At 38.6% G+C, this 144,179-nt stretch overlaps 1 protein-coding gene and 1 long non-coding RNA gene across 3 annotated transcripts; one reads left to right on the top strand and one right to left on the bottom strand.

The window, feature by feature from the left end:
- Positions 1-39,557: 39,557 nt before the first annotated feature.
- On the bottom strand, positions 39,558-96,221 carry LOC126059883 (uncharacterized). The gene is made up of 4 exons (XR_007513504.1): positions 96,158-96,221; positions 62,203-62,286; positions 60,943-61,019; positions 39,558-39,765 (listed from the first exon to the last, which is right to left on the bottom strand). It is a non-coding gene; the product is annotated as an uncharacterized LOC126059883 (long non-coding RNA).
- A 26,437-nt stretch (positions 96,222-122,658) lies between these two features.
- Positions 122,659-127,253, top strand: MBL2 (mannose binding lectin 2). 2 transcript variants are annotated; one of them, XM_049855871.1, is made up of 5 exons: positions 122,659-122,714; positions 123,794-123,962; positions 124,384-124,500; positions 126,122-126,190; positions 126,845-127,253. In XM_049855871.1, exons 2-5 carry the CDS (start codon positions 123,803-123,805, stop codon positions 127,216-127,218), a joined length of 720 nt encoding a protein of 239 aa, XP_049711828.1. In that variant the 5' UTR covers positions 122,659-122,714; positions 123,794-123,802; the 3' UTR covers positions 127,219-127,253. The 2 variants fall into 2 exon arrangements, with proteins under 2 accessions (XP_049711828.1, XP_049711827.1); XM_049855870.1 differs by lacking the exon at positions 122,659-122,714 and adding an exon at positions 123,138-123,197.
- Positions 127,254-144,179: the final 16,926 nt, after the last annotated feature.

The raw sequence follows: 144,179 nt of genomic DNA, 5'->3' as shown, positions 1-144,179 counted from the left end.
GAAGATTCTACTCTATGATCAAAGGGATGATTTTACCCACTGATTCTACTATCATTCTTTATGGTTTGGGAACTTAGCAATTAAGACCAAAGATTATTTTCTTGGTATCCACACTTTAATAGAGCTTAGATATGAGTTCTTTAAAGGAAATAATAAATCTAGTAAACATACGTTAGGAACAATTTTAGACTATATTTATGCCCTGAAATCTAAAGCCTTCATTAACCTTTCCTCAAAATTTCTTGTAGAGAGTTAGAACATAGCTTCAAATAATATTTTCCAAGTTTTATGAGATTTCTTACTGGGAAAGAGCCATAGACCTCCCCCCCCCTTTTTCTTTTACTGAATGAAATAAAATTATGCCAGCTATTATTAACAGAATGCTGCATTCTTACTGGATTTAAATTTTTCCTACTATGTGTTTAAAACTCCCTAGGCAATGGAACCAGGTTGTTTAAGAAGCCTGCCCAAGTCAAATGGAATGAAAATTTCTCCAATTTTGTTATTACCTCAATTTATGAAAAAGATGTCTCATCTATTTAAAGCAATTCATCCACCAATAAAAATTATTATTTTTTTTTATGCCACTTTAAGGCATGAATTTTTTGGTTCATATTTTTAACCTTTTGTATTTGATACACAAGGAGTGCTGGCTGCTAATCAAAAGGTTGGTGGTTCAAACCCACTAGCTGCTCTGGTGATCTCCTCCCATGAAGAATTCAGCCTAGGAAACCCTGTGCGGCAGCTCTACTGTGTCCTATAAGGTCACTATGAGTCGGAATGGACTCAATGGCACACAACAACAACATATTTGATACACCAGGTATAGGAGTTTTAAAAATACTTTGTTTAAAAAAGTGAGAATGACTCTATAGTCAATTTTATACAACTGATCATATCAGCTGGTTATACATAAATTGCTGAAACCAATGGTTTTAGAACGGACTAAACTGAATTGATGGTTCCCAGTGTAATTGTTAGCTAAGTAGTTGTTGTGACTGCCAAGCAGCCATTTTAGTTATAACATGATTGGGTTTGTGCTGCTATGTAGACATGTTGTTGTTAGTTGGCATCCCCTCAACTCAGGGCAACCCCAAGTGTCACAGAGTAGAGCTGCTCCATAGGGTTTTCTTGGCTGTCATCTTTATGGAAGCAGTTCACCAGGTCTTCCTTCCATGGAGCCATTGGGTAGGTTCAAACTACCAACCTTGAGGTCACTAGCCAATCACAAACTGCTTGTGCCACCCAGGCTCCTTATGTAGACACAGACTATATGTATAAAAAAGACACAGTAATTCAATATCAGTGCCAAAAGAAGAAGCTCCTATAGTTATCCAGAAATTCTTAAAATAATAGATCCTGCAGGACAAGGAATAATTGTAAACCACAAATCCCAGAGATTTATGGGAGCCATTAAGTTGAGAATGACTTTCAGCTAGATCAGGTTTCGAGGAGGTTATCCCAGGTTGTAGAGTACTATGCTTTTGATCAAAGCATATAAAGAAGTCAAACATTATATACTTACGTACTGGTTAATTACCACATTGTAGTGCTTGCTTTCAATAAGAAGTTACACTTCTGCTGTGTTCATTCATTCATTCAAAAAGGAAAACAAGTAATACTAATTTAATAATATATTTTATTTAATCTAATATGTCCAAAATATTATCATTCCATGCTGCAATTAATAGAAAAAAAAAAAGATATTTTACAGTTTTTTTCCGTACTAAGGTTTTGAAATTCAGTGTGCATTTTATACTCAAACTTTATCTCAGTTTTCACTAGCCACATATCAAGTGCTAAATATAGTGCCTACTGTTTTGGATAGTATGATTCTAATACCTCTTGTTTTTCAATGTTTAACAAAATATTGAACATGCAGTCAGGATGCATTGATAATTACTGGTGATTGGAATGGGAAAGTTGGAAACAAAGAAGAAAGATCGATAGATGGAAAGTATGGCCTTGGTGATAGAAACAATGTCAGAGATAGAATGACAGAATTTTGCAAGACCAACAACTTCTTCACTGCAAATACCATTTTTCACCAACATAAATGGCAACTATACACATGGACTTCACCAGATGGGATACACAGGAATCAAATTGACTACATCTGTGGAAACAGGTGATGGAAAAGCTCAATATCATCAGTCAGAACAAGGCCAGGGGCCGGCTGTGGAAAAGGCAATCAGTTGCTCATATGCAACTTCAAGTGGAAACTGAAGAAAATCAGAGCAATTCCACGAGAGCCAAGATATGACCTTGAATACATCCCACCTGAATTTAAAGACCATCTCAAGAATAGATTTGACACATTGAACACTGGTGACCGAAGACCAGACGAGTTGTGGAATGACATCAAAGACATCATAGATGAAGAAAGCAAGAGGTCATTGAAAAGACAGGAAAGGAAGAAAAGACCAAGATGGATGTCAGAAAAGACGCTGAAACTTGCTCTCGAACATCGAGCAGCTAAAGCAAAAGGAAGAAATGATGAAGTAAAAGAACTGAAGAGAAGATTTCGAAGGGTGTCTCAAGAAGACAAAGTAAAGTATTACAATGACATGTACGAAGAGCTTGAGATAGAAAACCAAAAGGGAAGAACACGCTCGGTGTTTCTTAAGCTGAAAGAACTGAAGAAAAAATTCAAGCCTTGAGTTACAATAGTGCAGGATTCTATGGGGAAAATATTAAACGATGCAGGAAGCATCAAAAGGAGATGGAAGGAATATACAGAGTCATTATATTGAAAACAATTAGTCGATGTTCAACCATTTCAAGAGGTAGTATATGATCAGGAACTGACGGTGCTGAGGGGGGAAGTCCAAGCTGCACTGAAGGCATAGGTGAAGAACAAGCCTCCAGGAATTAATGGAATATCAATTGAGATGTTTCAACAAACAGATGCAGTGCTGGAAGTGCTCACTCATCTATGCCAAAAAATTTGGAAGACAGCTTCCTGGCCAACCAACTGGAAGAGATCCATATTTATGCTTATTCCCAAGAAAGGTGATCCAACTGAATGAGGAAATTATAGAACAATATCATTAATATCACACGCAAGCAAAATTCTGCTGAAAATCTTTCAAAAGTGGTTGCACCTATATATCCACAGGGAACTGCCAGAAATTCAGGCCAGATTTAGAAGAGGACATGGAACCAGGGATATCATTGCTGATGTCAGATGGATCCTGGCTGAAAGCAGAGAATACCAGAAAGATGCCTACCTGTGTTTTATTGACTATGCAAAGGCATTCAACTGTGTGGATCATAACAAATTATGGATAACATTGCAAAGAATGAGAATTTCAGAACACTTAATTGTGCTCATGAGGAACCTGTACATAGATCAAGAGGCAGTTGTTTGGATAGAACAAGGCGATACTGAGTGGTTTAAAATCAGGAAAGGTGTGCGTCAGGGTTGTATCCTTTCACCATACCTATTCAATCTGTATGCTGAGAAAATAATCTGAGAAGCTGGACTATATGAAGAAGAACAGGGCATCAGGATTGGAGGGAGACTCATTAACAACCTGCGTTATGCAGATGACACAACATTGCTTGCTGAAAGTGAAGAGGACTTGAAGCACTTACTAATGAAGATCAAAGACCACAGCCTTCAGTATGGACTGCACCTCAACATAAAGAAAACAAAAACCCTCACAACTGGACCAATGAGCAACATCATGATAAATGGAGAAAAGATTGAAGTTGTCAAGGATTTCATTTTACTTGGATCCACAATCAACAGCCATGGAAGCAGCAGTCAAAAAATCAAAAGATGCATTGCATCAGGTAAATCTGCTGCAAAGGACCCATTTAAAGTGTCCAAAAGCAAAGATGTCACCTTGAATTCTAAGGTGCACCTGACCCAAGCCATGGTATTTTCAATTGCCTCATATGCATGTAAAAGCTGGACAATGAATAAGGAAGACCGAAGAAGAATTGCCCCCTTTGAATTATGGTGTTGGCGAAGAGTATTGAATATACCATGGACTGCCAAAAAAACGAACAAATCTGTCTTGGAAGAAGTACAACCAGAATGCTCCTTAGAAGCAAGGATGGTAAAACTGTGTCTTACATACTTTGGACATGGTGTCAGGAGAGGTCAGTCCCTGGAGAAGGACATCATGCTTGGTAACTTAGAGGGTTAGTGGAAAAGAGCAAGACTCTCAACAAGATGGATTGACACAGTGGCTGCAACAATGAGCTCAAGCATAACCACAATTGTAAGGATGGCGCAGAACCAGGTAGTGTTTCGTTCTGTTGTACGTACAGTCACTATGAGTGGGAACCGACTCAATGGCACCTAACAATAACAAGAAAATATTAGAACCTTCAAAATAATCGATTTTTCTAACTGAATTAGAGAATTCCTGATGTTTGTAATATTTTCTTCATTTGATTCATGGAGGTTAACAATTATAAAATTATCTGTACATTACACACATAGAAACACACACACAAACATGTGTCATAATAATTCTCTACCCTGGAAATTATGTTTTCAGGTTCATTCAATTTATTTGTTTATTATTTCTGTGTTTATCCACAGTATTACTTCTCAGTGTACTAAGTAAAAATTATAAATACAGCCTATAAATACATATGGTCATTATTGATCAGGTGATGAGAATGTCTTAGAAGAGAACAATAGGTAGAAGAAAAGATTAGGAATGGCAAAAGAAAGAAGCAGCTGAAGATATTACGAATAACTAGATTTCCTTAACTCAGCTTGTAATTCCTGATGACACTTAGCTGCGTTGCTTTTGGAGAGCAAAGGTCCGTGTTAATTTATGAAAATTTGAAGAAATCTACCCATTGCTATTAAGTTAATCTGACTCATAGCAACCCTCTAGGACAGAGTAGAACTGCCCCATAGGGTTTCCAAGTCTATAAATCTTTACAGAAGCAGACTGCCACAACTTTCTCCCTTGAAGCAGCTGATGGGTTCGAACCACCAGTGTTTAGTTTAACAGCCGAGAGCTTAACCACTGTGCCACACAGGCTCCCTTGAAGAAAGCTTAGCTACTGGAAAAATTCAAATGGAAGTTTTAGGATTCAAAAAGGAAATAAACTACCCAAAGAAATATGGTTTACCTATTGTTTTATGTGGTAGAGACCTTATCTGTGTGAATATGTGTAAAAGGCCATCTATACATGCTTACCTAATGCTCAGATAGTGTGTTCCTAAGTGGAAAAATGGTGTGGGGCTAGCGTCTGACCTCCTCTAATTTCACAAGGGGAAAGCAGAGTTAAGATCGACAGCCCAAGGCTCATTCCTATGAGGAGGAGGTCCAGCATGCCTCCTCTCTCCGCCACCTTTACCAACTCTGACACCAACCATCCCTCCCATGGCATTCTCCACTTCTCTGCTGGGTTTGATTATTCATTGCAATGGCCACAGAGAACTCACAGACCATACTTACAGTTATGGGGTTTATTAGGGAAGTAACAGTCTACAATTCAGGTTCAGGAACACTCAGGATATGGTTCTTCCAACAGGACACCCTCTTCTCAGCTGTTTGGCTGGCACGCCTCTCTCTGGCCCCTCAGCTTCTGCCCTGCTGAGGGAAGTTTTACAAAGCTCTTTAGCTCTTCCAGTAAGTGCCCAGAGGTACCCCACTCTGCCAGTAAGCCTCGACCCACAGGCACTCAGCTTTCACATTCCGTGGTCCTGGAAGCCCACCGCGCTTCCTGCTGATCTCTCCTGCCATCATTTCTTTGCCACCACTTCTCACAATCTTCAGGGTTCAGCTCTCTCTCTCTCTCTCTCTCTCTCTCTCAGTCTCCTGGTTCTGGAAGCTTCTCAGTGTAGGGATCCCAGGCCCAAAGGATGTGCTCTACCTTTGGCCCTTCTTCCTTGGTGGTGGTGAGATCCTCTCTCTGCTCTGGAATTGGCTTTTATTTAAGCCTAGGAGGATGGCAAAACCGACCAATCCCCTTGTGGGCACAATACCTTATTTGCACAGTCCCACCAATCACTTGGGTGAGAGTTACAAGATCATGGTGAGAAAGGCCACACAAAAGTGACTCATCACACTGCATTAAGAAAGGGGCCTGTTCACTGCCTTTTACGTAGGTCACAAACCTGGGAGTGTGCAAGCACACTGAATCTACCAGGACCAGTTATCCTTGAGTCTACTCTGACTCATGGCAGCCCTGACTGATGGTGACTCCATGTGTGTCAGAGTAGAACTGTGCACCGTAGGGTTATTTATGGCTTTTTTTAAATGTTGGAGGATCAGCAGAGGTTTTTATTGATCCAACCAATCTCTGATAACTATTAAAACAGTATTTGTTTTGTTTAACCCCATCAATGTCCAGCTTGTTTAATCTACTTTTCAATAATCTTCTAAAGATTTTCACCTCCCCGAAGTCCTTTGAGGAGCCCTGGTGGCACAGTGGTTAAGAGTTTAGTTGCTATCCAAAAGGTCAGCAGTTTGAATCACCCAGCTGCTACTTGGAAACCCCATGGCATAGCTCTACTCCGACCTATAGGGTTGCTATGAGTCAAAATCGACATGATGGCAACAGGTTTGGTTTTCGGTGTTTTGGGTGTACCTTGACTCTTTTCTTTGTCTTTCATTGCTATTCTCTTGGAAATAAATTTAGCGTTCTTTTATTGTTTCAGCATAACCTTTGATAACCTTTCACTAAGAGCAAAAAAGCAATCAAAGAAAACTGTCATCTTAAGAGGGAAAACCAAATTCCAGGTTTGCATACTGTTTGATGCTAAAGATCTTCAACAACTCTATAAATAAACCCATCAAACCTTAGACAACTTTCTACTTAACCTTCTTCTAACGTTCCACAACTTCTATATCCACCCATCCATCCAGGGTTTTTTTTTTTTTTTTTCCTCTGCTTTTCTTTTTTTCATTCTAGAACAACCAGTCTTTTACTTTAGGACAAAATTACTCTTTTCCTTTAACAAAAAGCATCCCATATACCTAGTCTAGCTTAAATTACCAAACAGACCTTGGAAACTGTCTTTAAATGGACATATGCCAAAAATGAAATGGAACACATAAACATCAATACCCTAGGCATTAGTGAGCTGAAATGGACTGGTGTTGGCCATTTTGAATTGGACAATCATATAGTCTACTATGCTGGGAATGACAACTCAAAGAGGAATGCTGTTGCATTCATCGTCAAAAAGAACGTTTCAAGATCTATCCTGAAGTACAACGCTGTCAGTGATAGGATAATATCCATACGCCTACAATATCATTAATATCACACACAAGCAAAATTCTGCTGAAGATCATTCAAAAACAGCTGCAGCAGTATATCGACAGGGAACTGCCAGAAATTCAGGCTGGTTTCAGAAGAGGATGTGGAACCAGGGATATCATTGCTGATGTCAGATGGATCCTGGCTGAAAGCAGAGAATACCAGAAGGATGTTTACCTGTGTTTTACTGATTATGCAAAGGCATTTGACTGTGTGGATCATAACAAACTATGGATAACACTGCGAAGAATGGGAATTCCAGAACACTTAATTGTGCTCATGAGGAACCTTTATATAGATCAAGAGGGAGTTGTTCGGACAGAACAATGAGATACTGATTAGTTTAATGTCAGGAACGGTGTGTGCCAGGGTTGTATTCTTTCATCATACTTATTCAATCTGTATACTGAGCAAATATTCCAAGAAGCTGGACTATATGAAGAAGAACGGGGCATCAGGATTGGAGGAAGACTCATTTACAATCTGCGTTATGCAGATGACACAACATTGCTTGCTGAAAGTGAAGTGGACTTGAAACACTTACTAATGAAGATCAAAGACCACAGCCTTCAATACGGACTGCACCTCAACATAAAGAAAACAAAAACCCTCACAACTGGACCAATGAGCAACATCATGATAAATGGAGAAAAGATTGAAGTTATCAAGGATTTCATTTTACTTGGATCCACAACCAACAGCCATGGAAGCAGCAGTCGAGAAATCAAAAGACGCATTGCATTGGGCAAATCTGCTGCAAAGGACCACTTCAAAGTGTTGAAGAGCAAAGATGACACCCTGAAGACTAAGGTGTGCCTGACCCAAGCCATGGTATTTTCAATCACATCATATGCATGTGAAAGCTGGACAATGAATAAGGTACACCGAAGAAGAGTTGATGCCTTTGAATTGTGGTGTTGGCGAAGAATATTGAATATACCATGGACTGCCAAAAGAACGAACAAATCTGTCTTGGAGGAAGTACAACCAGAATGCTCCTTAGAAGCAAGGATGGAGAGACTGTGTCTTACATACTTTGGACATGTTGTCAGGAGGGATCAGTCCCTGGAGAAGGCCATCATGCTTGGCAGAGTACAGGGTCAGCGGAAAAGAGGAAGACCTTCAATGAGGTGGATTGACACAGTGGCTGCAACAATGAGCTCAAGCACAACAAGGATTGTAAGGATGGCGCAGGATTGGGCAGTGTTTCGTTCTGTTGTGCATAGGGTCAGTATGAGTCGGAACTAACTCAAAGGCACCTAACAACAACAACAATCTGGCAAAGCTTACTGGCTTTTACTCTGCTCTGTATCCTGCATTTGGCTGGCCATCATCTGACCTCCAGTTCTTGGAACTTCAGCCAGCAGCCTGCTGCTGACCTACTGATCTTGGGTTCATTAGCCCCTGAAGCTATGTGAGTCAAGAGAAGCCTCCAGCCTGACACCCAACCCGTGGACGTGGAACTTTCCAGCCTCTAAACCACTTGAGCCATTTCCTTGACGAAATTCTCTCTCTCTCTCTCTATGGTTTTGCTTCTCTAGAAAACCAAGTCTAAGACATCTTCTTTCAAGTTCTCTTGCTCTTACTATGGGGAGAGGCACTACAGTGTAGCGGTAAAGAACATAGGCCTTGGAAGCAGAGACAGACTGAGGTGCTGATGAACTGCCTGCCAATGGTTGGTCTTGGGCCAGAGTCTTACCCATCTCAACCTCACGCTACTCAGTGAAATTGGAATTACTTTCTAAAAGTGGTGGTGAGATTAAATTATTTAAATAGTTAGCAGGGTAATTGATATATTGTAATTTTAAATTCAAATCTGGGCTCAGAGTGTTACAACTGACTAACCAGGTCTACTGTTGAAATGGGGCAGGATGGGGAAGTAGGGGGGTGTGTTCATAAATGCCAGATGATGACCAGATTCAAATAATCTCTCCTTATAACCCTCAGGTCAAATCACGCTTATTTCCTTTCATAGCAAGGAGATCATCTTTGAAACCAATTAAAGAAAATTATCATAATCTATAGAGCTTCTTTGGTTTTCAAAGCTGAAAAATGAGTGAAAAGTAAAGTAAGTTTCTTAAAAATGTTATCTTTTTCTTAAGTCACATGTATTCTGTTTTATAATTTTACTGTCCATTTTTGCCCTGCACTTTTAAAAGTTTCTCAGAGAATTGTATGAGTTGGAAGGGATCTTTAAAATTATTTTGTTAATGTTAAAAATAGCCAATACTCACTGAAATTTGAACATAAGTTTTATTCTGAGCAGTTATTCTATATGCATATATGGAGGGCATTTTGATTCCAGAAAAAACAAATGGCTAAAAGAAGCTAGGTACAATGGGGTTTATAAAGAGAAGAGGAGGGAGAAATATAGAAGATCAACCATTGGCTAATCTTAACATGATTGATTGAACCCTGTCCTCCCCCTTTTACTGAGATTAGTGGGTATCAGTTCACAAAATAGTCTCTGCCACTCCATCCAGCCATACCTTTTAAGGTTCAAATTTAGTAAGCCTGGCTTCAAACAGAAGAGAAAGAATATACAATTTAGGGTGAAAGAAAAGTGGCTGGTGGTGTGATTTTGTTCAGGAATTTCTTTAAAGTGAATATGTGGGTTTCATGGGTAAGAAAACTTCAAAATCAAAGCATGATATTTTCTATCAATGTTTCTCTTTGACATCTCTAGCCTCCATTCTTACAGGTAAGGGAGGTGAAACCCAGACTGAGACTTTCCCAAAGACACACACAGCTATTGGAAAACCAGGGACAGATCTGAGATGTGGAAGGTAAGGAGAACCACTTACCACAGGAGTTCTGGGGGGTAGGTGTTCTTAGATGAGGAAACTGATGTTTAGTTGCGGTGATATAAAATGGCCAGAAGGTCACATAACTGAAAGTATCTCCTGCCTTACAGCCCCATTTCTTACTATTAGACTACTCTGACTCTTCTTTCTTTTGCTAATGAAGGGTTACCCAGTTACAATCCTGCTAATGCTGGACTTGGGTCTCCCACTGAGAAGGTGCCTTGTTACTTAATGGTCTCCTGGTAGCAGTGAGTATGGACTAAATGGTGCTTTGTGAAGATCCCTCCTGATTTAAACTGACTTGCATTTGTGAGACCACATTTGAATTTATAACCTAACAAACTGCCACAGTCTATTTTGAAAGAACACAACTCACACATGATCCACCCTCTCAGCTCACAATGCCTGCAAAATAATCATTCTTCTAAGGATTTTATATTTCCTGAGACGAGTTTTCTTCCTCTTGCTTTTTCCTGAATGAGGAAGTGCTTATAATCTCACCTCTTAAATTGCATTTTAAGGCCTCACAAAAAGTAAAGGAAGGGACAGAGTCAGCACTAATTTCATAAACTATCTGTAAGGGAATTAATTGTAAACCGACTTATTTTTCTTTTAGAAAGAAGTTGTAAAGGAATCCCATAAATTTTGAAGGAGGGATAAATTCTTTCTCAAAAGGGGTGAGAACTGTAGTAAAATGTTAAAATAGCACAAATTAAAGTCGACTGGAATCTCCTGTAAAATCAAACCAAGCCAAAGGGTAGTAAATATCACTCTGAAGAAAAATCAGCGTCTTTCCAGCAATAAAACTCATTAAAATATTATATGTAAATATATGCTGTGAAAGGCATTCTTGGTTCAAGCTACACAAAAATCATATATGTCAGGCAACAGTATTTTGGGTTGAGTTTAATAAGTTTTCTCAAACATCATTCCTAATAGGGAAAGATACTGATTCTTTTTTTTTTTATCTTATTTTTTTCTTAATAAGCTGATACAGCATCTTGGACAAATAATTATATCAGGGTGTTACCTCAAAAGTAGGACCACCTTGCATGAAGTAGAAAATATAATAATTTCCAATTTATTTGTAGAGTACGTGTCAGTATATAAATAAATATAGTGTCATCTCTCAATTTTCCACTTTAACACTTCCCTGTATTATACTTGCCCTCTCAACTTCTCAATATGTTATCTCTCCCTTCTATATGCTTGGTAGGTAGTTAGGAAATACAAATTAACTTTGATGTCATCCAAGGAAAATTATATTTATATACTTTTTCCCAAATTTTATTTATTTTGCTTTATTGTTGAGAATATAAACAGCAAAACATATACCAATGCAGCAGTTTCTACATGTATCATTTTGTGACATTGATCACATTCTTCAAGTTGTTCAAACACTTTCACCTTCTTTCTCTGAGTTGTTCCTCCCTCATTAACATAAACTCACTGCCCCCTAATGTTCCTATCTAATCTTTCGAGTTGATATTGTCAATTTAATCCCATAGTTCTTAAAAGAGCGTAATGCTTAAAACAGACCATTTTTACTAGTAAACTGAACTATTGCTTGGTTTTAAGATGACTTCAGGGGATATTTTTGCTTTAAGGTTTAAAGATTACCTCTGGGCAATAGTTTCAGAGGTTCATCCACCCTCCGTGTTTCCAGAAAGTCTGGAGTCCATGAGAACTTGAAACTCTCTTCTGAATTCTTCTCCTTTTGATCAGGGTTCTTCTACGGAATCTTTGATCAAAATATTCAGTAATGGTAGCCAGGCACCGTCCATTTCTTCTGGTCTCCTGGCAAAGGAGGCAGTTAGTTGTTCATGGAGGTAATTAACTACACATTCCATATCCTCTTCCTATTCCTGACTCTCTTTCTCCCTCTGTTGCTCCAAGTGAATAGAGACCAATTGTTGTGCCTTGGATTCATCTTTACGTTTTGTGCCAAGAATTGTACTATGTTTATAGTGGATTCATTCAAATATACTTGGCATTTGCAAAGCTTTTGAAAATTGAATCTACTGAAGTGATATTTGAATTTTTAATGTGAATTTGGTGTTTCAATTAAGTTGCTGTTTTGGGATCTATTAGTTGTTTGTCATTATTCAGGACATTCTCACCTCTGCACTTTGTAAATAATTAAGATTTAATTAAACCTTCATGAATTTGCTGAATCCTCTCTACAGTATAGAAATCAGGAGCATTCCATGGAATCATATACCTGAGTATGAACCTTACCCTGTGCTAATCAACATGTTCCTTGATTTCTCTTCATCTCAGTTTCCACATCTGTAAAATGGGGATAGCATTTGTCCTCATCCTTACGAGGATATTGAAAGGATTATACGAGTTCATGCATGTGAATCACTTGGAACATAATATGTAAAATTAAAAAACAATGCTAATCAATTTTATTATATTTTTAAATAATGATTATGAGTATTATTTTTTATTTCCCAGTAATTTGACTTTGGATAAGTCAGTAATAACTTTGGATCTCAGCTATTTCATCTATAAAAATATAATGGTTGGGCTAAGTTGTCATTAATGTCCTTTCGAACTCTAATGAAAGTTAATAATTCTATGGCTTTTAAGGCAAGGTACGTATAATATGAAGGGTCTATTACATACATTCTGTTCAAATATCTGTATATCCCACCCCTAACACAATCACTATTTAAAATAATACATGATAGAAGGAATCTAAAATAGTGGAAAGTGCATCAGAGAATTTGAAGAGAGGCTCTTGGCTTCTAGGCTCAGTACTGACAGTAGCTAGTTTGTCATTTAGTCAAGTTACATATGTATGGCCCATGATTCTTTATTATAAGTGCATTGTAAGAAGAAGTGAAATGCCACTCTATCATTTTATACTGATTAAAAAGTGAATAGCCATTCTAACAGACTTGACAGACTTTTCCCACAGGATTCCAAGAATCCTTGTATTCTATACCCTTGTATATACTCTAGCATGTTGGGTGTCATGGTCAGCACATAAAATGTTACCAATAAGACTTAAAATGCAAGATCTAATGTAGATTATAAGCTTGATCACGTTCCCCAGAAAACCTAATTTCCGTCAATGTTTATATAGAGGGGGAGAAGTGTCCCAGAGCGTCTGTCAGCACTTGGTAGGCAAAAATACAAGACTCAAATTATGTAACCTCAGCAATTCTTTGGCTGAGTTTGTGACATTTGGTCAACCTCAAATTTGCATGTGCTTTCTTTGGATTTTTATAAGTCTGCCCAATTCTGTCTGACTTTGGAACATTGTCTTTAGAGGTCAAACAGTTCTTCTGAAATTTTGATAACTTCCACCAGTCTGCTCAGATGAGTAGAAGCTACACTTTCACACCTATCTGCATTTTGCAAACAAAATGCTGTAATGAAGTCTGTGGGTTTTACTCTGAGTGATCTAAAGGGCCTCTTCCTCTGCTTCATTTGGTCCAAGATTTGAAAGTACGAGGTGATGTGGTCAGCCATGACGGTGGGTTGACTTTCGTAAAAATACTTCATATTCTCAAGTAGGCAAAGTTGCTGTGATATGATAAAACAGCCAATGAAATATCTTTTGTCAACATTTTTTTTATTGTTGTTGCAGTGTTTAATATTGTTTATTGTAGCCTGCCTTTTGGTTGATTTTTTTCTTATCTTTTGATTTATGTCTGTGCCTTATGATGGCTTAAATAAGCCTATATATTTTATTTATTTGAGACTGTCTAAAGGTGTACACTAAATAGGATTTTACTTCTAATTAGTCCCTTGATAAAGTATAAAGATTTTTACATTTTCCCTGTAGGAGCCCCGGTGGCACAGTGCTTAAGAGCTTGGCCGCTAATCAAAAGATCGGCAATTCGAATCCACCAGCTGCTCCTTAGAAACCGTGTGGGGCAGTGCTGCTCTGTCTTATGGGGTCACTATGAGTTGAAATCTACTTCATGGCAATGGGTTTTTTTTTGTTTTTTGTTTTCTGTTGGACAAATTGATCAAAGTAAAAAACCGTTTTCTTTGGAATATAAGGTAAAACTATATTTTTGGCTGGATATATAGAAAGAAAACCTGGATATTTCATTTCAATCTTTGTCTTTGCACCGCCATCCATTTTATTTAAAATAGTTGAATAATTAGAGAAGTGAAGGAAACCTACAGTTTTTAGTGATTAGTTAGCTCATTTTAAATTTCTGTAAAATCATACAATCACCTTAGTCATAGTACTTTCTCCAGCTAAACGTACATCCTTTTTTAATGGCTAAAAGCATTTCTGAAGATGGATGTTATAAGGCTAATTTTTCTATGTCTGTGTGTTGTTACTTTAAAACACTAACTAAAACTATCCTGGATATATCTTCAATAGTATTCATAGCATGTTCTTCAAATACGTTCCTGAATAGTATGTCATGCTTGGTGTCTATCCATCTTAGTGGAGCAACACTAAATAAGTGTAATTGATTCAAAAGTACTTCTTGCTCGGGAGTGACAAAATAACATTTTATAAATATATCCTATTACAACTTTCAAATAAAGTCAGATAATCTCAATAAGTATTATCTATTTTTATTGTCCCTTTTCCCATCCAAATGCACTTTAGAGAGGCTTCCTATTGATCAGTAAGATTGCTGTGCACTGCAAGTCCATTCCAAACTCTTTCTAGATAGTTCATCATACTCCAGACCCTTTTGCTTCCAGCTCTCTGAACAACATTAACCTGTCCCGAGTCCCATTTGCTTAGTGATCCATCCTGCTGAAGTTTTATGGGTTACTGTTTCACACTCATAAATAACACATGCATTTTCCCCAGATATCTGAAGTTAATGTCTTCATTTAGGAAGTGTGCATAAATTTCAAACCCTTTTTAGGTCAGTTGGAAAGAGATTTTGAGCAAGGAAGCTGTTTATTATTACTAGAATCACACTGCATTAAGTAGCTACTTGCTATTTACTATGCCATGATCTCTGGAAAGAACTGACATAAATACAGTGTAGAAGGTCAGATACTTTTCCAGGACTACTTGGCTACACTACCCAACTAATGGATATCTGAATAACAGGAGACACACATCATATGGACTTTGGACTTGGCCCATGTTTATACAAGGGTTTCTCTGTTTCAGGGAGGAAAAGAATGATGTATACGTGGCTGATACTTTAAAGAAAAACCAGCATGTCTAGCCAGTCATTTAGTGAGGTATGCTGTTGAATCAGTGGGGAGACACTTCCAGGTATCCACAGGTCTATCCTTACGTAAGCAGTGAATCAACTTTTGGCCAGGCTGTACCAGAACAGCCTGAAGATGCCGGATGCTATCACCATCATAGGATCTGCTTTATACACAAAATTAAACAGGCTCCTGCAGCAATAACTAATGTCAAACTTTTTGAGCTTTTAGTGGATAGAGGTGCATTTTTTAAAGAAGAACTGCACGTGAAAAGAGAGTGGGGCATTAGGAGCAACAATGACAATAACAACAACAACAAAAAAAAAACCATGGGAAAATAGTACAAACAGAGCTTAGTTATTACAGACCTCGCATTCTGTTTTAGGTTCTACCATTGTATGATCCAAATAAGCTCATCATTTCCTGAGCATCCATATTCTCTTTCGTTCTACCTCAGAACATCTTTTCCCTTTATTTTAATGTCAGTGTTCTAAAATAGCTGGATGTTCTCTTGAAATAGTTCTCATCTTAGCAAGCCGATTATTGGGATAAGTTGTACAGATAGGTTGTTGTTGTTGTAGACTGTAATCTTTATGGAAGCAGATCCCTAGGTCTTTCTCCCTTCGAGCTACTGGGTAGGTTTGAACAATCAACCTTTGTTAGCAGTTGAGTGCTCAACTGGTAGAAATGGTCTTAGGTCAGAGGTCATAAGCCACTGGTTTAAATACACTGAGCTTACCTTAAAAGGAAAGGGATGGATTTTTCTGTTCTAAAGAGTTTGGGAATTACGGTGTGCCTGACCCAAGCCTTGGTATTTTAGTCGCCTCATATGTGTGTGAAAGATGGACAATGAATAAGGGAGACCAAAGAATTGATGCTTTTGAACTGTGGTACCGGTGAAGAATACTGAATGTACCATGAACTGCCAAAAGAATGAACAAGTCTGTCTTGGAAGAAGTACAGACGAAATGCTCCTTAGAAGCAAAGATGGCAAGATTATGTCTCACATACTTTGGACATGTCTTCAGGAGGGACCACTCCCTGAAGAAGGACATCATGGTTAGTAAAGTGGAGGGCTAGCAAAAAAGAGGAAGATCCTCAACAAGATGGATTGACACAGTGGCTGCAACAATGGGCTCAAACATAGCAATGACTATGAGAATGGTGCAGGACTGGGCAGTGTTTTCGTCTGTTGTACATAGGGTTGCTATGAGTCAGAATGGACTCAATGGCACCTAACAACAACAACAAAGAGTTTCTAGATTTATATTAAAGATTTAAAAACTATATCGGTGAATACTGCTGTTCAACACTCTCCATTTTCATCTTCACTTATACAATCCATAGCCCATTACTTGCCATACTTCTATCTTTGTCAAATGGGTCCCTTTAGGTCCCCCTGATAAATCATCTTCTAAATTTGTTTTTATCCCACTTTGTCCTAGCCCCTATTCTCTTCAATAAAAGTCTAGCCCAAACCCCATAAAAACTCTGTGGACACTCCCTACTCTCCAAAAGTCTTCTTGTTTCAAAAATTTTTAATGCTCTTAGGGTCCATCCCACACAGTAGAGCTCAGAACTTCCTGCTGTGTTGCTTTGTAATACTATGATAATAAATACCTAATTGTGAGCTAATTATATTTAAAGCAGTATTTTAGTGCTAAACAGCATTATCATATTTAATCCTCCATAAGAAATCATGCCAGTCAGGCATTTTTTGGAAAAGAAGTGACAGAGACTGGGATCCTCCCCAGTGGGTAGGATATGCCTTATAATGAATCCTCAACATCTATAGCTTTTACACCTTCCAAAGTACCAGGAGAAAATTGCATGTGTGCACATGGGTGTGGACGTGTGTTAATAATAGTGACTGACTTGATGTCAAAATTAAATGGCAATTATACTTAGATATGCAGATTCTTGCATTACTTCACAATGACCTGAAATCTAGAAAAAATAGGAAAAATGGTGACCCCAAGAAGTGTACTGAAATTTTCTACATCAGCAATGTACATGATTTCTGATAGTTACAGGAATAACCCAAGTGATTTAATATTTGTATTTCCAGTCATTTCTACGTTTAGCCTATATTGCAACCACGACTCTTTCACATGAAGTTTAAACTTCTCCTTTCCTCTTTGGCAAGAATCCAATAGGATGCAGGATGAGGGACAAAAACAGAAATGATGAGAAGGTAATTACATTCTCTACCACACAAGAACAATTGCTCCAAGAATTGATACAGTGAGAAAGGATGCCATAAATCACGAGGTAAAAAACAGCTTTAGACTTAAGTGGCTGACCACAGAAAACTGCGTGTAAACCAATTAGCCCTAGAGAGACAGACTCCACAAACACACAGTAAGCTTTTTTTTAACCACTTACCTGGGAATGAGAAATAGTAATTGTAAAAATTAGGTCATGAAAGTATTTACTTTGTGACCATATCAGGGGATGCTGGCAAAGTGCTAACTGTCCCAAGAATAAAACATACAAATAAAAAAGTGGGTGATTACATATTCTAGATAAATATCCAACTTACTGACTTACCTAAAAATAACTTTCCTTGCCCAGTTTCAGTCCAGAAGTATTTCAGTGTTACAATGGTATAAAAACAAAACAAAGCAGTATTTCTTGCTTCTATTCATCCCATTCCCTCCTCCTCCCTTGTCATCCTTACCCTATCAGTGCCAGGAGTGACCTGTATATACCATGGGTGTTGGCTGTTTGTATAAGAAAGTATTCTGTGAATCTGTTCTGTACAAACATTTTACAGGTAGATCATCAAAGACATATGAAATGCAAGAAACCCAAACCTTTGACTTGTCTTTATATTCCATATGCAATATTGAGTTTATAAGAAAACTAATGAATAGCAAAGTATTGATACCTTAATAAGAAAAAGAATGCAGCTTTCTATCACAATCAGCATAGCAATTACTGCCATAAAATCTTCCTCCCTGACTCCGTCTTTACCAAGCCCGTACTATCTCAAGAATGACTTGTTTTGTCTGGGTTTTCTTTAAAATATTTTTTTAAATGCAGTTGGATCACATTTTCTAAAGTGTTTTATGTTTTGGTTTGGCAAAAGTGAACACTTGCAAGACAGTACTATGCTATTTATAAATACTGTTCCAAAAAGAAATTCGAAAAGGTTGGAAAGGCGTTAATATAAGTTATAAAGCTAAATGTCATGAATTAAAAAAAAATTGGAAATTATTTTATGCAAAAGAAAAATAGATTTCTACAAATTAGCCAAAATAAACATGGTATTATAGTGTCCTTTTATATGTTATTCAGAACAACAAAATTTGCCTTTGAGTATTAATCCATAACAATGAATTTTTCTTCAGCTACTTGATCTACACTTGCCAGTGAGTACAGGAACTGGAGATTAAATAGCTATTCTAATTGGTTTATGAACTATAATATATTTTTACTCTTAGCTCCACTGTAACTTAGCCAGCTTACTCATTTGATTTACAAGTAATTTCTGCACAGGGAAATTCTTTAGATACAATTTTAACACAGCAGAAAATGATCAAAATGTGTGTTTTGTTTTGTTTTTAAGTATGCATTTTTTTGTGTGTAGGTAGCCAAATTATATTTTAAGTCACTTATTTAAAAAGATTTAAAATGATTGTGCATTCTAAATTGTTACATTGAAACCATACCACTGAATATATTTTTAAGTTACAGTAATTAATTTCCTGATGGAATAAATAAAATAAATAGGTGGCTAAATAATTTTAAAAATATATGAATACAGGAATCAACAAATTATAAGTAGATTGTGTTGATAAAGTATATTTGTAAATTAATAGTATGAAAGTTGGTGCATATGCCTACAAAGATAGCAAAGTTGGAACGTTAGGTAAATTTACCACATTTGAACAAAAAAATAATGGAAAAAAAGAACAGTCTTAAAATACCATTTTAGTGCATATGTTTCCTAATTCATAGACTTCTTAGTTATTCCAGGTAGAAGCAACTCAATAAATACTTTAAAATTTATTTCAAGATGCATTGTTACAAAAAAGAATACTCTGAAAAAATAATACATATACTTTGAGGGCATTTGTGTGGAAAAAGGTAAGTCAAAACAAAATGATGTATTTCTTTATGAGCATAAATATGTGTGTGGTACAATTACACCTCCAAATATTAATTTCTTAATTTCTTTGTATTTCCCTCTCTCTTACTTGAACCCCAAGTGCACACTCAGCCCACAGAGAAGCAGAAGCAGAATTTCAAAGGAGCTATTGGGCCCCCCCCCCCCGATTGACTGAAGAAGAACTGCTTGGCTGATAACTGAAAGGGCGGCAGTTCAAACCCACCAGAGGCTCCATGAGAGAAAGATGTGGCAGTTTGCTTCTATAAGACTAAAAAGAAAAAACCAAAACCATTGCCATCAAGTTGATTCCAACTCATAGCGACCCTACAGGACAGAGTAGAACTGCCCCATAGATTTCCAGGGAGCACCTGATGGATTCAAACTGCCGACCTTTTGGTTAACAGCTGTAGTGCTCAACCACTACAGCACCAGGATTTCCTCTATAAAAGACTACAGCCTTGGAAACCCTATGGGACACTTCTTTTCCATCACATGGGGTCACTATGAGTCAGAATCCACTTGATCACAACAGGTTTTATTGACTTAAGTACACATATGATAGAAAGTATAGGCTTCATTCCTGCAGAGACAATATTTCTGCTCACAAGGGCTGGTTTAAAAGGGTCCAGGAGAAAGGAGTGGGAAGACTAACTAACCAGTTGTCAATGAGTCAATTCCTACTCTTGGCGACCCCACATGTGTCAGAGTAGAACTGTGCTCCATAGAGTTTTCAATGGCTGATTTTTCCAAAACAGGTCACCAGGCCTTTTTTCTAAGGAATGTCTCTGTGGGCTCAAACTTTCAATTTTTCAGGTAGCAGAAAAGCATTTTAACCATTTGCACCACCAAGGGATTTTCTGGGAAGACTAAAAACCAAACAAAACCCATTGTTGAGTCACTTCCAACTTATAGCAGCCCTATAAAGCAGAGTCGACGTGCCCCATAGGGTTTCCAAGGAGCAGCTGGTAGATTTGAACTCCCAACCATTTGGTTGGCAGCAGTGGCTCTTAAAAACCGCACCACAAAGGGCTCCAAACTAGAGTCCTCAAGTTGGGAAGAGGGAAGGTTCTCCCATGGGATCAAGGAGTAGAGTGGAAGGCCTGTGCTTTTTCTGCTCCTGGCAGTGGATTCCAGTCATCCATCTCCTGGGGATATTTATAGAAGACTTGGATACTACATGTGCAAATGACCAAGACAGAAGTGCCTAGAATCAGTTAGAAATTTTCTAAAGATCTGAGGTAATATAAAAAATGAATGGGAAAAGGCCTAAAAGGAAATATACTAAATGGATGGTCTTGATACTTAAAGTGGTGAGTAGAATTGAAGGAGGAGGGAGTCAAGGAGGATTGTTGCATCATCTGTGGTTTAAAAGTTTTCACACCAAGAAAGTATTCATGTAATGCTTATGTAATTTAAAAGAGTTGTAAATCATTGATTTGATTTAAAAAAAAAGCAACAACAGAAAGTCAAGTTGGAATAAAATATTTAAAAATATTTTCTTGACAGCTGATGATTTAGTAAAAGAGTTTTTTGCTAGAGGAGGTTTAGGAAGTTTTTTTTTTTTTTTTTTTGAGATTCTAAATGACTCTTCTGGGCCTTTTCAAGAGCTTTAGAAATTGTATTGGTTGCATCTAATTTTGTGTCAAAACGTATCAATTTCTTTTCCTTGGATATGGTCGGAAACCCTGGTGGTGTAGTGGCTAAGTGCTATGGCTGCTAACCAAAGGGTCGGCAGTTCAAATCCACCAGGCTCTCCTTGGAAACTCTATGGGGCAGTTCTACTCTGTCCTATAGGGTCACTATGAGTCGGAATCGACTCCACAGCACTGGGTTTTTTTTTGATATGGTCATGTCTCTAATCACATATAAGAGTAAAAAAAATAATCAACCATGATTTCAGCTGATTTGAGAGAGAGGGGAAAGTACATAAAGTTGAGAGAGAAAGGGGAAGTATGAAAATGGGTAACCATTGATATATGAATGCAGTAACAGCTGCCATTTGTTAGCCTTTATTGAACACTTTCTGTATAAATACCAGTCACTATTTTTAGCACACTACATGAATTATATAATTCGTTTTTCAAAAAAAAAAAAACACACACACACACTCTGATGTAGGTGCTATCACTATCCCCCTTTTACAAATAAGGTAATTGAGGGACAAAAAAGTTAAACAACTTGCCTAAGACCACACAGCTGGTGAAGGGGTAAAGAAGAGGTGTGAATCTAAAAAGTCTCTCTCTAGAGTGGTATTCCTAGTCACCACACCATAATTCCCTCAGTATATGTGACAAAAATTGGCATAGAAGGAGCTAACTGGGAACAGATATGGAAAGACAGGGCAAAATGGAACGTGTACAAGATATATGGCACCCTCAAATCAATTCTGGATCAGACAGTTCCTTAATCTACCACTAGGTGGCAGTGGTGGCTCAGAACAGTTTAATTATTGTCCAGAGCAAGAGGGTTAAACAGAGAGACCTCTGGGGGAGTAAGGAATGGGGGAAAACTGTGTGACTTCCATTCAAACGCATGAAGTGTTTACAACTCAAAAGGCAGTCTTAAAGGGACCTCTCTGATCCTGGATTGAGTCAAGTGGAATATCATCTATTAACATCCTCACCAATTCTATACAACCTGAAAATTCGTCAGTGTAATTATTAATGTCATTATCTTGATAAGGACATAGCCTTGTGCCAAGTAACACAGATTTGTTTATAAAAAGACTATCCTTTCTCTTCAGGGTCATTATAAAAAAGATGATAATGCAACTAAGGATTAAAATAAAATGGCAATTGTTAGAAATAATTGTGGCATTGGGCTGTGATTAGATGATATTTAGCTAGAGGATCCAGGATTAGTGAATCCTATTGAGCCCTGGTGGTGTATAGAGCTTAAGGGCTGAACTGCTAAACAAAAGGTCAGCAGTTTGAATCCACCAGCTGCTCCCTGGGAACCCTATGGGGCAGTTCTACTCATAGGGTCACTGATGAGTCGGAATCTACTTGAAGGTAACAGATTTGATTTGGTTTTTATCTTCACCTAAAGGAGCCCTGGTAGCACAGTGTTTAAGAGCTATGGTTGTTAACCGAAAGGTTGGCGGTTTGAAACCGCCAAATGCTCTGAAGGAAAAGGTTGTAGCAATCTCCTTCCCTAAAGATTACAGCCTTGAAAACCCTATGGGGCAGTTCTACTCTGTCCTATAGGGTTGCTAGGAGTTGGAATTGACTGAATGGCAATGGGTTTGGTTTGGTTATATTTGCCTAGCTACCCTGTCCCCATGAAGTTCCTAAGAAAAAAGTACTTACAAAACACAAACCAAATATTAAACGAGCCACCTCCTTTTCTATGCGGGAATTAACCAGTGACCTTCAAATCAATTCTGATTCCTGGCAACCCATGTGTTTCGGAGAACTGTGGTGCATAAGCTTTTCAATGACTATGATCTTTTGAAAATAGATTGCCTGGCCTTTCTTCCCTGGCACCTCTGGAAGGATTCAAACTGTCAACCTTAGGTAGCTGCTAAATAACTCCCAGGAGTCTCTAGGTTATGTAAATGGCTACTACCTGAAAGGTTGAGAATTAGTATTTGGTATTTGCCAATCAAGGCATCCCTGGTGGCATAGTGGTTAAGAGCTATGCCTTCTAACCGAAGGTTGGCAGTTTGAATCCACCAGCTGCTCCTTGGAAATCCTATTGGGGCAGTTCTACTCTGTCCTATAGGGTCGCTATGAGTCAGAAGAGACTCAATGGCAATGTTTTTTTTTTTTTTTTTACCACAGGGTCATGAATACAGTTGTTGAAATCATTCACTAAATACATTCAAAACCCATGAATCATGGCTAGTTCATGGAACTGTAGAAAGAAATAAAAGACAATAGATTTAATGCTCTTGTGTTATTTACTATTGCTCATTAAGTAAGTGTTGAAAGAGTTTAACAAAAATTATTGTTAAAAGCCAAATCAAGATTTTCTTAAAACAACATAGTTGCCAAATATTCAATGAAAAACAGCAGTGTGTTTTCTCACTAATAGCCCACTGAATAAAAACTAAGTGAAATTTGAAGCTCCAAGGAAAGGGTAACTTATGTGTGACCTAACTAGAGACGTATGAGAATCTATGTTAAACCTTAAACTTTTCAAAATACAAATCAATAATAATGATTTTACACATTTTTCCAACACGAATCAATCTAGAAAAGATTTTAATTACAATCACTATTATGTAAATTAGATGCAAAAGCTATAAGAAAATTTGAGGAATGCTTCGTGGATACTGATAAATTTAGAATTGTTATCTTATGAAATAATTCCTTTGGATTTGATGTTAATACTGAGTTGATACAAGAGTTAATGAATATACTTACCTTGGACAGATGGAGTTTGAAACTGGTATACTTTTGCTTCAAAGACTAATCAATTGTGCTAAAGAATGCTGAACCACTTTCTTTAAGGTAGATGTAAATATTAATGGAAAAACCATTTTTTGTTACTCTCTTCAGTTATTGGAAAACGTTTAAGCATGTTTGGAAAAACATGGTATGTGGATCTACTTTTTCAACCATAAATTTTGTGAAATCTAAATACAGATCATATATTTCCAGTAAAAATTTAGCGTCCAGTATGACATGCAAAGGAGTCCGGGTAGCGCGATAATTAAGGACTCGGCTGGCTGCTAACTGAAAGGTTGGAGCAGCTCTGCAGGAGAAAGGACCTGGTGATGTGGTGATGTGCGCCTGTAAATATTATAGCCTAGAAAACCCTTTGGGGCAGTTCTACTCTGTCACATGTCACACATGCTACGAGTCAGAATCAAATTGACAACACCTAAAAACAACAACCTGGTATGTACTATGCCTGTAAGTGTAGAATGCACGCCAGATTTTAAAGACTTAGTATGAAAACAAGAATGCAAAGTAGCTTGTGGAAATTTCCAAATATTAATTATGTGTTGAAATGATAATATTTTGGATATATTGGACTAAATAAAAATATACTACTAAAATTTAATTTCACATGTTTGTTTTCTTTTTTCTTTTCTGTGGCTACTACCAAATTTAAAATTACTCATGTGGCTTACTATACTCCTGTCGTGCAACACTAATGTAGGCTGTGTTCAGAATTACTTGGGGTGTTGAAGCATTGAGCTCTGAAGAATTTTGGAGTCTTTATTTATTTTTATCCTCACAACTGGACTAATAAGCAACATCATGACAAACGGAGAAAAGATTGAGGTTTTCAAGGAGTTCATTTTACTTGGATCCACAATCAACAGCCACGGAAGCAGCAGTCACGAAATCAAAAGACGCGTTGCATTGGGCAAATCAGCTGCAAGAAATCTCTTTAAAGTGTTAAAAAGCAAAGATATCACCTTGAGGACTAAGGTGCGCCTGACCCAAGCCATAATGTTTTCAATTGCCTCATATGCACGCAAAAGCTGGACAATGAATAAGGAAGACTGAAGAAGAATTGACACCTTTGAATTGTGGTGTTGGCAAAGAATATTGAATACACCATGGACTGCCAAAAGAACAAACAAATCTGTCTTGGAAGAAGTACAACTAGAATGCTCCTTAGAAGCAAGGATGGTGAAATTATGTCTTATGTACTTTGGAGATGTTACCAAGATGGATCAGTCCCTGGAGAAAGACATCATGCTTGGTAACATAGAGGGTCAGCAAAAAAGAGGAAGACCCTCAATGAGATGGACTGACACAGTGGCTACAAAATGGGCTCGAACATAGCAACAATTGTGAGGATGGCGCAGGACCAGGCAGTGTTTCGTTCTGTTGTACATAGGGTTGCTATGAGTCGGAACTGACTCAATGGCACCTAACAACAACAACAACAACAACAATAATTTTTATCTAGGAGTCCCTGGGCAGTTCAAACTGTTAACAGGCTTGGCTGTTAATCAAAAGGTTGGAGGTTCACATTCATTCAGAGGTGCCTGGGAAGAAAGGCCTCTACTTCAAAAAAAATTATCCATTGAAAACCCTATGGAACACAGTTCTACTCTGACACACATGGGGTTGCCATGATTTGGCACTGACTGGACCACAACCGGCTATTTTTATGTAACTTCCTTAACATGTTAGGCTCCAGAATACAACCTCAGGATGAAAGACAATGTGATGTACTTTCTCCTCTTAGCAGAATAATTCTCCTAAAGTAAAATTTCCCTAACGAACACCTGAGCCTATCATATTCACATTCATCCCATAAAACAGATCTTGCTCAAACCTGTGACTACCTCCCTCCACTATTTTCCTTATGGCTTTTATAAAAAGCCTCCATCCCAACATCCCTCCTTCTCCAGGAATCTTTTCATTCCATCCAAGTCCCTAAAAATCACTGCTCTCCTACTGCCCTCTTTTCCTTTACCTCCTCCACTGCACACACATCTGCTGATGCTAATTGGCTTTCTTTTAAGGTCTCCTAGAGGAATCAGACATTCTAATCAGCACAGAGGTTATCATTTCGTCCATCTGGCTCTGCAAGCTTTAAGAAGGTACTGTCTACGTAATGAAAGACATGTCATGTCACCTTTGTATAAACTTACCAAGGGGAAAGAAAACCTTGTGGGTTCGTGCTTCCCTTGCCTCCAATTTGTGGCTTGGAAAAATCAGAATTATTATAGAACAGGAGTGAAAAAGCTAAAACAAATAGACATATTTATCAGCCCGGGCTGATTTAGAAAGTGTTCTTGAAGATTAGCCTACAGAGAGAGACAAAGTATAACATTAAAAAGCATGCTCTCCAAGAGTGACATGCTGTATAACAAATGAAGTTTGAAATTGTTTTAATTGGCATGTACATGTGGAAACAATAGAAGCTCACCAACTAGAAAATGCATCTTTTCAATCCTGAATCCGGCCAGGCAGTTTATGAATTATTTAATATTAAAATTCCAGGCAAGAGCATATTACGGGTTCTTTAGTAAAAGCATGTTTTTCCTGTAATTAGTTTCTCTCTTTTTCCTTTTCTACAGACCTAGCAGGGGAAAAAAAAAAAAAGTACAATGGCTTTCATGTAAATATTCACATTTATGTTATTTTATTTAGGGTCACCACTCCATTTTTGGATTTTTATTTAATTAGAAAATGTATAAGTCTAAGATTATCGGAATTTTTTAAAGTATATCTTTTGCCTTTTCTCTAAACTGACCGTTTAAGGGTACAAGATGAACTAATATCTGTGTGTGTGTATGTATATATATATAAACCCAGTGCCATCGAGTCTATATAAATAACCCACTGCCATTGAGTCAATTCCAAAAACTGCCCGGTAGGGTTTCCAAGGAGTACCTGGTGGATTCGAACTGCCAACCTTTTTGTTAGCAGCCTAGCTCTTAACCACTGTGCCACCAGGGCTCCTATATACATGTATATAGATAGATAGATAAAAAAAAATAGATAGATATAGATATTTAATTAAAATACTAGAGTATTTAAAACAAATTAAGATGAAATACCTCTAACAGTATATGGGAGAATCAAGTGACATAAGAGGAAGGCAGTTTTGACAAGGAATATGGTCTATAATTAATTCTTTCATTTGTATGACATTTGCTAATGTTCTCATGGATTTTACGTCATCTCTTTTTTTTTTTTATCTTGCCATCTTCTTGGATGTTTGCTGCATAGCATTGCTACATTTCTACTGAAATTCAACATAACCAATCACTCCTTTCTCTATAAGACATCAAAAAGTTCAGAGTGCTTCTAAGGCTAAATTTGGGTACGTTTTGTCAATATAAATACATTTAAAGACAGTATTCATATGTCAAATTCTTATTTTCTATTGAATACTTTTTAAAAGTTAACTCTTAAAAGCAGCTACAGACCAAATTCTCTTACCTAAATGCACCTTCTGGTACAGCAACCTCATCACCAAATTGAGGGTGAAACCCTGTTTTCCAGCCATGAAAATTTGGGCAAGATAGTTATTTCTCTGTATTTTTAAGGATAATTCTTGTAAATGCATTTTTTTGCCTTCTGTGTTGATTTCGGAACCTAACCCTTACATTAAATGGGACTCCAATAGATTGGTCAAAGTCTGCCTCTTAGCAATTTCTATTCATTAGCTGTGAGTAAAGATAAAAATCTGTATAGAAATTCATGAGATATGAATCAAACATGATCAAAATGTCATCTGAAACACGGAGTGAGAAATAGGAATTCTCTACAGTGGACCATTAAGAATGAAAAAGAAAAGTTGATTCTCACAGAAACAACTGCCATCACTGAATGGTGGTCAACTGGCTTGGGTTATTTTGACTACCAACCTCCGTTATCTAATGAAAGAGGCAAATCCCTTCACTTATAATAACAACTTGGCAGTTAGACATCCCTCCCCCCCAATCCCAAACAATGTGCCTGCTTGAGAGCGTAATTGACAATGCCACACACTGCGATCATTTATGACCCTGGGGTGTTCTCCTGAGATATATTTTTAGTTATCTGATGCCACATTCTTCCTGATCCACAACACCGGGATCTTTTCCCCCTACATTCACATCTGACCAAACCACAAAATGAGTGCTCGATAAATCATTTCATATTCTTGCCACTTAAAAATCTTTTCTACTTCGTTTTTGAAATCTCCACTTGTTTGCTACTCAGACATGCCTTTTATTTTAAGAAGCTAAAGAGGCAAACAGTTGTTAATTGCCCTGCAAATATTTACATCCTATACATCCTGTGATTACAGCAATTACACTTATCAGTTTTCCACCCCCTGCTAAAGTAACCACAATATTATCATGGGGAAATCATGAAGGGAAAAAAAAAAAAAAAAAAAAAAAACTGCAGCACACTCATTCAGCTTTGAATATAGTGGAAGAAGAAACACCATCCTGCACTAACTTGACCTACAAACTGTTTTCTACCCTCAGGAACAAGTGGCCTTTTCCTACCACTGATGGGCCACCACTGTTGCGGGATTTAACTGTTACCTTGGAAATACTAAAAAGATTGTTCTGTTACAACGTTGTGTCCTGTAAATACTTGAATTATGCCTATAATTGCCTTAAAATGCATTGCCTGCTGTGCTTGCTTATGTCCAAGAGCAGTTCAGAAGGTCAGACTTGAAGTTTTAATAGCCTTGATTACTGCCTGTTACTTGGTTGTGAAGTGAGTGGATAAGAAGCAATAGTTGATACTTGTGTCTCATTTCCCAAAGAAATGCTTCCGGAACTCTTTCACGGCATGATGATGTAATTCATTCTCGTTCAGATATGCATTCGGGGTACTAAGACTTTTTTTTTTTTTGGTTAGTTTGTTTTTTCATTAAATATGTTGCTTGCTCTTCAGTCGATTCCAATTCCACAGGACCTGTAGGACAGAGTAGAACTGCCCTCATAGGGTTTCCTAGGCTGTAATCTTTACAGGTACAGATCACCAGGTCATTATTCATGCGGAGCCGCTAGTGGGTTCAAATCGCTGACCTTTCTGTTAGCAGCCAAGGGATTAACTGTTGTACCACCAGGGCTCCTTATAAAATGTATAAAAACAAACAAACAAACCAAACCCATTGCCGTCAGTCGATTCCAACTCATAGCGACCCTAGAGGACACAGAAAAACTGTTCCATAGGGTTTCCAAGGAGTGGCTGGTGTATTGGAGCTGCTGACCTTTTAGTTAGCAGCCGATCTCTTAACCACTGAGCCACCAGGGCTCCATAAAATGTATAGTAAATGCAAAATATCTTGCTCACAAATAGACCTTTCTAGTAGATTTAAAACAGAGCTGTGTAAATTCTAAGCCTCAGAGGTTTCGTGGCTTTTTTTTTTTTTACCAAGACTGTTGCTCTCAGGATAGATTAGATTTAAAATCTGAAAATAGCTACACCATTTCCAGGCTGGTTGGGGAGTACTGTGTGGTTCTGCCAAAGTACTTAGTGACCTTGTCCCGAAGGAAACGAGCCATTTCTGAAATTCACTAAGGCCTGGGAAGAGGCATAGCTGTGGTCTGTTTGCATGGAACAACAGTGACATCCAGTGCTAACATGGTTGATGTGAAGAGCCCAAAATGATAACGTCACATCACTGCTTGGTGAATGAACAAGTCTGATGACAAGGGAAATGTGTCCTAAAATAAGTGTCTTCACTAATAGCTGCTAACAACAGAAGCAAATGATATGCAAGGTTGCAGAAAGATTCATACAGCACACCCTAGCAGGAAGCAGCGTGCAGACTTATGGTTCATTTCCAGGCACACTCTGGACAATATGGCAGGACACTTGGACCCTCGCCACCCTCTCAGTTTATCTCTCGGTGCTCTCTTCAGCACTGTCTCTTGGTGCTTCTGTGAGATTGTGGAGGGTGCTTGAACCCTCAGCACTCTTTGGTTTATCTCTCAGTACTCTCCAAGTTTATCTGTAAAATGGAGGTGGTGGTGCCATTCTAACATCTTGACCGCAGATGCCTTGGGTTCAGTATAAATTGATTCGGAGTTATCTTTCTTTTCTCCATGTAGACTATGAGTGAGAGACACTACCAAAGATATAGAAAAGCTCACACTGTTTATTAATTTATTGGGACTATTTTTGGAAACCCTGGTGGTGTAGCGGTTAAGAGTTCAGCTGCTAACCAAAAGGTTGGCAGGTCGAATACACCAGGCACTCCTTGGAAACTCTATGGGGCAGTTCTACTCTGTCCTATGGGGTTGCTATAAGTTAGAATCAACTTGATGGCAATGGGTTTTTTTGTTTGTTTTATTTTAGATTTTTATTGTGACTGTCTTCTCTTTAGAGAAATATTCACTCCTCAGTGCTGTCTTTATCACGACAAACAACCGTTTAGAAAGCTCTGCACCATCTGTTTAGTACTTTATACAATGTAGGCACTTACTCTATTGCCCTGTTTTGGGAGAGAGCCACCTTCTGATGCTGCAATACAAAGCTTGTGTCTGTGTGTTTGGCTTTAGCAATAAATGTCCCTTCAATAACTATCCCTTTATCAAACTAGCAGTTATTGAACACCTGTTACAAGCAGACACTGTGCTAGACCTTGTTCATGCATTAACTTTGATGTTCACATTATCCAAGTACAGCAGGTTTTGTTTCTATTTTACACATAAGGAAAATGAAGCTTGGAGGGGCTCAATAATTTGCCTGAGCTCACAAAATTGGTAGTGATAATTATAGGATCTGAACAAGGTTTTCTGACACTACTATGCTTTTTGTGCAAAGGAAGTGCCAAGTCCCCAGCCATGTGGGTAGCATTTCAAGAACCCTTACAGGCCATATAGCTGGGCCTCCTTCTTAGTAAGAGACCTAGTTCTATTACAGTTCTTTATTATTTAATACCTTCATATATGTGTGACACATGAACAACATGTAAATTCAAGTACATTTTATAGCAAAGATTACAGTTTTATCTTTTTTTGCCATAGGAAGGAGCATAGCTTTGGATATACACTAGGTCCTCCCTTTATATTTGTTTTTAATAGAAAGATGAACCCAATATGGCCCTACCCTCAAGTTTTGATCCTTTGCATTTCGTTTCACCTGCTTTAAGACTAGTGCAATCATGTTTTCTAAGAAACTGAATTCATGCGGCTATTTCTTCTTGGAGTCTATACAATTTTGGGTTCTGTGGAAAGCAGAAATGAATTCTTTCGATCTTTTATCCCTCACAATACCTAGTACAATGATTTACACATAGGGAATACTCAATAGGGGTTGAATTTAAAGACATATTGAGTTTTCTTCCACGTACTTCAGGTAGCAAGCAAGCACTTTCACTTCGCAGAGGCAGAGAGGAGAGCCTTTATTTACACACTATGTCCAGTTCTTATTTTCTCAGATGAATAAGACCTTGTGCTTTGAAGAATCAACCAGTTCTTGTCTGTCTCTCTGTCCAGGAAGAGAAACCCAGAACACTACTTTCTGGCCTAAGTGGAGGATACTGGAAGAATCAAAGTGTCCAGTGGAAAAAGAGAGACCTTTGATGAGATCAGAGACAGGATTGGCTATGCCTGTGAACATACAGGGTCAACATAACACAGAGACTGGATGAACTAGGATTTGTCCTTTTCTTTCTTAGTGGTCTTTTATGAGGCAAAATGTGGAATACACAATTTAGGACAGGAAGACCTTCTTTATCTCTGCTAAACTACACGCACTATGAGGAGAGGGAAGTGGGTCTATAGATCTTAGTATCAAGACTAGCACACAGTGCTCCATAAATTTCTTATAGTACACAATAGGTAAATGAATAAGTCCTAAGTGCTGGGTAGGGACTTTAAACTTAGAAGAGCCAGAAGGGTCCTGGCTAGATTCCAGGACATTTTTTAATTAGACTGTCCAATATGATAGTAACTAGCCACACATGTCTATTCAAATTTAATTAATAAAAATAAATAAAATTATGAATTCAGTCCCTCAGTCTGAATATCACATTTCAAGTGTACAATGGCTACATGTGTCTAGTGGCTACCATAAGGTACTGCTATGATTGAATCGTGTCCCCCAAAAATATGTGTATCAATTTGGCTAGGCCGTGATTCCCAGTATTGTGTGATTGTCCACCATTTTGTCATCTGATGTGATTTTCCTATGTGCTGTAGATCCTACCTCTATGATGTTGATGAGATGGGATTATCAGCAGTTATGTTAATGAGGCAGGACTCAATCTATAAGGTTAGATTGTGTCTTGAGCCCATCTCTTTTGAAATATAAAAGAGAGAAGTGAGCAGGGAGACAGGGAGGTCTCATACCACCAAGAAAGTAGTGCAGGGCATAGAGCACCTCCTTTGGACCCTGTGCTGAGAAGCTCAGAGACCAGGGAAGATTGATGACAAGGACCTTCCTCCAGAGCCAACAAAGAGAGAAAGCCTTCCCCTGGAGCTGATGCCCTGAATTTGGACTTATAGCCTACTAAAATGTAAGAAAATGAATTTCCCTTTGTTAAAACCATTCACTTGTGGTATTTCTATTGTAGTAGCACTAGTTAACCAAGACAGGCACAAGGCAAAATCTGTATTTCTATCATAACCAAAATTTCTGTTGAAAAGTGTTTCTCTAGGGTACAAGGTTTAAAGAAGAAAAACAAAGAATGACTTTAAGGTTGGTTTGTTTTTCATTATGGTATTTATCTTAGGCTGGGTTCTCTAGAGAAGCAAAATCAGTGAAGTGTACTTAGACAGACATATATATACACATACATATTTATCTATCTATATAAGTATACAGATAGATGATAGAAAGATGATAGAGGATTAGCTAGAGAGAGAGAGAAATGATAGATGATAGATGATAGATGATAGATGATAGATAGATAGATAGATAGATAGATAGATAGATAGATAGATAGATAGATAGATAGATAGATAGATAGATAGATAGATAGATAGATAGATAGATAGATAGATAGATAGATAGATAGATAGATAGATAGATAGGTAGATAGATAGGTAGATAGATAGGTAGGTAGATAGGTAGGTAGGTAGGTAGGTAGGTAGGTAGGTAGGTAGGTAGGTAGGTAGGTAGGTAGGTAGGTAGGTAGGTAGGTAGATAGGTAGATAGGTAGATAGATAGATGTAGAGGAGCCCTGGTGGAGCAGTGGTTAAGAGCTTGGCTACTAATCAAAACATTGGCAGTTTGGATCCACCAGCCACTCCTTGGAAACCCTATGGGCAGTTCTACTCTGTCCTTTAGGGTTGCTATGAGTCAAAATCAACTTGATAGCAACTGGTTATATATGTAGAGAGAGAGAGATTTATCTCAAAGAAATGGCTCGTGCAGTTGTACTGGCCAGCAAGTCCCAAGTCCATGGGTCAGGTATTAGGCTGGAAACTTCTCCTGACTTATGTAGCTGCCTGGGCTGACAAATTCAAGATTGGCAGGTCAGATGGTAGACTGCTGGCTCACAGGCTGCAGAGGCTGATGAATCCCAAGATTGGCAGGCAGCTTGCTCAAGTCCCAAGACCCGAGGTCAGATGATGACAAGCCGGATGCAGGATCCAGAATGAGAGAGAGAGTTTTGCCAGATCATCTGGAAACTCCCTTTCATAAGATCACCAAATAGAGGTTTACTATACCATTACATAGCTTCCAAATTACATCATGACACAACTGCCAAACACTGAGAATCACGGCCTAGCCAAGTTGACACATAACATTAACACATAACAGTATCCATCCCAGGTCACAAGTAAGAAAGCATTTAGGGCCCCTGGGTTTTAAGAGAGTTCTGGAATAAATAATATGCATTTGGCTGGAGAATATCATGTGTTCTAGTTCACAAAAATAACCAAAACAATATTTGTGTGTGAGGAAAAGCTGTAGGGCAGAAGTGGATCCTCAACACCCTACTGTTTTGATATTGTTCAGTCCAGTCTCTGGTTATTGACATTAGGTTCCAGAGATTCTGAGCTTGTTCTTTTGGGACTCCTAAGACTAGGAACAAATTTTTACTTCAAAATACACACACAACTTTTTATCATTACAAAAATTTATTGGAACCAATTTAGAGAATGAAAATAAAGAAATGGATGAAAATTGATATCACCAATTATCTTACTTCTAAGTTTTAGAATATATTCGCTATCTTTTTTCTATGCATTTTTTACTGATTAATACATTGCATCATGACCATTTCCCATTGCACTATCCTTAAACATTCTTTTGCCATTTGATAGATCTATTACAAAAATTACTTAGCCATTTCTTGCCATTGGACAGTAATTCATTTCCAATTTTTCAATGTCATGAAAACTCATACAATAAGTATTCTTTTATAAAAAAATTTGTATCTGTCCTTAAAAGTATTATGAAGGCTTGGAATCTGGGATAAAATTATCAATAAAACTTTAAGCCTTTTTGATATATGTTGCTAAACTTGTCCTCCATATTCATACTTACATATGAGTCAGTCCACTAAATTTTTAGAAGAATGCTGTCCTCACAAAACCACACATACTAGAGTTGTACAAATTGCTACTCTGGGAGTTCAGCTTGTGGGAGGTGACACAGGTTTATTTTATGGATTCAGATCCTAAAATCTTAAATAGTGAATAAATTATTATACCCTAGGAATCTGTCTGTCATGGTGCAGACTCAAGTAATACTTCTTTGATCAGTAGCTACCTGAGACTGTAAAAAGCTTACTGAAAAAGTTTGGGGAAAAATTACAATGTTTTGCATTGGTGGTTGTTTTAGTATACAGTCAAGACCAAATTATGATTAGTACTAGAGATGGTGAGTTTAGGTTGCAATATATTTATAATTTGATGTCAGTGTGTTGGGGGTGTCTGAGGGCCAGGGCATTTTGTAAACAGAAATTTCTTGCTATCAACAGTTGAAAAATTGTTTCCCATCATCACCCAAGGAACAGAGATGAGGTATGCTTTTTCTCCAGAATAACATGCCTGGTCAGTATCTTTGAGTGTATTCCAAGTTTATCTGAGACTTTGAATTCTTGGGGCAAAATGGCATATACAGATTACACACAAGAGGAAACAGTGTCTCTGTCTATTATTTTTAAAAGTCCTAGCAGATAATTTAAATCTCCAATGAATTCCAATTAATAGGTTTATCCAGTTAGTAGGTTTACTGCACACTTTCGTATCCCCAAAGTGAGATTATTCAAACCTTCTTTGCTGGGTCCTTGACCTAACCTTAACTCCAGCTCAAGTACCTTCCTCAAAGACATTAACTGATACAGTCATTCAGTGATCCCTTCTTACTAAGTCCCTAGCCCAGCAATCCTTTTGCTCTTGGCTTCCCTTCTAGCACACATTTTAAAATCTGCAGACTCTGGAGCAATACCGACTGGTTTCAAATTATGGCTTTGTTCCTTACGAGCTGTGTTACTTAATTCCTTTGGCCTTGGGTTCCTTATCTCTAAAAAAGGGATAAAACACTACCTGCCTCATAGAATTATTAAAGGACTGTATAAATTAATATTTATAAAGTGCTTACAACAGTGCCTGGCTCATAGCAAGTATTATAAAGTGTTTGTTAAATAAATCAAATAAGGAAATCTCTTATTAAGTTTTTCCTTTTATCTCTCAATATTTTCAGAGCATATTAATGATTTTAATTTTTTTCCTTTTTTCTTATTTTATCCCTTTGTTTCTTTTTAATAGATTTGAAGTGACTTTGAAAAATCTGTAATTCCTTCCTCTTACCTTGGATCAGACATTTAGGACTCTCTTGCAAGCCTGTCCTTCATTGAAATTGAAAAATAAAATAAACCATAATGTTAACGATTGCTAACACTTCTTGAGCACTTAATTATGAACCAGAAACAATACTAAGAACTTTACCTAAGCTCCTTTAATCCTCACAAAAACTCTGTAAAGTATTACATTTGGTAGATGTATTATAAAAATTACCTGGCCATCTCTTGTCATTGGACATTAATTCATTTCCAAATTTTTCAATGTCATGAAAACTCATACAATAAATATTCTTGCAAAAAAATACCTACCATCCCCATGTTAAATAAGAGACTAGGGCGATTGAGCTACTTTCCAAAGGTCATACAAGTAGTGGCAAAACCAGGTTAGCAACTGGATTTATCGGATGCTTTTTACCACCCCCCCTTTTCATTCTGTTCAATGCGTAGACAGTTTACCCTTTGATTAGCCATCCTCCAGCGATATGCTGCTGCTTTTGATGATGACAATAATATTAACAAAGAGTAGAAATAGCCACTCTTCACTGAGAGCCTTCTGTTGCCAGGTACTTGATCCTATTTAGGCCTGTCGGTGTTCTGATTGGAAACCCTGGTGGTGTAGTGGTTAAGTGCTACAGCTGCTAACCAAAAGGTCGGCAGTTCAAATCACCAGGCGCCCCTTAGAAACTCTATGGGGGCAGTTCTACTCTGTCCTATAGGGTCGCTATGAGTCGGACTTGACTCGACGGCAACGGGTATTTTTTATGGGTGTTCTGATAAGTTAGTATTTTCATCTCCATTTTACAAGTGAGAAAGTCAGGGTGATTAAGTTATATCCCCAAAGTTGCAGGGTTAGTAAATTTCAGAACCAGAATTTGTTACCTAGATCCTCTGTCTTCACAACTTTATGCCATGTTGCCTCATCAGGGATTCCTCAGTTCCAGATAGATTATGGAAAAATAAATTTTGCTCTTGAATATGTGTTAATGTACATATGTCTGTATGTCTGGATTTGGAGAAATTGAGAGGATGATCTCAAGTGAAGTGGTATTATCAATAAAATGCCAAGTCTTGCTAGCAAAGATTAGACAATTTTATTTATTTTTTTAACATTTATGAGCATAGAAGTCAAGGAAACAAAAGGCTTAAGTGGAGGGGACCTATCTTTGCTGTTATAGTAAGTGGGGGAGAAGGGAGGTGGGCGAGTGAGAGAGAGAGACCATGGATCAAGTTTATAGTTTTCTTGAAGCATTAATATATTCATCCTTTACTGCCGGGAATGCTTGTGAAGCCCTGTCACTCTAATTTAAAAATGCTTTTGAGGAGGGCTCCACACTGTCTGCTCTGAAATGGGACCTTGCTATTCTTATTTGTAAACTGTCAGCATGAGACAGGAACTAACCATCAGGAAGATTTGCTTTTACAAAAATACAAAGTGATTGGAAAACCCCAAACATCTAGAAGAAGTCCTACCTCTTTTATTCCATATGCAAGTCTCTTGTTCTTGGCGTTATGAAAAGAGCCTCACATCCTCTGGAGGCTTCACTTCATCATTCTATTAACTTTGAATTCTTGGATGATTTGTGCAACTGCTGCGTTGGCAGAATCAGTTGATGAATATAGGTCATAAGAGAACCAAATAGCGCTGCCAAAGGTTTTTCTCCCCTACTCTCACAAGTGTCCACAATATTCAAAATGAGTGCCTTCTGGATTTTTTCCCATTTCAATACACTGGAGAGCCAGAAGATGGAATCAATGTTATATTAAACAAGGACTGAATAAAAAAGATCTGTCTTACTAATTATTTGGTATCTCCATTTCATGTGTGGTCTCCTCAGTATTTATAAATGCAGGATAACTTTCCCAGTCACTTAGGCTGGAGTCTCCCAAAAGTGCTCATTTGGAGACACGGTGCCCTCAGAGAGGATAGGAAACACTGAGCAATGAGTTCTAGAAATGAAAAAACAAAAAACTGAGAGATTCAATCTTGCTAATGACAGGGCACCACTGAAACTTGGATCCACAAAGGCTTATCTTCACTCACTTCGAAAGTCTATTTGGCCAGATACGTGTTGTCTGTGAGAACTACACCATCCAGGAAGTAGAGCCTTTGAATTGGCTCTGTGGGATCTGCTCATACCCTTCCTCTGTCAGACAGCCAGTCTTCTACAAATTGTATTCAATGGAGACATTTCTCATGTACAAACAAGGAGAAACTGAGAAGGCACTGAAAGGTGGGCATTTACTGTTCTTTCTGCTTAGGAATAGCGTACCAACTGCCCCCTGGCGAATGACCATCTTTTAATGAAATGTCTGTATTCCATGAGAATCAGTGCTTTCCAGAATAAAAGATGCACAATTAACTCTTGTCCATGAAGTCTTTACAAATTTCTCATCATCTCCCATGCCCTTTACTGCCATAATAGTGTGCATATTCTTTTCTTTCTGTGTGTGTGTGTGTGTGTATTCTTTTTGCAAATCAACTGTCACACTGCTCTAAAATTACTGGTTTCCCAGTGTGTTTACCTACGAGATTATAAGTTCTTAGACGGCAGAAACTCTTTTACAATGCCTAGTAAATGTAGGTAATCAAGAAGCATTTGTTAAATAAATAAATGAATAAACAAGTGAATTAATTTAAATGAATAAAAGCAATGCTTTTATTTGCTTCTTCAGTATATCACTTACTTTCATAAAGAGTCACTACAAATCATTCAAAAAGTAAAGAATATACTATTCTTTAGGAAGAAGTTTAAGTACCTGAGCTGAGAAAGAAAGAAAAGTCTCTTGTCATATTTTCAAAAGGGAAACATAAATATCTTAGAAATCTTTGGAGGCTTTTATTTTAACAGAGAGGCCGAGGAAAGGCAGGTGTTTTATAGTCAAGAAAAAAAAGGTGATTAATATACTCTGAGCTTTGAAAAAAATCAGTCTACATTTAATTTGTTTAGATATATTTTCTGATGGACTTTTATAAGCTATGTGTAGCAGAGTTGAGGGTATGAGAAAGAAGTATAAAATGAGATGCATTTTAGCTCCTTTCTTTAAGATTTAGTGTATATAGCTACATATAGCCTGTGGAAACAATTTGATACACTTTATGAAGTTTAAGGTTGATTAATTTTGAGAATCAAAAGTGTTCAAAAACGGAGAGCATAACACAGTGGTTAAGAGCTTGAACCCTGTAAAAAGGTTTCCTGGGTTCGAAGTCTAGCTCTGTCCTTACTAGCTAAGTGTCCTTGGGCAAGTTACAAATCTCTCTGTTCCGCAGTTTTGTTGTTTGTAAAATGTGTATTTGCTAATAATAGCACTTAACTCAGAGAAATGTTGTGAGAATTAGCTGAGCTGATGTAGGTAAAGTGCTTAAAATGATGTCTGCGTTATTCTAAACATGATTGGTGACTTTTTCTGAGCAGAGTAAATAGATGTTTGCCTGGAGTAGAGGAAGAAAAAGGGCAGTACAACAGGCATGCTGTTTGCAAGATTCAGAAATAGAATGCATGGGATGTTTGAGGAGTTGCAGATGGTCAAAGAGGTTAGAGCATGTGGTTCCCGTCTCTATCCTGGGGATCTGGCTATCATGGAAAAGCAGACAGCTCATAGAATGAGTCTCAGCCTAAGACACCACCATTATGAAGTTCTTCTCGTGGAATAACACCATACAGGGCATTTACTAACTTATAATAAATGTTTCTATTTCTAGTAACCTTTTCCTTTTTACTGAGAAATATATTCATTATCTATTTACTTTTATATAATTTTATTTTTGGTGAAAATACACAAAGCAAAACCTGCTCCTATTCCATAGCTTCTAGACATAATGATCAATGATGTTAGTTCCACATTGTGTCAACATTCTCATTTCTGTTCTAGCTGTTTCACTTCCAGCCTTCTCATCTATGCTTTAAAATAGCTATTGACCCTTTGGTCTTACGTAGGTAAATTTTTTTTTTTTTTTAATGCAATATTCAAGGGTGACAATCTTTACTCTTCGGGCTAAACTGTTACTTAGTTTAAAGGTGACTTCTAGGAATAGTTTCAATTCAAGTTTTGAGGAACAGCTCAGGGCCACAGTCTTAGGGACTCCTCCAGTCTTAGTAGGTCCAATAAGTCTGGATTCTTTAAGAATTTGAAGTTCTGTTCCACATTTTTCTCCCTTTTTTAAAAAATCCGGATTCCTCAGTTGTGTTCCTGATCAGAACATTCAGTAGTGGTAGCTGGGCAAAGTCTAGTTCTTCCGCTCTCAAGGTGAAGGAGACGGTGGTTCATACAGACAATTCGTCCTATTTCTTCTCTGATTCTTGGATTTCTTTTTCTCTTTTGTTCCTGATGAATAAAGACCAATAGTTGTACTGTTAGTAATCTTTTTATTTTAAACTGTAACAAATTTTAAAAATATTTTATCTACTTTAACTATTAGTGAGCTTATCTTGCTCAGTTTGTATTTACTTTTACTAGTTATTTATTTTAAATAAAGAGCTATATGTCTTTTTCTTCTGTTAGATCAGAAGTATACCTCTAGTGTTTTCACACTTTATGGTTCCTTTGACTGACAATATTGTCCCTGAAGAAGACCAATAGCATCTGTGTAGAAATGGGGAAACTAACATGTCTTCTAAGAACAACTAGCCCATTTCTCAATGAAACTTCAGGTAAATCTTTCAAACAATTGTGCTTTCTTGTTTCTCAGGCCCACCTATTAAAAAACCCTGCTAAATAAGATCCATATTTTTCAGCATTGTCTGTCTCCCATTTAGATAACAGCAGGAACCTTGACCATGTTGGGTGGAAGCTTCTTCTCATGTTTAAATATAAAACAGTGTTTCTCAACCTCTAAACAGCAGATTGTTTTCTCTAGCCTTTGGGGAGATTAGAATGAATGACAATGTGGGGAAGCTTTTTTTTTTTTAAGGTAATATTGTGTTTTAGGTGAAAATTTACACAGCAAATTAGCTTCCCCTTTAACAATTTTTGTACGAATTGTGCTGTGCCATTGATTATAATTTTTACCATATGTCAGGATTCTCATTTCCATTCTGTTTGTTCTTTTTCCATTGATCTAACTTCCCTTCCTGTCTTAGTTATCTAGTGCTGCTACAACAGAAATACAAGTAGATGGCTTTAACAAACAAATTTTTTATCTCAGAATTTAGGATTGCAGGGCACTGGCTCTAGGGGAAAGCTTTCTCTCTGTCAACTCTGGGGGAAGTTCCTTGTTTCTTCAGCTGTTTCCTGGTTCCTTGGAGATCTCCCTGTGGCTTAGAATCAATATTTCCCCACCTCTGCTACTGCTCCGTTGTTTAATCTCTTTTATATCTCAGAAGAGATTAACTCAAGATATAAAAAAATATCCTACACTAATTCTGTCTCATTAACTTAACAAACACAATCCATTCCCAAATGGCATTATAATCACAGGCATAGAGGTTAGGATTTAAAACACATATTTTTAAGGGACATGATACAATCCATAACATTCCACCCTTCGGCCCCTCAAATTTCATGTCCTTGCCATATGCAAAACACATTTATCCCATCATATCGTCACAAAAGTCTTAAATCAACTCCAAGTCCAAAATCTCATCTTCTGAATCACCTAATTAAAATATGGGTGAGACTTTAGTGTATTCCATCCTCAGGCAAAATTCTTCTTCATCTGTGAACCTGTGGCTACAAGTTATCTATTTCCAAAGTATAATGGTAGAACAGGCACAAGGTAGACATTTCCATTACAAATGGGAAAAACTGGAGGGAAAGAAGGGATAATGAGTACCAAGCAAGTCCAAAACCCAGCAGAACAATTTACATTAGCTCTCAAGGCTTCAAAATAATCCTCTCTTCTCTGGGTGTTGGCCATCCCTTCTGGATTCTAGGTGGAGGCCCCTTTTCCCTGGTGTTCAGCTCCACCTTCCAGGCTTATTGGGACAGCAACTCTGCTCCCTTGGCTCTGGGCAGCCCCATTTTCCTAGTCTATCTGAGTGGCAATCCCACTCCTTTGGCCCCAGCAGGCCCCGTTCTTCTGCCCCTTGGCATGGTAACCCTGCCCCTTCGGGTTTGCATGGCAGCTTCATCCTCCTGGAACAACTTAACGGCAGCCCCACCCTTCAAAGCCAAGTTGGTGAAGATCCAACTCTTTGAAAGCCACACACTTTGAGATCCAGGAGACAATGGCGTTATGCTTTGAAACCCCAGAGACCATGAACCCACCCTTTGAGACCAGGATAGCTCTGCTTTCCATGCTTCTTCCAACAGCTATGCTGATCTCTGAGCTCCTCCAGGGACAGTCCTTTTCTTTTCTTGGAGGGCAACAGATGTAGCTCTTTTGGCCTGTTTCCTGCTTGTAGAATTCTTTCCTTTTTTCTCAGTCCCCATTGGTGTAAGCTGATGAGTTTTCTGCTGTGGTAATTGATGAGACTCATAAGTCACAGACTTAATCTTTTTAACAAATGATTGTGTAACCACAACTTTGGTGAACATACGTAAGTCACATGTGTCCTTAGTTTGTACAAGAGAACTTTTCAAATGTTTAAGCTTTGTTTTCATTTTGCACAGTTCATTTTTAAATCCATCTCTTTCCTCTCTCATTTTACTATAAACAGCAAGGAGAAACCATACAGCCCCTTTTTAAGATCTTGCTCAGAAATCTCCTCAGATAGATATTCAAGTTCATCACTTAAAAGTCCTACTTTCCATCAAACATTTGAATGTAATTCAGACAAGCTCTTTGCCACTGCATAAAAAGCATCACACTTCTTCCATTGTCCAGTCACATGTTCACCATCATCATGGATTGCATTGTGTTCCACTAAAATATGTGTCAACTTGGCTAGGCCATGATTCCCAGTACTGTGTGATTATCCACCATTTTGTCATCTGATGTGATTTTCCTATGTGTTGTAATCCTGCTTCTGTGATGTTGATGAGGCAGGATTAGAGGCAGTTATGTTAATGAGGCAGAATTCAATCTACAAGATAAGGTTGTGTCATAAGTCAATCTCTTTTGAGATATAAAAAAGAGAAGTGAGTAGAGAGACATGGGACCTCCTACCACCAAGAATGCAGAACCAGGAGGAAAGTGCATCCTTTGGGCCCAAGGTCCCTGCACTGAGAATCTCCTAGGATAGGAGAAGATTGATGACAAGACCTTCCCTCAGTGTGATAGAGAAAGCCTTCCCCTGGAGTTGGCACCATCAATTTGGACTTCTAGCCTCCCAAAGTGTGAAAGAATAAATTTCTCTTTCTTACAGCCATCCACTTGTGGTATTTCTGTTATAGCAGCACTAGATAACTGAGACAATCATTTTCTTTTAAACCCTTACCTGAAGCACGTTTAATGTCCATATATCTAGCAACATTCTGTTGCTGGTGCCATTGTATTCTCTAAGATGGTATGGGTTTTCTCTATAGCTGTCCTCACTTCCTTTTGAACCCTAAGGGAAGTGGCTTTGACATCCATAATTCTACCAAGGGTCTCTTCAAGACAATCTTGGCTTTTACTATTTGTCACCTTAAAACCCTTTCAGCCTCTACCCATTACCCAATTCCAAAACTGCTTCCCATTTTAGGTATCCATTACAGCAGCACCCTACTCCTGGTACCAAATTCTGTCTTAGTTATCTGGTGCTACTATAACAGAAATACTGCAAGTAGATGGCTTTAACAAACAGAAATTTATTTTCTCATAGTTTAAGAGGCTAGAAGTTTGAATTCAGGGCACTGGCCCTAGGAAATGGCTTTCTCTCTCTGTCTTTTCAGTTTGCTTCTTGGTTCCTTGAAGATCTCCATGTGACTTGGTATCAGTATATTCCCACATCTGTGCTTCTCCTCTCTTGTTTAATCTCTTTTATGTCTCGAAAGAGATTGACCCTACACTAGTCCTATGTCATTAACATAATAAAGACAATCCATTCCCAAATGGGATTATAACCACAGGCATAGAGGTTAGGATTTACAACACATATTTTGGGAGGACACAATTCGATCCATAATACCTCACCTCCTTTGCTTCTCATCTTTGTTTTTGGATAACTGTTGACCATTTAGTCTCATATAGTTAATTGTTTAAGAGAGCACATTACTTAATTTTTCACAAAACTAAATTGATTCAATATAAAAAAAAATTTATTCTGAAAATATGATTTTTTTGTTGTTCAAATCTCACTCCTCTTATAAATTTATGATGCCAAAAGGTGATATCCATTGCCATCGAGTTGATTCCGACTCATAGCAGCCCCACGGGACAGAGTAGAACTGCTTCATAGGGTTTCCAAGGCCGTAAATCTTTATGAAAGCATACTGCCACATCTTTCTCCCTCAGAGCAGCTGATGGGTTCAAACCACTGACATTTCAGTTAACAGCCAATAACCTCTGTGCCACCAAGACTCCCTTAATAGATTATGGGAATAAAAAAATGTTCTTATGTCTCCAAATAGGTGCCGATATCCTTAAAGTAAGATGCCCTCTTCTTCCTTCAAAAATTTTGCTAGTTGGTAAATCCCAAAACTCTGGGAACTCCTTTTCTAGAGATTAACTAAACAGTCCTAAATCTATTCTGGAATTTCTTGAAGGAAACCCTAAGAGGGGATACTAAAGGAAACTATTAGAATTCTATTTACATGTGATTGCTTCTAGAAGAAACCTAATTAAACTGACCCATTAACAATAATATTCTTAGAATTTACTGTACACAACCAATACAGCTGGCAAACACACAACTACTTTTTCTTTTCAAAATTATATACACGTCCCTGTTTATATCCTTTTCCTTTAAATATTCAATAAGTTAGAAATGCCATTCTCTCATTTTGGCCTGCTGAACCCCAAACATCCTATAATAACTAGTACGAATGCCTTCTCTTTCAGGAAAAAAATCTCTAATTGTTTCCTCCTCCTTCTTTCAAATAATTGAAACATTTAACATAAATTTTCCGTACATAATATTTACTTGCTTTTTTCAGAGATGAGGATGAACACTTTACTCCTGGAGGAGAGTTGGTTCTCTAGAATGATTACTACATGTAGATTCTGGGAAACACTGAGAGATAAAATTGGAGAAGTAAACAAAAATAGATCATCAAAACTTTTTTTTGCCAAACTGAGAATTTAGTTTAATCTAATTTGAGATGACTAGAAGATCTTTATTTTTTAGAAGATATTTAGGAGGGGGATGGTATGATTATACTTAGGTTTTAGAAAATTTACATACTGTCATGTCCTTATATTACTAACTCAAGATTCAAAGTCCCAGAATAGTTGAAGGATTAAGTGCTATCCCCTGACTACTCAGGGGAACTAGAAGAAGGATCTAACCCTTTAGCAGCAGGAGGCAACTACCTTTTACTGAGACTGTACTTAATGTTGGACTTCCTCAAATGAAAGTGTGAACTGCATTTAAAAAGAGAAGTTGGATGCTTAACAAAAACAAAGACAACGATGATATTCTTCAACAGAAACTTATTAAAATAGAGTTTTATACTATTCCCATAAAATTCCACCAATTTTACAAGACTATAAGTGAGAATACAAGATATGTGTGTTCCAATTTTTCTACCACTGCTAACAAATTACCCTGAAACCTCGTAGCTTAAAACAACCACTATTTTATTATATCACAATTTCGTGAGTCAGGAATTTGTGTGGGGCTCAGCTGGGTGATTCTTCTGTTCATATGGTATTAACTAAGGTTACTTGGTGGTATTCAGCTAGTGATTGAGCTGGTCTAGAGAGTTCAAGAGGGCTTCATTCAAATTCTGGTAACTTGAGGGGGATGACTGAAAGGTAAGAATCTGCAGGGACTGTCAACTGGAGCACGTATCTGTGGCCTATCCAGCATGGTACCTTATACTAGTCAGATTTCTTACATGGCAGCCAGGAGAGAGAGAGTTTCAAGAAGCTTGAGGAAGTTGCAATATTTCTTGGTATCTAGACTCAGAAGTCCCAGAATGTAGCATCCTATTGGTCCAGGAAGTTACTAAGGCCATCTCAGATTCAAGGGGAGGAAAATTAGACTCTCCATCTCAATGTGAGCCTCGGTGGTGCAGTGGTTAAGCATCTGGCTGCTAACCAAAAGGTCAGCAGTTTGAATCCACCAGCTCTCCTTGGAAACTCTATGGGACAGTCCTACTCTGTCCTGTAGGGTCACTATGAGTCAGAATTGGCTCCAGAGCAATGGGTTTTTGGTTTTTCTCAATGGGAAGAAGAGTATAGAATTTCTATCCATCTTTAATCTACTATAACATACAAAAAAACATGGAAGCTAATATTTCGAAAACACTTACTAAAAGTCCTACAGATATTTTTGGAGATGCTGATAAAGCATATAACTTTATTTACCATATGCCCAAGCAAGCAAATATTTGAAGGTTATTCAAGTGCTTTGCTGCATCAGTACAGTATTGTGCATTCTGAAGAAAAGTCTAAAGAAAGCTCGACCAGTACACTGGGAAACTTCAGCAGAGCTGAAGATTTTGACAGTTTTGAATTGACAGCACTCAGTTGTTTGTCTGATTTCTCTAAAACATGTTATAGTACTATATATCCAACACAGCTCAGTTGTTAACCAAAAGGTCAGCAGTTCAAAGCTACCATGCTCCTTGGAAACCCTATGGGGGAGTTCTACTCTGTCCTATAGGGTTGCTATGAGTCAGAACCAACTCAATGGCAGTGGATGGGTAGTTGTTGTTGTTAGGTGCTGTTAAGTTGGTTCCAGGTTATAGTGACCTTATAGAACAGAGTATAACTGCCCCATAGGGTTTCCAAGGAGCATGGTGCATTTGAAAAGCCGACCTTTTGGTTAGCAGGTGGGTTCTTTACCACTAAGCCACCAGGGCTCCAATGGGTGAGTAATATACTGTAAACTACTCCAGTAATATAATATGCAAATTATCTAAAGAATGCTACCTTATAGACAAGTGATTAAAAAGTCAGATATGCATGGTCAGATTTCTGTTAGTATATCAAATTATTTATCTTTGTAAAGTATACCATGGTTTAAAAAAAGTCTCAGAGATGCTGTCCTAATGAGAGCGGAACAAAAACTCAGATAATTGGGAATATTTAAAAACCCAACCCTTTGTCATAATGAGAGCAGAACAAAAATTGAGATAATTGGGAATACTTAAAAACCCAACCCTTGGATATTCTATTTTCTTAGTTTTACATGGTTCCGTAAAACACAAATAACAGTTTTTAAAGAAGATTTTATTGTGTTTTAGGTGAAAATTTACAAAGCAAATTAGATTCCCATTTAACAATTTTTATACAAATCGTTTTGTGACATTGGTTACAATTTTCACAATGTGTCAGCATTCTCATTATTTCCATTCTGTTTGTTCTGTTTCCATTGATCTAGCTTCCCTTCCCCTCCTTGCCTTTTCATCTTTGCTTTTGGGTAAATGTTGACAGTTTTGTCTCATATAGTTGATTTTTTATGGGACACATTACTTATGGGTGATACTGTTTATTTTACAAACCCATCTACTATTTGGCTAAAAGGTGGCCTTTAGGAATAACTTCAGTTCCAGGTTCAAAGGGTATCTTAGGATGATAGTCTTGGGATTCTTCTAGTCTTTATTTGTCCAGTGGTCTTGCTTTTTTAGGAATTTGAATTTTGTTCTACATTTTTCTCCCATTCTATCCAGGACCTTCTATTGTGTCCCTGGTCAGAACAGTCAGTAGTGGCAACTGGGTACCATCTTGATCTTCCAGTCTCAGGTTAGAAGAGGCCATGGTTTGTGTGGGGTATTAGTCCTGTGGACTTGTTTCTCCTTTGAGCCTTTGGTTTCGTTCATTCTGTTCTGCTCCAGATGAGTAGAGACCAATAGTTGTATATTACATGGCCACTGGCAACTTTTAAGACCCCAGACACTACTCACCAAACTAGGGTGTAAGATATTAACTTTATGAACTATGTTATACCAGTTGACTAAGTTATTCCACAAGACTATGGTCCTAAGCCTTTTAATCCAGTAAACCAATTCTGTGAGTTGTTTGGATATGTCTAGGAAGTCTCCGTAACTGTGTCCCCTATGTGCTTTATTATATATATGGCTATATATGCAATACCCAAACACGTATATACATATGCCTACAGATACACCTATACACTTAAGTGCATGCTTTCACATATGCCTTTCTATACACATATATGCATAGATATCTATCAAATAGCAGTTTTATTGTTGCTGTTTTGTTTTACAAGCTAAATATTGGCAGCCAAGGTTGTGATGTAGTCAGCATTTCAGATTGGCGTGCATGAAAACATCAGCTCCAAGAAGAGAGGCTCAGCTTCACTGATGTCTTGTACCAGTTTGTTTCGGGAAATGCCATGCTGGTGATTATAATGGATGAAGTCATATATCTCTACCAACCACATCCTACCATTATGGTAATTCTAATTTAGTAAGCTGTGGAATCAATGAAGAGAGAGAGAGAAAAAAATAACCTGTTCAAATAAAATAAGAAACAAAAAAAATAAACTTTAAATGTTTGGCTACCTTTTGTTTAATCACATGCACTACCGAAAAGGTAAATTATGGTTCTGGTAGAACAAAGGAGTAATAGAAATGTATTCATTTTTATTTGAGGGTCTCTCCAAGTATCTAAGAAGCAATTGTTAGTATTGTTATCTACACCATTGTTTTGTATGAAGGTATTTTCATAAGGAGGCACTGGTTGAGGTTAAGCATAATGATTAGTTTATGACAAATAAAGTTGCTGTTTACCAATTACACTGCCATTAACACTTCTCTACCCACATATACCGTTCTGCTATAGACAGCCTATTACTTTGTTTTTTTCTTACCATTAAAACCACAAAATTAGAATCGAAAGGTAACATTGGGACCCCTCAAGGTTCATGTCCCTTAGAGGAATCAATATTTGCCAAATGCTGGACCCAATAAGAGGATAGATATTTGCTTTACCACGATGTGATTTTGCTTATGGATTCATTTCACAGTATCAAGTCCATTAACAAAGAGAAGGGATCTTTCCCTTTCTTCTCAAGCCCATGATAAAAAAAAAAAAAAGAAACTGTTACATTAATTTATTCAGTACTTTGTTACTGGTAGCTCAGTAAATGTAAGGCATTATGCTGGGTATGAGGTTTAAAAGATGAGTAAAAAATGTCTGTGACTGCCAGGGGTTTGAATAAAGTCAAAGAAGAATACATGAACATAAAAAATATTGTAGCTGTCAATTTTATTCTTTGAATTTGCTCAAGTGAGGCTTTAAAAGATCGTTCTTCTGAAGCTTTAAGAATGTTAATCTGACCAATTCAAAGATTTACTCTCTGTTGTAGAATAAATTTAAACTTTGATTCATTGGGGGGGTTACCATAAATTATGAATTTCAGGTCATTGAATTTAGCCATAGACTCCAGTACAGTGGAATTCTTTTTTCCTTTAAAATTACATTTAATCTCCATCATGGATAAAGCTAGTTACAATGCAGGTTATAGTATGCCTATATAAAAGCTATATTTCATTCACATTGAATTTTGAACCTTATATTGAGTGGGATTAAACATACAAACTGTTATAAATTAGGGGAAACTACGTGATGAAGGCATAAAGTAGTTAGAGAGTAGTATATCTGAACACCTGCTGTCAGGAGATGCTTAATGGTGTTGTGAAGAAAGTTATTGGCACCACAATGGAAGAAATCTATTTTCGGCTATGGCCCCTGTCAACAAAAGAGAGCAAATGTTATCTTCCTTTAGCTATAGTATGGGAGAGGCTCCGGGTCATGGTTGAGATTACAGTCACATACAACAGCTAGGATTTAGAGAGAGCCATAGGGCAGAGCAAGCTGACTGAATCTTTCCCTTGGTAACATGTAAAGCAGCTGTCCACATTTTTTCAACATATTGGAGAGAAGCAAAGTCTTATTTTCTAAAATATGTTATGTGATTTTTGAGAAATTTTATTCACAGAGACAGAATAATCTTCACATAGTCACGAAGGCCCTGATACAAGTACTCTACTACCTAAACACAGACTCACCTAGAATGGAACAACACGGGGAATAGAAAATTGGAAGAAACTGAATGAAGAGAAATGCCACAGATCTTACTATAAAGAAGTCACTTTCTTGGTCATAATTTCCATGATTTCTTTAGTATGGAGAAAATAAAAGTTTTCTTCAGACCCTAGGGTACAAACATGCGCGCACACACACACACACCATCTGCATATTATTCAGTAGAATTTCGGAGATAAATTTCCGAGGGGACTTGCCTTTGGTTCCCAAGGTTCTGGGAGGCAGTAGAGCATGACAGGGGAGTCAAGAAGATGGCGGAATTGCTATGATTTATGTGATGTGGCTCCTCTCAAGAGAACCAACCAAATATTCAGTATAGCTAGTACAGATAATTAGTTAATTCACAAGATCTTTTTCTCCAGTGGATATGCTACTTGAAAATCAGAACAGTGGAATTAAGGCAGCAAATGCAGAAACAGAAGTAGAACACTATAATGAAGAAAAAAAACATTCAGAGAATGTACAAGGAGGGCTTTGGATTTAGGGACAGGAAACTCAAACAGACATGCATAGATATCTCATTTCAGAGTCCTGGTTTCATCGTTCTTAACAAAGCCTTAAGTTTCCACATAATATCTGAATTAAAGGACATCTACTAAACTAGGTGAAACTAAACAATTAGGATAAATGTTCTAGTGTACACAATAAGTCAAATCAACTAAGTAATATCTTTCCAGTTGGCTCTTATAAAAATATCTAATTCTGCTACATTTTACATTGTCATTTTAAATTGCAAGGAACCTACATGCCTACATTGGCAAAGATCTTAATTATGTAGAGAGGTTTAACAATTCATTCAAATCTTATTTTATCTTGCAAAATTTTGATGGTATTTCCTTACAGAGATGGACTCATGTTTTGTAGCTCTCCCTCCCCATTTTTCACCTTAACCCTATCTTATAGGACATTTCTGTCCAGCCTTCCTCTATTTTCTTGTGCAGGGGGAACACAGCAAATATAGCAAGAGAGTGTACAAGTAAATTAAAGAATTATTTGAATAACCATCTGTTCATAGGCTACTAATGGGCAGGTACTAAGTGTGTCCAAAAGATCAGTGAAATTCTTTAGGGCACTAGGGAGCTTAAGCAATACCCATCTTTAACTGCTTTGAGTCTTCAAGACCTATTGTTTCCCATTATACAAAGTAGGTACTCAATAAATGTTCAGGTGCTGCTTTGTGTTGGAATTACATGGGTCACTCTCCAAATATTTTTTAATAAAGATCATTTGTTAGGAATTTGAGTAAGTGTGATTTAACATAAAGATGGAGCCCTGGTGGTGCAGTGGTTAAGAACTACGGCTGCTAACCAAAAGGTTGGCAGTTTGAATCCACCAGTCACTCCTCGGAAACCCCATGGGGCAGTTCTACTCTGCCCTATAGGGTTGCAACATAAAGATAAGCACGTAAGACTTTCATATCAATTAATCTGCAAACTAAAAACATACAAGTTCCTTTCTCTCAGAGCATATGATCCTTCCCTTAAGGAAAACAAGATGGGTCTTAAGGTTTTGACTTTGCAAGGGCTTGCCTTCGTGAACATAAGAAACATCCTTGAAAAGATAAAACTTAGCCTTCCATTCACTGAAACTAATGTGACTCGTGAAGCTATATGCTATGTATAAACATTTTAGTTGTATTTCTTTTTTTTAGAAGTTTTGTTTGGGGACATTTCACATGTAAAAACTATTAAACCAGTAGTGCCAGATATTTACCTCAAAGATGCAAAACTTTGGTGCTTTGCCTAAAGTGCAATAATATCTGCAAACTTATCTCAATCTGAACTGGTGAAAGTGCCTGGATAACTAGACCACTCACATTGCAAACACATTGACAAGACAGAACTGAGCCCCCAGAGCTCGAAGTGCATGAACCCAATGGGGCAGTAATTGATGTGGTACATTATCAACAACATAGGGTGAATTGCCTGTCATTAGTATCTAATAATGAAATAATTAGGTAATATCTGTTACAGAGATGATTTTGAGTGAAAGAGAATCTGACAATGACAGAAAATTTGAACTAGACTATATTAAACACAAAAGTGTCAAATTTTGGAAGAATGGAATTGGCCGTATGTATGATTTTTACCTACTTCCAGAGATACTTCCATATGTCTTGAATTTTGGCTCAGAAAAGTTGGTTAGAAATTGAGCCTGTACATAGAATCATATCTGGAATTATGCTCCAGAAGGTGCCACCCACATAGAGCACAATGTGAGTGGTGCTTCACAAAGGGAGGCCTAGTGGTACAACAGTTAGGCACTTGGCTGTTCAAACCAACCCAGCAACCCTGCAGGAGAAAGACCTGGCAATCTGCTCCTGTAAAGACTGCAGCCTAGAAAACCCTATGGGGCAGTTCTACTCTGACACATGGGGTTGCTATGAGTTGAGAATCAACTTGGTAGTATCCAACAGCAACAGGTATTTCACAGACTTAGCAACATAGTGGCCCTGCCTGGGTGGGTCATGCCAGTTACTAGCCACATAAATGTTGGGAAATTCTCTTAATCTCTGGCCTCAGTGATTTCATCTCTGAAACAGAGATCAAATAGATAGGCAAGTCCTCTGTGACAAATTATATAGGCTACAGAAATGTTAGGTGCCGTATACTTTTGCTTTTTATGTTTGCTTTCTGTGAGAATTGAAGATACACTATAGACCTGTGCCATCCAACACAGTAGCCACAAGCCACATGTGGCTATTAAGCACTTGAAATGTGGTTGGTCCAAATTGAGATGTACTGTAAGTGTGAAATACACACCAGAGTTTGAAGACTTAGTGAAAAACAATGTAAAATATCTTGTTAATAATTTCAATATTGAGAAAATATTTTAAATATACTAGGTCAAATAAAATGCTATTAAAATTAATTTTATATGTTTATTTTTCCTTTTTTTAATATGGCTACTAGAAAATTTTTAATAACATGTGGTTTCCATTTGTAGCTCACATTCTCTATTGAGCAGAGCTACTACAGGCAGCTGGCTTTGGTAGGATAATGAGAAGAACAAAAGGCAGATGTGAGAATAACAATAACTTAGAGTGTCAGATTTCATATATTTAGGGGTTCAAGATTAATGAGAAAAGTAAAATATAATTGGAAGAATGCTAAAAGAGTGAAAATTCTACAATACCAATTGATGACATATAGCTAACTGAGTATTGAGTTATTGTGAAGGTAATGTTTTTTGTTAGATCAGAGAAAAATAAAGATTTTTAGAAAGAATAAATTAAAAAACTAAATCAAGGGAAGTAAAACAATGTATAATTAGGTATGTAATCAATTAATGTGATGAGGGATTTCAAGGCTGCTTTGTTCTAATTTTGATAATGAGTTTTTTTGTCCTTTTAAAAATATACAATGATAAAAAAATAAGACAATATCAATTATTCACATAAAAGTATGATGTCATACTTCAAATAAGGCTTCTGGTCTCTGAAATGACTCCTATAAAATTATGTAATAAATGTGGTAGGCAGAATAATGCTCCCTACCCCCATGATATCCAAATACTAGTTCCCTGTTAATCTGTGAATATTTTACCTTACATAGCAAAAGGAACTTTGTAGATATGAGTAAATTAATGATCTTGAGATGGTAAGACTATCCTGGATTATCCAGGTGGGCCCAATGTGTTCTAATAAGAAGGAGGCAAGAGAATCAAAGTCAGAGAGCGGTGTGTCAATGAAAGCAGAGGTTGGAGTGATGTGCTTTGAAGATGGGAGGAGGGGCCACGAGCCAAGAAATGTGGGCAACCTCTAGAAAGTGGAAAAAGCAAGGAAACACATCTTCCATTGCAGCCTCCAGAAGGAATGTAGCTCTGCTGACATGTTGGTTTTGGCTCCTAAGATCTATTTTGAACTTCTTACCTCCAGAACTTTAAGATAATAATTTTGTATTGTTTTAAGCCATTGAGTCTGTGGTAACTTGTTACAGCAGCAATAGGAAACTAATACAGTAAATGACTATTGCTACCTGCTTTGGAAATTCTAATTATTTGCACATGTTTAATATCTCTCAAATTAGGGATAAGATATACCCTGTTGCTTTATAAGTTTTGTGTGAATATCTCATGAGACAAAATACATAGACTGCTTTAAAAAGTATAATGTACTATATAAATGAAATATGTTATTACTGTATCAGTAAAGCATTGATATATATTTTCATGTTGGGATTGCTTAGATCTTATTCTGTGGAATAAGAATATAGGAATGCATGTCTTGGTTTGGGTTTCCTGAGACAAGGATTTGAATGCAAGTAGCTTAGTTGGGAGTGATTCTAGGAAACGTGCAAGGACTGGAAAGTGAGACAGACAGGAAAGGCAGATAATAAAGGGTTTGGTTTGTTATCTAGCAATTTACCACTGTGGATAATTGAAGCTTGATTCCTCTGAGTAAATCAGATCTCAAAGTAATTACTCTTGAGAAGAAAAGCAACTAGGGTATTTATAAGTAAACACCTGCCAGTCATTGGTTGAGCGTTGCTCCCAGTGGGCCCTTAATTCTCTAGAACTTTGGCCTGCTCCAAGACATGCATAACAGTCTCTGGCCACTAGAAAAAGAGCTTAGGCAAAGGTGTGCAGGTGTTGGCAATTGGGAGTTAGTCCATCATGTCTTGAATTGGTAAGTGCAAGGGATATGGGCAGTAAACTGACACATTATCATTCTCAGTGACTTAATAGTTTTAAAGACAGTGCTTATTCTTCTAATATTAACAGCTTCTCTAAACATCAGTTTCCTCTTCTATAAAATGAAAATAATAATGTCTACCTTATAGGACTGTAACCCCCCCCCAAAAAAAAAAACCCAGTGCCCTCGAGTCGATTCTGACTCATAGCGACCCTATAGGACGGAGTAGAACTGCCCCATAGAGTTTCCAAGGAGCGCCTGGCGGATTCGTGTAGAGAAGGCTAAATTAGAGAATGCATATAAATCCTAATCATATAATAATATTCTAGAATGATTCTGATCTTTATTAGGCATTGTTTGGGCTTTGGCTTAATTTTTGAGCTGAAATAAAGGACTGGAGAATCAAATTAGACTCATATCAATCAGAGGTCTTAACAGTATTATTTTACAGTTCATCTTGGATCAGACACATGTTCTTTGGCTCAGAATAATACATGAGGTCTCTAAATAGTACATATTGGGGAACACTTAGATTGCAAAACAATCTCCAATTTATACCCTAGAGACTTGTATAGATTACATGATTTCTCTCAGGGAACCATGCCTCATACCATAAGCAATTATAAACTAGGGGCATCTGTTAAGAGACTTCCACAGATAAGGAAACTCTTCCTAGTACATATTATCAGACTATTTGCCTAGAAATCCAGTTATCATGTTTACAAGGAGATGAGACTGGGTTACCCGCCTTCATTCTTACTTCAGGAATATTACCATGGAGAGGAATAAGTCACAGGCGAGCTGCTTTAACTCCTTCCTTCCCAATTTAAATTGAAAAAGCTCTTCCTTTACCAAGTCTTATATGCTAAAATAAGCTGAAGAAGTTTTTAATAGAATTTATTATTGAGAGCAGCTTTAGGTTTACAGAAGAAGTATATATATATTTTTTATTATTACTAACTAAAATCTGTAGTTTCAACAGGGTTCTATAAGTTTCGACAAATGCATAGTGTCACGTATCCACCATCACTGTATCAAGCAGAGAGATTTACTGCCCTTAAACGTCTTGTGCTCTACTCTTGCATCCTTCCTTTCCTGCCCCTGAACTCCTGGTAACCACTGATCTTCTTACTGTCTGTATAATTTTATCTCTTTCAGAATGTCAAATAGTTGGAATCATACACTACGTAGATTTTTCAGACTGGGTTCTTTCACTTAGCAATGTACATTTAAGGCTTCTCCATGTATTTTTGTAGGTTGGTAGGTTATTTCTTTTTATCACTGAAAAATACTGATACTTTATTGTGTGGACATATCACAGTTTGTTTATCCATTCACCTATTGAAGGATATCTTGGTTGGTTCCAATTTTTGGCAGTTATGAGTAAAACCTCTCTAAACATTCATATGCAGATTTTTGTGTAGATGTAAGTTTTCAAGTAATTTATGTAAACACCAAGAAATGTGACTGTAAAATGATATGGGGAGCTTATACTAAGCTTTGTAAGGAATTACTAGTCTGCCTTCCAAAATGGCTGTACCTGTGTTTTTTTTTTTTTTTTTTTTTATTTACTAGCAGTGAATGAGAGTTCTTGTTGTTCCACATCCTTGTCAGCATTTGGTGTTGTCAGTGTTCTGGATTTTAGCCATTCTAATAGGTGTATAGTGGTATCTTACTGTTGTTAAATTTGCAATTCTCTAATGACCCATGATGTTGAACATCTTTTGATATGCTTGTCTGCAATCTGTATATCTCCTTTGGTAGGTGTCATCTCAAATCTTTTGACCATTTTTTAAATTGGATTATTTGTTTTCTCATTAAGTTTTTAGAGTTCTTTGTGTGTTTTGGAAACAATTCATTTATCAGTTATGAGACATGTGTTGTACAAAATTTTCCTCTCATTCTGTGGCTTATCTTTTCATTTTCTTAACAGTGTCTTTTGCAGAGCAGTAGTTTTTTAATCTTAATGAAGTCCAATTTACCAAGTTTTATTTTCTGGATTGTGCTTTTGGTGTTGTGTCTAAAAAGTCAAGATACCTAGATTTTCTCCTGTTATCTTCTAAAAGTTGTATAGTTTTGTGTTCTATAATTCACTCTGAGTTAATTTTTGTGCAAGGTATAAGGTCTGTGTGTGGATTGATTTTTAAAGCTGACTTAATTTTAATAGCTCAAATTTATAAACTGCATAAGATAAATATAAAGGATTTGAATACAATGTTTTATATATTCTAGGATAAGTTAAGGAGCCTTATTGTACAACAACGAGGTACTGTGGGAGAAAGACCTGGTGATCTGCTCCCATAAAAATTATAGCCTAGAAAACCCTGTGAGGCAGTTCTATTCTGTCACATGGGGCTGCTATGAGTCAAAAACCAACTTGACAGCACCTAGTGGTTAAGAGCTTGGCTGCTAACAAAAAGGTTGGCAGTTCGAATCCACCAGCCTCTCCTTGGAAACCCTATGGGGCAGTTCTACTCTGTCCTATAGGGTCGCTATGAGTTGGAATCAACTTGATGGCAACAGGTTTTTTTCTTTTTTTAAACAACAGGATAATGTTTATTATATATTAATTTGTGTGTCAAATATTTATTGAGTTTTAATTATGTGCCAGGCACTATTTAGGTGCCAGAAAAATAAAGAAAAAAATAGACAAGGCAGAATAGCCAGACAAGATGCCTGCTTTAATGAACTTTATACTTTGTTGGAGGTAGAGTAGACAATACAACTCAATGAAATAATAAACAAGAAAAATATAAGATAGTAATAAGCACAACAAAGAATTAAGCTATGATATTTTTTATTGTGGTAGTGAATTGCTGGTGGCTACTTTAGAATGTTAGGGAAGGCATCTCTGAAGAGGTAACAAGAGGTTAAGATCTCAGTGACAAGAAGGACCCAGCCAAGTGGAGAAGGAAAAGAATCAAGTCTTTTGAGTAGAAAGTAGTATGAAGGCCTTGAAGGGATCCAAGCTGAAAGTCTGGATGGCTGGAGACAATGAACAGATAGATAATAGATGAGCTAAGAGAGACGGGCAAAATCCAGTTTACACTGGACTTTATAAGTCTGAGAGAATTTTGATTTCTTTCTCAGTGTGATGAGAATCCATACTGCAGTAGGAGAGTGATATGATCTAAAGCACATTTAAGAGATCACTCGGGTTGCTATGTACAGTGAATTATTGAGGGTGTCAGTTGAGCACTGGGTTGGGCTGCATGTAATAAAAACCCAACTGAGTAGCTTAGATAAAAGATTTTTTTTTCTTTTCTTTTTCACATAACACAAAGTCTACAAGTAGGCAGTCTGAACTGATAAAGCTGTCTCTGCAATTTCTTTGGTATTCTTCATAGTCAGCAGCTGCTTCAGATATGAGGCCTTTCTTCAATTTAAGCCAAAAGAATAAGGCAGCCCAAAGCACAGAAAAGACTTCTGCTAGTTGAATCAGTTCCAATTTAAGCAAATTTTCCAGAAATCTCACCTAAAAATTTCTACTTACAACTCTTTGGCAAGTATTGTGTCTATGGCCAACATTGCGTGCAAAGAAGGTTAGTTTTTAGTTTTGAACTAGACACATTGCTGCCTTGATCAGAATTGCAATTCATTTAGAAGGAAAAGAGGAGACTGGATATTAGATGAGCAACAAGTTTTCTCTGTCTCAGGAGGCCAAGGGCAGAAGGAAGCAATGACCACTTACTAGGCCATTATTATATGATGTACGCAAGAGATGAAAATACCTTTGATTTAGGTGGCAGCAATGAAGATGATGAAAAATGCATGGATGTAGGATCTATTTTGGAGGTAGAATCAAGACTTGTTGATGGATTGGATGGTAGGATTGAGTTGGGATGAGGCAAATAGAGAAAACAAATATAAATAGTGTAGAATGTAGGACTTGGGGGTAAACTGTTGTTGTTGTTGTTAGGTGCCGTCGAGTCGGTTCCAACTTATAGCGACCCTATGCACAACAGAACAAAACACTGCCCAGTCCTGTGCCATCCTCACAATCATTTTTATGCTTGAGCTCATTGTTGCAGCCACTGTGACAATCCACCTCATTGAGGGTCTTCCTCTTTTCCACTGACTCTGTACTCTGCCAAGCATGATATCCTTCTCTAGGGATTCATTCCTCCTGACAACATGTCCAAAGTATGTAAGACGCAGTCTCACCATCCTCGCCTCTAAGGAGCATTCTGGTTGCACTTCTTTCAAGACAGATTTGTTCGTTCTTTTGGCAGTCCATGGTATATTCAATATTCTTCACCAACACCACAATTCAAAGGCATCAACTCTTCTTCTGTCTTCCTTATTCATTGTCCAGCTTTCACATACATATGATGTGATTGAAAATACCATGGCTTGGGTCAGGCACACCTTAGTCTTCAGGGTGACATCTTTGCTCTTCAACACTTTGAAGAGGTCCTTTGCAGCAGATTTGCCCAATGCAATGCGTCTTTTGATTTCTTGACTGCTGCTTCCATAGTTGTTGATTGTGGATCCAAGTAAAATGAAATCCTTGACAACTTCAATCTTTTCTCTATTTATCACGATGTTGCTCATTGGTCCAGTTGTGAGGGTTTTTGTTTTCTTTATGTTGAGGTGCAGTCCATATTGAAGGCTGTGGTCTTTGATCTTCATTAGTAGTCCTCTTCACTTTCAGCAAGCAATGTTGTGTCATCTGCATAACACAGGTTGTTAATGAGTCTTCCTCCAATCCTGAAGCCCCATTCTTCTTCATATAGTCCAGCTTCTCGTATTATTTTTTCAGCATATAGATTAAATAGGTATGGTGAAAGAATACAACCCTGACGCACACCTTTCCTGACTTTAAGCCAATCAGTATCCCCTTGTACTGTTCGAACAACTGCCTCTTGATCTATGTAAAGGTTCCTCATGAGCACAATTAAGTGTTCTGGAATTCCCATTCTTTGCAGTGTTATCCATAGTTTGTTATGATCCACACAGTCGAATGCCTTTGCATAGCCAATAAAACACAGGTAAACATCTTTCTGATATTCTCCGCTTTCAGCCAGGATCCATCTGACTTCAGCAATGATATCCCTGGTTCCACGTCCTCTTCTGAAACTGGCCTGAATTTCTGGCAGTTCCCTGTTGATATACGGCTGCAGCCATTTTTGAATGATCTTCAGCAAAATTTTGCTTGCGTGTGATATTAATGATATTGTTCTCTAATTTCCACATCCGGTTGGATCACCTTTCTTGGGAATAGGCATAAATATGCATCTCTTCCAGTCAGTTGTCCAGGAAGCTGTCTTCCATATTTCTTGGCATAGACGAGTGAGCACCTCCAGCGCTGCATCTGTTTGTTGAAACATCTCAATTGATATTCCATCATCTCCTGGAGCCGGAGGCAAACTACATGATTGTAAATCCCAGTTCCACTACTTGCTAGCTGCATAACTGTGGACAAGTTACCTAACTTCTTAGAACCTCATTTTACTCACTTGTAAAATCGAGGTAATAATAATACCTACCTCTTAGAGAGGCTGTAAGCATTAGATGAACTTTTGTCAGATAAAGAGCTATGGCAGAGAGTAAAACACTCTTATTTTGTCCATTTTCAAACACAAACCCATTCAAATTTGGCCACAATGTATTATTTTATCTTTTCAAGTGTTCAGTTTTTATTGGAAATCTAGTAATTAAAATCACATACTCAACCATAATTCATATTTATAAGCACATTTATTGCTATTCTAATAGAATCCAAACAAGTATTGTGCACTCATGTTCAAGTATAACATTTTGTTTTCTCCCCATGCAATGTCATTTTTGGCAGTGCATGAATAAGTTTAGGATGTACAAAGAATATGTTAACATTTAAAAGAAACTTTACTACTTTTTTTAGCCTCAAATTAGCCTGACCTGCAAAAAAACAAAGAAAGAAAAATATAGGAAAGCTAACGGAAATATCTTTGATATTTGCTATTTTTAGAAATATATTAAGTCTGTATTTGTGAAAATAAGGAGAAACAAAATGCCAGTGTCTTTGTATGAAGGAGGATAACATGTATTTTTAAGTGGTTATTTGCATTCCAAGTGTAAGTAGGATATTATTTAAATACGGTTTAATAATAAGTTAGATTTGAGTGAATGTGCACAGGTCCAGAAAGAAGTTTCACTTCTTTACTTATTTCCTTAAGGTAACTAACATAGGTGAAAATCAAGAGAAATTAAAAATATAACCAGACCACCACATTATAGTTTTCATGCAGGAGATTAAAACAATTTAAAAGAACGTAAGTATTTTGTTTCCTTCTCCCTGAATCAAGAAATAAAAAAGCATCAGGGGAAACCCGACTTCACTAAATATATGGTGAGACGATGTTACAGCTTATAACGATTTAATGTCTTCTACTTTTTTTTTTTTACAGAAAAATAAATCTTAGCTGCAACACTTTCCATTTCTTCAATTTTTAGCCTTTATTTATTTCAAAGCTTTTTCTCTGAAATCAGCTCTTGAAACGATGGCAACTAAAACTAAATATTAGCTATATTTTTTGTAAGGCAGTAACCCAGAGTAATATACATATAAATTTCAAGGAAATTGCAACAAAAGTGTCATTAAAATATTTTACTATTGCTTTGGGGTTTTAGTAATTATAAAAAGGAAATCTTCAATAAAGAATAAAATTTTTCCATAGGAAAATTTTGCCTGCCTTTCCAGTATTGGTTGAGGCTCCGTTGCAAGTAAATTTCTCTTTCAAATACAGTAGAATCTTAACACGAATGCCTTAGTAATGACACAGCTTTATATCTAAATTTACTTTTTGTTCATAACATTTTTAGAGTGCAAAGTGATATGTCAACTTACTGATTGTCTACGCGTCCTCATCTCCTTAGGAACAACTCACTGGGATGGCAACAAGATAACATATGTGGCCAGGTTTGCTGGAGAGAAAGAAAGAAGTTTAGAATAATTGAAATTGAAAGAATTATTCATTGCAAAAGTAGATATATGAACAGGAACAAATAGAGATTTATGAAATGAAGGATGTGAAGAATGCAGGTAAGAAAGATCATTAATAGGGGCCCTGGTGGCAGAGTGGTAAAAGAACTTGCTGTTAACCAAAAGGTCTGCAGTTCGAATTCACCAGCCACTCCTTGGAAACTAAATGGGACAGTTCTACTCTGTCCTATAAGGTCACTCTGAGTTGGAATCAAATGGATGGCAACAGGTTTTGGTTGTTTGGCTTACGGAGCATTAACTACACTCATACTCTTCATCCCAGGATTGCACCGCCAACTGACAATAAGTCAGAATTTGCAAGGGGTGGGATCAGATGTTGTATTTGGAGTTTCATTCTCTGTAAAGTTTATCTGACTCACATAGCTGCTAAATCCAAATCCATGCCCACTCAGCACGATCTTCTAAGTAATCACTGAAAGCTAGACTAGGCCTAAATCATAAAAATCAGAGTAAGTAATAATCACTTTTTAACGCATTCTCAAACGCATGTTTAAGTGGATAGGAAAAAAGGCACTTCAGATAACTGGTTCAACCTCTTCATTTTGTTTCAAGAAGGAAGGTAGTTTAAAAGTGCTTCTTTAAAACCATGTGTATTCACAGATACAGGAGAACATACCGCCCATTGAGCTCTCAGTTCCTTCATATTTTTGCAAACTGTAATTCTGTCTCTACAAAAATGATTTTCACATCCACCCATTTTAAGATTTGCTTTAATTTACCGAGGTCATACTTAATGTATGAGCACTGTTTTCTGAGAACATTCAAACATAAGTAGAAGTTACTTGCTCAAGACAAACTACGAATTTGGACCCTGGAGTACTGTCCTTAATTTGATTGTTTTTGGACAAAAGCAATTGTTTGTACTTTAGCAACAGGCAGTTGTTCTCAATGACCTGAAAGGAATCAACTTAAAAAAAAAAAAAGAGGCAACAACATGGTGTTCACAAGATTTAGTCCAGGGGATTCCCAGTTGATAAAATGTAAGGGGTTGGAGACTAGGATGCAGGCAATGGCAGGAGTTAATGGTCAGTCTTTCAGGCCATGCTAGAGATTTTTGACCTTTATCTTTGTGGTTACAAGAAACAGGCTCTGAGGATATATTACCTTGGTTTAAGTACCAACTTCGCTGCTCATGAGGAGTGTGACCTTGGGAAAATTACTCTTCTCTTTAAGCTTCCATTGTCTTGCCTATAAAAGAATAACAATAAGAGTTAATTATGGTGAGGTTAAAGGTTTAAATGAGATGATGCAAGTAGAACACTTAACACAACGCATGACACAGAATAAGTGCCGATACTTATTAGACTGTAAGCTCCATAAAGGAAGGAATCAAGTCTGCCTTATTCAGGTGTCCAATAAATATTTTTTGACTGTTGAATAAATAAATGCAGGAAGAACACTGTCATGGAGTTTAGAGGGCATGACTGTGGTTGCACCACAGTCAGTAGAGTGTATACGTTTATGTTAAAAATAAATACATGAGGAAAAAACACCAACAGAGTACTTTAAAACCATATAATTAACTGAGCCCAGATTAAGCTCCCATTGCATTCCCTGGATTGTTGGAAGAAAACTCATTGCTGGTCATGTTGTCCCTGGAGTATCGCCAAGATTCAAAAATATCAATTTGCTTGAATGATGTTCTGTGAAGACAGGGTAATGCAGAAGAAGAATGAACTAACTGTTTAAATTCAGGCCTTTAAGTTAGCCTTTTTCTTCTTTCTTTTTTAACTGCTGTGCAACTTTAGGGGAATAATTTACAATCGACAGAAAAAAAAAAAAAGAGCCCACATCCTTTTCAACTTTCAAATTACACTCCAAATAAGTTTCCCTTTTTTTTTTCCCCCATAAAGAAATGTATCAATAGCTCTTTAGTTATCAAGCCATTTTTATGAGGTCTTAGATTTTTTTTTCTCTTATGAATAACTACATAGGAAGAGTTGCTAGCTATTTGCTAGCTTTTCTTCCTCTATATCTAAATTATTTCAAATTCTATTCTTTTCTACTCCAACTTTTTTTTTAAGTTAATGCCCTTAAACACTTCTCTTACAGAAAAAAAAAAAAAGGTACCGAACAACTTGGCAACAACTCCCTAAAGCCTGATTTATGCATATGGGATTCTGAAGCAGAGAAACAAAGGTACAGTATTCCTATCTTTGTGATAGCGGCCATTAAGTAAGTCACAGGACTTGTTTGAGGAAACTCTTGAAGATCATGCAAATGAAGCTAGATGCTATTTGTTGATGATGGGAGCCACTGAAATATTTTGAGCAGGGGTAAGATACATTCAATTTTTAGTTTGAAAATGTGACTCTGTCAGCAGGATATAAGATGATAGATTGAGGTAGCTGAATGATAATGGAGGCAGGGGGAACTGGATTAAGATATTGCAATGGTTAAGAACAGTGAGAGCACCAGCAGTGAAAATGCGGAAGGAACCATTTTGAATTATTTATTGATAGTAGAATCAACAATACTGGATAGTAAATGAATATGGGGGGAAGTGATGAAAAAGAGAAAACAAGGGAGGGTTCTAGTTTTCTGCAGAAGACAGTTAGATGGTGCTATTTATGTGAATACTAAAGACAGGAGTAAGTTTGGGGAGAAAGATGGTGACCAAATTTTAGGCATGTGAAGCATTCATTGATATTCAATAAGCAGTTGGATATAGAGAATTCTAAAGTTCAAGAGAGAATTTTGCACTGTACATATAAAAGCTGTGGGGGTAGAGAGTATGTAGAGTGAGTTGAAAAGACAGACAATTGGGGAACAGTGTAGCATGAATAAGAGTTTCCAGTTAACAAGGCAAAAGCATTACCTAACATGAAATGGCCTGTGCAAATGCATAGGCGCATAGAAAAGCAAGATGAAAGTAGGGAACTAGAAGTGATTTGATACCAAAGTGTTGTTTGCGACTCGAAAGAGACAGGCCATGTCTAGATTAAAAAAAAAAAAAGGTGGCGGGGGGGATCTGTCATGCCAGCCATTTCAAAGAGCTTGGGCTTTATCTTGCAATTAATGGTAAACCAGTGAAAGATTTTTAAAAGGGAGTGATATGATACTATCATGCTGGTGGCAATTATGAAGGATGGAATGTAGGGAGTCTAGCTGGAAAGAGAGAGACTAATTAGGAGGCTCTTACAATCACTTGGTGAGAGATAATGAAGGCTTTTACTAAGGTGGCAGCAGTGAAAAAGGATATGAGGACAGAGAGTGAAGATATATGTAATATTGGTTGAGTATGAGAGCTGAAGGAAAGAGAGGGGTCAAGGATGAAGCCCAGTGTTCTGATTTGGGCAATTGGATGGATACATTGTAACATAAACAATTGTGAAAGCTAATGGAGGAAGAAAGAACACGAGATTGAAAAGAAATGGCTAAATAATTAGGAGGAAATTTGGAAGAAAGTAGCATGAGGGAAATCAAGTGGGTAGAGAGTTTCAAGAAGGGGTCAGTAGTGCTAAATGCTTTTAACAATCAAGCAAGCTAAGACCTAAAAATCTGTCCTCTGATTTAACGACCAGGAGAAGAGTTTCTGGGTGAAAGCAGGTTCAGTGGGGTGGTAGGGACAGAAGCCAGACTGCTGTGGGAGGAGGGAGAAGAGAGGAAGTGGTGATAGTCTAGACAACTTCTTCAAGAAGCTTAGAAGATAATAAAAGCGAGAGACAGAAAACAAAATGAGACTATAGAGTAAATCCAGTTGTTATTTTTTTTTCTTACAAAACTAGGAGTAATAGATCACGTGCATAAACTAATCTAGATTTTTCTACAGAATAAGTCACTTAATATACCATATGAAAAAAATTTAAACATAGAACATAAAGTAATATTAAATATCATCATTTCATACACAAGTGAATGATTTTAAATAATGAAAAGTGGAACATATAACAATATTAAGTAGCACCATTTAATATACAGTGAACAATTTTAAATAATAAAAAGTGAGCCATCACAATGGTAATATTAAATATGAAACAATAATTATATTTTCATTTTACCTTTTAGGATATTTTGGTCACGTATTACTTTGTCAATAGAATTCTTAAAGAAAAAATTCCTGGTTAAAAGAGGAAATTCTCCCCCCGCCCCCCACTTACAGTTTTCCATATGTTATTTATTTTTTAGCAATACAATAATTATTTCCAGATTCCTACTTAACCTCTGAAGGCCTTAGGAATGTTTACTTTACATGGGCTTTTGTCTTATTGTTGTGGTGCTAAGTATTTCTTTAGAGTGGGATTTTGGATACCTAGGATTAACATTCATAAAACAGCAAAACTCTCTCATCAAGCAACCAAATCTCCAACAACTTCATGGGTTAATAAAAGAAAAATGTTTCCCCTTTGCTTAAAAACAATGAATAATATTCTCTCATGTTTATATTCTTAACCATATTTCAGAGACTATACTCATTCATTTATTCTTTAAACAAATGCTTATTTTCTGTCTACTTTTTTTTTTATGTTCTAGGTATTGTTCAGATATAGAAAAATCCCTTCCCTTCACAGCTTGCAGAATTTCTTAATCACAAAGTAGATCCCTAACTCTGGGTCCTGCCTGAATGCCCTCTGCACCCAATTCAAGTTCTAATTCCCCACATGATGCTGTGGACATACACCTCTCAGGCTCTGATAGCCTACCTGGGTCACAGGTGAATAATGTCAAGGGGGAAAAAAAAAGGTTTAAGTGACTCAAATAGAGGCTACAGGCTTTATTCAGCTGAGGTACATCAGGGGGCTCCTGAAGATCAGGTAAGTCCCCTAACTGAAGCAGAATTGGAATTTTATGTACCAGGAGAAGTGTACATGATGTGTCCTTGTGGTCTGGCCCAGGCTGAAGTTGTCATCCTCTTTAACTGCTGAAAACTTCAGCTGAAATGGTTGGCGACTGTTCTGCTTTTTCATGCCTCTTGCTTGGGACCATTGCTGCAGTTCCCCCCTGGTAACTGTCAGAACTATTTTTTCAAGAGCTGTTTTTTGCAAGCACTACTATTTTTCAAGGTTTCAAGGGAGAGGTAGCAAAAAATGGGGCTTAAAAGAGGGGAAAAGAGAGTTTAAAAAAAAAAAGACACAAGTTTTAGCAAGAGAAACAAGGGTGTGTTTTATTTATTTCTTCTACAATAGTCTCTTCACCCTGATCTGCTCTGGCTCCTCACGTAGAGTATCTTTCTATGTGGATGTTTTCTTACCTGATTAAGTTCCAATAACCCTGCCCTGAGCCAGCTGCCTTTCCCCAAGGCACAGATGCCTAATGTGCTCTGCTCAAGTTAGGCATAGACAGTAAGACTAAATTGTTCAGGAAGGGAAGAGAAAGGAAAAGAGGAGAAAAGAAAGGAAGGAAATTAAAAAAGGAAGGAGGATGGGGGGAGGAAGCTCAATTACTTCTTTTGAACTCTCAAAACACAGAAATATCACTCTCCTTTAAAAAACTTTAATGGTGCCCTTGAACCTTCACAATATACACTAGTTATTTATTAAGATCAAAGACTATGCAGCTGGGGAGGAGCCAAGATGGCAGCTTAGTCAGCTACACCATGCCGTCCCTGTGTAACAAAGACCGGAGAAACCAAGTGAAATAGATGCAGATGACAATCCTGGAAACCTGAACATCAAAAGGAAGGATAAAATTGGATCAAACACTGACTGGAAGAAGAAACTGAGAGGAGGTAGCCAATGAAAAAAAGCCAATGAGGAGTGGAAAAAAGCAGAGGTGCCCTGCCAGCTGCCCTGGCACAGCTTGGCTATATTGAGACAAAGCTAGTAGCAATCCCAGGTGAGCAGCACAGGAAGGCAACTTCACAGGATTCCCAATAACAGATAAACTGTAGACATATCCAGAATAAAGCAAGGTGAGCAGAACATGATCCATACCTAACAAGAGAAAGTACAGGAAGGAGGGCAAGGGCTCAAGGAATCCTAGTGTCCACAAAGTAGGGAGGGAACCAAGATTCAAAGACAGCTCTACTCAACAGCAGCAGTCCTGAACTATTTGGGTGGGTGGTGCACATGAAACAATAGAGCCATAGAGTGTCAGCAGGTGGTTCCCCACACGACTAGACTCAGGGCAACCCTCCTTCTTCACACTCGGTTGGGGTCAGGACCCAGTTGCTGGCTGCGGTTAACTGGAAGTGGCCAGGCACCCACGTCTGGTGACCAGAGGAGCGCACTTCTCCTCTCCCCACCCTCCTGATCATTAGCATCAGGAAACCCTGTACTTCTGCCACCCCCACGTGCCTGGGAACCATAATACGATGTCAATGCCCTCTTCTCTTTCGTATGGAGAAAGCCCAGCTGCAACAGGAGAGAATGAAGCCAACACACAAAAAGTCACAGAATTTGGATAAAGCCCTAATGATGATTAAGTCCTTGGATCCTATTCTTTCTGACATGAGCTCTTCTTTCCCATGTTCAGGTTTATGAGCTGATAAATTTGTCTTTTCAGAGTAAGCTAGTTAGGCCTGGATTTCTATCAATTGCACACACACAAAAAATGACTATTATAATTATATATATTTAACTGATGATAATTTTCTGCTACCCCACCCTGCCCACCCAATGAGCTGTAGTAAGCACGCTCCCACATTTCCACTTGCCTGCCACATACCCCTGCCTGCTGAACTGGCAAATGGCAGAGAACGCACTCACACGTGCCTACTAGCCCACCACCCACTCCAGCCCACCGACCTGGTGAGCAGTGGAGTGTGCATTTCTTCACCCCTGCTGGCCCACCACCCAACCACTGACCAGGCAAGTGACATAGAATGCACTTCCACACTCACCCTCACCTACCACACCCACTATACGTGCCACCTTGACCACCCGGCAAGTGCCATCTCCCACTCCCACACTGCTGGACCAATGACAGGCAGTAGCCAACACTCACCTAGTCTCCCCTCAGCTGCCTCACATGACTAGTGAACAGAGACCTGTGTTCACTGCCAGCCACTGCTCTGCACACCTGGAGACAGGTGGTGAGCCCTCCTATACCACCAGACTAGTGACCACCAGATACATCAAAACAAAAAAAGGGACAAATAAAACAAATATAACATCAATCAGTAAATAAAGTAACACCTTACTGTCTCAGAGACAGCAGACAATATCAAATCATATAAAGAAGCAAGACAAGACAGATCAAGCAATTGACCAAAATAAAGGGGCAGAAACCTTCTGAGGAAGAAATGGTAATGGAACTACCTGATAAGGAATTGAAAAGGCTTATATATATAGGATCCTCGAAGACATCAAGGCAAGCACAGACAAAACCAAGGAAAACACAGATAAAACTCTAGAAGAATTCAGGAAAACAATACAAGAAAAAAAGTGATAAAATAAACAGATAATTAGAAACTATAAAAAACAACAACTAGAAATTCAGAAGATTAACAATAAAATATCAGAAACAAATAACTCAATGGATGGACATAGAAGTAGAACTGAATAAATGAAAGAAAGAATCAGCGATAGAGGACAAATCCCTTGATACTAGATTGTTTCAGGAACAATCAGAAAAACAAATGAAGAAAAATGAAGAAAGCCTGAGTTATGTGGGAAACTATCAAGAGGAATAATTATTTACACATGATTGGAATTTCAGAACAGGAGGAGACAAAAAAAAAAAAAGAGAGTTTTTTTTTTTTTAATATTTGATGGGAGAGAACTTCCCTAAAATCATGAAAGATGAGAAAGTTACCATTCAAGAATCTCAACAAAGTCCACACAGGATAGACCCCAAAAGAAAGTCACCAAGACATATCATTATCAAACTTTCCAAAACCAGAGACAAAGAAAGAGTTCTAAAAGCAGCTCAGGAAAAACATAGTATCACCTATAAAGGGGCACCAATAAGACTAAGCTCTGATTCATAAGCAGAAACCATGCAGGCAAGAAGGCAATAGGATGAAATATATAAATACTTGAAAGAAAAGAATTGTTAACCAAGAATCATATATTCAGCAAAATTGTCTCTCAAATATGGTGGTGAAACTAGGACATTCCCAGATAAACTGGAATTAAAGGAATTTGTAAAATATAGACCAACCTTGCAAGAAATATTAAAGGAAGTTCTTAGGGCAGAAAACCAACAACATCAGACAACAACCTGAGATTAAGACACATGACAGCATCACTGGATACCAAAACAGATAAATCTCAAAAGTAAAATAAAGCTACAAAACTGAAAACAGGAAACTAGAGATGTCAATTTGCAAATGATGACAACTTCAGAACAAAAAAGGGAGAATAAATTGTGTAGTTAAAGAACTTCCATATGGAGAGAAAGCCAAAGTGATATCAAGAAATAACAGACTATTTTAAACTTAGGAAGATAAAGATAGATTTCAGAGTAACCACAAAGAGAATTAATAAACTTACAGGCCAAAATAAAAAAGAAGAAAATCATAAAGAGTCAGTAAACACAAAATCAATAACAAAGGAAATGAAAAGAAAATCCCTTAAAAAAAAAAAATCTCAGCACAGAAAATTAAGAGGAATAAAGAAACCATCAACACCACACACAAAAAAAATAATATAGTGATAGCAGTAAATTCATACCTATCGATAATCACACTGAATATAAATGGTTTTAATGCATCGGTTAAGAGACAGAGTTTGGTAGAATGAATTAAGAACATGATTCATTAATATGTTGCCTAAAAGAGACATACCCTAGACACAAAGACATAAATAGATTAAAAAATCAAAGGATGGAAAAATACATATCAAGCAAACAGTGACCAAAAAAAAAGAACAAGAATGGCAATATTAATTTCTGATAAAATAGACTTCAAGCCAAAATCTATTATAAGAGACAAGGGCATTATATAATGATTAAACAAACAGTCAATCCACCAAGAGGACATAACCATAATAAATATTTATGTACCCAATGACAGAGCTCCAAAATACATAAAACAAACTCAATCAGTATTGAAAAGAAAAATAGATGACGGTTCCACAATAATGGTAGGAGACATTAACACAATACTTTAAACGAAAGAAAGAACAAACTAGAAAGAAACTCAACAAAGATACAGATCTAAATAACATAATCAAGCAACTTGACCTCATAGACATATATAGAACACTTCACCCAACAGCAGCACAGTACACATTCTTCTGTAATGCACATGGATCACTCTCCAGTATAGGCCAAATTTTAAGTCACAAACTAAGCCTCGATCAATTAAAAAGCATCAAAATAAAACAAAACATCTTCTCTGATGAAAACACTTTAAGACTAAAAATCAGTAAAAGGAAAGACAAGGGAAAAAATGAAATATATGGAAACTAAATATCACTCTGCTTAAAAACCACTGGGTAATAAAAGAAATTAAAAATAAAATTTAAAAAATTCCTAGAATCAAATAAGAATGAAAACGAAACATACCAAAACCTCTGAAACACAGCAAAAGCAGTGCTCAGAGAAAAATTTATAGCAATAAGTGCACACGTCAAAAAAAATAACAAAGATCCAAAATCAAAACTTAAGCTACAACTTGAAAAAATAGAAAAAGAGCAGTAAAGGAAGCCCACAGCCACCAGAAGAAAGAAAATAATAACGATCAGAGCAGAAATAAATGAAAGAGAAAACAAAACAAAACAAAAAAACAATAGAAAGAATCAACAAGACTAGAAGTTAGTTCTTTGAGAGGAGTAACAAAATTGAAAAACAACTGGCCAAACTGACAAAGGAAAAGAATGGAAAGATTTGAATAACCAATATACGGTAAGAAATGGGTGATATTACAACAGAGCCAATTGAGATAAAAAGGATTATAACAGAATATTATGAAAAATCGTACTCCAAGACATTCAAAAACCTAGAAAATACAAATTAGTAGAAACACAGTAACTATCTAAACTAACACAAACAGCCAGAAAATTTGAACAGACCAATAACAAAAGAAATTGAAGAGGCCATTAGTACTCTTCCCCCACCCCCACCCCCCAAAAAATGTCTTGACCCAGACGGCTTCACTGGAGGATTCTACCAAACAATCAGAAAACAGTTAACACCAATTATATACTCAAACTATTCCAGAACACAGAAAAAGAAGGAATTCTGCCTAATTCATTCTATGACGCTAGCATATCCATGATACCAAAGCCAGTCAAAGACACCAATAAAAAAAGAAAATTACAGACCAATATCTCATATGATATTGAATGACACAAGAAGCATCAAAACAAGATGGAAGGAATGCACAGAGCCACTGTACCAAAAACAGTTGGTCAATATTCAACCATTTCAAGAGGTAGCATATGATCAAGAACGATGGTATTGCAGGAAAAAATCCAAGGTTCACTGAAGGCATTGGCAAAAAAAGAGTCTCCTGGAATTGACAGAATACCAATTGAGATGTTTCAACAAATGGATGCAGCGCTGGAAGCACTCACTTGCCTATGCCAAGAAATTTGGAAGACACCTACCTGGCCAACTGACTGGAAGAGATCCATATTTATGCCTATTCCAAAGAAAGGTGATCCAACAAAAGGTGGAAATTATCGAACAATAACTTTAACATCATATACAAGTAAAATTTTGGTGAAGATAATTAAAAAATGGTTGCAGCAGTACATTGACAGGAACTTGGAAAATTCAAGCCAGATTCAGAAGAGGACATGGATGTTAGATGGATCTTGGCTGAAAGTAGAGAATACTAGAAAGATGTTTACCTGTGTCTTATTGACTATGCAAAGGCATTCAACTGTGTGGATCATAATAAAATATGAATAACATTGCAAAGAATGGGAATTCCAGAACAGTTACTTGTGCTCATGTGGAACTTTTATATATGCCAGGAGACAGTCATCCTAACAGAACAAGGGGATGCTGTGTAGTTTAAAGTCAGGAAAGGTGTGTGTCAGGGTTGTATCCTTTCACCATACTTATTCAATCTGTATGCTGAGGAAATTATCCAAGAAACTGGACTATATGAAGGAGAATGCAGCATCAGGGCTGGAGAAAGACTCATAAACAACCTACATTATTCAGATGACATAAACTTGCTTGCTGAAAGTGAAGAGGACTTGAAACACTGATGAAGATCAAAAACCACAGCCTTCAGTATGGATTATACCTCAACATAAACAAAAGCCCTCACAACTGGAACAATAAGCAACATCATGATAAATGGAGAAAATATTGAAGTTGTGAAGAATCTCATTTTACTTGGATCCACAATCAATGCCCATGGATGTAGTAGTCAAGAAATCAAATGAGGAGGTGGAGCTAAGATGGCAGAGTAGTCAGACACTTCCTGTGGTCCCTCTTACAACAAAGGCTTGAAAAAACAAGTAAATCAATTATATAGGACGATCTAGGAGCCCTGAACATCAAAAGCAAAGTTGAGGAGTTGGACTGAGTGGCCGGGGGAAGGAGAGAGAGTTCAGAAGCAGTGAGGATTTGCCAGACCTGACCTGGCTGGTACCCTGCAGGCTGGATCAGTAGGTGCTCAAGCTGAGGCAAGCAGTAGTGGTTGGGATACGTTTTCCACACTGAGAGAAACCAAGTGGTGGAGAGTCTGCACAAGCCTCTGGAACCAGGGAGAAGGAGCGCTGAATCTGTGGAAGTTAAGTGCAAGCATTGAACCTACAGCATGGGGTCAGAAAACCCTCCCCCCTCTAGGAAATGCCTCTCTCCCATTCACCTGCCCTCTCCCCACTCTGCTTGGTCCAGGGCTGGCTTCAGCAATTGCCGTAACCCCTGGGTTGGAAGTGGGACCTGTTTCTTGCCCTGAGCCTCTCCTGGCTTTGGAGAGGGAACAAATTAAAAAAAAGGAAAAATAATCTGCCAGCTCCCCTAAGCCAGGAACTCAGGGTAGGCACATTCTCTTTATCTAGGCACAGGCATAAGGGGTCCACAGGCTTTGAATGCCTTTCACTCCTGCCAAACCTGTGTAGGCCCATTCCAAAAGTGTAGGCCTTCTTAGCATAGTACAACACGGTATATACCTAAAGCCTATTTTCAACTGCAAAAGCTAAGGGGGAGTGGCAGATTAGTGATATTTGGCACTGCTCTGCCCATTAAGCAGGTCCTCACCTATGCACATCAGGGGCCTGAGGATTGGTGGCTCCACTCACTCTATCTAGCCATCCATGACAGGGGTCTGAGAATAAGTGGTACCTCCCAGTCCTTACAGCCAACAGCACTGGGTGCCCAAAGTCCAGCTATAAAACCGACCCACCTATGTATTCTAGGGAAGAGGGACATGCCTTCCGCCCAGGCACTCAGGGGCAGCAGTCAGGCCCTACATTGCTCAGCACATAAACCCCTACTGCAGCCAGATGCATGTGCCTACTCTAATCACTCCTACATAGCCCTGCACATTTAGGACTGTAGGTGAGAACCTGCACCACACACTTGGTGACTGAGGACCTGGACGCCTGAGCTGAATCCACACAAGAAAAGTAAACAGTCTCCTGGGCTCACATACCTAGTAACAGCTCTAATGACCTGGTGACAGGACTGAGAACTTCAAAGACACAAATAATCAAACTAGCTCACACAACCAGCCTGTCTGTGCATGTCAAAACAAGAAGCTAGGACACAGTAAGCAAACATAAATGAAATAAATATAATAACTTATTGATGGCTTGGAGACAACGATCAACACCAAATCACATAAAAAGGCCGACCATGATGGCCTCATTATGCAACCAAAGAACCAAGAAATTTCCTGGAGGAAGATAAAATCTTGGAATTAACGGAGGTAGAATTCAAAAGATTAATATATAGCGTGCTTCAAAAGATCAGGAAGGAGATCAGGTAGAACGCAGACTAAGCCAAGGGACACACAGACAAAGCAACAGAGGAACTTAAGAAGGTTATACAGGAGCATAATGACAAGTTTAACATGCTACAAGAATCCATAGAGGCAGCAAATAGAAATCCAAAAGGTTAACAATAAAATTTCAGAATTAAACAACCCAGTAGTCACACAAGCAGAATTGAGGCAATAGAAGTCAGAATTAGTTAGACTGAAGATAAAGCCCTTGGCACCAATATATTTGAGGTAAAATAAGATAAAAGAATTAAAGAAATGAAGAAACCCTAAGAATTATGTGGGACTTTAGCAAGAGGAATAATATACAAGTGATTGGAGTGCCAAAATGGGGAGAATAACAGAAAATACAGAGAGAATTGTTGATTTGTTGGCAGAAAACTTCCCTGATATCATGAAAGATAAGATATCTATCCAAGAAGCTCACTGAACACCACACAGCGTAGACCAAAAAGAAAGTCATCAAGACATATTATAATCAAACTTGCCAAAACCAAAGATAAAGAGAGAATTTTAAGAGTGGCTAGGGATAAACAAAGTCATCTATAAAGGAGAGTCAATAAGACTAAATTCTGACTACTCAGCAGAAACCATGCAGGCAAGAAGGCAATGAGATGACATATATAAAGCATTGATGGAAAATAATTGCCAGCCAAGAATTAGATATCCAGCAAAACTGTCTCAAATATGATGGTGATATTAGGGCATTTCCAGATAAACAGACATTAAGGGAATATGTAAAAAACCAAACTAAAATTATAAGAAATTCTAAAACGAGTCCTCTGGTTAAAGAATCAATATCAGATAACAACCCAAGACTAGAACACACGACAGAATGACTAGATATCAATACAGATAGTGAAGTCACAAAAATAAATCAGAGTAAAACACTAAAAATAGGGACACGGAGATGTCAATATGTAAAAGATGACAACATTAAAACAAAAAAGAGGGACTAAATTATGTAGTCATAGAACTTTCATATGAAGAGGAAGCCAAGGTGATATAAAGAAATAAAAGATTGGTTTAAACTTAGAAAAATAGATGTAAATATTAAGGTAACCACAAAGGAAACTAACAATCCTATGCATCAAAATAAAAACGAGAAATACATAGTCAGCAAATATAAAATCAACAATAATGAAAAAGATGAAAAGAAAATTCATAAAGAAAAACAACTCAGCTCAGAAAATTAAGTGGAACAAAGAAACTGTCAACAACACAAAAATCACATCAAAATGACAGCACTTAACTCATATCTATCAATAATTATACTGAATGTAAATGGACTAAGTGCACCAATAAAGAGACAGAGAGTGGCAGAAGGGATTAAAAAAACATGATACTTCTATATGCTGCCTACAAGAGACACTCCTTAGATATGAACAAACTAAAACTCAAAGGATGGAAAAAATACATCAAGCAAACAACAATCAAAAAGCAGCATGAGTGGCAATATTAATCTCTGACAAAATAGACTTTAAAGCAAAATCCACCACAAAGGATAAAGAAGGACACTATTTAATGACTAAAGGGTCAATACACCAGGAGGACATACCCATAATAAATATTTACACACCCAGTGACAGGGCTTCCAAACACATGAAACAAATTCTAACAGCATTGAAAAGAGAGATAGATAGCTCCCCAGCAATAGTGGGAGACTTCAATGCACCACTTTCGGTGAAGGACGGAACATCCAGAAAGAAGCTCAGTAAAGACACAGAAGATTAAATGCCACAATCAACCAACTTAATCTCATAGAAATATACAGAACACTCCATCCAGCAGCAGCCAAGTATAGTTTCTTTTCCAATGCACATGGGACATTCTCTAGAATAGACCACATATTAGGCCACAAAGCAATCCTTAAGAGAATCTAAAACACTGAAATATTACAAAGCATCTTTTCTGGCCAAAAAGCCATATAAGCAGAAATAAATAATAGAAAAAGCAAGGAAAAAAAAATCACATACATGAAACCTGAACAACACCTTGCTCAAAAACTCCTGGGATGGAATAAAGAAATTCACAGAATCAAATGAGAATGAAAACACATCCTACCAGAACCCTTGGGACACAGAAAAAGCAGTGCTCAGAGGCCAATTTATACCAATAAATGCACACATTCAAAAAGAAGAAAGGCCAAAATCAAAACATTAACCCTACAATTCGAACAAATAGCGAGAGAGCACCAAAAGAAGCCCACGGGCACCAGAAGAAAGGAAATAATAAAAATTAGAGCAGAAATAAATGAAAGAATAGAAAAACAATTGGAAGAGTTAACAAGATCAAAATCAAGAAATCATTGACCAAACTGACAAAAGAAAAACAGGATAGGAAGCAAATAACATGAATAAGAAATGAAGTGGGCAAGATCACAACAGACTCGACTGAAATTAAAACAATCATAAGAAAATACTATGAAAAATTCTACTCCAACAAATTTGAAAACCGAGAGGAAATGGACAAATTTCTAGAAATACACTACCTACCTTAACTACCAGAAACCAAGGTAGAAAACCTAAATAAACCTATAACAAAAGAAGGGATTGAAGAGGTAATTAAAAAACTTCCAAAAAAAAAAAAAAAAGCCCTGGCCTTGATGGTTTCACTGGAGAATTTTACCAAACTTTCAGAGAAGAGTTAACACCACTACTACTAAAAGTATTTCAGAGCATAGAAAAGAATGGTATACTCCTGAACTCATTGTATGAAGCCAGTATAGCCCTGATATCACAAAAGAAGAAAATTACAGACCAACATCCTTCATGAACATAGATGCAAAAATCTTCAACAAAATTCTAGCCAACAAAATTCAACAACATATCAAAAAAATATTTCACCATGGCCAACTGGGATTCATACCAGGTATGCAGGGATGCTTTAGCAATAGAAAAACAATCAATGTAATGCATCACATAAATAAAACAAAATATGAGAACCAGATGATCTTATTCATTGATGCAGAAAAGATATTTGACAAAGTCCAACACCCATTCATGATAAAAACTATCAGCAAAATACGAATAGAAGGGAAATTCCTCAACATAATAAAGGGCATTTATATGAAACCAACAACCAACATCATCCTAAATGGAGTCTGAAAGTATTACCCTTGAGAACAGGAGCCAGACAAGTGTGCCCTTTATCACCACTCTTATTCAACATTGTGCTGGAGGCCCTAGCCTGATCAGTTAAGCAAGAAAAGGAAATAAAAGGCATCCAAATTAGTAATGAAGAAGTAAAAGTATCCCTGTTTGCGATGATATGATCCTATACACAGAAAACCTCAAAGAATCCACAAAAAACTACTGGAACTAATAGAAGATTTCAGCAAAGGATCAGGGTAAGATAAACATACAAAAATCAGTTGGATTCCTCTACACCAACAAAGAGAACTTACAAGAGGAAATCACCAATTCGATACCATTTACAACAGCCCCCAAGAAGATAAAATAAACCAAAAACCAAACCTGTTGCCATCCAGTCGATTCCGACTCATAGTGACCCTATAGGACAGAGTAGAACTGTCCCATAGAGTTTCCGAGGAGCACCTAGTGGATTTGAACTGCTGAACTTTTGGTTAGCAGCCGGTAGCAATTAACCACTGGGCCACCAGGGTTTCCAGATAGATAAAATACCTAGGAATAAATCTAACCGGAGACGTAAAAGACCTATACAAAGAAAACGACAAGGCACTACAGCAGGAAATCAAAGACCTACATAAGCAGAAAAACATACCTTGCTCATGGATAGGAAAGCTTAACATCGTGAAAATGTCAATTCTATCAGACACAATGCAATCCCAATCCAAATTCCAATGACATTTTTTAATGAGATGGAGAAACAAATCACCAACTTCATAGGGAAAAGGATGAGGCCTTGGATAAGGAAAGAATTACTGAAGAAGAAAAACAAAGTGGGAGGCCTCACACTACCTGATTTTAGAAGCTATTATACTGCCATGGTAGTCAAAACAGCCTGGTACCAGTATAACAAAAGATACATAGACCAGTGGAACAGAATTGAGAATCCAGACGTAAATTCATCCACCTGTTAGTGGCTGATAGTTGACAAAGGCCCAAAGTCAGTTAAACGGGGAAAAGACAGTCTCTTTAACAAATGGGGCTGGCATAACTGGATATCCAACTGCAAAAAAATGAAACAAGACCCATACCTCACACCTTGTGCAAAAAGGAACTCAAAATGGATCAAAGACCTAAATGCAAAATCTAAAATGATAAAGATTATAGAAGAAAAAAATAAGGACAACTCTAGGAGCCCTCATACATGGCACAAACAAGACAAACCGTAACTAACAATGCACAAACACCAGAAAAGAAACTAGATACCTGGAAGCTCCTAAAAATCAAACACTTATGCTCATCCAAAGACTTCACCAAAAGAGTAAAAAGATTACCTACATACTGGGAAAAAATTTTTGGCTACGACATATCTGATCAGGGTCTAATCCCTAAAATCTACAAGATAGTGCAAAACCTCAACAATAAAGAGACAACTAACAATTTAAAAATGGGTGTCATGGATTGCACTGTATTCCCCCAAAATATGTGTTAACTTGGTTAGGCCATGATTCCCAGTAACGTGTAGTTGTCCTCCATTTTGTGATTTTCCTATGTGTTATAAATCACAATCTCTGCCTGTGGTTAAAGAGGATTAGGATGGGATGTCACACCCTTGCTCAGGTTACATCCCTGATTCAATATAAAGGGAGTTTACCTGGGGTGTGCCCTGCATCACCTTTTATCTTATAAGAGATAAAAGGAAAGGGAAGCAAGCAGAGAGTTGGGGACCTCATACCGCCAAGACAGCAGTGCTGGGAGCAGAGCACATCCTTTGGACCCTGGGTTCCTGCATGGAGAAGCTCCTATTCCAGGGGAAAAAATGATGACAAAGACTTTCCTCCAGGGCTGACAGAGAGGGAAAGCCTTGCCCTGGAGCTGACACCCTGCATTTGAACTTCTAACCTACTTGACTGTGAGAAAATAAATTTCTCTTTCTTAAAGCCATCCACTTGTGGTATTTCTTTTATAGCAGCACTAGGTGACTAGGACAATGGGCAGAGGATACGAACAAGCATTTCACCAAAAAAGACATTCAGGAAGCTAATAGATACATGAGGAAATGTTCACGATCATTAGCCGTTAGAGAAATGCAAATCAAAACCACAATGAGATATCATCTCACCCCAACGAGGCTAACATTAATCCAAAAAACAGAAAATTATAAACGTTGGTGAGGTTGTGGAGAGACTGGAACACTTACACATGGCCGGAGAGAATGTAAAATGGTACAGCCACTTTGGAAATCAACCTGGCATTTTCTTAAAAAGTTAGAAATAGAAGTACCATACGATCCAGCAATCTCACTCCTTGGAATATACCCTAGACAAGTAACAGCCATCACATGAATAGATGTATGCACAGCCATGTTCACTGCAGCACTGTTCACAATAGCGAAAAGGTGGAAACAATCTAGGTGCCCATCAACAAACAAATGGATAAACAAATTATGGTATAATCACACAGTGGAATACTTCACAATAATATAGAGCAATGATGACTCCAAGAAACATCTCACAGCATGAATAAATCTCGAAGGCACTATGCTGAGGGAAATCAGCTGCAAAAGGACAAATATTATATGAGACCACCATTATGAGAACTCAAGAAAAAGCTTAATCACAGAAGAAAACATTCTTTGATGGTTACAAGGATGGGGAGAGAGGAAGAGGGGAATTCACTAGATAGTAGACAAGGATTCTCTTAGGTGAAGGGAAGGACAACACACAATACAGGGGAAGTCAGCACAGCTGGACTAAACCAAAAGCTAAGAAGTTTCCTGAACACAACCAAACACTTTGAGGGTTAGAGTAGCAGGGGCAGGGGTCTGGAGACCATGTTTCAGGGGAAATCCAGGTCTATTGGCATAACAAAGTTTATTAAAATGCTCCGCATCTCACTTTGGTGAGTGGTGCCTGGGGTCTTAAAAGTTTGTGAACAGCCATCTAAGATGCATCAATTTGTCCCAACCCACCTGGAGCAAAGGAGAATGAAGAACACAAAAGACACAAGAAAAATATTATCCCATGAGACAAAAGGGACACATAAACCAGAGACTCCATCAGCCTGAGATCAGAAGAACTAGACGGTGCCCAGCTACCACCAAGGACCACTCTACAAGGGACACAGCAGAGAGTCCATGATGGAGCAGGAGAAAGGTGTAGTGCAGAACTCAAATTCATGTAAAAAGACCAGACTTAATGGTCTGGCTCAGACTAGAGGAATCCCAGAAGACATGGCCCCTGGACTCTCTGTTAACCCAGAATTAAAACCATTCCTGAAGCCAACTCTTCAGACAAAGATTAGACTGAAAAATAAAACATAAAATAACACTCAAGAAGAGTGTGCTTCTTAGTGCAAGCAGATACACGAGACAAAATGGGTAGCTCCTGTCCCAGGCAGGATGAGAAGTTAGAAAGGGATAGGAGCTGGTTGAATGAACACAGGAAACCCGGGATGGAAAACGAGAGTGTGCTGTCACATTATAGAGATTGCACCTAGGGTCACATAAAAATATGCGTATAAATTTTTGTATGCAAAATTAACCTGAGCTTTAAAATTTCACCTAAAGCATAATAATAAGAAAAATCAAATGATGTACTGCATTGGGCAAATCTGACGCTAAAGATCTTTTTAAAGTATTGAAATCAAAGATGTAATTTTGAGGATTAAGTGCACCTGACCTAAGCCATGGTATTTTCAATTGTTTCAATGCATGCTGAAGAGGGACAATGAATAAGAAAGACCAAAGAAGAATTGATGCCTTTGAATTATGATATTGTTGAAGAATATTAAATATATCATGGACTTCCAGAAGAACCAATCAATCCGCCTTGGAAGAAGTACAGCCAGGATGTTCCTTAAAAGCAAGGATGGCAAGACTTCGTCTCACAGACTTTGGACATGTTATCAGGAGGGACCAATATCTGGAAAGGGCATCATGGTTGGTAAAGTAGAAGCTCAGTGAAAAAGAAGAAGACCTTCAATGAGATGGACTGACACACTGGCTGCAAAAATGGGCTCCAACATAGCAACAATTGTGAAGATGTTGCAGGACCAGGCAGTGTTTCATTCTGTTATACATGGGGTCACTATGAGTCACAACCAACTTGAGGACACCGGTCTTAGTTATCCAGTGCTGCTATAACAGAAATACCACAAGTGGATGGGTTCAACAAATAGAAATTTATCCTCTCACAGCCTAGTAGGTAGAAGTCTGAATTCAGGGTGCCAGCTCCAGGGGAAGACTTTCTCTCTTTGTCAGCTCTGGAAGAAGGTCCTTGTCATCAATCTTCCACTGGCCAAGGAACTTCTTAGCGCAGGGACCCCGGGTCCAAAGAACAAGCTACGCTCACTGTGCTTCTTTGTTGGTGGTATGAGGTCCCTCATGTCTCTCTGCTCACTTCCCTCTTTTATACATCAAAAGAGATTGGCTCAAGACACAATCATATCTTGTATATTGAGTCCTACCTCATTAACATAACTTCTGTTAATCCCATCTCATCAACATCATAGAGATAGGATTTACAACACATAGGAAAATCACATCAGGTGACAAAATGGTGGATAATCACAAAATGCTGGGAATCATGGCCTCCTCAAATTGATATGCATATTTTTTGGGGACACAATTCAGTCTATGACAACACCTAACAAAATCAACAACAACAACATTCCTCATGAATATAGATGTAGAAATTCTCGAGAAAATTCTAGCCAATAGAATTCAACAGCATATCAAAAAAATAATATTTCATGATCAAGTGGGTTTCATTCCAGGGATGCAAGAACTGTTCAACATTAGAAAATCAATCAACGTCATTCACCACTAAATAAAACAAAGGAAAAGAATCACATGATCATCTCAGTTGATACAGAAAAGACATTTGATAAAATCCAACAGGCTTTCCCGATAAAAGCTCTCAGCAAAATAGGAATGAAAGCAAATATATCAAATAGATGTATACAAACAGTAAATATTATTCTTAACAGAGAGAGACTGAAATCATTCCACTTGAGAATGGGAACCAGGCAAGGACACCCTTTGTCACCACTCTTATTCAATATTGTACTAGAAGTCCTAGCAAATGCAATAAGGCAAGAAAGGGAAATATTGAGCATCCTAATTGCCAAGGAAAAAGTAAAACTATCCTCATTTGCAGATGACATGATCCTATACACAGAAAATTCCACAGAGTTCACAAGAAAGTTACTGGAACTAATAGAAGTGTTCAGCAAATGGCAGGGTACAAGATCAACATGAAAAAATCAGTTGGATTCCTCTACACTGACAAAGAGAACTTTGAAAACGAAATCAGGAAGACAATACCATTTACAATAGCCCCCCCAAAGGATAAAATCCTTAAGAATAAATCTAACTAGGATGTAAAAGACTTATGCAAAGAAAACTACTCAACACTACTGCAAGAAACCAAAACAGACCTACATAAATGGAAAAACATACCATGCTTGTGGAACGGAAGACTTAACATGGTGAAAATGTCAATACTACCCAAAGCCAAAGCAGTCTATAGATATAATGCAAACCCAGTGCAAATTCCAACAACATTCTCTATCAAAATGGAAAAAGTAATCTCTAACGTTATGTGGAAAGGAAAGCAGTCTTGGATAGCTAAAATATTATTGAAGAAGAAGAACAAAGTAGGAGACCTCAAATTTCCCAATCTCAGAAACTACTATACAGCCATGGTAGTCGAAACAGCCTGGTACTGGTAGAATGACAAACACACATATCAATGGAACAGAACTGAGAATCCAGAAATAAATCCATGCAGCTATAGGGCAGTCGGAATCGACTCGACGGCACTGGGTTTTTTTTTTTTTTGGGTTATGGACAGCTCATCTTTGACAAAGGGCTGAAGTCCATTAAATGGGGAAGAGATAGTCTTTTTAACAAATGGTACTGGTAAAACTGGATATTCATTTGCAGAAAAATGAAACAGGATGCATACCTCACACCATGCACAAAAAAAAAGACTAACTCAAAATGAATCAAAGATCTAAATGTTAAACCTAAATTGACAGAGTGGAATTGCCCCTGAGGGTTTCTGTAAATCTTTAAGGAAGTCAACGGCCACATCTTTCTCCTGGGGCACAGCGGGAGGGCTCAAATTGCTAACCTTTCAGTTAGCAGTAGGGGAGCACTTTAACCACTGCACCACCAGGGCTCCATGTGCTTCTTAGAACAATCATTTATATGAGACCAAAAGGGCAACCTTTGCCCAAAAGCAAAAATGAGAAGGTAGGGAGGGGCAGGGAAACCAGACAAATAGAAATAGGGAACCAGGGTGGAAACGGGGAGAGTGCTTATACATTGCAGAGATTGCAGACAATGTCATGCAGCAATTTGTGTATGAATTACTGAATGGAAAGCTAATTTTCTGTGTAAATTTTCACCTAAAGCACAATAAAATGCTAAAAGAAAAACAAAGGCTATGCAACCGGAAAGATCAAGAGTCTAAGATAAACAAACTATGGTACATACACACAATGGAATACTACACAACGATAAAGAATGATGATGAATCTGCAAAACATCTCATGAATCTGGAGAGCATTATGCTGAGTGAAATAAGTCAATCACAAAAGGACAAATATTGTATGAGCCCACTACTATAAAAAATCGTGAAAAGGCTTATACACAGAAGGAAACAATCTTTGATGGTTACGAGGGAGGGGAGGGATGAGAAGGGAAAAATACTAAATAGGCAATAGATAAGTCGTAACTTGGGTGGAAGGTAAGAGAGTACACAATACTGGGGAAGCCAACACAACTGGACAAAAGCAAGGTCATGGAAGCTCCATAGACACATCCAAACTCCCTGAGGGATCGAGTCACTGGGCTGAGGGCTGTGGTCCATGGTCTCAGGGGACATCTTGGCATAACATAGTTTATAAAGAAAATAATCTGCATCCTACTTTGGTGAGTAGCATCTGGGGTCTTAAAAGAACAAACAAATCAGTCTCAGAAGAAATACAACCAGAATAATTCTCAGAGGCAAGTATAGTGAGGCTTTGGCTGGCTTACTTTGGACACATCACCAGGAAAGACCAATTGCTAGAAAAAGACATCATGTTTAGCAAAGTGAAAATGAAAAAGAAGGAAATCCTCAGTGAGATGGATAAACATAATAGCTGCAACAACAGACTCAAACATACTGCGATCATTAAGGTGTGTGTCAAGTGGTTTGGGCCATGATTCTCAGTGGCTTGGTAGTTATGATGTAGTTTGACAGTCATATAATGATATAATCTCCTCCATAATGAGATCTAATATAACGTAATCACCTCCATGATGAGATCTGCTATGAGCAGCCAATCAGCCAAGTTTCCTTAAGAGTGTGGCCTGCATCTAGTATATGTGGACTTTCTGGCAAAGCTCCCTGGCTTTTGCTCTGCTCTGGATCCTGCCTTCAGCTGATCAGTATCTGACCTCCAGTTCTTGGGACTTGGGCCAATAGTCTGCCTGCTGTATGACCTGTGGATCTTGGGTTCATCAGCCCCTGCAGCTATGTGAGTCAGGAAAAGCCTCCAGCCTAATGTTTCACATCTGACCCATGGATTTGGGACTTTTCAGCCTCTACAACCACATGTGCAATTTCTTTGAGATAAATCTCTTTTTTTCTCTCTATATACACTTCACTGGTTTTGCTTCTCTAGAGAACACAGCCTAAAACACATACCAATGTTCATGAAGATAGGGCAAGATGGGGTAGCATTTTGTTTTGCTATACATGGGGTCTATGTGAATCAGAGCTGACTCAGTGGCAACTAACAACATTATAAATAAAGTAGACCTAATAAATGTATCTACCACCCATCTGTCAGTTTGTCATACTGTGATAGCTTGCATGTTGCTATGATGCTGGAAGACTAACCATCAGTATTTCAAATACCAGCAGGGTCACCATGATGAACAGGTTTCAGTGGAGCTTCCAGACTAAGACAGACTAGGAAGAAAGGCCTGGTGATCTACATCCAAAAATTAGTCAATGAAAGCCTTATGATCAAAAAAGAACATTGTCTAACTCACTTGGTTTGGACACATCTTCATGAAGGATCGATCACTAGTGGGGAACATCATGTTTGGTGAAATAGAAGAACAGTGAGGGCAAGGGAGCCCCTCAGTGAGATGAACTGGCACAATAACCACAACAATGGACTCAAACATGCCAGGAATTGTGAGGGTGATGCAGGATTTAGCAACATTTTGTTGTGCAAAACTTTGACACGAGTTGGAGTTGACTTGGTGGCAGCTATCTATCTATATATTCATTAGACAGATCTAATGTTGCTGTTAAATGCCATCAAGTTGGCTCCAACTCGTAGTGACCTTATGTATAAAAGAAAAAAAACTTTGCCCAGTCCAGTGCCATCCTCAAAATAGCAGGTATGTTTGAGTCCATTGTTGCAGCCACTGTCTCAATCCATGTCTTTGAGGATGTAAATATTTTATATATATATATATATTTTTTTTTTTTCAAGGGAGAATTGAGAAATTTCTTCCAGCTACTTATCAGTCTACTGACTTAGGCAATATCTAATTAAAAAATACTAAGAAAACAAATAAATTAATGTTCAATTTCATCCTCTCAATGACTCTTGAAAACAGAATATATGTTTTGTTTTGTCTTTTTTTTTTTAATATTTTGTATGTGAAGACAGAGTCCAAGCGAGTTACTGAAAAAAAGTCCCCACTGTCTGGAGCAAATTATATGCTTAAATAGATGGGATGACATTCATGGTAAGCAATTTGTTTCACATTCCTTCTCACTTCAGAATAATGAGTTTTAGTCCTCTGGATTTACAGGGTAAAAAAAAAAAAACAAAACAAAAGAAAAAGCATCGATTTATTTCTAAAATACTTCAATGTAGAGCCATACGGATTTAAAAAGATGATAAACATAAAAAAGAATTATCTTTTGATAGCTCTGAGGGACTGTTTGATTTCTTATAATGTATCCGTATCACCAGCACTTCATTTAATAAATTTTATTTAAGGTAAATCCATAAAATGATCTAAATACAAGAAAAATATAACAACAAATTTTCCTTTACAATGTTTCTTATGCCTGAGCTTCCATTTCCATTTCATCTGCCACCATAGTCCAGACTTACAACACTTCACACTTGGATTATTAGTTGCTCTTTCTCCGTTTCAATCTACTTTGCATAATGCCACTGGATTAATTTCACTAAAACATTGTTTTTATTATATTGCTCCCCTGATCAAATGCTCCCTGTCCTCTACAGGATAAAGTTCAAATTCTTTTGAATGACATTCAAAATTTCTTCCTTTCCAGCATCAACCAACCTTTCTAAATTTGTCTCTCACTATTTAACTGAATGGACACCCTGGTGGTGTAGTTGTTAACAGCTGCTAACCAAAAGGCTGGCAGTTCAAATCTACCAGGAGCTCTTTGGAAACCCTGTGGGGCAGTTCTACTCTGTCCTGTAGGGTCGCTATGAGTCAGAATTGACTCAAATGGCAATGGGTTTGGTTTGAGTTTTTTACTTTACTGAGCGAATCACCAATCTTCACCTTTATCTCCTATTCCACATGCATTCTGATTTTGTGCCTTTTTACTATCATTTCATTTTTCATGGATAGTGTATTTGTTTTCTATTGCTTCTACAGAAAATTATCATACACTTAATGGCTTAACACAACACAAATTTATTATCTTACAGTTCTGGAGACCACAAGTCCAAAATGGGCCTAAAATCACAGCGCCAGCAGGGCTGTGTTCCTTTCTGTAGGCTCTAAGAAAATCTATTTTCTTGCCTTCACCAGTTTCTGTAGGCTGCCCACATTCCTTGGCTTGAGGTCCCCTTCCATATTCAAAGCTAGCAATGACTGGTTGAGTCTTTCTCACATTGGATCTGTCTCTTCTGCCTCTCTCTTCCACTTTTAAGGACTGTTGTGAGTGCATTGGGCCCACCTGCCTGGATAATTCAGGAAAATCTCCCTATTTTAAGGTCATTGATTAGTAACCATAATTCCACCTGATACTTTAATTCTCCTTTGTCATGTAACATAACATATTCACAGTTTCTGGGAATTAGAACACAGACATCTTTGGGGGCCATACAATATTATGTAGCCATTAAAAAGTATGTTTGCAAGAATTATTTAAACAATGAAGAAAATGATTACTTATATTCTTCAAGGAAAAAATATGAATATATACATATAAAAAAATACATAATCTCAAATCAGAAAAAAAAGTTTACATAAATACATAAAAAAGCTAGAAATAAATATACCAAAATAATGAAAAAGTCATTTTTAAAATAGTTTTTCTTTTCACATTTTTAAAAGTCTAAGTTAAACATATTTTTAGTTTATGATAAATTATTTTAATTTATAAATTATATATAATTATATAAAAATTCATAAAATTAGCAATATACACGTTTATTCTTTTTTCTTCAAACCCACAATTTTTACTTCTAGAACAAGTTTGAGAAACATCTAATAGACATTTGCTGGGCACCAGACACCATGCTGAGTAACAAAGAGCAGACATAGTCCCTGCCCTTAAGAAGCTTACCCTCAATAAAAATATTAGACAAATAACTAATCACAATATTTAGTAGATGGCAATATTGGTGGTATGCACAGGCATAGTACTCTTTCAGAGGAGGGAGGAATAATCCTTTCTACAGGGTGGTTGGGGACGGTTTCATAGGAAGGTGACATTTGAGAAGGATTTTCAAAAATAAATGAGATCTTTTCCAGTTTCTAATTAATAGAAATGTTTTCTGTAACTGTAACTGCTTTCTAAAACATAATATATGTGAAAAGCATAATTCTTACATAAAATCAAAAGTCATAACTCTATTTCATACCGTGAATTTCTGGATTTAATTTGTTTTGGTCAGGAACCTACTGTCCTTGGGCAGAAATGGGTCATCTTCACAATGCTAACAATGCCCTTCACTTTTTTTTTTTTTGAATAAAGAATAAAATCTGAATGATTAAGCTGAAATGAGAAAATGAAAGTTTCTGAGGAGAAGTATCTTCTTTGAAAGCTTATGCAGCCAGGTATGGGTTAGGTGCTGTGGTCCAAAAGATGCATAGAGGAGGGCTATGCAGGAGTCCAGGAAGCTGTAGTTCTAAAAATCTCCCCAGGGTGTTCTGATGGTTGGCCAGGTTTGGAAGGAAAATCAGAGTATTCCTGGACCTCTTATCAGGCAGCTGCAAGACTGAAGACCAAACTGCCCATGATGATTTCCCCCAACTCGAAAAATATTTATTGTCTGCATTAGTCACATGACCTTGAAATATTTGTGGTTTAGTACCTGAGTTATTTGATATTGTTACTTCATGTATGGATCTTGATTTCTTGGCTAGACTGCAAGCTTCATGAAGGTGAGAAAAACATTGTTATGAGTTAAATTGTGTCCCCCCAAAAGATATTTTGAAGTCCTAAGCCCTGGTGGACATATTATCAATTAAGCCCTGGTGGACATATTATCAGGAGGGACCAATCCCTGGAGAAGGATATCATGCTTGGTAAAATAGCTGGTCAGTGAAAAAGAGGAAGAGCCTCAAAGAGATAGATTAACACAGTGGCCGCAACAATGGGCTCAAGCATAACAATGATTGTGAGCATAGAGAAGGACCAGGCAGTATTTTGTTCTGTCGTCCACGGGGTTGCTATGAGTTGGAACCAACTCGATGGCACCTAACAGCAACAGCAACAACCTCTGCTACCTGTGAACGTGACCTTGTTTGGAAATAGGGCCTTTGAAGGTGCTATCAGTTAACATGAGATCATACTGGTATAGGATGAGTCCTAATTCGAGTGGTGTCCTTACAGAAAGAGAAGAGGCACAGACAGACAGACAAGGAAGACGACCATGTAAAGACAGAGGCAGAGATTGGAGCGATGGATCTACAAGCCAAGAAATGCCAAGGATTTCCAGCAACCACCAGAATGTAGGCAGAGACAAGGAAGGATTTTTCCCTAGAATCTGTGGAAAGAGCATTGCCCTGCTCACACCTTAAATTGGGATTTCAAGCCTCCAGAACTGTGAGAAAAATAAACTTCTGTTGTTTTAATTCACCCACTTTGTGGTACTTTGCCATAGGAAACTAATACATACATCTTCAAGTTTTCCTTCAGAGTTCCTTCCCCGGTGCTATGTACAGTGAATCTCAATTGATACGTATTGAAAGAATATGTGAATGAGTAAAATCGTCACTTTCCTTCACCTGGAAATTTGTACTTGGAACTAAAGGACTATCTCAGGCAAGGGCAATATCCTTCATAAAGACTATAACAAATCCTCAGAGTGTCTATAAAAGCATCTAGAGCTATCACTGTATCCCCTTACATGCCCTTCAGAGTTATAATACTGGTTGATAATATTTTTTACTTCCCTGATGAAGTTTATACACTTAACATGTTTCTGTGCCACTTGTTTGGTGTTATACTATTCTCTTTATCAATTACAGCAAGCTGTACCTGTTTCTTAATGTACTTGTCCCTTAACTAGAGGACCTCTGAAAAACCAGTTGAGAACCAACAGTGAAAATGCCCATCCCATGAAAATTCCTGTCCAAAAATACCTTTTCACCTGAGCTATACCAGAGTTTTAAACAATTACCCCAATTATATGATCATTTGTATAGTTCATATAGACTATAACATCTTCGTAACAAAGGTGTTTGTTTACTTGATTCATTCTCATAATTGCCTCAACTGTCTACTTGGTCTATATAATCAGTCTGTTCTGGCAGTCTATTTGTTAGAGTTGTGCTGGCATCCACTTTGAAGGCCATACACAGAACAACTGTGTGGCATCCCACATGTATAACAGAAATGTCTAGAATAAACACATTGACCTTGGCATGACACGCAGTGTAGGCGGTTTGTATGCATAATCATGGCCACAGCCTGCTTGGCTTGTTCAAGGTCATATAACAAATGTGGGTTTGGTTACAACTTAGAGTCCTCCAGCTTCTAGTCTGGTATTAACTTTAAAAAAGCCCATCTGAACACATTTTTATTTTTTTTCAGTAAATGCTATAAAAGTAGTCTCAATTTTATAGAGTGCATTATTTTTATGGGCAAAAAAAGTTGCATCATTCTAACGATACTCTAAGTGAATTGCTTTACAACTGGGACACACAGAGCTATGCTGATCTGGATTGAACTATGCCAGGTCCAACATGACATATCTTCATTCAGTGTCAATTTTAGTCTATCACTTGAGGGGAAATATATTAAAACAAAACAAATGTATTATAGAATAGCATACAAAATCCATAAACAATTTAAAAAAACACGAGCCTTCAAAAAATTAAGTCTCAAAAGTGGTCTCAGGCTAAGCAGTTGGACACCCCAGGAGCAGAAGTTTCTTAAAGTCCGGTTACCAGTTATGGGTACTCTGGTGGAAAAATTTGAGACTCACTGCCAAATTTCAATGTCAGAGGTTTTTCCATCTTATTTAATAAGTTAGGTACTTTACAAGGCTACATTTAATCTACCAGAAAAAAAAAAAAAAGGTGGCCTTAAATACAAATCTCTTCCTATCCATATTGAAATGGATTTCAACTACCTTCTAATCTATTAGACACAGTACTTTCAATAATTTTTTTTTTAATATATAACTTTATTACTAACTAGTTTGGCTGTTTAGTTCAGTAATTAAAAAGGAAAAAAAAAAATGCAAAAACACTTGTAGTCACATCCTTCCTTTTCGGGCTTCCACCAAACTTTCAACCATATTTAGGACACTTCTTTTCTACTTTTTTTTTTTTAGTTTTTCTGGGGCAAGGACAGTGTCATGCACAAACATAAAAAGATTTCAAACACTCTAAATGCTCAGTAAGCTTTTGTGAATGGATACATTTTGAAATAGAGGCTTGAGTCCTGATTATTAAGTTTTATAGAATTAATTATCAAAGACCCATGGCTTCTTCACTCAGGGATAGATTTGACCTTCAGAAAGCAAAGCAGAATTTTGAGGGCTTCTAACACAGTTTTCACAATTCTGTTTCTCCTGGCTTGTCTACTATACAGACCACTCCAAGTTCACTTTATTTTCTGGGGAATTTCCCGGTGTGCTTGAGAGATGCAGGCATTTCACTGTCACTTTTCAAAATGTGTAGATGTTTTTTACAACAAATATAGATTTTTTGAAACCCTAAACCTTTCTAGATTATATTTATTACAGTGAATTTTAGACATGCTTATTTTTCTGTTCTGAACAGGGACAGAAGGGACAAAATTAGAACATTATACTAATATAATGTTCTAAACTCACCCTCCCTCCACCCCAAATAAACCAGATAATTAGGTAAAATTGATTAGAAAATCTGACCACACCAGCAGTGTCCTCAGAGGCTAGGGGCCCACAATGCTCAGGGACCAGGGTAAGGTCTGAAGGTCTGACAAGCTTTCGAGTGCCAAAGAGGTTTCTGCTGACAGTGACCACCAGCTGGACCTTCAGACACTACACCAGCATGGGTGGCAAGGATGATATGGGGCCGTGGGCTCCACCCTGAAAGAGCTAGATGGGTGGGGATAAAACAGCTCCGTACCTCCCCAGAGCAGAAAGCAGATGAAAAGCCCATAGCTCAGCCCAATGGCACCTAAAAAGCCACACTAGCAGAGTGGCTTTTCTATCACTCATCTGTCAGTTTGTCATACTGTGGTGGCTAGAGTGTTGCTGTGATACTGGAAGCTACACCACCAGTATTCAAATACCAGCAGGGTCACCCATGGTGGACAGGTTTCAGTGGAGCTTCCAGACTAAGACAGACTAGGAAGAAGGACCTGGTGGTCTACCTCTGAAAAAATTAGCCAGTAAAAAACTTAGGAATACCAGTGGAATACTGTCTGATGTAGTGCTGGAAGATGAGTCCCTCAGGTTGGAAGACACTCAAAATACAACAGGGAAAGAGCAGATTCCTGAAAGTACAGTCGACCTTAATGACTTGGATGGAGTTAACCTTCTGGATCTTCATTTGCTGATATGGCACGGCTCAAAATGAGTAGAAGCAGTTGCAAATATCCATTAATAATCAAAACATACAATGTATAAAGCATGAATCTAAGAAAACTGGAAGTCATCAAAAATTAAATATAATGCATACAGATTGATATCCTAGGCATTAGTGAACTGAAATGGACTGGTATTGGTCATTTTGAATCAGATAATCATATGGTCTACTATGCCAGGAATGAAAAATTGAAGAGGAATGGTATTGCATTCATTGTCGAAAAGAACATTTCAAGATCTATCCTAAAGTACAATGCTGTCTGTGATAGGATAATATCCATACACCTACAAGGAAGGCCAGTTAATATAACTATTATTCAAATTTACACACCAAACACTAATTCCAAAGATGAAGAAATTAAAGACTTTTACCAGCTTCTGCAGTCTGAAATTGATCAAACATGCAATTAAGATGCATTAATAATTACTGGTGATTGGGGTGCGGAAGCTGGAAAGAAAGAAGAAGGACTGGTAGTTGGAAAATCTGGCCTTGGTAATAGGAATGATACTGGAGATAGCATGATAGAATTTTGCAAGACCAAGGACTTGTTCATTGCAAATACCTTTCTTCAACAACACCAATGGCAATTATACAGGTAGACTTCACCAGATGGAACACAGGAATCAAACTGACTACATCTGTGGAAATGGACAATGGAGAAGCTCAATATAATTGGTCAGAACAAGAATCCCCACCCCAGTGACACCGAGTTGATTCTGACTCATAGCGACCCTATAAGACAGAGAACAAGAAACGGGGCTGACTATGGAACAGATTGTCAATTGCTCATATGCAAGTTCAAGCTGAAGGTCAGGAAAATTTTTTTTAAAAGTTCATGACAGCACAATTGGACTAAACCAAAAACAAAGAAGTTTCCAGAATAAACTGAATGCTTCAAAGGCCAGCGTAGCAGGGGCAGGGGTCTGGGGACCATGGTTTCAGGGGACATCTAAGTCAATTGGCATAATAAAATCTATTAACAAAACATTCTGCATCCCACTTTGAAGAGTGGCGTCTGGGGTCTTCAATGCTAGCAAGCAGCCATCTAAGATGCATCAATTGGTCTCAACCCACCTGGATCAAAGGAGAATGAAGAACACCAAGGACACAAGGTGATTACGAGCCCAAGAGACAGAAAGGGCCACATGAACCAGCAACTACATCATCCTGAGACCAGAAGAACTAGATGGTGCCCAGCTACAACCAATGACTGCCCTGGCAGGGAACAAAACAAAGAATCCCTGAGGGAGCAGGAGAGTAGTGGGATGCAGACCCCAAATTCTCATAAGACCAGACTTAATGGTCTGATTGAGACTGGAAGGACACTGGTGGTCATGGCCCCCAGACCTTCTGTTGGCCCAGGACAGGAACCATTCCTGAAGCCAACTCTTCAGACATGGATTGGACTGGACAATGGGTTGGAGAGGGATGCTGGTGAGGAGTAAGCTTCTTGGATCAGGTGGACACTTGAGACAATGTTGGCATCTCCTGCCTGGAGGGGAGATGAGAGGGTGAAGGGGGTTAGAAGCTGGCGAAAAGGACATGAAAAGAGAGAGTGGAGAGAGATCAGGCTGTCTCATTAGGGGGAGAGTAATTGGGAGTGTGTAGCAGGTGTATATGGGTTTTTGTGTGAGAGACTGACTTGATTTGTAAACTTTCACTTAAAGCACAATAAAAATCATTAAAAAAAAAAATTCATGACAGCCAAAGTACTACCTTGAGTATATCCCACCTGAATTTAAAGATCATCTCAAGAATAGATTTGATGCTTTGAACACTAATGACTGAAGACCAGACGAGTTGTGGGATAACATCAAGGATATCACACAGGAAGAAAGCAAAAGGTCATTGAAAAAACAGGAAAGAAAGAAAAGACCAAAATGGACGTCAGAAGAGACTCTGACACTTGCTTTTGAACGTAGAGTAGCTAAAGTAAATGAAAGAAGCAATGAAGAAAAAGAGCTGAACAGAAGATTTCAAAGGGTGGCTTGAAAAGGCAAAATATAGTATGATAATATGTGCAAAGACCTCTAGTTAGAAAACCAAAAGGGAAGAACACTCTCAGAACTTCTCAAGCTGAAAGAACTAGAGAAAAAATTCAAACCTCAGTTGCAATATTGAAGGATTCTATAAGCAAGATATTAAAGGAAGCATCAAGGGAAGATGGAAGGAATACACAGTCAGTGTACCCAAAATAATCGGTTGACTTTTGACCACTTCAGAAGGTAGCACATGATCAAGAACCAATGGTACTGAAAGAAGAAGCCCAAGATGCACTGGAGGCTTTGGCAAAAAACAAGGCTCCAGGAATACCAATCGAGATATTTCAATGAATGGATTCAAGGCTGGAGGCACTTACTCATCTACGCCAAGAAATTTGGAAGACAGCTACCTGGCCAATCACATGGAAGAGACCTATATCTGTGCCCATTCCAAAGAAAGGTGATCTAATAGGATGTGGGAAATATCAAGCAATACCACTAATATGACACACAAGAAAAATTTTGCTGAAGATCATTCAAAATCGGTTGTAGCAGAACATCAACGGAAAACTGCCAGAAATACAAGCCAGTTACAGAAGAGGACGTGGAATGAGTGATATCATTGTTGATGTCAGATGGATGTTGCCTGAAAGCAGAGAATACTATAAAGATATTTACCTGTGTATTTTGTGACCACGCAAAGGCATCCAACTGTGTGGATCATAGCAAATTATGGATAACATTGTGAAGAACTGAAATTCCGTAACACTTAATTGTGCTCATGTGGAACTTGTACATAGACTAAGAGGCAATCATTCAAAGAGAACAAAGGGATACTGCATGGTTTAAAATTAGGAAAGATGTGGGTCAGAGTTGTAGTCTTTCACCATACTTATTATGCTGAGCAAATAATCTAAGAAGCTGGACTGTGACAAGAAGAGCTCAATTAGAATTGGTGGAAGACTCATTAACAACCTGCATTATGCAGGTGACACAAACTTGCTTGCTGAAAGTGAAGAAGAGTTGAAGCACTTACTGATGAAGATCAAAGACTACAGCCTTCAGTGTGGATTACACCTCAACACAAAGAAAACAAAACTCCTCACAACTGGACTGATAAACAACATTATGATAAATGGAGAAAACATTGAAGTTGCCAAGAATTTCATTTTACTTGGATCCACAATCAATGTTCATGGAAGCAGTAGTCAAGAAAGCACATGGTGTATTGCATTGGGCAAATATGCTGCAAAAGACCTCTTTAAAGTGTTGAAAAGCAAAGATGTCACTTTGAGTACTAAGGTGTGCCTGACCCAAGCCATGGTATTTTCAGTCACCTCATGTGCATGCAAAAGCTGGACAATGAATAAGGAAGACTGAAGAAGATTTGATGCCTTTTAATTATGGTGTTGGCAAAGAGTATTGAATATACCATGGACTGCCAGAAGAAGGAACAAACCTGTCTTGGAAAAAGTACAGTCAGAATGCTCCTTAGAAGCAAGGATGGCTAGAATTTGTCTTGTGTATTTTGGACATGTTATCAGGAGGAACCAGACCCTGAGAAGGACATCATGTTTGGTCAAGTAGAGGGTCAGTGAAGAAAAGGAAGACCCTCAACAAGATGGATTGACACAGTGGCTGCAACAATGGGTTCAAACATAGTAGGAATGATTGTGAGGATGGTGCAGAACCAGGCAGAGTTTCTTTCCGTTGTACTTAGGGCTGATATGAGTTGGAACCGACTCAACAGTACCTAACAACAACAACAAAGATAAAATTGGTAGGCCTGAGACTGAGGATATCTAAAAACAGCAACCTGTAACCTTGGGAATTTTAAGTGATATAAATACAATGGCTGAGAGCATTTTTAACCACAGAATTTTTGCCTTTTATACTTAGACACTTGCAAGGGTGTTGAGTTGCTCTCCTTGTAGTCCATAGTAAAATGCTTATATTTGGGAACTACATAGTTCACATTCCACTTCTTTGTTTTGTTTGTTTGTTTGTATTTTCCAAATGAATCCACATTTGTAACCAGCTTTTAATGTCTGGTTCGATTTCCAATCAAACGAGCAAATACACTTTTTGAGGAGTGATAGCAATTCTATACCTGTTTGTTTACAATTTGTCTGACAATGAGTCAGAGCCTAGATTTTTTTATACAAACCTTCTCAAGTTGATTTAGCAATCCGGAATAATTTCCTGTCTGCTGCCCGATCTTTATAATCTTAAAAAAAAAAAAAAAAAAAAGCCTTCAGTGCTCTCAGCCTCTTTGTCTAATACAAAAGTGATATTGTATATTTCGCCGAGAAAATAATACCTCTCTACGCCATTAAATTATACTGACTTATCACAAAAACCTGGTTTTTGGTTACATCATCACTCAAAATGTTGTGCCTGGGGAAACATGGCTACTCTAATTAGCAGTAAATCAAAGTCTCTCTGATGGGGAAGGACTGTGAAATGAATTGTGATGGGTGAGCTGTATCAGCAAGCTTCAGTGATTAGGAGGATTGGCTGACAAATCTATTAAGACTCTGCCTAGAAGGAAACCACACCCATTTAAGGAGAGGCCCCAGGGACTGCATTTTCCGTGGTTTTACTATTGATCCCTGTTTCCTCATACAAGAGTTCACTATAATTGACAATCAGACTGGTAATGCACAGGATGCTTTAGTCTAAATATTTAAAGGTGCTTTTTTCTGGTAATCTAATGAAGTAGGATTTTTAAAATTGAATTAACAAGAACATAACTACAACAACCAAAAACATTAAGACAAATGGGCAAGACTGTGTTCCAAGGGAGAAAATGGGAAGTTGATATAAATGATTCTGTTAAACACATAACACATGCATTCAGTCAAAAAAAAAAAAAAAGTACAAGTAATTAGCCTGAGTTGCTTGGCTTGTCTGGCTAAAGTTCACAGATTCACGAGTTGATTAGTTCTCTAGCTTATTTTACTTGTGTGGACAGCCCTTAAATTATAAAACATCTAAAATAAAATCTTATTTTGCATAGTTCAATGTAGATATACTCTGGTTAATTATAAACACAAACTTTAGAATTTATGAATAAATATGGTAATACACCAAGGCCAATATTGTTAATAAATGGTCTTCATTCATTAAGTGATCTGCAAGAAAACCAAGGACACATATAGTTTATCTAATGGGGTTAAGTGATCACATTGTGAATAAATTGGTGGACACCTGAGAAACTAGGCTTATAAATCTTTACTTCTTTCTGTTTAACCTCTTTTTCAAACTCTAAGCATTCCCTATTATGGCCTCCAAGGACCCACATGAGTTGTTTCCACCTCTGGGTACATGTAAATTTAACTTGAAGTGATTAAAAATATTTTTGCAAGAGTCCTGAAACAACTAAATCAGGGTTCTGAATTGCTGGGGGCAGGATCAGGTAACAGTATTTTTAATATGCTGCAGGGAAGAAAACCACTGACCTCCATGCTTTGTTCATCTCTTCCACCTCCTTCTTCCATTCTCCCAAGCACTCACTAATCTTGTCACACCTTTCCCTCTCTTTCTCAAACTCACTAAGCTTATTCCCGCCTTAGAGCCTTTGCAATTGCTTTTCTTTCTACCTGGAATTCATGACTGTGTTCTTGATAAGGGGCCCTGGTGGCACAGTGTTTAAAGGGCTCGGCTGCTAGCCAAAAGATCAGCCATTCAAACCCACCAGCTGTTCCGTGGAAGAAAGTCTTGGCAGTTTGCTCTGGGAGAAAGATGTGACAGTTTGCTTCCGTAAGGATTTACAGCCTTGGAAACCCTATGGGGCAGTTCTACTCTGTCCTAAAGGGTCACTAGGAGTTGGAATTGACTTGGCAAGAGTGGGTTTGGTCTGGTTTGGGTGTTCTTGATATTCAGTTTAGCTCACATGTCACTACTTCAAAGAGGACTCCCCCAAAGTGCCCCCATTCACACTCCTCTATCACATTATCCTATTTCATTTTCTTCAGCTCTCTTTTAAAAATTATTTAAGTATTTGTATGATCGCTCTTCATCCCTTACAACCATTAGAAAATGTTCCATTATAACAAGAATCTTGTATTTCTTCACCATTGTCCTCAAGTCTAGATCAGCATCTAGTAGCACACTGTATATACATAATATGCATTCATTTTAGCAAACATTTATTAAGTGCTTACTGTGTTCCAGGCACTGGTCTAGGCATTGCAAATAAAGCAGTGAACAAAACAGGTAAATATATGAATGAACAAATAAGCGTGCTCCTATAGTATCTGGTGTATAGGTTTCAGATGAACTCTGTGCTTACGTGGAATTTTCTTTTTTAATGTCAGTGAATTTGTGCAAATACAAGCAAATGAATCCAAAGAAATGTATTCAGAATTTACAGGACTGCAGCCTAGACTACAGGGAATAATACGAGGCCTGACTGCCAATACCAGGAACTATGAGACATTAGATGTCGTGGATAGAATTATGTCCCCCCAAAAATATGTGTATCAGTTGGGCTGGGCCATGATTCCCAGTATTGTGTGATTTTCCTATATGTTGTAAATCCTGCCTCTATGATGTTAATGATGGGGGATGGGCAGCAGTTGTGTTAGTGAGGCAGGACTCAGTCTACAAGATTGGATTGTGTCTTGAGGCAATCTCTTTCGAGATAAAAAAGAAATGAGCAGAGAGACAGGGGTACCTCATACCACCAAGAAAGCAGTACAGGCAACCCTGCACTGAGAAGCTCCTAGTGCGGGTGAAGATTGATGAGAGGGCCGACAGAGAGAGAGAGCCTTCCCATGGAGCTGATGCCCTGAATTTGGACTTTTAGCCTACTTTACTGTGAAGAAATAAATTTCTCTTCGTTAAAACCATCTACTTGTGCTATTTCTGTTATGGCAGCAATAGATATCTAAGACATGAGACAAGGATTTAGCCTCCAGTTATTAGGAGAACATCCCTGGAGGCAGAAAGAACTGAGTTCCTAGACAGGTACTTACAGTAATTCAACCCCTCTGTTACTCAATTTTCTCATATATGAAATGTGAGTAATGGTAATTCACTGCTTCATTGGGTTGGTCTGACAATCAAATAAGACAAAGAATGGGAAATTAAATAAGGCAAAATTATTATAACTGTGGTTATAATAATTCTCCCTCTCCTTCTCCTCCTTCTCTGCTTTGATTTCTTTATCTGTAAAACAACAAAGGTAGATAAGCGTTTCTGTGACCTTTTATAGGGCTCACATATTCCAAACATTCTCAGCCTGCTAACCTTTCAGATTACACAGGGGTCCCTGACAATGGTACTCTCTGCATTTTTTAACAAATCTATTTTTTTTTTTATGTTGTTGTTGTTAGTTGCCATCCAGTCAATTCCAACTGATGGAGACCCCCAGAAAAATGTAATGACTTGTTGCAGCATTCTTTGCTCTTCTATTTCCAAACTCTAGTAATGATTAAGGAGAACAATAATGTAGCAATACTCTATGATTTGCTGCCTAATGTTTTGAGGTTTGTTTTTGCTTTGTTCTCTTCTTTTACCTTATCAATTTGTTTCTTTACTGGATACCACTTTTGCTTTGTTTTGGTTTTTGTTTTCCCTCTAAGCACATGCAATTTTTAAGCCCATTTTCTTTGAATGGATAGTTTTGACTCAATGGAATTTGTTAGCCCAATCCTCATTACATTGCTTCTGACTTTGAATGATGAAGGAAATAGCTTTGGGTGGGTAGCCAGCCAGTCTGACTGGTCCATGGGCACAGGCTCCCTGGTCGCTGGGGATCACTAACGTCTAATGCTTCTCTAATTATAGACATGTCTCATTCCTGGCTATTTAACAACCTCACCGCAGGGAGTGACTCCACATCCTGACTGGAAACCTACCTTCATTAGCTTAAACTGTACATCATAACCTTCTAGTTTTATAATAATCCAGGGGCCCTCGCTCCCAGAACTGTGGCAATGTGACAATCTTAGTATTTTGAACATGGGGACAGATAAGAATTTATGACTTCCAACTTTAAAATGAAAAAGGTAAAACTATTTGATTAGGTTTTAAAAGCTTTGTGTGTTAATAGTGGAGAAGATGCAGTGATTTTGTTTTATCCATTCCCTTCTTAAAAGGGTCCCTCCTTCCTAAGCTAAGTGAGCCCCACAGTAAGTCTTTGTATTATTAAAGTTTGCATAAGGATGAAAACTTTGAGAATCAACTGAGCCTGTAAAGAGACCTAATACTGTTGCAAAATTTAATTTAGTTAGAAGAATTATCACTTGGATTAGAATTTGATCTCCGTATTCAATCCTTATCTACTTTCATAATAGCAATAATTACAGTTGCTATCATTTGCAAACTGCCGACCCTTTGGTTAGCAGCCGTAGCACCTAACCACTACACCACCAGGTTCAAATCTGTCAGGTGCTCCTTGGAAACTCTATGGGGCAGTTTTACTCTGTCCTATAGAGTCGCTATGAGTCGGAATTGACTCGATGGCACTGGGTTGGTAGTGGGTTATCATTTGCAAGGAAACCCTGGTGGTGTAGCGGTTAAGTGCTACGGCTGCTAACCAAAAGGTCGGCAGTTCAAAGCCACCAGGTGCTCCTTGGAAACTCTATGGGGTGGGGCAGTTCTACTCTGCCTTGTAGGATCACTATGAGTCAGAACTGACTCGACAGCAATGGGTTCACTTTTTTATTTTTATTTTTTTGTTTTTATCACTTGTGAAATGCCCTTCACACTCCAAGCTCTATACTAGACACTTTATATACTCTTTCCAAAACACTCCCCAAAACAAATCCCGTATCCTCTCCCAAATATCGAAGGACAGGTTGTCAACATTTTATACAGAACAAGATAAAGGCTCAGAGAAGTTTAGTAAGTTGCCAAGGTCATAAAACCTATGGCAAAGTTGAGAAATAAACTCTCGTTTTACTTGATTCTGAACCCCACACTGTTTCTCTGAACCCACACTGCCTCCTTTAGGCTTCATTGCCCTAAGAGAATATAATGTCTAGATATTTTAGAGAACAATACTGCTTTTGGGCTTTCATAGACCTTTGGTCTCAAACTTCTATTACAGTAATAATATAACTTTCAAAACGATAATAACAACCAATTTTTATTGAACATTTACTGTGGGCCATGCACATAGTAGCCCTCATTAAATTTTTAACAGAACTCTTGTACCTTTATTTTCAGATGGAGATATTGAGGTTTACAGAGGTTATATAAACATCACACTGTCAGACCTAAGCATTAGAGTCTAATTTTATTATATTGCCTCTCCTAATAATACTTAATCATATATATTTATACGTATATTAAATTGTCTTCCTGATTGTATAGTGAGATTCTTAGAATCAGGGCCATAGCCCAGTATAGTTCCCCATTGCTTAGTACTTTGTCTGATACATAATAAGCATTCAAAGGGTACTTATTGCTTGAGCAATAATCATTTCTAGTCACATTTAAATAACAGACATTAGCTTGTTCAGTTAAATGGATCTCAGAGAATGGAGAAAACCATGAGAATTTCTAGAGGGTGATTCACAGGATATGAACACATGACAAAGTCATATATGAGCCAATTATTGCTTCATGCTTTTTCTAGTTACACTAAAATCTTTTTATTTAGCAGTTAAGTCTTTTAGTTCTGGCCTGTGGTGACCATAATGTTTAAAGAAACATTTAATAATACTACAAATCAAGGTAGAAAACCTGAAAGACATGACAATGTTACGATGATCAGCAAAACAGGATGAAAGACCATTGTCTATTCAAATAGGACAACTCTAATGTCTAATAGTTCTATAAAAAGAAGGCCAATATTTTCTATATATTTTCCTTACTTCAATTCTAAGTGATTCCTACATCCATTGGTATCTACTAGGCTATGAGTGAGTATTGAAAGGTAAATCTAATAATGAAAAAAATTAGACTTGCCTTTCTGCATCTATTCCGATTAAAATTAATTTTGGCTCACTCAGAATAATTTATTTTGTAACTCACAGGATTTTAAAGCATAAAGTAAAATTCTTACTTAATTGATCATGTAAATGAGGTGCAGAGATTTTAAATTTGCACAGGTAATTAGATCTAGAACTAGAAATCAGTTTTGCAGGTCCATTGTTCTGCATATTGCCACATACCAAACCAAAAAACCAAACCCAGTGCTGTCGAGTCGATTCCGACTCATAGCGACCTGACAGGACAGAGTAGACACATAAAAAACACATAGCCACCGCAAAATAAAATTTTAAGTTCTTCTTATAATTAAAAAATTAATTGTATTTCCATGTGTCTTTGTTTTAGTATTCCTTAAAAAAATCCACAAGGCAACCACCTACCACCTCCATATCCCCATGCTGGTGTAGCCCACCAAGAAGTTCCTGACAGGGCACCCTGCTTCTAATCTTGTTAGACTGAGTAAAATGGAATAACATCATGTTGATCCTTTTATTCAGAACCCTATAATGGCTCCTCTTGTCCTCAGACTAAAAGCCAGAGTCCTTTCAAGGGTCTACAAGGTCCTACACATCTCATTACCTATTCCTCCTTGACCTCATCTCCTGCTTTTCCTCAGGCTTACTCCATTTTGTCCATGATGTTTCCTTCCTGTTCCAGCTATGTGTTTGGATGTTCTCATCTCCTATCAAGACTTGGTTCTTGCTGTTCCCTCTGATTGGAACATCCATCCCCCATAAATTTCTTGCTCATTTACATACTTCATTCAAGTTTTTACTCAGATTTCACCTCTCAATGAGGTCTACTATGACCACTTTATATACTTTTGTAATCTGTTCCTCTATCCATATCTCCTGCTATTTTGTACTGTCAGTTCTTCTTACTCTGCTCTACTTTGTTTTTTACATATCACTATCAACTTCTATTTTATTTATTTATTTATTTTCGTCATCACATTGTCTCCACAAGAATGTAAACTCTTCAAGTGCAGGGATTCGCCTTTTCTATAGTCCTCGTTGGTATATCCCAAGTATCTGTGCTCGACAGAGTAAGGGCTCTTTGTATGTTGCTTAGATACTTTCATAAAACATATAATGACATATATTTTTAAACAGACATGAGTGGAAAATAATGAATTTACTAATTGTAATATGAACAGATAAATATATCACAAGAGAATAAATCCACTGTTTTTTAAGTTTGAGTGGTATTTCTGGCTATGGACAATATAGTTTTTGAATTTCCTAAATATAACTATATTATATGATTTACCTATCTTCTAACATTCATTTTTTCCAGGTTAAAAAAAAAAAAAATTTGTCTTAGTTTCTTAGTGCTGCTATAACAGAAATACCACAGGTGGGTGGCTTTTGTGAATAGAAGTTTATTTTCTCAGAGCTAAGAGACTGTAAGTCTAAATTCATGACTTTTAGGGGAAGGCTTTCCTCGCTGTGGGTTCTGGGGGAAGGTTGTTGCCTCTTTTCTGTTCCTTGGTTCTTTGGTGATCTTCATGTGGCTTGGCATCTTTCTTCCCTGATCTGTGTGCTTCCTTGTTTCTATGATTAATCTCTTTTTATATCTCAGAAGTAATTCTCTTAAAACACATTCTACTCTGATATAGTCTCATTAACATACAAAGAAAACCTTATTCCCAAATGAAATTACATCCACAAGTATAGGGGTTAGAATTTACAACACATATTTCTGGAGAACACAATTCAATCCATAACACAAGTATTTGGAGATGTTCTTGCTATTTTTCTGCTATCAATTCCTAGTTTGATTCCATTGTGGTTGGAGAATGCACTCTATGTGATTTCAATTCTTTTAAAGTTGTTATGGCTTTTATATATCCAGGATATGACATATTTTTGTATATGTTCTGTGGGAGCTTTAAAAAATGTGCTTGCTGCTATTTGGGGGTAATAAAAAAAATATGTTTTATAAATGTCTAAACGTCAATTAGATCTTATTAGTTGATGCTGTTATTGAGTTCTTCTATATCCTTACTTATTTTCTGTCTAGTTATTCTATCACTTGTTGAGAAAAAAAAAAAAATTTTTTTTTTTTTTTTTGAGAAAGCAGTGTTGAAATCTCCAGCTGTAACTGTGTATTTATCTATTTTTCCTTTCAGTTCTTTTAGATTTTATTACACGTATTCTACAGCTCTGATATTTGTTGCATTTACACTGAGCATTGCTATGTCTTCATGGAGGAAACCCTGGTAGCATAGTTGTTAAGAGCTAAGGCTGCTAACCAAAAGGTTGGCAGTTTCAATCTACCAGGAGCTCCTTGGAAACTCTATGGGGCAGTTCTACTCTGACCTATAGGGTTGCTATGGGTTGGAATCGACTCAACGGCAGTGGATTTGGCTTTGGTTTACGTCTTCATGGTGGAATGCCTCTCTTATTATTTTGTTAAGTTCCTCGCTATTCCTGTTAATTTTCTTTGCTCTAAAGTCTATTTTATCTGCTATAGCCGTTCATGCTTTCTTTTGACTATGTTTGCATGATATATTTTTTCTATCTTTTTTCCTCCAGTTTCCCTATATCTTTATATTGATGTTTCTTGTAGACAGAGTATAGGTGGGCTGTGTTTTTTAAAATCCACTCTGCAAATCTCTGTTTTTTAATTGGTTTAGACTATTTACATTTAATGTAACTATTGATACATTGGAAACCCCTGTTGAGTCGTGGTCAAGTGCTATGGCTGCTAACCAAAAGGTTGGCAGTTTAAATCCACCAGGTGCTCCTTGGAAGCTGTATGGGGGCAGTTCTACTCTGTCCTATAGGGTCACTATGAGTTAAAATCAACTCAATGGCAATTTTTTTTTTAATTGGTATATTAGAGCTTCAATCTGCCGTTTTATTTTTTCCTTTTGTTTATTCTCTCCGTTTTTCATTCCTTTATTTTCTTTTTCATGCCTTCTTGTGGGTTAGTTGAACATTTTTTAGAGTCTCATTTTGTTTTATCTATAGTATTTTATATATTTTAGGTATAACATTATTTATACATATATTATCACAGTCTACAGGTATCAACACTTTACCAGTTTGAATGAAGTGTAGAAATATTTCCGTCTCCTCTTGAGTTTTCTAAATTATCTTTGACAGTTGAGGCAAAACTTATAACACTATCTTAAATATTTCCTCTACATACACTGAGAACAATATCGGATAGTGTTATAAGAGAAAGGGTCTGGAGTTTAAATTACATAATAAGATCCCCAGTAAAACTTTTGGACTTTAAATCCTCATGGGCTTTCTGAATGGTGAAAGACATCATTGTGCATAAGAGGGTGACGTCCCTTTTTGGGACATGGTAGCTGTACATTGTGAACCCTCCCAGACCTTGTCCTATGTGTCTCTTCATTCGTATTCTTTTTGCTATAATAAAACCATAATCATAAATATAGCACTTTCTGTGAGTTCCATGAGTCACTCTAGCAAATTAATAAACCTGAGGAGTAGTGGGAGTTAGCAGGTTGAAAGTGATTGGGCCTTGGTGATCCCTGAGTTTATGGATGGTATCCTGGAGGGGGTAGCAGGAACCCTCAGATTAGTGACCAAACTGTCAGAAGTGAGGAGAGCTCTGGGACCGCCCAACCTTATGGCTAGCACCCTACTGGAGTAGTGGGAATATCCCAAATTTGCAGCCAGCAGGACAGAAGTGAGAATGTTGTGGGAACTCCCAAACTTGTGGCTGGCAGCGAAGGTCTAGAGCACAGCTGACAGTCTGGAGGACTGTGCCCTTTAACTTGTGAGCTCTGACCTAGTTCCAGTGTAAGGTCAGAGGAAGAAGTGCTGCATGTACAGCTGGTGTCAGAACACAGGGGAACAAAACTGATTTGATATCGATTGCAATTGATTTACGTTATGGGACTTAGGACCTTATTTAGCAGTGGTTAAGAGTTACGGCTGCTAACCAAAAGGTTGGCGGTTTGAATCCACCAGTCACTCTTTGGAAGCTCTATGGGACAGTTCTACTCTGTCCTATAGGGTCATTATGCGTTAGACAGCAATGGGTTTGGTTTTTGTTTTGTTTTGTTGTCTCTTACACTACTGGGGCAGGAGATAGGTAGACTTCTCTTATGGCCAGGTGGGATGGAAGTCCAAGTTCCATTTACATCTGAGGAGTGGAGGCTTCTTGTTACTGTTGGATAGAAAGGTGACTTCTGGCTTCCCAGTAAGGCCAGGAAGATTAGGGGTGCCTCATTACCACCTCCCATGTGGTTGCAACTGATACTGTGGATGAGGTGTGGACTTGTTACCACTGTGCAGTGGCAAAAGTCTTGACTCTCCTCCAGGCCTCTTCTGACAGTACCGTAGCAGGGAGTAGGAGGGACCTTACTGCCAAGTGGTGGTGGAAGTGCATGCTTTCTACTTGGTCTTCCATGATACCATGAAGGCAGGGGGTATTAGGGTGCCTCGTTGCAGCCTGGCAAGGGTGGAAGTCTAGGCTCCCTACTTGGTAGTTACAGGTGGAGGTTAGGGTTGGGGCCCCTATTTTTTTCTGTATTGTTTGGCTATAGTAGATGGTTATTGTCTAACAGTTTTCTGTCTTGTTACCATGTCCCTTTCCCTGTCCTTTGGCTAGAGAGAGCAGGCTTTTCTTGTGGCTTTTTTTGACTGATCTGTTTGCATTTTTAGGTAATGAGCTTCTCTAGAACTCAGTTTGGGATATATAAGGCAAAAAGAAAATACAGAGAACTAAGTGCTGTGTCATTCCTTGGGTCCTGAGTTCTCTCACTGGTCGGCCTTCTTCTATCCAAAGATCAGTTCTCTAAGCACTGCAGTCCTTACTATAATCTAAGAACTGAAAATCATGGTATCTCTAAAAAAAACCAAGATTAAACCCACTAAAAAATGAGTTTTAAGAGACTTCCACTACTAGAAAGATGGAAGAGTACTTTTCTCAATGCAATTTATTTCAGATATTTAAAAATATGATAAAAATATGTAAGACATGGGTGTTAAACTGTTCTTATTTTTTACCCATTTTCATTTATTTTAACACAATAGTAATGAATAACAGATTTTAAAATCGGTGTATGTAATTATGATTGACATTAAGAAATTAAGGTGCAACACAAACAATAATTGAGGAGCCAAGTCCAGAGTGTTGCAGGAGGTAGTGTTTCTGATTTTAGGCTCTGAAATCAGAATGGGCCACAGTTCAAATCTAGTTCTGTAATTACTAGTTGTGTGACCAGGGGGACATCAATTAAACTCTCTGAACCTCAGCTTTCTCATTAGTAAAATGGCATAATAATATCTAATTGGTAAAAATGCATAATACTATCTAATATATCCAGATATCTCTTGAATTAGAAATGGAGAGACAATTCTGGGACATTTGAGTCCCTGGGACCTTGCTGTTTGGTGGACCAATATTTCTTCAGATTTCACAAGCAAAATAATTTACCCTTTCTGCCTCAGCTAGTCAAGTTTTTTGTTTCGTTTTTAGTCACATACGCTGTCTAATTTGTATTGATCCATTATGCTAATGCAAATATCCCTCTAGTCAGCCATTTTAAAATCTAGGATTTAAAATTGGTCAATTCAGAAGTATGAGAGAAAGAAACAGACATCTTGGGGAAGAAAACAAAGCCATGGTTTCTCTGGAGAAGTGAACCCTAAAACACCATAATGGAAGAAAAAATTAAGGCAATTTGACAAGCATTTTTTGAGAGCATACCATTGAATATCGCTAACATATTTGAAAGGAACCCTGGTAGTGCCATTAAGTACTTTGCTAACTTAAACATCAGCAGTTTGAACCCACCCAGTGGCTCTGCAGGAGAAAGACCTGGCATCTGCTCCTGTAAAGATTAAAACCCACAAAGGTTACAGCCTAGAAAGCCTTATGGGGCAGTTCTACTCTGTCACACGGAGTTGCTATGAGTCGAAAACTGACTCGAGGGCACCTAACAGTAACAGGGTGTTTGTAGGACCAAGTGATAAATAAGCTATGGTCCTACTCCGCAAGTGGTTCATCAACTGGAAGGCTAATTTGATAAGTTACTTCATCTTCTCCTTCCTTCCTCCTTGCTCTTTTTGTTTCTGTTTCTCACAATCCTATATGCTAATCTCTGGCTCCAGGTTCTTTTCATTTGGTTGAGTAATGCTCGAAACAGGATTTCCTCACAAGAAATCAGAGTTTAAAAGCTTTAAAAGTGAGGGAGGAACAACTCAGAAAAAGAGGGTGAGAATGGTTGCACAACTCAAAGAATGTAATCAACGTCACTGAACTGCACATGTAGAAACAATTGAATTGGTGTATGGTCTGCTGTGTATATCGTCTACAACAAAATAAAATTAAAAAATAATTAAGAATTTCCATAGCTACTCTGACCACACGATTTTCCATAACATACTTGATCAAAAAAGCTCCAAAGTATGATTTTTTTTCTCTAGTTCTATGAACTTGGAACATGCTTTCCCCCTGCAAAGCCTGATCTCTCATGATATGATCTGAATACCAACCTATCCCAAATCATCTGTTCCCATTAGTCTGTTCCAAAGCCTTAAGTCACCAAATGTACCATTTCTTTGAATTGATGTTTGAGGGTTCCTTAACAAAGAACTTTATTTTAAAAGAAAAACTTACATAAAATGGTTTATAAATATAATAACACTTGAAAATTGCATATGTAGAGGAGTGACAGGAAGGCAATTTCTGTTACCATATTACTATGTAGGAGAAAAAAAATGTAAAAAATAAGAAATCTGTGATAAGGAAATGAAGATGAAACACAAGATAATAAATCTATAGCAATCAGCATCAATTTTGAGAATACCAAGGATGTTTAGGACCATTGACCTAAACATTTTGTTTCACACTTACATATCAGGTCTTAGGTATAATTTAAGTCCTAAATCAATAGCTCTTAAAAAATGCACTGAATAGATCAAGGAGTTGGAACTCACAAAGCTGCATTTTAAACAAGCACCCAGGTGATTCTAATGCACAATGAAGTTTTAGAATAACTTGCCTAATCTGCCTAAAAGTGACTCAGAGTCACTTATTATTGCCAAGTTTTACTGCACGCTGTAAACATCTATAATCCAGAACTTTTAAAATTCAGGTCTTTCAAATTTGTTCCTTATTCTAAGATGTGTAGCACTTGTGCCTGGAGTCCGAATGAAGAAAAATAATGATTAGGGGAAAAGCAGGGTGGCATTGTATATTAAATTACTGTCTAACTTCCACCATGGCAAATGATGTCATCCTGTATCTTTGATTTCTTATCATAGAGGCTCAGGATTAAAAGGTAGAATAAAGATCATCTATTCATTTCAGGAGCAAAAGAATCATAACTGTGCACAAATACTTTGCTGTGACGATGAGCATCCCAAATTTTTTATAAGAAAGAGAAATTAGTAATCTAAATGTCCAGCTATGGGGAAATTGTTAAATATGGTAAAGACCCAAGGACGGGATAATACTTAAAAAAAAAAAATACTTAGCTAATATAAATCATGGTTTCACAACAATATTTAATGGCATATAAAATGTTCATCATATACTGACAAAACTAGTTGGCTTACAGTTATATCTCATAAGCTAGTACAGGCAGTGATGGGATGGTCTGATCTGAAACCTAACCAGACTCATCAATTTCCTCCCGAATAGAAACAACTTCCTACTGATATAAGCAATTGATTCTTAATTTGTCCCATCTTTTGCTAGTAGGATACACTTCATGATGGTTCCTTGTTCCTATTGACATAACTAGGATCCCAAGAGTCTTTGATAGTTTTCCTTACTTTCTGTTATGATTAAATATTTTTGGCTCATCTTGAACGTTTCCTGTCCCAGTTTTGGAACCATTTTTCCAAGGAATCCTAATTAGAGATGGTGTTTGGAGTTCACAATCTGTGCACCGTGGTGCTCATTGCTGCTGAAAAGTCATCTGTCATTGTTTCTAGGATGTTTTAGTGGACAGAGCTAAGAAATTCATCTTTCTAAGAATATATATCATGAGTTCATGCTCATAATTTCAATTTAAATTCTATGATTTTATAGTTATATTCCTTTATTTTATTGTGAAAATTCTTATTCCTAATGACAGCATGATTATTGTTTTATCCTACTACACTTGCAAAACAATTTCAGGATAGCAATAAAACATTATTACTAATGGTATGATTGGAGCCCTGGTGGCACAGGGTTAAGAGCTCCGCAGCTAACCAAAATGTCCGTAGTTCCAATCCACCAACCATTCCTTGAAAACCCTATGGGGCAGTTCTGCCCTCTCCTATATAGGGTGCTATGAGTAAGAATCAATGACAATGGGTTTGGGTTTGGTTTTCTGAATGTTATGATTAAAATGATTTTAAGTTTTTTTTGTTTTGTTTTATAGTTATTTTGTTCTTAGACTATATCCCACTAAGAGTGTACAGTCAAATCACTGTGTTTAAAGTAGCCTGAAATAATTCTAATTTGTAGGGTTAAGTCATCAACTCACTACAGAGTTAGGTTTATTTCATTTGCTTTCCATTTTTAAGAATGCTTTTTTATTTTCATTTTGATTTAATTTTGTTTTTTAATTAGGCATATCATTTTCATTGTTCCAAACTCAGATCTACAAAATAAGATCTATTCTGAGAAGTTTAGCTGTAGGAACTTATTTTTTAAGACTGTACCTAGGTTGATTTTACAACATAAAACATCAGCTAAATCAAGTTAAATGTGTACACACTACAGGGTAAAAAATTATGAGAAAATGACAACTTAATATTTGGTAATATTAAAGAATTATTATTTATTTTTTAAGGTATAATAATGGTACTCTTGGTTTATGTTTATGAAAAAAATTTTTTGAGATTATATACTGAAATATTTATCGTAGGAATGATATAGATTAACTGGGTTCAAAACCATCCAGTGTGTATGGGGAAAGCAGAGGAGAAGTGGTTGGGGTTATAAATGAAACAAGATTGATAACAGGTGTAGTTGAGCTCATTACATTTTCTCTTTTTTATGTTTGAAAATTTCCATAATAAAAAAATTTTTTTTTACTGACTCTGCAAATTACTGGGAATATTTTGGAAAGATTCCAAGTGGTTTTTGAGAGCCTCCTTAATTTCTTTGCCAATTTTCTATGTATATGCAAGCAGATGGTTTTCCCTGAAAGGTCTGTAGCTTTTATCATATTTTCAATGGTTTCTCTGTTCCCCAAAAGGTTACTATCAGTGATATTAAACTCAAGAATTGACCTCCTTGAAAAGGCAGTAAAAGGAATAGGTCCAAGGAAATCATACAGATAACACTTTTATTAAAGTATATTTCTTGGTACCCTGTAAACATCATTTTGAAACAGACTTGCTACTGAACAGTGGACTATCTTAATAGAAGAGCACCCTCTGCTGTCTTGACAGAAATGTCATCTCAGATAAGGAGACATTATTGTGTCCTTGATTTTTCCAAAGTTACTACTGGTCTTAGCAAAAAAAAAGGAAACGAAAGTATAACACCATACTCAATTTTTCTTTTAGAAGTAGGTATCATGGGAATTAAGGAGACGAAATATAAATGTTCATGCACCTTCAGGCTTTTCTTTGTGCCAACATCTGATTTTCCCTCCACCTGGGACCTTTTTTTTGGGGGGGGGACCTTTGTGGAGGATTTTTTGTCTTCATAGCTCCCGTGATTCTTTATTATAAACACTGTCCAAGACTCACAACAAGAATAACTTTTTTTCCACTTGAAAATATATTCTCTTCTGGCAAGTATAATTAAATAAAATTAATTAAAACAAAATTAAATAAAAAAAGTTATATGATAGGAAACAAATTCTAGTCCCAGTTCTATTTGCTAATTCACATATAATTTTAGGTAACCTAAATCAATAAATATTTATGCATGCCTTTTAGTCTCTTTGAGTCTTTATTATATACAATCTGAAGGGACAAGACTTAGAGATTTTAGAACTCTCTTTAGCAGTGGTGGGTATCATTCTCCGATACAATGTTTTTTATAACTTCAATATATAAAACAGATTAGAATTGCTCTAGTTCCTGGGTGAGACAACTCTGGGCCTATGGACCAAATCCCAGCTCACCACTTGTTTTGGTAAATACAAGTATACTGGCATACAGCCATACTCATCCATTTACACTTGAAATGATAAAACAAAACAGACAAGATACAAAAAACAACGTGTTTTAAGACACTGGACATTAGGCAGTGAAGGAAGTGGTCCCTGGGAGACTAGAAACAAACTAAGTGAGCTAACAATACTCACAGCTTATTGCCATGAGACAGTTTCCAGGCTGAAGTACAGAAAGGGAAAACAAGGTAAAGCCTGTCGGATGCCCTGAGTTCAGGGGACACAGCTGGGATTATCATGGAGCTCCAGGCATCTCAAGTTCACCGGAAAGTGTACCAGAGCAGAGAGCACTGAACAGAATAAGGATCCCGGAGATTTGAAGAGATTCCCCTTCTAGTTTTCAGCTGAATAATAATCAGTGCATGTTGGCGAGGACACTATCTAAGGACAAGGAGCAAGTCATCTGAAAGGATTAGAGGGAAGAGTGCACACCAATTACAGAGGGCTGGGAACAGCACCTTCTACAACCAGCCAGAAAATTAAATTAAGTTTCCTAACCCCACTCAGCTTCCCCTGAGAAGTTGCCATGTTGTGAGTAGGACAAAAGACAAGGAAAGGGCATGTCCAGTGCTCTCCAGCAAAAGACCACTAGGAACAAAACCTGGTGTCAAGCAAAGTTAATTTTTGGTACTTGTTACACCAAGAGAGACTGCACGACACAGGGAATCACTGCTCTTGAAGGATTCACCTTGATGTAAGCTAAGGGCTAACACTCATGCAGTGTTAACACTGTGATGGGCCCTCTTCTAAGTGTTTTATATTGTACTCCCAACAAGCCTACAAACTAGACACTAATTAGTATTTTCAGGAGGCTGCATGGGATGGATCTGGGACTCAGGAGCCTGGGAGGATTCCCTTCCTTCAAGATAGTGTTGAAAATGCTAAGCCAATCATGTCAGCCCAATAGGACGGGAACTCCTTCCCTGGAGGTGACATTCAGACTTCCATGTTACAGATGAGGAAAAGGAGGCTTAGGCAAGTAAGGTAACTTCTGAAGGCCACCCACTCAGTCAAGAGTAGAACCTGTCCTGAGGGAAGTGGGGTCACTTCTGAGGGTGACACAGCTCAAGAGGGAATATACTCTGACCTGGCCTACATGTCTGCCAAGCAGAAGCTGGTCCAGTAGTTCCTGTATTCCCCTTGGTTTGGAGCCTTGAATCCTCACTTTTATCCCACACTTAGCCCCTAAGGATCCATTAGAATCAGGCAGAACTTTGAGCCCAAGATCCAGCTCTGATCCCAACACCAGACCAGAGAACTCATATGGGAACTTAGAGCCCAGGAACCAATACAAACAAACCCCTTACCCAGGGCATATGGATAGAGACCAGTTCTCTGGCCATGAGCAGCACAAAGCTGAACCACACAGGCAGAGTTGAGAGCCAATAGCCCGGTGCCCAGAGCCTGAATAAGGAATCTTCAGGGAGGAGACAAGACTGAGTAGCTCAGCTAAACTTGCAGCACCACAGCCCTGCACATCACCAAAGACAAAGTCCAGAAAGATGAGCTCAGCCCCTGGAACCCAGAATCCAGGAGGCAGGTCCAAGTAGGGGTCCAGGGCCAGAACACCCAACTCTTGAGCAGAGCCTGAAACTCCGTCTCTAGGGAACTAAGGTCATGGCCCAAACAGAGTCCAGGGTTAATACCAGCAGTCAGAGCTCAGGGACCCAGTCTCAGTGACCAGAATAGAGGAAGCAGGTTCAGGGTCCCCATCCCCCTCCCAGAGCTCAGATCTCCAATCACTGAGGGTATGGTCAATACCCAGAGCCTGAAGCGGACAGCCCAGGACCGTGAGATCCCAGAGACCAGAGACTCAACCTAGTAGGAGGAGCCAGAGGAGGAAAGTGGAAAAAGTGGCCACTGGGGGCATGGCTGCCATTTAGATGAAACTTAGACCCTGAACTGCTTCAGTCCCTCAGGTCTACTTGCCGATGGTCACAAAAGCCAGGCTCTTTCCCTCTTCCTGAGCATTTACACTAGCTATTCCCTCCGCCTAGAGTTGCCTTTCTCCATCCCCAAACCTTAGGTCTCAAATTTAATGCCATGTCCTCAAAGATCTTTCCTGACCACACAGTCTTTGTCTCCCTTCATTATTATTATTTTTAGACCCCTGTTTACTTTCACAGCAGTGGATGAATTTAATAAAATGGGTGCTTGGTCCTCCCATTAGACGGTACGTCCAGAGAACACTGATGTTTAGGTTTTGTCATCACATCTTGTTATGGCACTTGCCAAATCATAGCCTCAGAATATGTGAATGAGTAAACAGAAGAAGGTGATGTTTGACATTTTTGCTAAGCCCCTGAAGGAACCTTGGTCGTGCAGTGGTTAAGCACTCAGCTGCTAACTGAAGGGTCAGCTGTTCAAACCCACTGGCCATTCCACAGAAGAAAGATGTGGCAATCTGCTTCTGTAAAGATTACAGCCTTGGAAACCCTATGGGGACAGTTTTCCTGGAGTAGAAAACCAAGCAGGGGATATGGGTCAATCACCTTAGTCCATTGCAGTTCAGCACATGGCCACCAGAGGTCAGAGAGGCACCACACGTCTCCTACTGCAGGAGGTCTTGCCTCTAAGAAGTTTCTGAGTGTTCCACAGCGTTCTCCATTTTCAAGGATGGCTCCAGGAGGCCATTCAGAGAAGACTTTCCCACCCTTCCATCTCTCTGCAAAAAGGAAATTCTGTTTTTTCAGGGCCTCCTTGTGCCCGTGTTCCATGCTTTCCTGGGGGACCACTCCTCCCTGCTCAACTCTGAGGGAAAATCTTCTCTCGGTGGAATGGATTGTGCACCCAAAGGCCCTCCTATGCAGTGCTCACAGCAAAAGCTCTGTCAGCTGGTTCTGTCTATATGTCCATATTTTAGGAGCAAGAGCTGAACCTCAGGACACTCTGGTGGGGAGTTACCATTCTCTGTGAAGATCAGAGCTTGAGTTTAGCGTGCAGTCACGCCTGGTGTGTATGCATCCTCTGCCCTCCCATCCTCCCCTTTGGGGGCCAGCAGCTAATATAATGGAAGAATAGGGGAGAGGTTTGGTTGGTCCCTTTGGGGTATGAGGAGAAGAAGTGGTGGTTGGAGCCAGGCTCAGCTGGACTAGGAGCCAGATTTTGGGGGTTTCAAATGCTCCTCTTGCAGGGTGAAAGTTGAGAGCTAGACTCTGGATGTAGCCTCCCAGGACACAGCTGCTGAGGATTCCAGACCATGTCCCGCCATGAGTCAGCCTCCACCTCCTAGATCTCTACATTCCTGTTCAGAAACACCTGACATGGTGTCAACATCACTCTTCAAAAAGAGGTATACACGCTCGCACGCACGCACACGCGCTCATTCTTGAACACACTGTACTGATTACCTTTGGTATTAGTCATACCTTTTTTTTTTTTTTTTACTGTGTAGAAAAAAGTTAACATAGCAAGCCTCAGAGTGCCACCCTTGAAAAGGCCTGCATGTATGGTAGTTTTGGGTTTTGAATCTGGGAACTTGGATTTCTTAAGGGTTATCAAGAGCTCAGCTGCTAACCAAAAGGTCGGCAGTTGGAATCTATCAGCTTCTCCTTGGAAACCCTATTGGGCAGTTCTACTCTGTCCTGTGGAGTTGCTATGAGTTGGAATTGACTCAACATCAACAAGTTTTTTTTGTATTGCTACTCCCAGAACTGATAACGGTGGCTTACTATGCCTAAAGTTTTTATACAGAAAATGTGATTTGTGCTGCACAACTATTTTCCTTGTAGTAGTCAGGAATGCTGGTACATGCTAGCCAGAAAGTACCTATGTGACCAGTCCCCAATAAAAATCTTGGACATTGAGTTTCTAATGAGCTTCCCTGGTAGATAATATTTTACGTGTTTTGTCACAAAATATCGCTGGACGAATTAAGTGCATCCCGTGTGACTCTACCGCAGTCTTGAAAGCTTGTGCCTGGTTTCCTCTGGGCTTTATCCCATGTTCCTTTTCCCTTTGAAGATTTTGCTGTTGTTATAAAAAGTCACAGTCATGAGTATGACTATATGCTGAGTCCTTTGAGTCCTCCTAGAGAATTATCAAACCTGGCAATGGTCTTGGGTACCTCTGACACAGGTCACATATTATCCCCTACTTCAGGGTGTGGTGAGGATTGAAAGAGATATTGCCCATGAAGTGACCAGCACAGAGGGGCATATATCAGGTGCTCAATAAATGCCTGTTCCTTCTCCCTTCCCCTTTTCTCCTTAGTCTACTTCCCCCCCACCTGCCATGGCTCATTATTCTTTCATTCATTAACAAATGTTGGTTATATTCAGGCAATGTGCAAAGATACAGGGCAACCACAGTGAGCCAGATCCTCTCTCCTGATCTCACAGGCCAGTCTCTGATGTTCTCTGCCTCCATTTCTCTTTGTGTCTGGCTGGCTCAAGACTTTGTGGAAAGAGAGGCTCCCACCTCTCCTCAAGGTGTGTATCCAAGCTCTTGTTCCTCCTTGAACAAACCTCTGGCCAGATCCATGTTTCTTGGCAAAGGTCTTGAGAAGCAAATATCTCGGCTCTCTGTGTTTCCTCAGGAGTCCCTTTCACCCCTCACAAGCTGTGGGATTTGTTGCCTTTGTTTCTAGCCTGGAATGAAGAATCTGCCTAAAACCCCAACCCCACAGCCCAGAGAAGCAACCTCAGGGAAGAGTGGCCCCAAACAAAGCACCTGACCCCAGAGACCAGCTCCACACAGAGAGGAGAGCCAGTGACTCATAGTTTAGGATTCACAACACAGAATCTAGAGTATCCGGAGGGCATGGCTTGCAGCCTTGAGTGCGGCACAGAGTTCACACAAGTGGCTGGAGCCACGAAATCAGGGCCTGCAGTCTAGATTCCAATGGTCTAAGCTCAGAGACCAGGGCAGAAGGATCAGGTGCTCTGAGCCCCAATCCTCAGCCAAGACCTCAGCGCACCAAGCTCAGGGACAGAGGGACTGCACTCAGACCCCTCAGGAGAGGGACCGCAGTTCAAATCTAGAAGCCATAGTTCAAAGTCAAAATTTAGGTCAAGGTCAAGTGGCCAATCTAGCAACAGAGAGTAGATCTCAGAACATGGGGTCAGAGCCCAAGCCTAGAACCTAAAACTCAGAACTCATAGTTTAGGAGAAGAAGGGGGAGCTTGAAGATATACAGTGAATAGGGGGACCGAGCTACCATCTGTGTGATACCTGTACCCTAGAAGTTCAAGATACCTGGGTCTAGTTTCAGTCTTTCAAATGCCAAGACCTTTACCACATCTGGCATTTGCAGTGCTTTTCCTTTTTGCCTGGAATGTGCTTCCTCACCCTTAGATACTTTAGGACGCTTTATTCTCACCAGAGATGCTTTCCCTGAGTACAATCCTGGGATGTTCCTTCTGCTATCATCTCAACCCCTTACTTTATTTTCTTTACATCAGAAATAGTGTTAATATAAATTTGTGTCAGCTTTCCCCACTAGATTGTGAGCTCACAGGGGCAGTTACATTCTTTGTCTTCCTACATCTTATCCTGGCACCTAATGCATTGTAGCTTCCAGGAAGTAATCTGTAGACTGAGTGAATAGGAGTGGGGACCTGTGATTTCTCTCTGTCCATTCCTTGACTCATAGCAGTTCTGAGTATGGCCACTAGATGGCAGGGCTGACTCATAATTTCCCTGTAGGACAGCCCAAGGTTTGTAAGACCCTTAGGTGCTTATGGTCCTCAGGGCACAGGGTGTCTCCAATTCCTCACTATGGCCACTGGAGACCATACAGAGCTGCATAAGAGGACAGGATCACCCCTTACCCACCATTCCATCTCTCTTTAAAGAGGGGAGTCAATTCGGAGCCAGGTATTCCTGAGTCCCTCTGACCTGGTTACTCTGGGCCTCCATGTGTCTATTTCCCCATCTGACTCAAGAGCTCTCCTTCTTGGTCTCTTTTTTCTTAAAGGGGAGTTCTTTTCTCTGGGGTTAAGGGACAACAGGCAACATTCCTAATACATTTCTAGCTGCTAAATGATCTCAACGAGAGGGATTGACATACTGGCTGCAACAAAGGGCTCCAACACAGCAACGATTGTGAGGGTGGCGCAGGACCAGGCAGTGTTCCGTTTTGTTGTACATAAGGTCACTATGAGTCGGAGCCCACTTGACAGCACCTAATAATGATAATAATAAATGCTGTCCTTAAGCTCGTTTTACAGCAGAATACTGAGACTGAACAAGGGGAAGGCCAGTGCCTAAATCAGACCGCTCAGGTCAAGATGAAGTGGAATCAGATGTGTGTACACCCTTCTGCCTTGAGGGCTGGTGGCTCGGCACCGGAAGGCATGCAGAGCAGGGACAGCTAGCACCCAGCTCAGCCAGCCCTGAAGTCAGCCTCTCCTTGGCCCTCCTGGCAGAGAACATCCTCCTTAAACACCTCTCCCTCCTATTCCACTGCCCAGCCACTCTCAAGGCTCTCTACTGACCTGTCCAGAATGGCTTCACCTGGACCTCCAACTTCCTGTTCCTGATTAGTTGTGGGGATTGGTTGGGTATCTCCTCACCTAAATGGGTGCCTTAAAGCTGGACTGGTCTGGGGGCTGCTCTGCTGTGACGGCAGAAAGAAGCCCAGAGGCAGCCTCAGATCCTAGAATGCAGCCAGGCCCACTGCTCTACCTTCCATGGCTGCTAAGGCTCTCCCCTGAGGCTTGGCTGGAGGAATCCCTGATGTTACCGATGCAGACAGAGGACACACACAGAGCAATTGAGGACTTGCTGTGTACTCAGACATACAGACACACCTACTATGCTAGTTATCGAAGGACTCTGAGCTTCAAATTTACTCTTCAGTATACCTCTGTGATGAACAACGGAGTTCCTTTAAGCATTTCTCCTTTAAAGTGAGCTGCATGTTAAACTTTTTCAGTAGAGGGCGCTGGAGAGACACTGCAATAAGAAGGGGTTGTCTTGAAATTTCTGACTCCATCTGGTTGGCCTGTCTTGTGGGTGTGAGAACATCCTTTGGAGCTCTGCCCCAGTCATGGCCAGACCATAGCGGGTCAGCGACCCTACATCCTCGACCTGGCCTAATTACAACCTTCCTGAAGCCTGGTCCCGAAATCACATAACACAGAGCCATATTCCACTGAAAAACTGAACCGCCCTCATAAATACCTGTTACTGAAACCGGTATTCCGAAGGCTTCCTGCCCGCACACTGATTTCCTCTGCTCACCACTGCCTTTCGCACAGGCGTGTCTCTGCAATCCGCCTGTAGCAGCGGCCCTCTGGACAGCGACACCGCGCTCCAGACCTCCTGCCGCTCCTGCGCCCACCTCCACTGTGCACCCAGCGAGCGTCACCAGCTGCGTCTCCCCCGGCCTGTGCTCCAGAGGGTTGCTTCCTGTTTGTCCCACGACGCAGAGCAACTCTACCCCAGCAAACCAGCGAGGTGCTCTGCCATCCGGAGGGTTCAGCTACACCTTCTCCAATGAGGGCTCCATAAGCAAAAACGGACAAGGAAAAAATAGTGCGTGGAAACCCAGAGCACTGGGGGTGGAAAGTATGGGCACTTAAGGCTTTAGGGTCGCAAAGGACGCTGCTGACAAAGAAAAACCAGCCGTGAAAGCTGTCAGCTGGGAACTGGCTTCACAGCTAGACCAGGGTATCCTCTGCTTGTCATAAGCAATTTCACAGAACACCAACATGAAACAAGACCTTCTGTCACGAGACGCAAAGACCGTCTGAAAATCATGCCTGGACACAGTCAAAAGAGGTCGCTCTTCAAACCACAAAAATGAAATAACATGAGCACCTGCTGCTCCTTCACAAAATACAGCTTCAGCCTTGCTCGGCTTCTCTCCCTTTGCAGACAAAACAGTTTAAGGTACTCAGTCATAGAATTGCCCCAGCTTCTGGACAGCACTCTCTCCAGAATAGGCTCTCATTCCTTAACTTCCCCACCCTCCACCCAGATCACATAACACAGGGCCACATCCCATAACCCTCATAGCAACCTGTTACTGAGAAGTCCCGTGGTCCCCTATTGCATGCAATATCTCTGTTGTGACAAGAAGGGGGAAAAAACCTTAAAAAAAAAAAAATCAACTTTATTTGACTAAGTGGTCAAAACTTTGTTACTGATGGTCTTTGCCTGGAAGGTACTGACATTGCCATTCACTGTCTTTTTCCTGCTTACAGCATCCCCTTGGGAAGTTTCCAAAAATAAGATGTTGAAACCTTATTTTATAGATGTAAAAATCTAAGGCTCAGCCAGAATATGTGATTTGTCTAAACTCACAGCCATGACTTAAAATCAAGCCTTCTGATTCTAAATCTCAAGCTGTACCTCGCAGATGTGGTCACTCAAGAAAACTGCTTCCCAAGGTAAGAAGACTGTTGTACTGCCTTCCTGGGGGGGATCCAGGTCCTTTCTTAAGCAGGCTGAAATGGTGAGCAGTATACCACGCACTCTGAGTGTCAACCCAGGCAGTGGTGTCCTGGTTCACAGATGAGGAAACTGAGGATCTGAAGGAGATGGAACCAAGGTTACACAGCCAGGAAGTGGTAGAGCTGGGATTCCAGACCAGACTACTGGAAAGGGGGTACGAGAAGGTCAGGCAGTCCTACTACAGGTCAGAGAGGCAGCCATTTATCTCTGCAGCCTCTTGGGGTGAGGTGGATGTCTGGCAGGGCTGCTCGAGTGGATTCAGTGCTAGAAAGGGACTAAAGTCCCAGAACAAGTGCATACACTGGCCTTATCCATTGAGTAGAGTTCAGGGTGGGTAGGCGGGCTGACCCATGTAGAGGCGGGCATGCTGGAGACTGTGGAGAGCAGGAAGGGGCTTCCAGCTGAGCAACATCAAGGCAGTGGCTCCACTGGCAGATTGACTTCCCACCCACATACTCACCCCTCCCAGCACAATTCCAGGAAATGTCAGGGTCTGGAGGGCAGTTTCCTGACCTCTGGACTAAATACACAATAAAAACAAGCACTGTAATCAAATCCAGTGTCTCTAGCGTGACCTGGCATCAGCTACCTCACTCCCACCTCCTGTTACTTTGGGGGATGGATCTGACTAAGAGTAGGGAAGAGAGATGAGAAAGTCACTTTCAGCCTTTTAAAGGCCCTGGATCTCCTGGTCTTCATTATTTGGGCATTTTCCAGGTAACCACGCTCTTCACAACCAAGGAGTGTCCAGTTAGAAGAGACCAGGAAGGGCATCTCATCCACATTCCTCCTGGTGTTTGGAGGCCTCACATACCACCCCACTACACAGCCCTGCAGTCTCTATGTGAAGCTCATGGTGGGGGCTCATTCACCACCCCAGCCTAACATGGCATTTTCTGGCAGCTCTATTAGAAACGTTCAGAACAGTGTGAACTGTGCTTCACAGAGGTAACGTTCCACTCTTCTAGATTGTCCATATTGACCACTCGACCCAGAATGATCTAGGCATCTGGGCTATCTCTATACAAATCACTTGTGGGATTGTGGGGAAAGCAACTTTATCATGCGGACGGAACTACTGAGTTGGGAGACTGCCTAAACCTCAGGAAGCAAACTGGAGGATACTCAAGATGTTAAAACTCAGCTTCAATCAGGGGCTTTAATGAGATGGGTGCTCGTGTGTGTGTGTGTGTGTGTAGGCAGAGATGTGTGCACATCTTCAAATTGGCTTATTCAAGGGGATGCACAAATCTTACATTCAAATTTTAATCATCGTTTATGAATAAAACCCAAAACCAAACCCACTGCTGTCAAGTTGATTCTGACTCATAATGACACTATAGGACAGAGTAGAACTGCCCCATAGAGTTTGCAAGGAGCACCTGGTGGATTTGAACTGCCAACCATTTGTTAAGCAGCTGTAGCACTTAACCACTACGCCACCAGGGTTTCTCATTTATGAATAATCTACGGTATTTCTGGTTCCCTACAGATGTAGGGAACCCAAACAGAGAGAGCTCTGTACTCACAGAGCTTTCAGGCTAAAAGGCAGAAGCAGAAAATAAATTAGTACCAAAGTAAATGGCCAGGACAGTATCATGTACTGTATCATGTACAGATAGAAAATAGAGCAAACTAAGAGCATAGAGAGACTAGGTGCAAATATTTTAGATTAGTCATCAAGACAGGTTTCTTGGAGACAAGAATGATTGACTAGAAGAGAAAGAACTAGACAGAGATGCACTGGAGACAGCACCCCAGCAGAGAAAACATCAAGTGTAGAGCCTGAGGCAGGAGGGGGCCCTAAAAGCAGTAAGCAGTCTGTTGTGCCTTCACAAAGGAGAGTGTGTGTGTGTGTGTCTGTGTGCCTGTAATTGATGTACATGAGTTCGTATATATCAATATGTACCTCTGCTAGGAACAGGGATACCAACATCACTAACCACGTCAGTTTACTTATTATGGCTGAGCAATGGGAAATGTCAAAATGAGTGGCATTGAAAGAGGAATTATGCTCAATAAAGCAGACAGTGGTCCAGCATTGTGCAAGAGATCTCTAGGGAATTTTGTCAGGAAGAGTTTAGTGCAGCCCCAAGAGTTATTTATTAATCTAGGGGTTGAAGGCCAGGCCAGCACTATTCCTGTTAATAGGCTGATTGGGCTATATAGTGCTGAGTCTAGCCTCCCCTTCACCCTGCAGCATCTGCCACATCCCCAGGCTGGAGGGCCAGCTTCCTTATCACTGCATCCCTGCTCTATAGAAGCCCCAGTAAGTCACATGTTATGCATGGATCTGGGGTCCAAGAGCAAGAGTCTGGCAACTTGACTTGGCTCTGGAGGCCTAGAGAAGACTTACTGAGGACGGAGGGATGGTAGATGGCAGGCAGGAGGCATGCCGGGGTATCACTTTCTGTCTTGTGCTGGGGTACCTGTGACCTTCCTAGATCTACCTGATGACTTACAAATGAGACTGTGTCTTTGTTTTCAAAGGGAGCTTTGGAGGGCTAGGTCTACGGGGCTGGGATACTAAAGTTCCCTTGGGAGGGACAGCTGAAGGGAGTTTTGAAGGACACATGGAATGTTGAGTGAGAAATCGGAGAAAGATTCAAGGCTTTGACTCACAGAACACGGGAATTCCTGCCAAGAACGAGAGAGGGATCTGGCACCCTGCCAAGGCAAGCGTAATGAGAAATTTCTGGAGAAAATGCTTTGGAAGCAAGCCTCTCTTGCAGTGGGAAATACAACATCAAGAGTAAGCAAACTCAAGCTAATTCTGGGTCAAATTACGGGACTAGTAAAAGGCTTCATCTGAGGTCGGGATCTTGACACTTCCTTTCTAGAAAACCAGCCTGCACCTTAGTACCTGCTACTGAGTAAATGATGGCTAGCTGCCCCTGGAGGAGAGTGGGATATGAAGATAGAAAGCAGGTGCAAGTGGCACATGGGTCAAGAAAGGACAGGTCTCCAACAGACACCCTCCATTCACCCTCACACTCCTCAAGTCAACAGGCATGAGTGGGCTGACACTATGTAGCCTTATTTTTTCTCATGGACACAGGAAGCATACTGACAATCTTCCAGAAGTAACACCAGAAGCCTGGGCACCCTTTACTCCCCTACTTCGGCCCCCCACTGCATGTTGTTGTATGTACATTTGTTAAAGTACTGATAATACAAGGTCATAGGAAGATTTACTTGTCCACCTCCCTAGTCTAGAGACCAGGTATGGGTCAACCATCTCTACATCACTGCCCAATACAAGTCATAGGACAAAAGGCATGTTGGTTAACTACGTGTTGATTATCTGTACCAGGTGAGATCATCTTCCTTAACTTTCCCCACATCTAGGCGAGGACCATGTTCCTGTTTTCTTCGCTCCCTCTCCTTCTCCTGAGTGTGATGACAGCATCTTGTTCAGAAACCTGTGAAGAAGTCCAGAAGACCTGCCATGTGGTTGCCTGTGGTTCCCCAGGCATCAATGGCCTCCCAGGCACCAAAGGAGAAAAGGGAGAACCAGGTACAGGATGAGCTGCTCTGTCCCGGTGACTGTACCTCCCAGGAGAAACTTCCTGATGTGAGGATGGTAATGTCCTCTTTACCAGATTGTGTTTAGGCAGACTGTATTTCTCTCAACTATATGCTACAACTTGAAAGAGATAGGGCTCAAGCTCTCTGGCATACCAGGCTTCCATAAAGGAGTTGGTGACATGTGGTTGTTCTGAATACCCAGGGTGGTGACCTTGAGGGCAGGCCATACCATGGAACACAGGAGAATCTTTCTTCTGTGACTCATCTCTAGCTCATTGGAAGCAGTGACTCATAAAAGTTGGCCCTCGGTCAATGTTTCCTTTCTCCTGGAAATGGACTGGTCATCTAATTCTTGGAGAAAGAGAGCAAGAACACACATACTGAGTCTTGTTTCCTTTCTCTTTCAATAGGCCAAGGGCTCAGAGGCTTGCAGGGTCCTCCTGGAAAATTGGGACCTCAAGGACCCCCAGGCCTTCCTGGGTTGCAGGGAGTAATGGGTCCAAAAGGAGATCCTGGAAAGAATTCAGGTAAGGCGCTCATCCCAGGAAGGTCTGGTCTAAGGGCACATAGGGCATTGGTACAAGTAGGAAGTGCCCCTTCTGCTGCCTCACTGGAAGATACTTAACTCTGCTTCCTGGCCCAGTGCCCTCAGTACTCTCTAGGCTACACAGAGACCAAGGGAATTCCCACTGTGCCTGAGTCCAGACTTACAAACCCTTCATGACCTCTTGCTTACAAGGCCCCCTGGAGGAACTGGAACCTGGCTCCCCTTCAATTTAAGCAGTCAATTGTAAGGCTCTGGTCCAAGAGGAAAGAAACAGGCCATCTCAGAAGAGGGCTTCTGGTGGACCAAATCGTTAAGTGCTCAACTACTCACCAAACTAACCCATAAACATATTGGAAGAAAGGCCTGGCATCTTCTTCCAAAAGGTCACAAACTTGGAAACCCAATGGAGCAATTCTACTCTGTACGATGTGAGGTTGCCATAAGTCAGAAGAATCAGCTTGATGGCAACTGGTTTGTTTTTTTTAGTATATATAAGGTGTATCAGTTATTTTTTATTGCATAACAATACATTCCACAATAGCCATTTATTCAAGCAATTCTGTAGGTCATCAATTTGGGCTGGGTAGAGCCAAGTGGTTTTTCTGTTGGTCTCAGTTGAGCTTGCTCACGTAATCATGGTCAACTCATTGTCAGTGGTCTCACTCACATATCTGGCTGTTGATTGGCTGTCAGTTGGAGTGATGAGGGTAACTGGGCCATGGGTCTCTCATCATCCAGCAGACTGTCTTTCACTTGTTCACAGGGTGATGATCACAGGGTTCGCAAGAGTAGGAAGAACAGAAGCTGCAGGGTCTCCTGAAGGCTCAGAACACTTACGGAGTCTCTTCTGCTACATGCTATTTGTCAAAACAAGTCACAAGGCCAGACCAGATTCAAGGAGTGGGGAAATAGATTTCATTTCTTAATGAGAGGAGCTGCAGTCAGTCGAAGCCATTTTTGCCATCTCCCACACATAACTTCCCTTGGAAAATCTATGGGGCAATCCTATACAGTCACTATGAGTCGGAATCGACTGGATGGAAGTGGTTTGGGTTTACACATATACTTATCTCATCCCCTTCCTGCTTGGATAATAGAAAACTCACAAGATCTTCGTTTACTGATAAATAGAACAAACAGGGAAAAACAAAAACAAAACTTTCAGAAAGACAAAACCCTTCAACCTTTTAAGGCAATATTCACCAGCCTATAATTCCCCAAGAGATTTCTTTTCAGCCTTGCTAGAGCAACTTATTTAGAAAAAAAAAATAATTACTGAAGAGCCTGGCCTAAGGAGAGCTATCATGCTAAGTAATCAGGGAATGTATGTGCATTGCATGTGAGTGTGGGCATGTACGTGTGCATGAAGTGTCTTTAGATACCTTCAACAGATTGCGAGCAGTGATGTTTTGGACTGGGTGAAAATAGAGATACTTTTCCCCTTTTTTTGATGTTCTGTATTTTTTTATTTCCCTTCAATAAGCAAGTATCGATGGAAAAGAAAATATTTTTAGTTTGAAAAAGCATAGCCCACACCCAGAGATGCACAGTTTTGGGACATCACCTCAACAATGCTGTATCACCCTGCTTTAATTTTCTAGATTATGATAGTGGCCTGGCTGCTTCAGAAAGACAAGCTCTGCGATCAGAACTGGACCGTATCAAACAGTGTAAGCCTTCTTCTCTCTTACTCTTCAGGCAGCTTTGAGTTTGGGAAGGTAATAAATACTTGCTGAAGGCATATTATTTCCTGGTTCCTGGATAGGAATTTCTCATGCTGTTATCTCCTGAAATTCTTACCACCACCTTTCTGGTGGAAAGGGAGGTTATTAAATTGTTCAAAGGCACAGAACTAATAATTGGCAGATCCTGTATATTCTGCTGTCACGTCACTGAAAATGGGACCTATCACCCTTTGTAAGCTGGCTTCTGGCCCAGAGCTCATGTTCTCAAGTATTTTTCTTTAGTCTTAAGACAATAGTGAATTCTGAATTATATGCATTCTAAAATTCTGATCCAAAACAACAAGGGCCTTTCTGCCAATTTGTCTTTCCAGAGTAAGTTTGCCAGATTTAACATATAAAAATACAGAACACCCAGTTAAATTTGAATTTCAGGTAAGCGACAATTAAAATTTTTCAGTATAAGTATGTCCCAAGTACTGCATGAGACATACAGTAAAAAAAAAATTGCTCATCTGAAATTCATATTTAACTAGACATACGGTATTTTATCTGGCAACCCTACCCTAAAGGCCTGCCCAGAGAAGCAACTAGGGCCGTGCTTAAAGACAAGTCAGTGTCACCTACTTTTTCCCATTTCAGGGCTGATTTTCTCTCTGGGCAAAAAGGTTGGGAAGAAGGTCTTCTTGACCAATGGTGAAAAGACGACCTTTGGCAGAGTAAAGGCTCTGTGCGCTCAGTACCAGGGCTCTGTAGCCACCCCTATGAATGCTGAAGAGAACGCAGCCATCCAGAATGTGGCCAAGGGAGAGACCTTCGTGGGCATCACCGATGAAGCAACTGAAGGCCAGTTTGTGGATCTGACAGGAAGGAGTGTGACCTTTGTGAACTGGAATAATGGTGAGCCCAATGACGCTGACAATTCGGAAGACTGTGTGATGCTCCTGAAAGATGGCAAATGGAATGACATCTCCTGTTCTCACTCCTTTGTGGCAGTCTGCGAGTTTCCTGCCTGAGGGAGCACACCTCTCCGGCCCTCCTTGACCTTTGTTGTACCCCAAAAACCTACAGTCTGCTTTGAAAAATAAATAGATTTCCCCAAACTCAGTGTGGAGTTGTTCTTTTTGTGGGGATGGGGGACTGGAGAACATAAGAAGAATGGATTGAATGATGGGACATGGAAGTGAGAAGGGGGAGAACCTGATAATGATACAATGAGAGTTTCTAGTTCATCCTTAATCAGCCGTAATAACCACCATTCTTGAAGATGCATCCAATGTTTTAAATTTTGGCAGCATACAGTTTCCTAAGCAGAAGGTTTTAAAGGCAACAAATTATTTGGAAGAATTTGGCCTAGTGGACTTGTTAAAAAAAAGTCAGATCACTTCCTAAGATAGGAGTGAAATCATTGACAGAAACAATAAACACTGTACAATTTCATGCAGTGCATTCCCAGGTCCAGAGCTGAAAAATTGTCTGGGAAACATCTGCCATTATGCTAAGCTACCAGAGACAATAAAGAAATATTTCAGAATCTGAGCTGTTGCTGTGAGTTGGAAGTAAGTCAAGGGCAACGGGTTTGGGTTTTTTTTTTAGTTAAAAAACCTATTGCTGACAAGTTGATTCTGACTCATACCGACCCTACAGGACAGAGAAAAACTGCCACACAGGGTTTCCAAGGAGTGGCAGATGGATTCAAACTGCCGACCTTTCAGTTAACAGCCTGAGCTCTTAACCACTGTGCCACCAGGGCTCTGAGCTCTCTAGTTAGGCCTATCTAAATTAGATTCACAATTCTACACTTAATGGCTTTGTGACTGAGCTCACAGACTGCCTCAGCCATTTATTATAACTATGAGCAGAGACAATTAAATAAGATAATAACTGTAAAGATAATAACTTTAAAGTACTTAGTAGAGTTCCAGGAATAATCTCTAAATGCATATTAGTTACTATATTTCAGATCTTAATAACTCCACCATGCCCTACTTAAGTTGCCATGTGTCTTTCTCTAGTTGTGGATGGCTCATTTTTGCTTTTAAAGAGAATCAAGTTGAAGAAAAAATTGTAGTGAAACTAAACCAGTAGGTCTTACATTGGTGAGAGCACCTTGAGTTCTGGGTTCTAAGAGTCTGAATGGAGAATATCTCAAAAAAACTTCAGTGTGTATATGTTGGATATAATGGAATGATTAGAGTGAAGGAAGTTGGGGGTGGATGGGTCCTCAGTTTGACAAAATTAGTCTAAATGAACCATTGGCATCATCAGATGGAAATGGGTCCCATGCTGTCATCATGTCTCAAATCCCAGGGTTTAGATTGATACCTTGTTCATATGCCATTTAGCTCCACAGGTACGCACACACTGTTGCACACCCATAGAGAACCCTAACTCTGACACCCCAAGTTTACAAAGTCACCTGGATCATAGCAGAAACTCATAAATGCTGAGTTGGAAGTTTTTAACTTTATTTTTTATAATTTAAAATGATACGATATTTACTTTAGAGAAAGTTAGTAGGTTAAACTATTCATCCATTCTACTCTTTATGAGTGATTGGGTTATTGCTAGCTGTTGGTTATTATGAATAAAACTGCTATAATTATTTTTTATACATGTCTTGGTGATTATATGCACCCAATTCTCTTAATTATATTCCTAGAAGTGGAATTTCCAGGCATTTAGGGTATTCCCATGTTTAGCATTAATTGTTATTGTTAGCTGACATGGTTGGTGCCCGACTCATGGCAACCCCATGTACGATGGGTCAGATCGTTGTGATCCATAGCGTTTTCATTGGCTGATTTTCAGAAGTAAATCACCAGGTCATTCTTCCTAGCCTTGGTCTGAAAGTTCTGCTGAAAAGTGTTCGTATCCATTTAAACTTCCAACAGCAACATGTGAGAGTTCCAGTTGTTTAACATCATTGTCAATTCTTGATATTGTCAGTCCTTTTAATCACAGCCATTCTGGTAGTTGTGTACTGCTATTTCCTTGTGGCTTTAATTTCCACTTCCCTGATGAGAAATGGTATTTTGAGCACCTTTTCATATGCTTGTTGGTCATCTGAATATCCTCTTTATGGGTTTAAGATTCCCGTGTTGAGTATATCGCCTTTGAATCTGTGACTTGCCTTTTCAATTTTGCATTGGTGTCATGATGAACATAAAAATTTCAATTAAGTTGAGTTAAACATATTTTCCTTTATGGATAATACTTTTGTATAATATTCAGGATTTCTTATTTTTCTTCTAGCAACTTTACTTTTTATTTTCATATATATGTTTATAAGCCATTTTGAGATATTTTTTCTACATTGCAAGAGGAAGGAGTCGAGGTTTATTATTTTTCTACCACATGAATATCCACTTATATGAATATCAGCATCATTTACTAAAGAAACTGTTCTTTTCTCACTGAAATGCACGGGTGCCTTGTTCATAAATGAGATAACCATATATGTATGAGTTTGTTTCTAGACTCTATTCTGTTCCTTTGGCCTATGAGTCTATCCTTGCACTAAGACCACATTGCTTAAATTATGGTAGCTTAAGATGTGGTAGTATAAGACCTTAAACTTTTCCCTTATTCTTTAAAAGTGTTTAAGTCCCTTATGTTTCAATATAAATTTTCGAATTAACTTCATAATTTTTACAAATATTTGTTATAAATCTATTAGGGGATGTGGTAAACAGAATAATATCCCCTTGATGTTAGATAAGTTCACTAGCAGAGCCATCTTGGTATAGTGTTTACTTTCTGGGAAGGTTTTTAATTTCAGATTCAATTTCCTTAAGATTTGTTGTGTGTGGTCTAGTCGATTTCAACTCATAGCAACCAGATCGCCAGGTCTTTCTTTCACAGAGGGTCTGGTGGGTTCAAATAGACAACCTTTTAGTTAGCAGCTGAATGCTTAACCATTGTGGCCACCAGGGCTTTTTTTTTTTTTTTGGCATGATTTTCTCTATTAATGTCTTCTGATCAATTTTATTTATAAATCGATTCTTATGAATTCCTTGTATTTATCTTCTTTGGGATTAATGTGCTGTTCTTTTTCTAGCTTGTTAAAATTGACACACAGATCACTGATTTTCTACCTTTCTTCTTTAAATACCTTGCATTTAAGATGATAAATTTCTCTTGAAGGGCCATTTTAGCTGCACTCCGTAGGCTTTGATGTGTTGTTTTTTTCACCAACATTTAATTCAAAATATTTTCTATTGTTCACTATCATTTAATTCAAAATATTTTCTAATTTTCATTCTCATTTCTTCATTAACTCATGTTTATTCAAAACTGTGTTGCTTAATCCCCAAATATTTGGGAATTTTTATGTGCTGTTCCTGTTAATGATTTGTGGCTTAATTCCACTGTGGCCAGAAATATTCTTTGTATAAATTCCTTCCTTTGAAATTTGTTAAGACTGCTTTGATAGCCCAGTTTATGATTTACAATGGTAAATATATTATTTGCATTGGAAATTATGTGTTTCCTGCAGTTTATAAGTATATCATTAGGTCAGGATATGAAACTTGTTCCTATCTTCTATATTCTCCCAGATTTTTGTTTTTTTGCCTTATTAAATCAGTTATTGCAAGATACATGTTAAAATAGCCAACTTACTATGAATTTTTCTATTTCCCATTTTAGTTCTGTCAACTTTTTTCTATATATATTGAAATTATATTATTATGTGCATACAAATTTAGGGTTATTATAACTTTTTGTTGTTTTTAATCTGGTTTTTTTTTTTTTTTGGTTATGACATAACCCTTTTCTCTCTAGTAATTTTCTTTCACTAAAATGTTATATGCCTGATGTTAATTCACCCCACCAGCTTTTTCTTTAGTGTTTGCATAATATATATTTCCCCATCATTTTACATTTGCATATCTCCGTTCTTATTTTCAAAGTGTAACTCTTTTATCAGCATATACTTGGCTCTTCTGAAAAATCAAGTCTGCCTAGCCAACATGGCTCCATAGACAGAAGCGACACAGCGTCCCTCCACAGCAAAGACCCAAAAAACTACGTAAAACAGAGACAAACATCATTCCTGGAACCTGAAGTGTCCAATGAAGAGAAAAGGATCTTAGCCAAGCGCTGAATAGAATAAGAAACTGACAGAGGACAGACAGCAAAGAGAGATTCGTGCTGAAGGCCCCATCAGCTACCGCAGCACAGATCGGCCATCTTGGACTCCTGTCGGGGATCAGCAAATAGGGAGCATGGGAAAGTAGCTTAGTGGAACTCCCAGCAGGAGACAGAGCACCTGGTAACTAGAGATACACACTTTCCTACCCCCCAATCTCTCCCTGCTGCTCTATCTCCGAGCTTCCTGGCTGGCTGCAGGGGCTCAGCTGGCTGGGAAGTGCAGCATCTGTGCCGCTTGGATTCACCCCACCCACACTGGAGATCAGTGGACAGGCAGTACAAGAAAGCAGCTTTACGAAGTTCCCAGCATTTGGCAGAGCACCCAGGAAGGAGCCATATGTGCTTTCCTAACTCTCCACATCCCTCCTTCCTGCCAGCTGCAGTCTCTTGGCCTAGAGGCACTGCTTTGGCCTCAGTCTGCTTGGATTCATCCTGCCCACACTGGCCCGGTCCCTGAGCTTGTATTGGTTCTTTCTGTCTTTCTTGGTTTCTTCTGTGCCTCCTATGACCTCCCCCTCCTTTCTGTGGAACACCTGGTACCAAGGACCATCTTTGCTTCTTCTTGAAAGGCCGTGAAGCCATGCTCAACTGGGGAACCACTCCCCCAACCCAGTACATCATGCTGGTGGGAGCCCTGGGGCTTATTATTATTTTTTTTTTCTTCCTTTTTTTGCTTTGTTTACCTATTTTTCTTTTAGCATCTTGGGAGCTTGGGAGCCCCTTCTAGCCGGCTTCACTGCACGGCTTAGGAGCTACTCCCCAAATATGCACAGACACATAGGTGGGATCCCTGGGGAGATTTCTTTCTCCCCCCCGCCCCTTTCTTTTTTGTTTTTCTCTTTTCTCTCTTTTTCCCTTTCTGTCTTTCTCCATTTCTCAGTTCTTATCTCTCTATACTTATCTTCTTTTTCTTTCTCCTGAATACCTGGTGCTGTGTGACATCTATACCCCCTCTAGCCAGGCTATACTGCGCAGCCTGAGAGCCACTTCCCCAGTCTTAGCATCCTCACTGGGTGGACTCTGGGATTCCTGGGAGTTTTTCTTTTCCAAATTTTTATCTAGCTTCCTTCCTCCCTTCCTCCCTTCCTCGCTTCCTTCCTCCCTTCCTTCCTTTTCTCCATTTCTTGGTTTCTCATCTGTCCACTGCAAAGGCAAACTCCCTTAGCATCTTTTTTTTTTTATTATTTGTTTGCCTGTTTGTTTTTGGCTTCTGTTTCTGTCTCCTCTCTCTCCTCTTTCCCACACCCCTATTAGCTCCACACATCACAACCTCTCCCCTCTTTCTTGCCTACCTGCAACATGTACTGGGCATCACACCCCCAAGCCGTACAGGCACAGCCTACTGGAACCTGCCGAGCACTGATTCCTGGCCAGCATTGTTGGGCCTTGTATGTGCCACAAACAACTTGTCCCAGCCCCTCCCCTTCATCTGGATCTTCCCTGCTGCACCATAGCTGAATGACTGGCCCTGCCCATTGGACAAGGTGGTGAAAAGTACCATGACTACAGACAAGTATACAACAAAGAATGCCCACCCTGCTTGCTCAGACATAAACAAATAAAACAAAAAAGCAAGATGAAAGAAATCTACAATCAAGAAACAAAGAAAATAATTACTGAGTGTCCTGAAGACTGCAGACAATATCAAAACATATTTTAAAAAAAGACAGGATGGTTCTAGTAGGCTTCCAAACTAAAACACCAGATGACTTTCCAGTGGAAGAAAGGGCACTAAAACTGCCTGATAGGGAATTCAGATCTCTAATATTCAGAGCAACAAGAGTTGAAGCAAAAAGCAGACAAAAATGAGGAAAAACTTGACAAATTTATGGAAAAGGCAGACAAATTCATGGAAAAGACACACACAAAAAGGAACAATTCAGGAAAATACTACAAGGACAAAACACCAAAATAAATGCACAACTAGAAATCATTCAGAAACAAGAATTAGAAATCCAAAAGATAAGATTTCAGAAATGGACAGTGTCATAGAAGGCGTGAGGAGCAGGTTTGAAATGATGGAAGACAGAATCAGTGAAACTGAAGACAAATACATGGACACAACTCTGTTTGAGGAAAAATCAGAAAAAGAATGAAGAAAAATGAAGAAACCCTGAGAATTATATGGGATACAATTAAAGACAAAAATTTACTAGTGATCGGAGTTTCAAAACGGGGAGAGAAAATGGAAAACACAGAGAGGATCATTGAAGAACTGCTAACAGAAAACTTCCCTAATATCATGAATGATGAAAAGCTGACCAAGAAGCTCAATGAACTCTATGTTGGATAGACCCCAAAAGAAAAACACCAAGGCTTATCATAATCACACTTACTAAAACCAAAGACAAAGAAAAAATCCTGCAAGCAGCTTGAGAAAAACAAAAAGTTACTTCCTGCTTTCTTTTGGACCAGTCATTTTTATTTGAATTTATTCCTCTATTTTATGTTAAGTTAGATTTTTTTTGATTTTTTAGTGTTTTAGTGATCCTGGAGATTACAATATGCATCATTGTCTTATTATTAAAAAAAAAAAAAAAAACTAGTTGCCATCAAGTCAATTATAGTCTTCTTAAATTAATACTTTAACATTTCCCAAAAAGTGCAAGAACCTTACCAGTTTCAGTCAATTTGCTGTCTTTTTGTTTTAAGTGTGATTGTTGTATTGTAAGCATAAACTCCACAATAGTTTATTATTGTTGGCATATAAACAGTTAATATTCTACCTAGTACACTTTCTAGAGCTCTTCATTCCTTTCAGAAGTTTAGTGCTTCCATTTAGGATCATTTTTCTTTACCTTGAAGAACTTCTTTTCAAGTTTTCCATTTGACACAACTTCCCTATGTGACTGCAAAAGAGTTGTCCATTTCTCACTTGCCCAGTATATGCTCTCTGCTGGATTGAGGCTATTCTCAGCCCTTGCCAGATGTAGCAATTTCCTCAAGGAAATGAAAAGCCAGTAATAATCAGCTGACCTTGTAAGCACTCTCCACAATCTAGATTCAGTGCACCTCATCTTCAGCACGTCAACAGTACTCTAAAAAAAAAAAACAAACCCATTGCCGTCAAGTTGATTCCGACTCGAAGAGACCCTATAGGACACAGTAGAACTGCCCCCATAGGGTTTCCAAGGAGTGGATTCAAACTACTGACCTTTTGGTTAGCAGCTGAGCCCTTAACCACTGCAACACCAGGACTCCCAACAGTATTCTAGTAATATTAAAATATGATTTGTGTAATTTTCCTGGTTTTTATAATTATTATAGGGAGAGATTTGGCCTCCTGTAACCTACTCTATACTACCTATAAGCAAATGTCCCCCATACTCTATTTAATTTCTTAATTCAATCTTTCAAAGAAATGTTAACTTTAAATTTGAGGGGCACACTAGAAACTATCCTCTCCCTCCCCTGCCTGATTCTTTCTTAGTATGTTCATAGAAAAGATGTCACTTAGATTATATAAAAAATAATACATTTGGACTTTCTGTTTCAGTTTGGAAGTCATCACTACCACTGTCACAGCAAGGAAAAAAAAAAGCTGAACGAACTGAAAACCAAAAACTTTCCTTAGATCAATCAGAAAATTGAGGTCATATAACCAATCCCCAAAATTGGAGAGACACATGAATACAGAGAATCACAGCTGAGATGCCATTTCCCAGGAGGAGAAGCCACTGGATGCAGTAACTAGCATTTGTTGCTGTTAGATGCTGTTGAGGCCGTTCCGACTTATAGCAACACTCTGTACAACAGAAGGAAACACTGTCTGGTCATGTGCCATACTCACCATGGCTGCCATGCTTGAGTCCATTGTTGCAGCCACTATGTCAGTCCATCTCGTTGAGGGCCTTTCTCTTTCTTACTGACCCTCTACTATAAAAACCAGGCATGATTTCCTTCTCCAGGGACTAGTCCCTCCTGAGAATACGTCCAAAGTACATGTGACAAAGTCTCACCATCCTCATGTCTAAGGACCATTCTGGCTCTAGTTCTTCCAAGACAGATTTGTTCCTTCTTCTGTCAGTCCATGGTATATTCAATATTTTTCACCAACATCATAATTCAAAGGCGTCAATTCTTCTTTAGTCTTCCTTATCATTGTCCGGCTTTCCCTTGCATATAAGGAGATTGAAAATACCATGGCTTGGGTCAGGCACACCTAAAAAAAAGGTATTTGCAATGAATAAGTCGTTAGTCTTGGAAAATTCCATCATGTGGTCTCCCGCGTCTTTTCTATCACCAAGGTTATAATTTCCAACTACCAATCCTTCTTTGTTTCCAACTTTTGCATTCCATTCACCAGTAATTGATTGCATGTTTGATCAATTTCAGACTGCAGAAGTTGGTAAAAAATCTCAATTTTCTTCATCTTTTGGCCTCAGTGGTTGGTGCATAAATTTGAATAATAGTCATATTAACTGATCTTCCTTGTATGCACATGAATATAATCCTTTCAATGACAGCATTGTACTTCAGGACAGAACTTGAAATGTTCTTTTTGATGATGAATGTGACACCGTTTTGTCATTCGATTTGTCATTGCCAGAAGACATAGTAGGCCATATGACTGTATGGTTCAAAATGGCCAATACCAGTCCATTTCAGCTCACTAATGCCTAGGATATTGATCTTTATGCCTTTCATTTCATTTTTGACAACTTCCAATTTTCCTAGATTCATATTTTTTACATTATACATTTCAATTATTAATGGATGTTTGCAGCTGTTTCTTCTCATTTTGAGTCATGCAACATCAGCAAAAGAAGGTCCCAAAGCTTTACTTGCTGATCTTGGGGTCCTTAGGCCTCCATAGTCTGTGAGTCAGCAGCCTGCTGTCTTACCTGAAGATCTTGCAGTCATCAGCCTCCACACCTTGTGAGCCAGACCTGCCATCTGATCTGCTGATCTTGGGTTCAATAACCCCTACAGCTGCATGAATCAGGAAAAGTCTCCAGCCTGATGCCTGACCGAGGGACTTGGGGCCTGCCAACCTCTACAACGGTGTAAGCAGTTTCCTTGAGATAAATCTCTCTCTATATACGTATACATACGCTTCACTTGTTTTGCTTCTCTAGAGAACCCTGACTAAGAAAACAGTAATTAGTAAATTCTTGAAGTAACTGGTAAAACAGTACTGCTGAAAACGGTAATTCATAAATTGCTGAAGGCTGCATGTGGACTAGCTTGAGAATTAAAAAACTCCTTTGGGCCCAGTCTTAGGGCAACTTCCACAGTTTTCTAGGTTTTACCTAAAAATTTACCTAGGATTTACCTCTCTCAGTGAAGATGGGAAAAAAAATCATTTCATGTCACATGGGCACAAAAGTTAAACATATATAAATGTAATGTTCAGAGCAGCCATTACTACATATATATATAAAATATACACTTTACATAGTGTTCTTAATGAACTACTTTATATATATATACATATATATCTCTCTATATATGTATATATATATAATGGTGCATTAAAAACACTATATATAAATCAAGAAGAGATCCTGAAAATATTAAAGGAAGACAAAAGAGAGGGAGAGAAACAGAATGAGAATTAGATGATGCTAACTTGAGGATCTTAATAAATGCACTTTATTATTTGGAAGAACATACCCTTCTATCAAAGCCTGATGAGCATTTTTTTTTTTTAATAAAGAATGAATGAGTGATAATTTTAACATTTTTTTTTTACAGAATCTATTGAGATGACTGTATTCTGTACCCACCTTATTTAGTTAATATGGTAGATTTCAATGTTTGCTTTTAAATGTTAATGTGAATTCCTGCTGATAAATGACTCTAGTTCATGACATTCTATACTTGCTATATGTTGCTGAATCAATGTTTATATTTTGTTAAGAATTTCATGAATAGGATCCTGAAGTATGATTGGTTTGTAATTTTATTTTGTACAAAATCTATGGTATCAGAAATACCTTCCAAGAACTGCCTGCTTGGGGTAACTCTCCGGTGCCTTCTATGAAATGTTTTCTAAAGAATTTAATTTAATTTGCCCAGATTTAATCAGTGTTATTTGTGGGAAGGTGAGACTGATCAAGCTACTCCACCATTACCAGAAGGTGGAACTTCTCCAGCACATCACTGAACAGAAAAGAAAGGGCTCCTTTTCTTTTCCAGCACATTGCTCCTTCCTCAGAATGATGAGCACTGAGCAGGTGAGGAAAATCAATCTCAGATGTGATCAGATTTGTTATTTCACCGAAAACTTATGATTTTCACTCTGTAAAAAAAAAAAAAAAATACATGCAATTTGTTTGAGCCACTCCCATGTCTCAAGTAACCTCCAACGCCAAGATTTGAGCAGATTTCAGTGGTCTTAAGCTCTCAGTCACTTCTGGTTTGGTTTTTTATTTTGATGGATTCTGAACATCTCACACATTTTTCAGTCGCTAGGCCTATTTCATGAAAGGATACAACCCTGATGCACATCTTTTCTAATTTTAAACTTCTCAGTATCCCCTTGTTCTGTTCAAACGACTGCCTCTTGTTCTATGTACAGGTTCCTCATGAGCACAATTAAGTGTTCAGAAATTTCCATTCTTCACAATGTTATCCATAATTTATTATGACCCACACAGTTGAATGCCGTTGCATAGTCAGTAAAACACAGGTAAACATCTTTCTGGTATTCTTGGCTTCCAGCCAAGATGCATCTGACATCAGCAATTATACCCCTTGTTAAACATCATCTTCTGAATCCAGCTTCAATTTCTGGCAGTTCCCTGTTGATATACTGCTGCAATTGCTTTTGAATGGTCTTCGGCAAAATTTTACTTGTGTGTGATATTAATGATATTGTTTGATAATTTCCGCATTTGGTTGGATTGCTTTTCTTTGGAATGGGCAAAAATATAGATCTCTTCCAGATGACTGGCCAGAGGGTCGTCTTCCACATTTCTTCGCATAGAGGAGCGAGAACCTCCAGTGCAGTGTCCATATACTCAAGCATCTCAATTGGTATTCCATCAATTCCTGGAGCCTTGTTTTTTGCCAATGCCTTCAGTGCAGCTTGGACTTTTTCCTTCAATACCATCGATTCTTGATCATTTGCTGCCTCTTGAAATGATGAGCATCGACCAACTTTTTTTGGCACGCTGACCCTGTGTATTCTTTCCATCTTCTTTTGATGCTTCCTGGTTCATTCAATATATTGTCCATAGAATCCTTTAATATTGCAACTCAAGGCTTGAGTTTTTTCTTCAGTTCTTTCAGTTCGAGAAATGTTGTGTGTGTTCTTCCCTTTTGGTTTTCTAACTCCAGGTCTTTGCACATTTCATTATAATATTTTACTTTGTCTTCTTGACCCACCCTTTGAAATCTTCTGTTCAGCTCTTTTACTTCATCATTTCTTCCATTTTCTTTAGTTACTCTACTGTCAAGAGCAAGTTTCAGAGTCTCTTCTGACATCCATTTTGGTCTCTTTTTTCTTTCCTGTCTTTTTTCACTTATTCAATCTGTATGCTAAGCAGATAATCCAAAAAGTTGGACTATTTGAAGAAGAATGCACCACCAAGATTGGAGGAAGACTCATTAACAACTTGCCATGTGCAGATGACCCAGCCTTGCTTGCCGAAAGCAAAGAGGACTTGAAGCACTTACTGATGAAGATCAAAGACTACAGCCTTCAGTATGGAAGATACCTCAACATAAAAAACATAAAGAAAACAAAAATCCTCACAACTGGACCAATAAGCAGCATCATGCACAATGTGTACACAGACTAAGAGGCAGTCATTTGAACAGAACAAAGGGATACCCAGTGGTTTAAAATCAGGAAAGGTGTGCATCAGGGTTGTATCCACCGACCATACTCATTCAATCTATATGCTGAGCAAATAATCTGAGAAGCTGGACTATGCGAATAAGAAAGTGGCCTCAGGGTTTGAGGAAAACTCATTAACAACCTGAGATATGCAGATAACACAACCTTCCTTGCTGAAAGTAAAGAGGACGGGAAGCACTTACTGATGAAGATCAAAGACCACGGCCTTCAGTATTGATTACCCCTGTTCATAAAGAAAACAAAAATCCTCCACAACTGGACCAATAAGGAATATCATGATGAATGAAGAAAAGATTGAAGTTGTCGACGATTTCATTTTTCTCAGATCCATAATCAATTCCCATGGAAACCATAGTCAAGAAATCAAAAGACGGATGGCAGAGCAGTCAGACATTTCCTGAGGTCCCTCTTACAACGGAGACCCGAAAAACAAAATGAATTGATTATATACGACAGGCTGGGAGCCCTGAACATCAAAGGCAAAGTTGAGGAATTAGACTGAGCAGCAAGGGGACAGAGAAATGGTTCAGAGGCAGCGAGGAGTTTCCAGAACTGACCTGGCAGAAACTGGCACCCTGCAGGCCGATTCTGCTGGTGCGAGCATGGGGAGACAAGCACTAGTGTTCAGGACACATTTTCCATATCAGCAGAGAAGAGTGGCAAAGAGTCTGCTCAACCCTCCAGACCAAGCAAGAAGCAGCCCTCAATTGGCAAAAGTTAAGTACCTGTGTTTAACCCACCAAGCAAATCCAAAAATACCTCTTCAGGAAAAACCTCTCTCCCACTTACCTGTTCCCTTCCTGCTCTGCCCTGGGTCCCAACTGGCTGCATGCCCTGGGCTGGAAGAAGGACCCTGTACTTGCCCTAAGCCATTCTCCCTGCCTTAGAGAGGGAAAAAATTAACAAACAGGGAAAAAATAATCTTCCAGCTCCCCCAAGCTGGGGACTCAGGGAAGAAACAGCTCCTTTGAAGAAGTACAGGCATAAAGGGTCTATGGACTTTGAATGCCTTTCACCGCTGCATAGACCTGTGTGGGCCCATTTCAGCAGCATAGGCCCCCATTAACACAGTACAACAGGGTATGTACCTGAAGTCTAACTTCAACTGTTTCAGCTACATGGTAGAGACATAGGTTTGTGACATTTCACACTGCTATGCCTATTAACCAGGGTCCTCACCTACCCACATCAGGGGCCTGAGGACTGGTGGCTCTACCCATGACACCTAGCCACCTGTAACAGGGGTCCAAGAATAAGTGGTGCCTCCCAGTCCTTACAGAAAACAGCACTGGGTGCCCACAGCCAGGCAGCAAAACCCATCCGCTCACACACTCTAGGGAATAGGGATATGCTTCCTTCACAGACACTCAGGGGCTGCTGTCAGTTCTCTGCCTTGCTCAGTGCATGACTCCCTACTGTGCTGAGATACCTGTGCCTACAACAATCGCCCCTGCTCATCTAGGGCTGTAGGTGAGAGCCTGTACCACACACTTGTTGACTACCTGGCCATCTGAGCTAAATCCAAATAAGAAAAGTAAATGGACTCCTGGGCTCACATACCTAGTAACATCTCTAACCACCTGGTGACAGGGCATCAGAGCTTCAAAGGCGCCAGTAATCAAACTAGCTCAATAGTGCAGCCTATCTGGGCATATCAAAACAAAACAAAACAAGAAGCTAGGACACAGTACGCAAACATAAAATAAATAAATACAATAACTTATTGATGGTTTGGAGACAATAAAAAAAAAAAATTTTTTTTTTTTTTTTTTAGTCAATATCAAATCACATAAAGAGGCAGACCACAATGGCTTCAGCCAGCTCCCCAAACAAAGAATCATGAAATCTTCCAGATAAAGAGAACTTCCTGGAATTACCAGAGGTAGAATACAAAAGCTTAGTATACATAATTCTTCAAAAGATCAGGAAGAAGATCAGGCAAAATGCAGAACAATCCAAGCAGCACGTAGACAAAGCACTAGAAGAACTTAAACAGGTTAGATGAGAGCATAGTGACAAATTTAATAGGTTGCAAGAATCCACAGTGAGACATCAAACAAATTCAGAAGATTAACAATAAAATTTCAGAACTAGACAATTCAATAGAAAGTCATAGGAACAGAATTGAGGCAATGGAAGTCAGAATTAGTGAGATTAAGATAAAGCACTTGGCACCAACATATTTGAGGAAAAATCAGATAAAAGAATTTTTAAAAAATGAAGAAACCCTAAGAATTATGTGGGAATCTATCAAGAGAAATAACTTATGAGTGACTGGAGTACCAGAACAAGCGGGAATAACAGAAAATACAGAGAGAAATGTTGAAGATTAACTGGCAGAAAATTTCCCTGATATCATGAAAGAAGAGAAGATACCTATCCAAGATGCTTATCAAACCCCATACAAGGTAGATCCCAAAAGAATGTTACCAGACATATTATAATCAAACTTGCCAAAATCAAAGATAAAGAGAGAATTTTAAGAATGGTTAGGGATAAAATAAAAGTCACCTACAAAGGAGACTCAATACGGCTAAGCTCAGACTGCTCAGCAGAAACCATGCAAGCAAGAAGGCAATGGGATGACATATATAAAGCCTTGAATAATAATAAAAAAAAATGCCACCCAAGAATTATACATCCAGCAAAACTGTCTCTCAAATATGATGACAAAATTAGGACATTTCTAGATAAGCAGAAGTTTAGAGTATTTGCGAAAACCAAAACAAAATTACAAGAAATACTTAAGGGAGTCCTCTAGTTAGAAAAACAATAACATCAGATAACAACCCAAGACTGGAACACAGGACAGAGCAACCAGATAGGGAAATCACAAAAATAAATCAAAGCTAAAGCACTCAAAACAGGGAAACAGAGACACCATTAAAACAAAAAGATGACAACATTAAAACAAAAAAGAGGAACTAAAAAATGTAGTCATAGATCTTTCACATCAAGAGGAAGTGAAGGCAATATACAGAACACTCCACCAACAGCAGCCAAATATACTTTCTTTTCCAATGCACATGGAATATTCTCCAGAACAGACCACATATTAGGCCATAAAGCAAGCCTTAACAGAATCCCAACCATCAAAATATTATAAAGCACATTTTCTGGCCATAAAACCATAAAAGCAGAAATGGATAACAGAAAAAGCAAGGAAAAAAAAAAATCAAACACATGGAAACTGCACAACACCTTGCTCAATAACTATTGGGTTATAGAAGAAATTAAGGATGGAGAAAGAAATTCATAGAATCGAATGAGAATGAAAACACATCTTACCAGAATCTTTGGGACACAGAAAAAGCAGTGCTCAGAAGTCAATTTATAGCAATTAATGAACATATCCAAAAAAGAAGAAAGGGCCAAAATAAAAGAATTAACCCTACAACTTGAACAAATAGAAAGAGAACAACAAAACAAGCCCTTTGGCACCAGAAGAAAGCAAATAATAAAAATTAAAGCAGAATTAAATGAAATAGAGAGTAGAAAAATAACCAAAAGACAGAACAAGACAAAAAGCTGGTTCTTTAAAAAGATCAACAAAATCGATAAACCCCTGCCAAACTGACAAAAGAAAAACAGGAGAGGAAACAAATAACCTGAATAAGAAATGAGAGGGGCAATATCACAACAGCCCAACTAAAATCATAAAAGAATATTATGAAAAATTGTTCTCCAAGAAATTTGAAAACCTAGAGGAAACGGACAAATTTCTAGAAATGCACTACCTACCTAAACTAACACAAACAGAGGTAGAATAACTAAATAAACCTATAACAAAAGAAGAGATTGAAAAGGCAATTAAAAAACTTCCAAAAAAAAAAAAAGGTCTGGTTCTGACAGCTTCACTGGAGAATTCTACCAAAGTTTCAGAGAAGAGTTAACACTATTACTAAAGGTATTTCAGAGCATAGAAAAAGATGGAATACTGTTAAACTAATTCTATAAAGCCAGCATAACCCTGATACCAAAACCAGGTAAAGACACCACAAAAAAAAGAAAATTACACAGAAATCTCTCTCATGAACTTAGACGCAAAAATCCTCAACAACATTCTAGCCAAAAGAATTCAACAACATATCAAAAAAAAAAAAATTCACCATGGCCAAGCAGGATTTATACCAGGTATGCAGGGACGGTTCAACATTAGAAAAACAACCATTGTAATATATTACATAAATAAAACAAAAGATAAGAACCACAAGATATTATCAATTGATGCAGAAAACACATTTGACAAAGTCCAACACCCATTCATGATAAAAACTCTCAGCAAAATAGGAATACAAGGGATTTCCTCACCATAATAAAGGGCATTTAAACAAAGCCAACAGCCAATATCATCCTAAATGGAGAGTGTCTGAAAGCATTCCACTTGAGAACACGAAGCAGACAAGGATGCCCTTATCACCACTTTTACTCAACATTGTGCTGGAGGCCCTAGCCAGAGCAACTAGGCTAGAAAAAGAAAGAGCATCCATATTGGTAAGGAAGAAGTAAAATTATTCCTGTTTCCAGGTGATATATAAGTAGAAAACCCTAAAGAATCCACAAGAAAACTGCTGGAACTAATACAAGAGTTCAGCAGAGTATCAGGACACAAGATAAGCATACAAAAATCAGTTGGATTCATTATCCTCAAGAAAACTACGAAACTAATAGAAAAGTTCAGGAGAGTATCAGGATACAAGATAAACACACAAAAATAAGTTGGATTCCTCTACACCAACAAAAAGAACATTGAAGAGGAAATCATCAAAGAAATACCATTTACAGTAGCCCCCAAGAAGATAAAACACTTAGGAATAAACCTTACCAGAGATGTAAAAGACTTATACAAAAAAAAACCACAAAACACTTCAGCAAGAAACCAATAGAGACCTACATAAGTGGAAAAACATACCTTGCTCATAGATAGGAAGACTTAACATTGTAAAAATTTCTACTCTGCCAAAAGCAATCTATAGATTTAATGCAATTCCGATTCAAATTCCAACGATATTTTTT

The sequence above is a fragment of the Elephas maximus genome, chromosome 16 (assembly GCF_024166365.1).
Source record: "Elephas maximus indicus isolate mEleMax1 chromosome 16, mEleMax1 primary haplotype, whole genome shotgun sequence".
Classification (NCBI taxonomy): Eukaryota; Metazoa; Chordata; class Mammalia; order Proboscidea; family Elephantidae; genus Elephas; species Elephas maximus.
The sequence above is the reverse complement of the archived record's forward strand: the minus strand, read 5'-3'. Positions and strand labels throughout refer to the sequence as shown.

Coding starts and splice junctions, on each gene's coding strand:
- MBL2 (XM_049855870.1), top strand. CDS start 123,150: ATGCTTTGGAAGCAAGCCTCTCTTGCAGTGGGAAATACAACATCAAGA. Junction 124,501..126,121: donor AGATCCTGGAAAGAATTCAG/GTAAGGCGCTCA, acceptor TTAATTTTCTAG/ATTATGATAGTGGCCTGGCT. Junction 126,191..126,844: donor ACTGGACCGTATCAAACAGT/GTAAGCCTTCTT, acceptor TTCCCATTTCAG/GGCTGATTTTCTCTCTGGGC.